Source organism: Terrapene carolina, unplaced genomic scaffold (assembly GCF_002925995.2).
Source record: "Terrapene carolina triunguis isolate 2854851 unplaced genomic scaffold, T_m_triunguis-2.0 Scaffold130, whole genome shotgun sequence".
NCBI lineage: Eukaryota > Metazoa > Chordata > Testudines > Emydidae > Terrapene > Terrapene triunguis.
The window spans coordinates 37,491,411-37,635,589 of NW_020664481.1; the positions used below are offsets into that span (position 1 = coordinate 37,491,411).

The window sequence follows — 144,179 nt, forward strand, 5'->3', positions numbered from 1 at the left end:
GTAGGGCCAGGATTTCACCCCATATTTTAATGTACAATTTCTACTTTAGTTTTCCTCTTCTGAAGAAGCACATAATTTTAAAAAATACTGTCAGCAATTTTTTTTAGAATGAAGAAAGTAAGTTAGTTGCCACTCCTTTATAGGGAAACAGGTGCAGGATGGTGTGTATCTCAGTACTCTGAGACCTGTCTACTACTGTAGGACAGCTTCCAGTTAGGAAGTGAATAGGAGCCTTAACTCCAGATTGTGCTGACAGAGTTATTAATTAATCTTCTATTAAAACTGCACAGTCCAAATAGTCTTTAACTCCTGCAGGTCACTTGAATGTGATGGGAGTTGAGCCTGTGCAGTGAAGGGTGAATTGACACCTGAGTGTCAAGATGTTTATCCTTTTAATGGGCTATATTCTGCCCTTGATCTGTGTACAGAACTCCCAGTGGGAGTCCCAGCCAAGAAATGAGGTCAGGGCTAGGCCCACTGTGCTTTGGTTGGCTTTGCCAAATCATAATGTGAAAGAACAGCAATGATGTGCTTTATTTTTCCTCTGACACAAATTACTTTGATAGTGTGTTTTCCAGAACCAGGAAGAAGCAGAAGATTCAAAATTGTAAAAAGGTTAGGAGTAGGCAAGGGTTTTGGTCCAAGTGCATTCCAGTAAAGAATCATAGTAACATGAAGTAAAAAATAAAAATACTGTTTGATCAGATATTTCCTTCCACATATTTCTGTGGTCAGAGGTCATTTAGCCAAACAAAAAAGTAGTTTTGAGAATATTTTACTTTCCTAGCATTTGTAAGCATTTTAGGTACATTCCACCCTTAAAAGGTCATGTACTGTAGTCATTAACCTGCCAGGGATGTTTGTGTCCAAGGCTACAGTTTTTAGTGTCTCTTTTTGTCTAAAAGTAATTTTAAGTACATAGAATTGTATTTATAAAATAGTAAACTTAGTTATAATTGGGAGAAAAGATTACATTTCAGGGGAAATACTGTACAAACAAAAAGAACCTTATAAATAAATGTATATTTAATTCTGTTACAGAAACATATTTCTTTCTATAATAAAATCATTTTGATCCTACTAAGCCTTAAATTATATTATCACTATTGTAATGTTCTTCTGACAATTTAAGTTGAAATATGTACTTCAGAACATAACAATCTTTTGGTACAGCAGTGCACAACTAGTAACGCCATCCTTTAGCTTAAAAAAGATGTAACTTCAAATAATTTCTTAGTATCGCTTTCAGACATATTTTGCGTACTGTTGAAGATGCATTTTGATAACTAAATGGTAATTTAAACAAATCAGTTTTTATTTCTTCCTTGTATATTTAAGCATCACAACTCGAAACTGAAAAATTGAAGCTGTAATGAAGTTTACAAATGCCATCATCCAGGAAATCTTCAGCTTCCTCTTTGTGGAAACGTATAGCCCTGCATAACTAAAATATAAAGCTTTTTGCTTTTTGAAAAGCACATAACTTTTTTGTAGTCTCAATAAACTGTGATTTTTGTTTTGTCTAGTATATTGCTTAAAGTGAAGAATCCCTAACTCTTGTTAAACATTTTGCAGGAGAAATCTGTTGTGTTCTGTAAGTACAAACGAGTTGTGCATTACAGTATCATGGACTGGAGAGACTTGATAGAAGATATGAGGTTTGCCTTACTATAGACCTAGTATTTTCCCAGCTTTTAAAGATTTATTTAATTATATTTAATTTTCCATGAAGAAACCTTTATTTTATTTGTTTTAATATAAATTGCATGTTCATAAAGGCTTAAAAAATAGTTGGAAAAACTGTAACTGAGACAAAAATGTAAAGGAAAAATGAATAATAACCTTTTCTTTGTTCCTTTTGAGATGAGGGAAAATATCATCATGCTTCAATGGCTACATAAGCCAATAACATTGTTCAAATTCTTATTTTTATGTTAATCTCATAGTGCATTTCTTGGGATCTTTGACGTTTTTGAATGAAAGGGGGAAATATTTTAACATTTTAAAAAAAATCATGTCTGATGTATTTAACTCTCTTTAACCACAGTTCTTTAGCAAGAATGGTGCAAGCATTAAAGAGAAAACTGAACTCCAAATGCTGTTCATCTCTCTTGTTGCTGTTAAAACAGTGAGAGTCAGTGTGTCTGAACTTTCTGACATCTGTCAGTTTGTACTACAGTCCTCTACATGTAATTTTGTTGTGTAACTACCTTCTTGGGTGATTTTTGTTGACACCTCAGCCTGCTGCAACATTTTGCTTATGTTTGTATTTATTCCATGAAACCTTCTAAAACTTTACCATACTTTATCATGCATATGCCTTAGTTTGAACATGTAGTGCCAAATTGTCAAAGGTACTTAAAAACGCACACCCACAATTCCATGTGCTACCCAACATTTGCAAATCAAATATGCTTACATTTGCAGTTACCTTCTTTGCTCATCTATATGCTTGTTTTAGTGTGAAAATACTACATGTATTTGCATGTGTGTACGTATGTAGAAGCCCTCAAAAAAAATTTATGTTCACTTCTTTAGAGGCATATCTGAAAATTTGTCCTTAATTCTTTACAGCAGTGGTATCAGTCACTCCTTTCAACTGGGTGAAAATGCATCGGTAGTACTGTGTACAAATGGTTTTAAAAGGCATATATTTACCAAAAATAACCAACATTAACTCTGGCATAACTTGTTCTAGGTCTTGTTCCATCTGAAAACAGCTTCTTTGGGTTCCTGGGTCTCCGAGCCTCTTCATTCTTCACAGCTACAGGGGATACTCATAATTGTTTTGGTGAAAGTTCCCTCTCTCCAGCCTTTGTTCAGTTTTTCATAGTGGAGTCCTTGGCTCTTCCCTGCCTGATTTTCAGTAGATAACAGTGGGACTCTCTTAAGCATTCTCGATGCTGGTAGGGACCAACTACCCAGATTCAAATGCTGTCACTGTTGTGAGGGGAATTGGATGAATTCTGTTGTCGTCAAGACTTTTCTACAGTCAAAAAGAGTGGGGTGAGCCGTGAGCATGACTTGTCCCCTAGTAAATCTTACGACTGTACAAATCGTTAAAGTACACGACTTGGTTTACGATAAGGTGCTGACACAGCTATAACTATAGTGGCACAGTCAGTGAGATTGTAACTCTAATACTGATGTGAGGCTGAAATTAATACAGCCCATACAATGGAAATGGAGTAATAAAAAACCCCTAAACACCACGTGCTCATAGCAAAACTCATTGACAGCCTCTGCAGCAGAATGGATGTGTGAAATGGCAAATTAAGGAACGATTGCTGATCCAAGAGTTTTGGTCTTCACATGAAATAGGATTTTAATCTCCCAAGCAGCAGTTGGTATTTTTAACCTGTGAAAATGGATAGATGCCTCAAATAAAATATTGACTTTGTCCTCATGACCTCAGTTCTGCAGGTAGCAAAAGTAATCATAATATTTGTTTTGTTAGTCTATTGTTAACCTACCAAGTTCTATTAAACTGTCCTTCTCCCTCTCCCAGTCCTGGCTTTGGTGTTCTTGGCTGCAAGGTTTAAATGGCCACAAAGAAATTTGCAGGATGACATGAGTGAGTGGGACAGGCATATTTTTAACTGCTATGTATTGTTATGCTTTTCATACCTTATTAGCCCTTCTCTAAGTTTCCTTTCCTATTAGAGCTGTTTCCTTTCTTATGAGATTAGAATAAATGGAACTGTGGTAATTTAGCCTTTATTCCCTGTTCCTTCCATTGGCCCTCAAAAGGAGACACCTTCACCTTCCCCTGTCCATGTCAGTGACCAAAGTGCAGAAGGAACAATCCATGAAGATTTGCTCTGTTCGCACCAGGAACCGGTGGAGCTGTGAGATTGTTCACTCTGCTGTAGTTGTTCCCTTCTGGTGAATGTTGGCCTTTTATAAACCATTCTGAAGAGTCGGGTGGGAGCTGCTCACGCTGTTGCTAGTGAGGAGTCAGCCAGAGCTGGTGGTTCATTGCTGCTCCAATTGGTGCCCGTGCGTGTACTGGGAGCATGGAGTGGAGGACTGATAGGCCTGCCCTTTCCTCTGCTCCATCTCTGCCTCCTTGGGTCACTGAGGCATGTGTTCCAGCCTTTGACTTCAATGGAAGCTATGCATGCACAGTGAAATACCCACATCTACTGCAGTAGCTGCAAAGTATTTGGAGGTTTGTCCTGTGTTATGTACACAACATATTGATAATTGTCATGGCAAGTGACACTATAGTGGAGACACTTCTATCAGGAATTTTTCCAGCAGCTGGATACAGGGTGGTATGTGGTATTATTAAAGAATGAGGAGAGAAGGCAAATAAGGGCAAACTTGGCCTAATTAGGCCACTGGTAATTATGAGTCCATCCGATCAGTATAATGTATATTTCTAGTATAGAAGCAGTTGGACATCTTTGAACACACCAGTCAAACCCCTAAATTTCTATAAAGGGACAAAGTCAAAACTGGCAAGCCCAAAATTTGACATGCTGGTTTCTTGTATATCTGTTGAGAAAAGATTACCTAAGTATTGTGTTTTTTCCTTTAAATACTTCAATATTTCATTTTTTTTTAAATCCTAACAGCTCAACAGTCACAAATAGCCCTACAATAACACACACGTATGTGTAGCTAGCGGATGGCACAAAGGAGCTGGAAAGCAAACACATTTCATTTTCAAGGTCACAAAGAGTTATAAACAACACTGAGTGAAAAAATATATGAAAAATACCTTGACTGCGTCCTCTGAAAAAATATTTGAATGCAGTCCTTGTTTTTGCTGAGGATAATTTATGGATCATGCTGCATTGTGAGTTTCAAGGAAGACTCAAAAGAAGCTCCCTCTCCCCCCCCCCCATCCAAAAAGGTTTGAGCGGATGGTAGTGCTGTGTAGCTGGTAAACTCACCCAACATTATCCTCCGGGCAATGGAAATTCTGCTTCCTTTTTAAAATGGAATTTTTTGGAAATACCAGAGTGGTAAATATTTATAAAGAAAATACCAGTTTCTGTGTTCAGCAACATCTAAGAGCTGACCCCTTTCCGGCAAGCTGGTAGCATCTTAGAGCGAGAAGTATTCTGGAGAGCAGCTGGATGGCTATAGAGTGTGAATCATTTGTGCTAAATAATTTTCTCTGGTTTGAACCTCTGCACAGAATGTACTATGGGCCAGTGTTGATCCTTAAGGGGCAAGTTGTGTTCCAGGACACAGCTTTTAAAAAGGGGTGGTAGTGCACCCCAGGGAATTAATTGTGTGGCTCAGGTAGTCTCAATTCTCTCCCTTCTTTCCCCCCATTCCCCTACTCCAGGGAAGTAGTAATTTTCTGCTGGCCTCTATTTAACCCCTTCCCCTCCCTTCCCCCCCGCCACACATACCTGCTCACAGTAGCTGGGTGGGGGAAGAGGGAGGCAAGGCTCAGTCTATTCATTGCCCATCCCCCCTACAGCCCATTTCCTGCCCATAACCTGGTAGAGGGGGGAGAAGCACACAGCACCCGCTAACACTGTGCAGCTGAACCCAAGGTCCACCTAGCCTGGGTAGTTGCATGGGGGGTGAGGGGGAGTCTCATTGCCCTTTAAGCTGCGTAGTCCTGAATCGATCCCTAAACTATTTGCCAGCTGAAATGTCTATCTGTCCTTGGTGTAGATGAGAATTTTTACTGGCACATCAGGTGTGAAAGAAAAACGCAGGGGAAAAGTGCTGGAGAGGCATAGCGTATGTGGCACACGTTGCCAAGTGATGCTTAGCAACCTAACATGGATAATAGCACTTTGCAATGCTGAGCATGCAGAGTGAATGACGTTTGCATGTATTACCAGAAAGAGATTAGATAACAAGACTAAAGAGCTGGAGAAACAGAAGGTAGTCCCAGAGCCAAATGCAGCCCTGAAGTCACTGGGCACAATTCCATTGCCTTCAACAGAGCTATGCTCACAACAGGGCTGGATTTGACCTTGAGTCTTAGCATTGTAAAATGTGTCAAATCTTCGGTGTGGAAGATGAAGTGGGGCACGTGAAGTTTGGTCACCCTCAGGATTGTGATCAGAAGTTGAGGTAACAGGCATGGTTTAGTGATATCACCAGACTTTGGGACCCTTTTTCTATTGGAAACAAATCAAAGCCACGTTTACAAAGTGTCCTCAACTGGGGTTGTAATTTTGTCAGATTTTTAGCTTCACAGCAAAATGAGGGCACAGGCACAATCCATTGCAAACAAAAATGCTAGAATGTATGTATCTGCCCTGGATGGATTTATGGGGGCAAATGCTGATTTTCACCTGCAAATTCCGCATTGCGATGTCTATTCAGGAGGCGAGATTGCAGCTTGCATAGGAACACCCAAACTAACTTTATTTGAACTAGCTCACTAAAAATACCAGTGTGGCTGCAGTGGCACAGGGCTAACCTGCCCAGGCCCTGGATATGTGCTGGGATGGCTACTCCAGTTGGGATCACACCTACTGGGTTGGAGCTGGGGTGGATACAAATGGATTTTAAAAAATATTTTTTTTTCAAAATTTAAATTGGATTCTTTTATTTAAATAAACCTACTTTAAAATTAAATTTTAAATTGATAATTATGTTGAGACCTAAATTTATTAAAATCTATAAAAATAATTCATACTAAATACAAAAAATAGTATTAAGCAGTACATGTTGGCTGCCAAATTTAAAAGAAAATCAGACCACTGCACTGGTGGAAGTTACTGGCTATACATCTGGAAAAAGCGTTTGCTGAAGTGCGAAACCAGCTTTTGATAGCAGTAGCCACTACTGCAGGTTCAGATACGATATTTTCTTTGTTTCAGTTTAGTAATCTAATTACTTTAGAAAGCAATTTGGAGCAAGAGAAAGCAGGAAAGTTTGCTTTCTTCTTCCAGGCTCTGAATAATAAAGATCAAGTATGACCGAATGAGATCTACTGGTTCTAAAATTTGGAAGAGTACGATGACTGGAAACAATCAATTCATTAACTACAGATAATTTCTTTGTTTAATAAATCAGTTTTAAATTTAAAACATATTTTGATACATGTTTTTTCTCATGCATTCAGCATTTTTAAGGTAGTTTTATTTAATGAAAATAAATGCTGTTTTTGTATATTTTAATTGAATTGGAATTTCCATCCCAATAGTGCTTGACACAAATCACAAATAAAAAAATCAATAAAACGTTTAAAAATTAAGGGTCTGGATAAATGTAAGTTAAACTATATAATTGCTTAAATATATGTGTATAGATATAGTGTATCCTTCTAGTGAGCAATAAGAAGTACCAAATTTAGCGTAAAGGCTATATATCTAATTACAAGCAACATGTTTGAAAGGTTACCAACTAATGAGAATCTACCTTCCCTCAGGAAAGTAACTAAAAAGTACAAATGCAAAACATGATTAAAATTAATTATTTAAATCTAGGTTTCCTGTGTGTTTTAAATCATGATTAAAATTGGTGATTTAAATTGCTTTGATTTAAATCAGTGCACGCTTGGGTGGTGCACTGACTTCCAGCCTTGACCTGTTTAGTGCAACTCGACCTGGTGTGGTTCAGTGGAGACTGTCTCTGGGTTTACCAGGTAAAACTGCTGTCTGGATACCACAAAGGTCTTGCTCTGAGTCTCAGTTTTAGTAAAATGCAGGATGTACACACGGCAAGCCCAATGCACCAGATGAGGGACCTACGAAGTGATGAATGTCTGCTTAGAGCCAGGCCACCAACTGAGAGACATAACTTCAAAGATTTTATAGATGGATCCTAAACCCAATACAAGAGAACAAATTAGAGGTATGTCTTCTTTGGTGTGCATTGACAGCAGTTCACAAACCTGCAGGATTTTGATTCATCAAAACTCATCAGCTCTGCTTAGCTTTAGTTTCTTGGTACAGGAAGTCAGATTTATTTTTATACCATGAAATCCACTTACAGCAAAGGAAATGGCAGTGAGTGAGGACTAATCCTTATTCTCTAGAATTTCCAAGTTCCAGAACCCAGTTGTCATTATGAAGGCTCCATAGTGTAAGGTTGTGTTGAGTTTTGCACTTACACGTACAATTTAGCTTTGTTGCTGAACTGTTGTTCATGTCCGTTTGATTAAGGTATTGTGTAAATCCTTGAAAGATCTCCAATGTGAATGGACTTGTAATTGCAGCTTTGCAGTAACTTCTTGATGCTTTTCTCAGCCTGTGAACAGAGTGGTGAAAACATAGTATCCTTCTGTGACTCTTCGCTTTACTCTGTTGAGGTAATCGAGGGTGCAAACTCTCTTAATTTGTGTTTTAATTAGAACAAAAAAGTAAATTCCTTTGTCATATCCATCTTTTCACTGGCTTCTAAGCTGCTGTAAAGCTAACTTCAAGGTTTCCCTTGAATATGGTTTATAAAATTTTAAATACTCTTGTAACTTTGTACTTAATTTCCCTCTCCTCCAGTTGGATTTTCTGGATGCTGGAAGTGCTAAATACAGTGACAGAGCATTTTTCAACAGTCATCATGGCCCTATAACTATCAGTATTAAAGCACAAGAGACTGTAAATCCATTTAAAAACTTAATTTGAAGCCCAATTCTTGACCCAACTTTTTCTACCAGTAATATGCTCAGTTGTATTTACTGGAGTTTAAGGCATCTGGGTTTTGTTTTGTATGCAGGTGACTGTAATACCACCTGGGCTTTTTTATTAAATAAATAGAAATGGGTCTATTTCTCAGCTCTAAACAACCCCATAACTTTGAGGTAGTTTATCCATCCCTAAAAAAATGTTGCTATTGAGGTATAAATGGTACATAATTCTCTCTGTGGTCATGGCATTTCTTTTTGAGAAGTGAAAAATTAATATCCAGCTTATATGGATTTATATGTCAAGTAAGGGGAAAATTAGCATATTGTCAATAAAGAGAATATTAATAATAATATGGTAGAGGAGGAGGAATCTAGCAATGTTTCAATTAGGATAGCAAATATCTTGGGATTGCAGTGGTCCTGAACACCACCGGTTTCATATTTCAATCTCTCTTTTGAACGTTATTCACTCTGTTCTATCAAATATCAAGAGATTCCTGACATGACTTTTTGTATCAAATTGGCTCCATTTCCCCACCTTTCCCCTTTTATTTAAAATACTATCGTGGTAAAAACTGGCTGACTAGGCTGATAGTTTGCTTTAAAATGATAACAAGAACGTTAAATTTGGACTAATAGGCCATTTTCTACCATCTTTAGGAATGCTAGGACAATGATGAACATTCTAAAAATACTGAAGACAGAAAGAGAGACAGAAGTCTGAGTAATAGAAGTTTTGATGTCATTTCCTTCACTTATTTAAAAAGATATGAAATCCATCTTAAATCATTAGATCTTTTTCTTTGGTGGAGCATGAAATTATCTTGCTGGTTGGGCACGTTGATTTTGACAGTCAGATATTTTATAAATTAGAAACTAACTTTAATGTAAAAAAATTTAAATATAATTTTGTTGAGATTGTAAATGAAGCTGTTTGTGATCACTAAATAGAACATGCTGAAACAGCTTTCAAATGAGGTGATTTATGGATTAAAGATGGGCCTAAACTAAAACCCTGAATCCAAAACATCTCTAAGTTCAGTCTCCTGATTTTAAGTCCAGAGGGTTCTTATTTTTAAAGTATGAAAATGTAGCGGAATCAGGAAAGATTTCAGCCAAAAACAATTAACAACTGTGAGGCAATTGGTCCTTTAATTCTGATTTTCATTTCCTTAAACAAACAAACAAACAATCTAAGTGAAACCATGACAGCAGTTGCAGTATATTATTATTATTTGTGCCTTTCTCATAACAGCACAGGCTTGTTGCTGAAGAGTTCTGCAAAGCCTAAACTCCAGCCAACTTTCATATCTTCATTGTTGGGGGAAATAAACTATTGTTGATGCTAAACTCTATATAATTTGCTATCTTGTGATATTGGAAGGGGAAGGAATCTCTTCTGAAACTGTCACTGAGCATGAATTTTAATCTAAAGAACATCAGAATCTTGGTCATGAAGGTCTTGACAGGCAAAGGTAAATCATGTATAAAGGTAAATCATGATAAACCAGTATAAATTTGTTTTCTTCAGCACAGTGATGGGTGACCATCCTCTGTCAAAAATGTGGCTTCATGTATGTAACTTTCATTTGCAAAGCTACATATTCAAAAGATTATTTAAATGTGGAGTCTCTCTAGCATTTATATATGTATATACACAACACACACTTTCTCTCTAACTACATATATAGTTTAATAATCTCTTGATTAACCGCTTCATACAAAGAGAGGAGGGTATATTGTGCTTCCTTTTAAAATATCTACTGTCTGAAAGATCTGGATATATACCATCTAGATGTATATATTTAAAATAAAAACACATTCTAAATGCTAAATTCTGTTGGAAGATGCTTTCCTTGAACTTGCCTCATAGTCTGAGTCTCAGGTTCAGTGTATTTGTAGAGAGTAGTCCTATAGTACTTGACAAACTAAGAGACCAATTGAATCCTTAATTGTTGTACCAAGGCCTTTAAAATACAGTAAATCATGATACTTGCAAATTAAAATTGATATGGCTATTTTAAAAGTAGTAAATATGATCATCTATATTTCTAAAAGTTACAACAAAGTAGTAGCTATTGGGATATTGCTTAGAGCTATTCTGTGATTTTGCGTTTTTCAAAAGATTCTTTGGTATGAAAATGGTCACATTTTTACATTTGCAACCACCATAAATTTACCAAATACGCCACTACTAGAACTCTAAACATATCAATTTGTTACAACTACAAACATACCAAGGCACCTTCTAATGAGCATCTGGTGGTAAAAAAATTAAGGACAGTTTTTTCATTGAACATGGGTGAAATGTGGAGTTTGTCTTCAAAGGCGAGGTGAATTTTTGTGTGAGCACTTTAGAAAAAATAGAAATATACCAGAATTTGTTCCTTTTTTCCCATTGCAATTATACTAGAAACACAGTAGAGTTCTTTTTCTTCCCATTTGACAGTAGAACTTTACTAAGTTTAGCATAAATATCTGGTTATTGTAATGTTGTTTGCCATGTTGGTCCCAGGATATTAGAGAGACAAGGTGGGTGAGGTAATATCTTTTATTGGACCAACTTCTGTTGGTGAAAGAGAGAAGCTTTTGAACTACACTGAACTCTTAACACCTTGAATAGTCTCTTAGATATGTGTGAACTACTTATGCTAAACACTCTGTTCCACCTTGTATTTAGTTGTGATATTCAGGCTATGTCTACACTGCACTTAAGTCGTTCAAATTTCTTTGGTTAGGGGGGTGAAAAAAAATCCCCCAGAACAACACAAGTTTTAATGATGAAAAGCGCCAGCGTGGACAAGGCTTTGTTGGCAGGAGATGCTTTCCCAGCGACGAAGCTACCGTCCCTCGTTGGGAGTGGTTTTATTTTTTTGTCTGGAGAGCTATCTCCTGGCGACAAAGAGGCACTACACTGCTTATCCTACAACAGTGCAGCTGCAGTGGCACATGCGCATCATTGTAAGATCCGAGTACCTTTTCCAATGCCTTTCTGTGCTGTCTATGCTTTTACTAAGGTCTTGCTTACATGAGAGTTTTACCAGTTATATCACTCTGAACTCCCCTGTGTGGCTACTATATGAGTGGCTTTGGTTTAGCTTAAATCCTTTCCCAAGAAACAAGCTAACCCCCCCCCCCCAGCTTTTAATACTAGAAGTGGGGCCCTACCAATTTCACTGGCCATGAAAACACATCATGGACTGTGAAATCTGGTCTTTTGTGTACTTTTACCCTATATAGATTTCATGGGGGAGGCCAGCGTTTCTCAAATTGAGGGTCCTGATCCAAAAGGGAGTTGCAGGGGGGGGGTCGCAAGGTTATTTTAGGGGGGTCAGGATATTGCCAGCCCTACTTCTGCGCTGCCTTCAGAGCTGGGTGGCTACAGACCGGCAGCTGTTGGCCAGGTGCCCAGCAGTGAAGGCAGCGTCTCGCCAGCAGCTGCACAGAAGTAAGATGGTAATACCATACCATGTCACCCTCACTTCTGTGCTGCTGCCTTCAGAGCTGGGTGGCCAGAGAGTGGTGGCTACTGACCAAGGGCTCAGCTTTGCAGGCAGCGGTGCAGAAGTAAGGGTGGCAATACTATACCATGCCATCCTTACTTCCGTGCTGCTGCTGGCTGCGGCTCTGCCTTCAGAGCTGGGCTCCCGGCCAGCAGCCGCTGCTCTCCAGCTGCCCAGCTCTGAAGGCAGCACCACCACCAGCAGCAGCGCAGAAGTAAGGGTAGCAATGCCCCCTCCAATAACCTTGCGAACCCCCCACAACTCCTTTTTGGGTCAGGACCCTTACAATTACAACACCATGAAATTTCAGATCTAAATAACTGAAATCATGAATTTAAGGTTTTTGAAATCATATGACTATGAAATTAACCAAAATGGACCATGAATTTGGTAGGGCCCTAACTATAAGTGTCCATAGGGTGGGGAGGAGGTCCTTGTATAACTATCACTTTTAAATTCACACCTTAGGTTATACTGAAACTTTCCCATGTAGAGGTGTCCTTAGATAGATAGCCTGTCCTAGAAGCACCAATGATTAGCCAATACTTGCTCTATTGGCATTTGTTTGTTAAAGTAGCACATCAAATGTATAGACGTAAAGATTGTGGTACTTGAGGCTGGTGTTTTTGTTTTACACAAATATTGCTTGCAATTCCTGTTTGAAGAAAAAGTATATGCTATAAGAAGTGACTAACCAAGTTTAAAATCAGTTTAAATACATTTTTTAAAATTTGAAAGCTTGTCTCTTTCACCAAAAGAAGTTGGTCAGATAAAAGATATTACCTCACCCACCTTTTTTTCTGGTTATTGTAATAACAGAGCTGTTCAGATTTCATACTACAAGCCCCAATTCCTTGTTTGCAAAACTGCTTGAAGACTGAAGTTACTTTAGATCATATCACAATTTCCATGGTTTCTTTACATAATTGAACGATGATAAAAATGATCAAATACAGTGTAGAAGTTACACATTCAGCTCTAATGTATTGTATATAAATACCCTGGATAAGCTCTTAGGGTATGTCTACACAGCAAAGAAAAACCTGCGGCTGGCCCATGCCAGCTGACTCAGTCCCGCAGGGCTCAGGCTGCGGTGTTGTTTCATTGTTGTGTAGATTTCTGGGCTTGGGCTGGAGCCTGAGCTTTGGGACCTTCCCACATGTATGGTGTCAGAGTCCAGGCTTCAGCCTGAGCCTGGAAGTCTACACAGCCAGGGCCGGCTCCAGGCACCAGGTTACCAAGCAGGTGCTTGGGGCGGCCACTCCGGAGAGGGGCGGCAGGTCCAGCTATTCGGCAGCAATTCGGCAGACGGTCCCTCACTCCCGCTTGGAGCGAAGGACCTCCCGCTGAATTGCCGCCGCAGATTGCGATCGCGGCTTTTTTTTTTTTGTGTGGCTGCTTGGGGCGGCCAAAACCGTGGAGCCGGCCCTGTACACAGCAATGAAACAGCCCCACAAGCCCGAGCCGAGCCCCACGAACCGCAGCAGTGGGTTTTTCTTTGATGTGTAGACATACCCTTACTGTTCACACTAACAACAGTCACAATTTTAATACCCAAACTTGCGAATACATAGGCTTACGTGTAACTTTGCTCTCGGGTAAAGTTATTCACGTGCAGAAGTGTTCGCACAATTGAGTTTTTTAGATTGTAATTTGAAAACTACATGGGTCATGTGGGGTCTGATCCTGTGCCAGTGAAATCAATTAGAGTTTTGTCACTGACTCCAGTGGGAGCATGAGTAGGACCATAAGCTTCCCCTATTCCATTAACTTTTCCCATTTTATTTTCACTATTGGAGGAGGCCCCAATCTTGAAATTTCCAGATTAATCCTTAAGGCTGCTGGAATCGGTGATGAAGAACTTAGCTTACTGTACCTGCACTAAACTTCCTTGCTGACTGAAATACACTGTCAGAAATAAATAACCAGCTCCTTATTTTATTTTTTTTAGGAAAAGCTAAGCACTAAGGCCTGTTGTAAAAGTGTAGCTCATTTCATGGGCTTCTGTATCCAATTTCTAAAAACATTTTTTTTTTTCAAGAAAAACTTTTTGCAAAAATCAACATGTAAACAAAAAACTACTTCTGTCTCATTATTGCTTCATTATTTCTTCAAGGACTTTTCACTGTTTCTTCAAGGACTTTTCACTTCCTGGTAGCTGAGAATGAGTGAAAGGCAGATCATCCTCTTCTGGAGCTCCCTCCTGAGGGTGGACGACGAAACACAACTTCTGTCCCCAGTATGTCATGGCTTCTATGAAAAACACAAACTCACTTTGTTAATGTGACGATTATTTGAGTCCTCTCAAGCAATCTCCTATGTGAGCACATATACATTCAAAGCTCTGCTGTTTATGCAAGTCCAAGTACGGTGAGGCTTACCCCATCATACCATATTATTGCTCTTTTCCAGTTAAAATGATGAATTGATTTTTTTCCTAAAGCATTGAGTCTTGAGAGTCAAAGGACCCTAAGGGAGTTAGGCACACACAATTCCCACTGACTTTCATAGGGTGGAAGGTTCCTAACCTTTCTACACTCCTTTGGACATCCTAGCCTTAAAGCAAATTTAAAAAAAAAACAAAACAAAAAACCTCAAAGACCTTGTTCTAGCTAAGATGTATGACTGGTGTGTAATTTATTTTCATGGGAGTGGTAGATCCTGACTTTCCCGTCTTATGCATGTGGGAATTCTGGACGTACATTGGATGTATATCAGTAATGTGCTGGGGGAATGAACACATTCAAAATTGGCACAAAAGTAGGGTGGGAGTGGGATAGAGCTAACGTCTGATTTGCCAAAGCACTTAAGTGTTGGTTTATTATTTATTTAGCACTTGAGCTCAATGAGACTTACTTGCAAGCTTAAAGGTACACTCCTGAATAAGTGCTTTGCTGAACAGGCCAAATAAGCAAGCTGGATGAATGGAGGAATGTGCAATGTCAAAGAGGGGCAGAAAACATGCAAAGGGAGAACTACAGTAACCTAAATGAACAAGTTGCAGCATCATAAAAATAAAATTTGACATTTCCTGCCTCTTCCCACAGCTGAATACTCATAATCCAGCTGAATGGAGTATGTCAGACTGACTCAGCTTACATCTCTGGGACCTGGCAGTAAACCCAGGCTATCCCTATCTGGATACCATTATGAAATAATCATTTCAATAAGGTTACTTTTTGAATATTTCCCCAATGTAAAAGCCACTGAAACCTTTGCTAAATTCTAGAAAGTGGTGTATTAATGAGAGCACTTTTGCACATGGGATGTCAGCTTCTTTGCAGAAAAGAACAGGTAAACTAGTAGTGCTCTTCTGTATTTTACTGACCATCACATGCTAGCTACACCTCTTCACCTCTCTCTCTCTCTCTCCTTTTTTTTTGCTCTCTCTAGTCTGTTGATTTTTATCTGTTTCTCTGTTTGCATTTCACAGCCTGACCTTAGCATCCTTATGTCTTATTCAAAAATTAAGCACTGAAATGTCTGTACTTTGAGAGAAACCTAGTTTCTTCTGTGTACAGGTTTAGAGTCTAAAAATTGGCAGGGGTATCTTTATCAATAGGCAGTTGTCCTATGCTCAGTTATAAATCTGATGATGTCTTGTGCCATATGCATCACGTTTTCCTGCTTCTAGCTTTATATTGTGTATTGGCATTAAGTTCTCTTTCATGTGGTCAAGAAGTAAATAATTGGGGTAAAATCTAAACACTTTGATCAGCAAAATCCTGTCCAAAGAGCTCTGCAGAGCTGCATAATTTAATGGTAGTTTTGGTGAATGCCACACAGTCACTGGGACCCTTTGTGGATTGGTAGAAATGTAGACCTGAGAGGTTGAAACAAATTCCTACATGTTCATGAACAAACAGTGAGGCTGAATTAATGAACTATAATGTGTTCTTACCAGCTAGCCTATTTACACACTTTGGTTTATTTCTCCAGTACACTCCGAGAAAAAACACGGGCACTCCAGTTAATATGATAATTAGTCCAATTCCACAGACAACTGGCTCAGAATAGAAACTGAAGATCAGTAGAAATGCCCAAAATAGCAGGTAAGTGACTGGAACAAGGAGATTCACCTAAGAGGGGAGGGAAGAGAAGAGAATTGTACAGAAATGTAACAGCATTCTGCAAGGTATACAGGGGAGAGGCAGTGAGGGCTAGTGGATCGAGCAATGGACTGGGAGTCACAAGACCTGGCTTCTACTTCTACCTCTGACAAAACGCAGCTGTGTGAGCTTAGCCTTCACTTAGCTGTGTCTCTATTTCCTCTCCCATCCTTTGTCTGCCTTGTCTCTTTAGACTATAACTACTACTTGGCAGAGACGTATCTCTTGCTATGTGTTTGTATAGTACCTCCCACCACAGGGCCTCTAGGCACTACCATAATAAACAACAGAAATAATAATAAACAGTACTTCAAGGTTTGATAAGGGATTTGAGGGATTTGCTGTGGTTGACACATTCTTTAGCTTGTTAATAGGAAGACCATAGGACTAAGAAATTTGACTTAAATATTTTTACCTTGATAGGTCTGAAGATTTTGGGTTTCTTCCAGCGCAACACAATCAGGCCTATGATTGTCACTCCATAGCAGAGGTAGTTAATAAACGATACGTAATTAATTAATGTGTACGTGTCTCCAACAAGCATGATGATAATAGTGGTCAAACACTAAACAAGAGAGAAGCACATTCTTATTTGAGTCATCACCAGAAAAGCTTGCTTAAAAACAACAACAAGCAATTAAGTTCCTTTTATTTACATCCCATGCTGGGTGTAGCTACTGCCTCCTATGAGTCTGTTTACTACATAAAAAGTGTGCCACAAAAACCCAGGATTGAATGGAGATTCTGGATTTATTTTATGTTGAAGTCAGGTTCCTATAGATCTAGTTATAAAAATGCATGGAGAATGTTCCCTGAAATGCTGCTGCTAATCGTGGTCATTCAATAACGCCTGTGCATACTTGCAGAGCTCTCCTCACTAATAACATGAATAGCTCTGACAAGTACTTGAAGCCCAATATTCAAAGGGGCCTCAAACCAGCCTTTGCATGTGCAGAACTGCGAGTGCCAATTAAGACGTTGTCTTTGAAAACGTTACTGTTCATATTGGCATTGGGTAAATTTGATGACCCAGGTCAAACAATGACTAGAGGACACACCAGATGTGGAAGGAAGTGGCCTGGATACCCAAAGAGGTAATGTGCGTGATAGCCAGGGTGTGTGTAATTCTCCCCATTTTTCCTACAAAATGACTATGCACATTTTTAAGGCCAAATGCCGGGCTTAACTCACCATCTCGGTGGCTGTGCAGCGTCCTGAATTGAAACGCTGGTGATGGTCTGCTGCATTGGGGGTGGGGGACATGGGGCAAGATGAGTCTGCAACCTGTGCACTGTGAACCTCATCCACGGGGCCTTCCGGACTAGCACGCAAGAAGTTTCAGGGTAGCGATACAGGGAGTGTAGCTCATCAACCATGATGGCACCTGTAGCATCCCTGGTGCTGCTATGTGGTTGAGGGGTTTTCCATTCCTTGTCCTCTCCTGATCACAGTGTTGGCTGAACTCCCAGCACAACCCAGATATTAAGGCTTTTCACAACAACCTTGGCTTAAGGCAGAATTTGTGATACTCTGTTCAGAAAGCAGTAGAACATCTGCAATGCGCCATAGCTGAAGAATGGTCAGCACCAATATTAACTATGTACTGTGTTAAAAATGAACACTCTTGAGAAAAGGCCTGATCACATGAACCCCCTCCCCCCCAATGCAGTCAGCATATTTCCAGTGTTTACGCTTCATAATGTATACGATCAGGTTGCACACAAGGGGAAGAGGGTGCTAATGAACAGTAAGACCAATGAAGCTGACTGATTTTGAACTGGAGAATGCTATAGGATCTAAACTGGTGTAAGCTTTATTCCCAGGCAGAAGCTTTCTGTAACTCAGTAACTTTAATCACCAACATTTCCCCCCTGAATTGCAGCTTGTTCTAGCTTCCTAATGAAATCAATGGAGTTTTTAATCATGGACGTCAGAGGGCAGAGGATTGATCCTAAGTGCTGCAGGTGTAACTACACTGGAGAACAGAGCACTTACTGTCCATGCTTTTAATGGCTTCACTCCACCAATTTCTGTTATGTGTGTTTTTAAAAGCTGCTAAACTCTATGACAGGACTTCTGGCAAAATTAAAGTTGTCTGTTATGGGAAAGGATGGATTTCTTGTAGACAAACATTCTGTGGCTAGTACATTACTTTGTTCTAAGTGACCTGTATATAGTATAAAGAATAAAAGCTTTAGCTTTTCTTTTTTCTCAGCCAGTGGGACACGCTGAAAATGACCTACTTCATTAATCTTTTTTGCATTACTACTGCTTAGAAACTGGCAGGTGGAAATTTCCATGCATCAGCTTGCTCATTTGAACTTGCTTTGTTTGTGAATAACACTATTAATGTTAATAGAGCTGGCTTACTGTTTATGGGCCTGATCCTGAGAGCAGGGCCGGCTCCAGGGTTTTGGCCGCCCCAAGCAGCCAAACAAAACAAAACAAAAAAAAAGAAGCCGCGCTTGCGATCTGCGGCGGCAATTCGGCGGGAGGTCCTTCGCTCCGAGCAGGAGTGAGGGACCGTCCGCCGAATTGCCGCCGAACAGCTGGACGTGCCGCCCCTCTCCGAAGTGACCGCCCCAAGCACCTGCTTGGTAAGCTGGTGTCTGGAGCCGGCCCTGCCTGAGAGGTCTTGAGTGCCTCACTTCCCACTGACATTAGCCAGGAGTTAAGGATGCTCAGAAGATTGCAGAATGGGACCCAACTTAGGTAATTATGCCTCACTAAACTTAGGTTTTTCAAACATCTTTTGATCACATAGCTGGTTTGTGGCAAAGCCCCTTAGACTGATGGGATCTCAGGTGTAGGTGACACTAAGGCAATCAGATCTTGTGTTCACTATATAGGGATTTGTCTCCAACATATTCCTGATCAAATGACCCTGTTGCCAAATTGGTTGGCCCCCATTTTCCCTTCAAATACTTTCTTGAGTTTTTTGAGTGGAGAGTGTTGCTTGCATGCCATACTGTTTCCTCTGATAACTATCCTGGTGGACAACAGTGCCATGCATAATGCTTGGGAAAAGTTTCAAAACATGTGACATAGGGTGACCGTACATCCTGTTTTGGCCGGGACAGTCCCTTTTTAAGCCCTGTCCCAGCCGTCCCGACTTTTTTGGCAAAAGTGGGCATTTTGTCCCATTTGCTCTTGCCAACTTGATCAGCTGGCAAGAGCAAACATGAACAGCAATGCCAACCCCACACAGCGGGGGAGGCAGGGCTTGAGCCAGCAGCGACGCCAGTCCCAGCCTCTGGGAAATATGGTCACCCTAACGTGATAGCATCCAGAATCATTGAACCATAGAAGTGACCGCAAGGGTCATCTAGTCTAATCCTCTGCCAAGGTGCAGGATTTGCTGTGTCTAAACCATCCAAGACAGATGGCTATCCAGCCTCCTTTTGAAAACCTCAGGTGAAGGAGCTTCCACGATCTGAATCTATTGAGCTGTGCACCCCAATAAAATACACTTTTAAATGGTTTGAACCCCATTCACTTTGCATTAATGGCCACCTTGTTTAAACACCTGATTTTGGAAAGGAACAGCAAAAACATGGTCATCTTCTGAGACCTTAACTAGGTCTACCTTAATGCACAGGCTGTGATTCATTTAAAAAATCCTGATGCATTAATTAGGTTTGCCTAAAGTCTGACATAATTTGCTATTGTAACTGTGTACAGTATATTATTTTTATTACTATTTATATAGAAATTAATATTTCAGAGCAACACTTGGTACATCCCGAGATGTAAAATAAACCCCTACCGCTGAATGATTCATTCATATGCAGTGTCGGTTCTGTAATTTGCACAGTAATTTAAAGGGAATGTTCTCTCCAAACTGGGTAGCTGGCATTTGTTTGATTTGCCAGTTCTGCTCTGCACAGGGAGCTTGCTTACGCTCTGGCTAGTTCACAGAGTGATAGTCACTGACACTCAGCACATTATTTGAGCTGATGTATTTTTATGGACAAAGGGACTTTGCTTCATATGCATCACCACAGCTCGGCTGCCCAATGGGAGTCCATACTGGAGCTGGATCTTGTTTTTTTTACACACCACACAGATTGTGTAGTGCAGCTCAACCAGAAAAGATTCCAGACATTGAGTTATGTGGGTGTGTATGGGCAGGAAAGATGCCAGGGCACTGCCACCTTTTGGCTAAATCATGATTTTATATAAACATAAACTATGCAGAACGGTTACTGAGAAAAATATAGTGCTGGGCGGTGATAGCACTATTGCTATAGCTAGCCACACACTGAGAATTACATCACCTATGGGTGCATATCCGAGCTGTGCTGAAGTCAGTTGACTACCACTGCAATGCAAAAGCCTCTCACTAACTGCAGTGGGGCCAAGATTTCAGCCAATGTGCCTGTGAGGGAATTTTCATGCTAACAGTTATTGAAGCATGAGGAATGTAAAATAAAATATAACAGCACATTTTAATCTTACTACAACCTTTTAGACCCCTGCTAAACTCTGGAAGGAAGTGGCCTTGATCCCCATGATGTGTCGTGGAGTAAAAGAGAGTTGGGGGTGTGTAATAATTCTCCCTCTTTTTCCTTCAAGATGATGAGGCACATTTTTAAGACCAAATGCTGGGCTCAACCCCACCATCTTGCTAACAACTCAATCTGAGTAACAACTTGTGGAACTCACTGCTATAAGATAAGTTTACATTGTGTAAAAAAACGAACCAAGAAACGAATCAAAATCCTTCCTGTCTACATTTTAAAGTGTGTAGCTTTTTAATGTAATTGTGTGTCCTCCTTATTTTACCCAATGTGTTCAGCTGGGATATTCTTCTTTTGGATCTGTTACGCTGATCTTCTCCACTCACTTTCTTTACAGGGCCAAAGTAAAGGGAAGACATCCTGATTCTCCAGAAGTTCAAGGTATCACTGCACAAAGCATCTAGTTTTACTGAACAACGAGTAGCATTTAGCCCTGTACCTTGGGCCCACTATGGCTATTAGCTTGGCAGCAAGCTCTAAACTAGCCCTGTGGAGTGGAATTAGCATTGACTGCGGGGAGATTGTCTCCACGTTTGCACTGAGCTAACAGAATCGGTAAAAGGGCTCACAATTTCTTAAACGAAGCATTTCAGTTTGCAAACAAAGATTTTTCTAAATTGCACTCCTGTTTAAGCAGATGAGACATTGTGACAGAAAAAGTAAAACTTACACACACTAGAAGGGCAGGGATTGGGGTGCAGTGTTTAACGTGAATCATAGCAAGCAAGCTGGGCAAGTGACCTTCACGAGCTCCAGAAAAACATAACCTGGGAAGCAGAATAGGAACATTCAGTATACAAGTTATTCCAACATTTAGCTGTATTGTTTCATCAGCCTTAATTGGCCTGATTCAAAGCCTATGGGAGTCTTGGAGTGGAAGGATGTTCTAGTGGTTAGGGTGCTAGTCTGATACTTTGGAGACGGGGTTCAATTTCCTGTTCTACCACACACTTCCTGTGCGCCTTGGGCAAATCACTTAGGCTCAGATCCTCAAAGGTATTTGGAAGTTTGGAAACTACGTACCTTTGAGGAGGATCTGGGCCTTAGTCTCAATTGGCTCAGTACTCCATCTGTAAGTATAGGGCTAATAGAACTGCCCTACCTCACAGGGATGTTTTGAGGATAAATACATTAAAAACCGTGGGCTCTCAGATTCTCCGGTGATGGGAGCCATATAAATATCTACAATAGAGCCTAAATCAACAGTCTTTCCAGTGACTAATGGGCTTTGGATCAGGCCCAGTATCTCTCAAGGTTTTATTTTTTTAAATACATAAATTGTTATGAATTGTTGTATGTTTTTAAATGTCCTCTGGTTTGTCAGGTCTCACCACATTTTGAGAGCACGAAGGTATGTGACTTGGCTAAAGCACTAAAGAGCTGTATTGTTATTGCTTTCCTGACAGATGTTTGTATTTTATTTTTTTTACAGAACTCATATTTCTATTAAATTAAAAAATGTAATAGACTATGGGCAAGATTCTGGTTCCAATTACACCAGTGTAAACTTCCCTTCAAATGAATGTTTACTTTGGATTTATGTCCATGTCGCTGAGAATGGAATTTGGCCCTATAACCCTCTTTTCTTCAATCTACGTTTTGAGCTAAGCATAGTTTAGCTTATAGCTACTGAAACTTTATTGTAAAATTACATTGTCTAAATATGTAGCCAATGTTTTATTCTTAGTACAAATCATTCCATCACACCTGCAGACATTCCAGTAGATCATAAGGGCTCTTTTGCAGGAGATCCTGCTATTCAGTATGATATCTGCTGACTGAAATGGAACAATTCATAATTTAATGCATCTAATGTGCCCAACACTGAGATCGTTCTGTAACACATAAAATGTCTAGCTAGCATTGTTGCAGCAAATTACATTAAAACATCCCCTCCCCAAATTAGACAATGTTCATAAAATTGCACTCCAGCTAACCTTGATGAGGTAAAAAGGTATCCATTTATTCCTCCAAATGTAGATAAGGCCACTGAGACTGGCATAACCCAGGAAAAATAGCCCAGTAACTTTTCACCAAATGTCTAAAGCAACAGAAGGCAGAGAAACTGAAATATACTGCACAGCACAGAACTGAAATTAAAGTATATTTTAGACATCCATGGAATGGTTTACTTACTACTGCCACAGCATTGGAGGACAAGAGCTCTTGAGGTGACATGGCAGTGAAATATGCAATATTGGTGAATGTATACACAAATGTCACCAATGGGATGGATATGAATATGGCACGAGGTAGGTTCCTAATTGAAGAATTAGGAGGTTTGATAAGAAATTACATTCACATATAACTGGACCATACCACCCCACCCCCTTGTCCCTCCCCCTCATGGGAGTTTATATCTAGTTTTGTGCTTTACTGCCCTATCGCTACATAGAACAAAACAAGAGAAACTCCACTCCTTCCTCCCCCCACCCCAAACTGTACTTCTCTCAGTAGCTTGACATATTGCAGTTCTGAGAATACTAAAACCATTACAGGGCTTCATGTATGTGTAGATTATAAATCCATATAACACAGGATATCGCCACAGAGCTGAAGACCATCAAACAGAATTTACAACATGGCTGAGATGGAGATACCAGAAAGCTTCTTCTTCATAAAGAATTCCTATAAGTTTTCTATGTTGTGTAAGCTATTACTGTGATAACTAACAGGACTAATAATGTTCCTCTAAGTTTAATTTAGTTTACACGAGGCTCTCTTTGATAAAAATGATGCCTTTTTCTCTCATTTATTCACTGAGGAACTTTGCCAAGTGACAGAAGCATGCTATAGACCCTGAGAGCTGTTTAGTGTGTACGCTCCACTCAGGCGAATGTGTTCACTATAGCTCTGATTTTTGGCTTTGTCAGATTAGCAAAAAAGATTAATAAATAGTTTTCACCAGTGTAGTTTTGCAAGGTTTTGGTATAGACATGAGGTTGGGTTTTATTTCTTTTCCCTAATGAAAATAGCTTTTTATTTTATATTTCTCCCTCAAAAACTGTAGAATTGATAAAATTCTGTTGCAAAACTTTCAGAGAGCTGGAATTGGCATCTCTAACACTCTATTGATAACCCATCAGGTTCAACTATGTGCCAAACTGTTTTTTTTCCCTGTAGCTAAAGATGCTACAAAACACAAACTGAATTATTTTTGTTCTTAAACTTGTGCATTTGATAGCAGTATCCAATTTCTGCTGGCAATCACTACATTAACTCTTTCCCCTGTTTCTTTTTTGCTCAGAAAATTCTGGATGTTTGTGAAAATGTTTACAGTTGCTTGAGAGAGCACCATACCTGCCTCCTTTCCCCCTGAAATTCTTTAAAGATTTATAAATATGCATAACTTTATGTACATGAACATCTCACTACTTACATAGGTAAAGTTAAAGTATGCAGATAAGTTTTTGCAGGATTGAGGCTGTAATTTGTTTCCATCCAGAATGTGTAATCCTGAAATTATACCTTGCTTAATTGGGGGTGAGGTATGTGTGCTGAACATCCAGAACCAATTGAAGACCCAAGAAGTGTCATGTGAATTCATCATTCCATTTTTTCATCTGAGAAATTCTGAAACCTTTGAGCTTTTGCTGCTTCTTGGTGGAAATCACTCTCCCCCTGGCTTTTCAAACATGATGGGGGATAACTCATTTCAAAGCCTGGACTATCAGCACCAAACCTGATGTCAATCACCCTGAGGGCACGTCTTCACTACCCGCCGGATTGGCGGGTAGCAATCGATCTATTGGGGATCGACTTATCGCGTCTAGTGAAGACGCGATAAAATCGATCCCCGGCAGCTCTGCCGTCGACTCCGGAAATCCACCACGGCAAGAGGCGGAAGCGGAGTTGACGGCGGCGCGGCAGCGGTCGACTCACCGCCGTCCTCACAGCCAGGTAAGTCGACCTAAAATACGCAACTTCAGCTACGCTATTCACGTAGCTGAAGTTGCGTATCTTAGGTCATCCCCCTCCCGTAGTGTAGACCTAGCCTTAGAGAACTTTATTCCTACAGCCAACAGCCAGCAACCACACTGCACATACCACAGAAGAAGGCAGGTTCAGAAGTGTTTCATAAATGGAGTGGGGTGAGGGGAGGGGGAAGGGAAAATTCTGCCTCTTCTGTAAAAAGACATTTTAATCTCTTCTTTATGTGTTCCCTTTGGGGGAAATGTTGTCTGAAGAACCAAGACCACAGACAATATGTTTTGGTATTATATAGATATAAAATACACACACACATAAAATATAATGTAATTTTGTGAGGCATCCCATCAATGGTATAGATTAATATATAAACAATAACTAGTTATGTTTAGTGCCATTAACATATAAGCAATAGGTAGCTATATTATGTTTAGTCCCGTTAATATAGATTAATATGTTAGCAATAGACAGTTCAATAGTGCCATAATGTCACCGTTACACCTATATGATATCTTCGTTTGGTGAGAGCTATGTCTAACTTGATGGGCCAAAGACATTCTTAATTTCAGCACCTTCATTTAACTTGCCCCATATGGGATCTAAAAAAGCAGGTGATAACCTTAATTACCTTTACTTTAGATACGTATAGACATTTAGTGATGTAGTCCTGCTGCAGAACAAGCTGTGCATGGTACCAACAGACTGACCCCACTTCTCTTTACCTCAAAAGTATCTGGGTCATATGGAAATAAATACTTGCCTGCGGGGATCAACTAATTCTTCTGTTACATAATTCAAGAAGTTCCACCCACTGAATGCAAATGACCCTTGAAGAAAAGCTAATGCTAACTGTCCCACAGATGGAGACATCCAAAAATTGAATGCATTGCTTGGTGTCAGTTCTTCATAGTTTCCTATAGACAGAACAAAAGCAAGAAGTTAAGTCAGAAGTATAAAATATTATGATGCTGATTGGTGGAAGTTGTAAACTTCCTAGAATTGTGCCCATTCCATTTTATATTATGTTTACTAATCTTAGACTGTGCTTCACTGGTTTGCACCCTGAGAACTGGGAAACATGAACATCAAACTACCAGTGCTTCCTTTAGATTCTCATACAAAACTGTCCCAGGGCACAGCCTTGATGGTGTAAATTGTCCCAGCTGTATTGATAATGGGATGGGTGCAATAGGCTTTCCAAAGAGAATTTAATTTCACCAATAGTACAGTACAGAGCTGCCACAAAACCTGTGTGATCCCCATTGACGTCAATGGAACTATGACAATTTATACCAGCTCAGCATTGGTATCTGATGCCCTAAACTCTCATCTCTTCTGAATGGAGTGAATGTCTCCTCTACAGGAACCCAGGGTTCTTCAATAACATTCACTCTACTCAGAAAAAAACCCTGCAGGGCAGGTGGAATTTTTCAAGCTGTAGGGCTTTTTTATTTTTAACCTGGAATGTGGTGCCCTCGCCTAATTATGCACAATTTTTTAACCTCTCTTCCTGGTTAGTTGTAAATATTGTATTTCTGTCCTCTCTACATGACCCATTTCACACATGCTGAAAACATCATCATCCCTTGGGTCCTGTACTTTTCATTATGGGGCTGAATCAGTAAGATACACAAGAACTTGTCTAATTTTAAGTACGTGAGTAGTCCCATTGCTTCCAGGGGAACTGGAACTACTCGTATACTTAAAGTTAGGCAACTGCTTACGTTGCTTGTTGATTTGGGGCCTTTATACAGAGTTCATCGAAAGCAATTTAAAATTTGAGGAACATGTCATTGAAAAAATTACACTATAAATCTACCCAGTGAGATATTTCTCAATATTTCAGTTTAGTGCTTTACTTTACTTTACTGAAAACAACAGTTTTCTTTGAGAGAGAAGGATGCTACATCTTATTTGTGTACTATGTTGCCTGTTTGATAATTACTTATCATGCTATGTTCTGAAGAATACTTCCTTTGTGATTGCACCCATACTTGGAAGGAATCCTGTAGCTTCAATTAACAGCAATTAACATTAATTATTTTCAGTTTAGTCACATATTTATGTCCATCTTACACAGTGGTGTCTTTGCTAGGCTTTGCTTGAAACTTGCCCTCCCACAGATCAAGTAACTTCACCAGCTACCTCCTTGTCCAGTTTCTTTCAAATCCAAATGCTTGCTAATTGTAGCAGAGAACTCTGTCAACAGGGGAAATGAAATAAGCCCTCAGAACTCTTCCCCGGCCTGCTAAGAACTAGAAAACAATGGGATGGGCGCAATAGGCTTTCCAAAGATAATTTAATTTCACCAATAGTACAGTACCGATGTTTAGGCTTTCTCAGTGAGTACCTTTAAAGATCTGTATGAAGCCCATAGTAATGATAAGGGCCAAGGCTAACAGTTTTCCTGCTGTAAATATATCCTGGATGCGAGTTGCCCATCGAACGCTGGAGCTGTTCACCCAAGTCAGGAGTACTAGAGAGCAGAAAACCGAATTCAGTGGAACAAAATTTTGTATATTTCAGAATATTCATTAACAAATGCTGAGAAACATAGACTGCTAGTTTCCTATCAGCAGACCAGATGGAAATCTAGCTTGGGTTTGGATGGGTCTGACGAGCAGGATTAACTCCACCCTAGAAAACTGCCTGTTTCAGAAGGAAGTTTGCCAGAGCTCTATCCTGGATGCCCCATCAATACTTAGGAAGTCCTAATTGTGGGGAGGGACTTATGTGAACTGAGGGCATGTCTACACTACAAAATTAAGTCAACCTAATTTATGTCGGCGTACAGTTGCCGCAGTAATTACATTACTTGTGTGTATCTACACTTTGCTCCTTGAGTTAGCAGTGTGCGTCCTCATCAGGATCACTGATTGAACTGTTAGTGTGGGCCATTGTGGGATGGCTTCTGAAAGCCAGCAACAATCGATGTTAGCAATGTAGTAGCTACACTGACACTGTGTTGACATAACTGCATTGACATTGACTCTATGCTTCCCGTGATGGTGGAGTTATTAAATCAGTGTAGTGGGCAAGTTATGACAGCAGGAGCGAAATGTTAGTGTAGACACTTATGTAGTTAGGTCGATGTAAGCTGCCTTGCATTGACCTAATGCTGTAATGTAGACCAGGACTGAGGGGAAGTGGTGAGTCTCTCCATCCCTTTTCATTCTGATTTGCTCCCCTCTGGGACCTTAGTAATTAATTAAGAATTGGTGGCATTTGGTTTTTTACACATACATATAAAGGACTTGCGAATTGCTAACCCATTTGTTGAGTTAGCAACAGTGGCTTAAATACAGTAAAAGCCGTGAGTCTCAAACTTTTGTACTGGTGACCCCTTTCACATAGAAAGCCTCTGAGTGCGACCCCCCTTATAAATTAAAAACACTTTTTTATATATTTAACACCATTATAAATGCTGGAGGCAAAGCGGGGTTTGGGATGGAGGCTGATAGCTCGCAACCCCCCATGTAATAACCTCACGACCCTCTGAAGGGGTCCCGACCCCCAGTTTGAGAACCCCTGAGTAAAAGGGTCTTAGTTACTCACACTGAGTCCCACCCCTTATTCATCTTTCAACCTGAACCTCAGACCTCAGTTTATACCTAATCCAGATGTGCACACCTCCTCTTTGGTCCATTGCTTTGTGGAATATATCACCCTATAGCACACAATGAAACTGAAACTAAGACTCAGCATGATATATAGCACCTCCCCTCCCCACATTCAGCCTCCGACCACCATAGTAGAACTGCCTTGGTTGCTGCAAAGGGGACTTCAGTGACCATTGGGGTGGGGTGGGGGATAGATTTGCCCCTAAGAGAATATTAAACCTCTTTGACGTAAACATGACCTAAACTTCATAGGAGCATAAAGAACATTAGGCAATACTCACATAAACACACCGTGGAGAGGACCCTGGAGGCATTATAAGGTGGGATGCAATTAGGGAACACCGGTTGTAGAACATAGTTTGAAAATGTCAGTGCGATAACAGCCAGGCTGGTAGGGTACATGATAAGCACTGCACTCCATAGCAGCAAAAAACTGTATTCACAAGAAAAACAATTGGTGCTGCTGTTACACCAGTAAGAATCATTTGACTATACAACAGTTTCATAATCTGATGACTATCTTTATAGGAGCCTCAGAATTAGGTAGCTATTTTTCTAAACCCCACCAAAACAATCACTTCTCTGGTTTCCCCCCAACCTTTCTTTACTCTTATTTTCCCAGATCAATCTGTTTTTTCATATAAATTGGATGCGATGTAGCACACAGTTTAAACATGCACACAACAAGGAGTAGAGACATTCTGTCAGCATATTGAGTTAGCTTTGCATGTCACATTGAGAGTATCACCAATGGATTAAATGGTGCCCCTGGAAAGGAAAAAGATGTGTTCTAGCATTATGTGTTACCACAACACACTCTTTGTTCTTTAATCTTTAAGTTGTCTTGAGCATTGTCTAATGGCTAGAGCAGAAGTTCTGAGCTATATTCCTAGCTGGGCCACGGACGCTGTCACTTGTGTCAAGTTTCTGCCTGCCCTTTACTTATAGGTGTTTCAGTTTTTGTTAGCCCAACCTGAGACACATAGGACCTGAATAAGAGCAACTGAGCACCCGCAACTTCTACTGACTTCAATGGTAGCTGAAATGGTTTGCCCAAAATGAGTGAATACTTTTGAAAATGTAGGCCTTTACATTCCTCAGTTGCTTACTCTGTGGAAGGGGATAAAATACCTGCCTCGGAAAGATGTAGGAAGGCCTAGTTGATGTTTATAAAATGAGATCACTGGCTGAAAGGGGTATATAAAGAAAAAGTATTATTTATGGGTTGCTTGTCTCTGACCAAGATGTTTTGATGTCCAGTGGGCTTACTTCTTGCAGGAACAGAACCTTCAGACCTCACTTCTGAACACTTCAGAGGCATCTCCTTTGGTCAGACTGAGCCCCACAAACTTTCCACATGTTCAGTGGTTTTTACTTTAAGAGGGAAGCATTCATCTTAACTTAAAATACATTTTTTTCTTATCAATTGGATGGGAACTATGAGGTAAGATATAATCAATGCAAGAAGATGAGATGCTACTGATTCTTTTATATATATAGAAAGGCATGCTGGGAAAGAAGAGCTTATAAGAGAACAACCCTGGACTAGGCAGCCTTAGTATGAACTAGAAAGTAGCCAAGAAAAGGTGCCTGGGAAACATATATAGTAGTGGAATGCACAACTCAGATGCAAGTGTTTCCCAGGCACCTTTTCTTGGCTACTTTCTAGTTCATACTAAGGCTAATTAGTCCAGGGTTGTTCTCTTATAAGCTCTTCTTTCCCAGCATGCCTTTCTGTAGCTGGCCCTTTAAATTTGGCAGAGCAAAGCAGCTCCAGCCCTAAAGGAGTCATTTTGCAACTCATTGTTCCTTGCTGCACCCTCCTTTCTTCTAGCTGGTAAGTGCTCTTCATTCCTGTTATGTTAGTTTTCCCCTTTTTATTCCAGAGGAGTATGGCATGTTCTCGCACTTTCTTTTTCTTATAAACCACTGTATCATTAACTTTGTAAATCAACTGGCACATGGAAATAATTGGTTACATTTCCAAATGACAATATAATTTAAAAACCCCACCGCATTCTCTCTCTTTACTTTTTTTGAGTGGCTCTTTCCCTCCATTTCCTACAGTTTCCATCTCTTTAAAGAAGCTAGTTCAGCCAAGTTCTTTCACACTGTTTATTATTATTATTTGTATTAACCAAGCGCCTAGGAGCGCCAGTCATGGACCAGGATACCATTGTGCTAGGCACTGTACAGACACTGAATTTTACATAATAATTGCTATCCTGTGGCTGTGTGAAAAAGCATAACATCAGGGGGTTATTGTGCTGTTGGTAGCTGTCTTTGGGATGTGAATTTTACTTAGTTATAACACATTTTAAAGTAGAAGTTCTTTTGGATTCTCTCAAAAGGAATTTATTTGGATTATAATGTTAGAGCCTGAGGGTTAAATAATCAAAGATTAATAAAACTTAAAGATTGAAATAATCAGTTGTTGACAATGCTGATCTCTGACAATGCTGACTCACCTGATTGCTTTTCTGGTGAAATGAAAGTGCCCCTTTCCCCTCAAACCAGCCTCTGCCTGTGTGTATGGAATTTTGATGGGTGTGGACTGGTGTGAGTGCAAGGACTGGAGTGTTTGTGGGTAAAACTCATGAGTTTTTCCCATGAATGTTCTAATAGCTTCATGTACAGTGGTGAATGCAGCAAAGTCTACATAGTGGTGTATACACGTTAAACTACATATGCCCATTGGAAGCAAGAATTTGAAAATCAGATCCTAAAAGCAATATCTCAGTCAACATCGGCAGTCACTTGTACATTGCAATATTAAACACATTAAAATTGGTATTTGGAACTATGAAATTTACTGGGAATGTGAATAATTCAGTAGAGAGAGATGATACTCAATTTGTTTCACATAGAATGAAATACATGCAGGTTTGATAAAACCAATTAAGTTAAATGCAGATTGTTGCCAGAGGATTATGAAGCCAAACTGTCAAACAGGGAGTTCAAAACAGAGATCAAATAATGATGAAAGGATGATACAATTAACATTTAGGCATATTTTAATCTTAATTTTGCTATTAGTCTCAGGTGTTTTAATTAAATCCTAGTCTTGAGTAAAAGATATTAACACTTGAGCCCAAACTGCTATTTGTTAAAAGGGGTTCAATTTGTTCCTATTAAGCTTGGGGGAATTAATGCACAGATGGTTATGCAACATGATGAGTCGCCACGGTAATGTTTGGCTCTAAACTACGACACAGGTGGGAGAATATGATTTGCAGAACAGAAAAAGAACTGTTTTGAGTAAACTAAGGCCTGGACTATATTTAAAAGTTAGGTCTACATAGCTACCATGCTCAGGGGCATGAAACATTCACCCTCCTGAATGTCTCCCCCCCCCCCTAGACGTGGCTAGATTGATGGAAAAATTCTTCTGTTGATTTAGCTACTACCGATTGAGGAGGTGGATCACCTACAGCAATGAAAAAACCCCTTCAGCCGCTGTAGGAAGCATTTGCGCAATGGCACTACAGTGGCATAGCTGCAGTGTTGTAGCTGTGCCACTGTAGCACCCATAGTGGAGACATGGCCTAAGGTTAACTTGGGTTGAAGTGAGACAGGGCTTTTTTGGACACAATTGTGTTTAAATGTCTGTATTGTCAGTGGAATACATAACTGCCAAACTAAACAGCAAGGCAAATGGTTAAAGCTGCAGTGTTTTATCTTATTAACAGTTCCAGTCACGAAGATAGCATACTAGGGGATTTTAACCCAAGTTGATAATACAAAAAGTTCAGTTTTGAAAAAAGAAAGGGCAGTTATGCCATGTACTCAGTTAACTGCCCCAGGTGTTTGAATGGAAAGTCATTCTCCTGAGACTTGATTTGTGTGTCTGAGAATGTCAGGAAAGCAGAAGCTGAAGCATTATCTGATAAACTTTTGGGATTGCTCTGTAATTCACTATGGTAGAATCTGAGATGTTAAAATCATTCTTGCCTTACCAAAGCTGAGAAGGAGTCAGACATTTTAGAAAAAGAGGTTTAGACAGTTTAAAATAAGAACTAGGGTCCATAGGCGCTGACTTTTGTTTTTCCCAGTGGATGCTCCACCCCAAGGCCCCACCCCAACTCCACCCCTTACCCCGAGGCCTTGCTCTCGCTCCACCTCTTCCTGCTCCCACTCTGCCCCCTCCCCAAGGCCCCCCCCACCCACTTGTCGCTCACTTCTCTCAGCCCCCTTCCGCAAAGCTCCCCGCCATCCCGCTGCTGCTCCTCTCCATCCTCCCCGAACCTCTCCCACCAGCTGCCTAACAGCTGATTGGCGGCCAGCCCCAAGGCCCCGCGGAACAGCTGATCAGCTGGCCAGCCCCAGGGCCCACCCAACAGCTGTGGATGGTGGGTGCTGAGCACCCCCTATTTTTTTTCCATGGGTGCTTGAACCCCGGAGCACCCACGGAGTCGGCATCTATGCTAGGGCCCAAATCCTCAAAGATATTTAGTTGCCTAACTCCCACTGAAATCAGTAGGTGTAATGTGCCTAAGTACCGTTGAGGATTTGGGCCTAGGGAAAATGTAACTGTTCTGCTCTAAATCACTGACAAGTGGTTCTCAAACTAGGGCCGCCGCTTGTTCAGGGTGGCCAACACGTCCCTCGGCCTGCGCGGCTTCCTGCAGCTCCCATTGGCCTGGAGCGGCGAACCACGGCCAGTGGGAGCCGCAATCAGCCGAATCTGCGGACACGGCAGGTAAACAAACAGGCCCGCCAGGGGCTTTCCCTGAACAAGCGGTGGTCCTAGTTTGAGAACCACTGATTTAGAGGGATCAGATTAAATGGAGCCATAGCCCTGTGACACACCTGCTTTTTGTTTACTGTGAGAAGATCTGAATGTAGGAACTTGCAGTTGGAAATGTCAATGGTGTGAGTGGCTAGCAGGAGTTGAGGTGCCCGACTAGCTCCTGCATGTTCTTAGGAGCAGCCTACTGTAAAAGTGCCAGTCAGAACACTTCCTTTATGTAGGCATCATGGCCTGGTGAACAGAGCATGGGTCTGGGTGTCAGCAATTCTCAAATCCTAATCCCATCTCTGTCCCTGAGTGTGAGGCCTAGAACAAATTGCAGCCTGGGTGAGCCTCATTTCCTTCATCTGTGGGATAATACAGGCCTCCTTGGGGTACTCTGTGAAACAACTTGTTACTGTTAGTGAAATGCTTTGAAAGTGGAAAGTGCTGAGTATTATATTTATTGCTCTTAATTCCTCAGCATCCATGATAGTTCTTGCTTGGTTACTCTCTAGAGAGTCCTGGAGGAGGGAGACAAAACAGCGGAGCAAGGTCTCATTTCCTCGTGGACTCTTCCTGCATGCAATGCCTCTCTTTCCTTGAGTGAGAGAACCATTCTAATTATTACTAGCATTGTATCAAATGCAGGCTGAATTTTTGCCTTCAGAAACTTGAGGCTTTGTAATAAATGAAAACATTTAATGTCTTAAGTTAATTTAAGATACGTTTTGTTTAAAGTTTGAGGTAACATTTATTAAAGCCTTGGGTTAGGTCTCTATGCTGGATGTAATATTTATTGATTTATATTAAGTACTTGATATGGTCAATCATGATCTGATAAAAAAATACAACTTACCTTTAGTTACATTGTTCTTACTGAGCATAGAGAAGAAAGATTATATTTATCAGAAATGCATAGGTAAGTTTTATGAACCTGAATTTGTTGGTAAAAATGCCACAGGCATACATATGAAGCCTATTATTTACTATTTTGGGTAATGTTCTTTTTATGACCTGTATACGCGTGAAAATCGATATGTATGCAAATGCACTGCACCCAGTTATACTGCTTTGGCAATACAGGATGTGACAAAAATACTGTAGTTAGTGTGATCATATTCAAATGCTATTTAAAAATTATATCATAAAAATAAAAGGAAAAAAAGGAAAAATTAGGCTCATTGGCATAAGATCCAAGCTAGTGCTATACCATCCAACTCTTTTTCTTTTTACCTAAACATTGAGAGAGAGAGAGAGAGTGAGAGTGACTCCTCCTTGGAAATGTTCATCATGCAAAAATATGACAAAGAGAAAAGCTAATCCAAACTGTATGTGCAAAGGGACACTGCTACACTGTGGGTTTTGTGTGATTACTAAGGAAAAGAACAGCAGAGTTATAGGCATGATTTTTAAAGGGATTTGGAAGCCCAGTTCTCATTAAAATTAATGGGAATTGAGTGCCCCACTCCCTTAGGACATAATTCCTATAAACATATTTGTAAAGTTCCCCGAAGTGCTGGATCTCAATCAGCTTGGCCTTAGAAATTCAACATTTTGGTTACTTTGTCCTTGATAATTTGCTGTAGCAAAGAATTACACCCTGGGCACACAGTCCTGCACTCCTTTCTCATCTTCCTACTGTGCTCCTGGGACATGCAGGCACAGGGTCATTCCTGCCGTAAAGAGTAGCACATAGGAGGCTGCTCTCATCTTCTTGTCTATATCCTTTCCTGCAGCTGCTTCTTCCCTCATCCCATGCAGATGCTCAGTCCCTTCACAAAGCCAATCTCTCTCCCTCTCTGCCCCCCCAGTATCACCCACCATATTCCCAGCACCATCCTACCACTGTTTCTCCATCCCTATCCACCTTCAATGCTGCTTACTCCTATTTGGCCCTTCCCATACCAGCTGCCTTCTGCTTGTCTAGTCCTCCCTGGCTTTTAAGTAGCTCCCACTGCCCTCCACCAGAAGGCCTGACTAGGATTCCCTGTTGGGACCCCACTTTTCTACTGACCAGGTTTCCCTCTCAGATTAACCACTATCCCAGTGAGCACTGAGGCCTAGTGATAACTGAGGCCTAGTGAGCCTAACAGTGGGAAAGTGGATACAAGTTTATAAAGTATTAAATAACTTATTACAATTAATGTTGATGGGAAAGATGTTAAAAGGGAGACAAAGACCAAATTAGTCTAAACAAAAAGGCCTAGTGAAATAACTCAACGATTGTTAAAATCATGCCTAGTAAAAGAAAGAAGAGTGGGACTACAAATCAATGGACTAAAATTAGTGTGTTGGAAATTAGGCCTAATTGGTGGACAAAATAATCAGGGGATGGACTATTCCTCCCACCACTCGCGTCTGGGTCCTCAAAAAGAGACTTTGGGAGAAATTAGCAACCAGAATGCTGGCTGCCTGAAAGATGGGAGACCACAATGGGCTTCACCATTATGGCTGCCACCCCGGCATCTCCTGGGATCCACAGTGACACTACTGGGCCTGCTCCTGAGAGATGTCCTGACCAGACTTGGCCAAAGAAAAGGACCCAAATGACATCATCACCTCCACTGGCTTCCACTAAATCCCAAACACCATCTGGGGTGTGAAATTTAGTTACTCCCCTTGTGTGTTCTTTTCCTTCCCCACTTCCCCAACTATCACTTAGCCAGAAAAGGTGCCTGAAGACTCCTCAGCTAAAACAACCCTGTGTCATACTCTTATGACATCCTTTGGTTCTCTCGGGAGCACAAATAAAGTCATTTTGGAGATAGAGAATTGGAGCATTATTTTTCATCAGGAGATAAGATTATACTTCTCTTGATATTGCCTGGCTAGTGCAGACCTAAAGAAGGAAGCTGCTGTCACTTTGATTAGGAACTAAATTAGGTTTTATTCTCCAATTTTTGATTAGGGTTTTTCTCTTACTCTCTTTTTTTCTCTTACTAAAATTAATGGATATTGTGAAATTGTGGTGGTGAATACTGACTTTCTGGGTTCCCTTATATGAAACATTCATATCATAGCAAGTGGCATTGTCTGTAGTGTCTTATGCTTTTCCCCTCATTTCAAGGAGCAGCCATGATTACAAAAACTGCTGGCAACATGTCCCTGGCAGCAACGTGTCCCTGGCAGCAACATTGCTATCCATGGGAAGCAGGTGGCAATGTGGAAGCAAGTGGCCCTTGTGTAGACATTGTGTTCCTGTAACCGAATCCCTGAGCTCAGCCGGGTTGGCTGTGTGTTCACTAGAAAAAAGATATGATAGTAACTTGAGTTGGCTAACTCAAGGTGAAATTCTAGTTGAAGACAAAACAGTTTGTAGTTTTCTTGAAAGTAAACCATAGTCTTTAAATTGCTTGACCTAGTATTTCATGTGAAAACTACAAACTGCTTTGTCTTCACTAGGATTTTGCCAAGAGTTAGCTAACTCGAGTGAAGAATACCTTTCCCGCCCCCCCCAGGGAAAAAAATGCCGCATACATGGAGCCATCTTACTTTCTATTCTCGAATGGAAGAATTCAAAGTAAACTCTGCTGGTTAAAATGTACGTTCTCCATTCCTTATTTTGAATTATTCCCACAAGGGCATAATGAGCCACTTAGTTCTTAAGAGATTAGGTAGCCTGGTTGTTTTAACATCTTCAGTCCTGAATTCTTTGGTGCTATATGCAAAGTGTGTCACATAAGTGGCTAATAGGTCATTGAGGGATTTTAATAAAATGATGGTTCATCTCAGGAACCTAGGTTCTCACAGAAATTTGTTTAGTGGCCTGAATCCTGTGGTCAGTATCTGAAAGTTACCTTGTAATTTTTTACATTTGCAGTAGCTGTCTGTACAGAGAAACAAACCGATGGACGTGTGGGAAAACAGGACTGTAATCTGACAAGCATGAGCAAAGCTATAGTCCACAGGGAATGTTTCACAGTGCCTGCTTGTATTATAGGCTTGGGCCTCACTGTCCTGAGCATGACAGTTCAATAAAATGAGAGAATATTTTTGTTTAATACTAAAAAAAGTCAATACCCACCCCCATTCATTTTGTCATTTAAGTTTGCACAGAGTGTGTTTACTCTTCATATATAAAACAGTAACACATAAAACACCTATTTTGATTATAAAATCGCCAAGGAATCCAGAAGGTGTAGAAGCATCTAAAATAGAGATGTGAATAGAGGCCAAGAACAGCTTTTTTTAAACTTATGTTTAATATGCAGTATAAACTTATAGTTTATAGGCAATATACATAGGCAATATAAGCTTAGTTTCTTACTCCTCCTCACTCCCTTTATCACTTTATTCCACTCACAGTTGTTCAGGGACATGTGGTGTGAAATGGCGTATCTTCCCTTCTACAAATTTTTCACAATATCATGGTGAAGTGATCTGTACACTTCCAAGATATGAACCACAGTGGTGCAAGCTAAGGACCAAAATCCTCAAGTGCTTCTCTAGAAAAATTTTAATTTGGCCTGTAAGTGATTTACCATATCCTGTTGTGGGAGGGTGAAATCACCGTGAAATCACATCACAGAAGTAGGAGTATGTTGTCTCTTACTCTGATAATTAGGGATGGGCTTGGACTATGAAGTCTAGCTCCAGTTCAAATTTCCCCATGTCTGAGGCTGCTCAGATTCAGGGTATTCATTCAGACTTATCTTCAGTGGTTATATCTATATGTATATCTATGAGAGAGAGAGAGAGTGAGTAAATACCAGATGGTATAGTTTGCAACACTGTACTTTCACATCATCAGTTTTATTCAGTTGGCTGAGATTAGCCAGAGAGTTTTTCACCAAGCTGAACTAAAATAACCAAAAGGTAGACATAGGTACAGGATAGTATTCTTTGAAAACAGTCAGAATCACTTAATAAAAGTTTCTTATAGACAAATAGACACTTTAATTGCAAGTTCAGCACAAGGGAAAATTGACTTTTTCCACTAAATATTTAATATAAAAATGTTTTCAAAGCACCTCATAAACATCATAAAAGATGAAGGATGAAATGGATGCAATACTTACCCAGCTAACCCACCAAAAATCTCCGTGACATAGGAATAATCCCCTCCTGATTTCGGGATAGCAACTCCTAGCTCAGCATAACATAAAGATCCAAGGACAGCAATTCCTCCTCCAAGCACCCAAACAACAAGAGCTAGTCCCACTGACCCAGAGTGTTCCAGAACTCCTTTTGGTGAAATAAAGATTCCAGAACCAATAATGTTACCTGGAATAAACAAAAGATTGGTGGGGTGTTAGGGGAAAAGATAGAGGTAAGTTCTCTCATTGCTCTTCTAAGGTTTGATTGCATTTATGTTTGCGTAAACCTTAAGGAAAATGTTGCAACTTAGCAAAAATCAAGTAAAATGGAGAGCATTAGGTCTGCTGAAGCAGTTTATGGGAAGCTGGTGAACATGTTTTTACTAAAGCACTGCAATTAGACACATTTAAACAGTTTGTAAAATTGTTCCCTCTCACCTGCACTGTCCCCAGCTATTATAATTAAAGGGTTCAGGAATTTATTCTCTCTTTCTAAGAGGAGTCTAAGTAATATAAAGTCCATTTACAATATAGATCAGAGTCTAAATCGGGGTGGGCAAACTACGGCCCGAGGGCCAGATCCTGCCTGCGAGCTGTTTTAAGTCAGCCTGCGAGCTCCCGCTGGGGAGTTGGGTTTGGCCCAACTCTGGCCGGGGCGCTGGGTTGGGGGGTGCACCATGTGGCTCCGCCCCGCTCCGGTGCTCCAGCTGGGGCGCTGGGTCAGGGGCCGAACCAGGGGCTCGGCCCCGCTCCGGCCTGGGTGCTGGGTCGGAGGCCAGACCACGCAGCTTGGCTCTGCTCTGGCACTCTGGCCGGGGCGCTGGGTCGGGAGCTAGACCACGCAGCTCAGCCCTGCTCCAGTGCTCCAGCCGGGGCGCTGGGTAAGGGGCCGCACCACATGGCTACTAGAAGCCAGGCATGGCCCCGCTCTGGCTCCTACGTGCTCCAATGGCCCCCTCCTGCGCTCCAATGGGAGCTGCAGGGGCAGTGCCTGCGGACAGGGCAGCGTGCAGAGCCGCCTGGAAACACCTCCGTGTAGGAGCCGAAGAAGGGTTATGCCACTGCTTCCGGGAGCTGCTTGAGGTAAGCGCTGCTCGCAGCCTGCACCCCTAAGCCTCTCCCCATGCCCCAACCCCCTGCCCCAGCCCTGATCTCCCTCCCGCTCTCTGAACCCCTCAGTCCCAGCCCAAAGCACCCTCCTACACCCCAAACTCCTCATCCCCAGCCCCACTCCAGAGCCCACACCCCCAACCAGAGCCATCACCCCAACCCCAATTTTGTGAGCATTCATAGTCCACCATACAATTTCTATTCCCCGATGTGGCCCTCGGGCCAAAAAGTTTGCCCACCCCGGTCTAAATAATACATGGTGTAGCTACAATGTGGTGACCAATCAGAGGCTGTCATTTGGGGCTCTGGCCAAAGGAACAAATGAATTTAAACCCATGTTATAGCTTGTACTTGAACAAAATCCTTTAAAAGGCTGACGTCCTTGAAGTCCATTAAAGTCTTGATATTTCTAACACGTGCTCAGTGTCCATGGATTCTTAAGGGATAAATAATATTGTGTGAACAATATATAGGACAACGTGAACTTTGTAGTACTAATGATTGATACATGAGCTGAAGTAACGCTACCATTACAAAATGAACACTCGATTGTTGCAGCATTTTTCTTTCATATGGAGCCTGTCTACTCTCACTGAACTCAATGGAAATTCTGCCATTGTCTTCCTCGAGTGCAGGAGCAAGCCCACAGAGATCAGTCTCAGGGGTTAGCCCTAACAGGAGAGACATCCCTGTGTGACAGACCCAGACCAGTGGGGTACAGGAGTCTGGTAGAGGGCAAATATACTGGTCACTGGATGAGTAGTTTTCTGTTCCCTGAGTGACCACAGCAGGGGCTGCACTAGAGTAATCAGGAACCTGCTAGAACCAGTTAAGGCAGGCAGGCTAATTAGGACACCTGGAGCCAATTAAGAAGAAGCTGCTAGAATCAATTAAGGCAGGCTAATCAGGTCACCTGGGTTTTAAAAAGGAGCTCACTTCAGTTTGTGGTGCGAGTGTGAGGAGCTGGGAGCAAGAGGCGCAAGGAGCTGAGAGTGTGTGCTGCTGGAGCATTGAGGAGCACAAGCGTTATCAGACACCAGGAGGAAGGTCCTGTGGTGAGAATAAGGAAGGTGTTTGAAGGAGGCCATGGGGAAGTAGCCCAGGGAGTTGTAGCTGTCATGCAGCTGTTACAGGAGGCACTATAGACAGCTGCAGTCCACAGGGCCCTGGGCTGGAACCCGGAGTAGAGGGCGGGCCTGGGTTCCCCCCAAACCTCCCAATTGACCTGGACTGTGGGTTCTCCCAGAGGGGAAGGCCTCTGGGCTGTTTCCCAACCCACATGGTGAATCTCTGAGGCAAGAAAATCCGCCAATAAGCGCAGGACCCACCAAGATAGAGGAGGAACTTTGTCACACCTGTTAGACTTGGGGTTTTCAGTGCAATATCCTTATCCTGGCAGGCTCAAGTGCACATTTTTTTCCAACATCAAAACTTCTATAAAGAGAATAGGGAAACTCCTGCAATAATATTCTATAAAGAGACTTTTCTCCTCTGTGTGCGCGCATACACACACAAAGTTGGCTAACTTTGAGCTACAGTTGTTGAAGTGCATTTCCTATCAATGCAATCACTAAAAATCCTGGATATCACCAGTTAATCAACATTGACATCTGGACCAACACACTTCATGTGCCTGTCCACCCACATGTCATCGCACCAGATTCACTCTCTCATCTTCTGCACAACAAACATCCTTTCACTTCTAACATATAACCACACCCGATGCACACTTCTCATTCTTCAAATCATGCTAGCATGCACAACCTTAACTCTTATCTCAATTCTCTTTAGGTAGAATTAACACCGACTTTCTTTGCATCGGTCTTCACTGCAGAGGACGTGGGGGAAGATATCCACGTCAGAGCTATGCTTTTTGGGTGACAAATTTGAAGTATTATCCTACACTGATGTGTCAATAGAAGAGGTTTTAGAACAAATTGCTTACATTAAACAGGAATAAGTCACCAGGACCAGAGGGCATTCAGCCAAGAGTTCTGAAGGAACTCAAATCTGAAATTGCAGCACTGCTAACTGTAGTATCAAGTATCAGAGGGGTAGCCATGTTAGTCTGAATCTGTAAAAAGCAACAGAGGGTCCTGTGGCACCTTTAAGACTAACAGAAGTATTGGGAGCATAAGCTTTCGTGGGTAAGAACCTCACTTCTTCAGATGCAAGTGTAACCTAACATAACTGTAGTATGTAACCTATCGCTGAAACAAGCCTCTGTACCAGATGACTGGAAAATAGCTAAAGCGATGCTGATTTTGAAAAATGGTTCCAGAGGTGATACTGGCAATTACAGGACGGTGAGCCGAACTTCAGTTCTGGGCAAATTGGTAGAAAGTGTAGTAAGGAACAGAATGATCAGACACATAGATACATATGCTCTGCTGGGTAAGAGTCAACATAACTTTTGTTAAGGGAAGTCATGCCTTACCAATCTATAGAATTCTTTGAGTGTGTCACTGTGGATAGTTTTCTGAAAACTTCAGGTCAATGCGCATCAGCAGTCAAAAAGGCTAAAAGAATGTTAGGCACTATTAGGAATGGGATACAAAGTAAAAGAGAAAATATCATAACACTGCTATATGAATCCATGGTGTGCCCATGCCTTGAATACTGTGTCTAGTTCTCAGCACCCCATTTCAAAAAGGATACAGTGGAATTGGACACGGTTCAGAGAAGGGCAACAAAGAAGATTAAGTGTATGGAAAGATGTCCACATGAGGAGAGACTACAAAACCGTTCAGCTTAGAAAAGAAACGACTAAGCAGGGATATAATAGAAGCCTACAAAATCATAAATGGCAAGGAAAAAGTGAAGAGAAAAGTGTTTTGCCCTTCCCCACAATATAAAAACCAGGGGTCACCCAATGAAATTAATAGACAGCAGGTTTAATACAAACAAGAGGAAATATTTTTTCATACAATGCACAATTAACCTGTGGAACTCATTGCCATGGGATGTTGTGATAATCAAAAGTATAACTGGATTCAAAAAAGAACTGTATAAGTTCATGGAGGATAGGTCCACCAATGGCTATTAGCCAAGATGGTCAGGGATACAACCCCATGCTAAGGGTGACCCTAGACCTCTGACTGCCAGAAGCCATGGGTGGATCACTCCAACTGCCCTGTTCTGAACACTCCCCCTGAAGCTCTGGTACTGGCAATTGTTAGAAACAGGATACTGGTCTCACCCAGTTTAGCAGTTCTTACGTTCTTATGCGTGGAAGGAAGCAGCTCTCTAATAGGAGGTATGAGAAGGCTGCAAGGTACAGAATGGTCCACTTGGGGGGGACGGGACTGATGACTAGCTTGGTATTTCACAAGACAAAGAGTCACTATTTCTCCACTGGATGGCCCTGGTGTTCAGATGTGTGGGGGCAGCACTCAGGGTCACATGTCCCCTCCGGAGGTGCTGCTTGGCTTGTATTGAGCATGCTCAGTAACATCTGCTGAAGCTGCTGCCCTCACTCTGCCCACCCCCTTATCGGCAGGTACAGGTCATCTCTGCTGGTATTTGTTGCTGGAGGGGTGTCCCACAGTTATGGACTATAACAGGTGTGCTGAAGCGGGACTTTCCTGTTGCAGAGTCTAGAAGGTTCCTAGCTCCTCACACATCCAGATGTCAGGCCACAGATAGATCTGCTAGCACACAGATTTGCTATAGTGCGTTGTCATGGTAAATCCGCGAAACAAAACAAAAAACAGTTCCACATCAACATAACAGACAACTCATCAAGATGCATCCTCAGAACAACATACTTTACATAAGGACAATGGAATGAAGGTGGTTTTTATAATTGTTTGGAGCTGGGTGGCTTGGGTATCATAACAATGAATTTAGAAAGTGGGAGTATTTTACACCAGCCCTGCTAACGTGTTCACTCATGTAGGACAGAGCTGCTGTATTGTTACTTAGTGTTTAAATAAGTAGAGCTTTTCCAAGCCTGCAGCTCAACCAAGTCAAAACGCTAAGCTTTAAAACTTTCATTTTGGTGTCACGGGGTTCAGCTGAGATGGCATTTTATATATGCCTGCAATTCACACTGGTGTGTAAAATGTGGGTTGATGTGATATGGACTTTATTATTAGCTGTGTGATACTGGATGGTGAAGGGTCTCTCTCTCTCTCACACACCCACACACAAATAAAATAAAAAATGGGCCAACTGGCAGTTCAGGGAAACAGTGCCTGGGGGTGAAAAGGTACAGCAGCTTAAAACTGTACTGCTGCCAACGCCAAATGTTCAAAAACCATGAGCCAGGCCCCCAAAATCATGAGACTGGTTTAAATATCATGGGATTTAAAAAAAGAACATAAAATCAATTTGAGTTCTTTTGATTTGCTTTCTGGTGTTTGAGCATTTAGTGCACACTTGGTTACATTTTCAAGCAACTTTCCACAACCAGGGGCAGAAACTTACTTTTTTCTTTAAAAGAAAGCTGAGATTCCCGAGTAATAACTTTGTCTCCAGGAACTGTGGCTTTTAGAAAAACACTAAACATCATGAGATTTTTGATAAAATCATGAGAGTTGGCAACCCTGTTAAAGTAGGGTTATTAAATCTGCTGTAGAACCAGAATCTCAAATAAAAAAGCAGATTTTGCTAGTGTATTGGTATAGGAACTCAGTGAATAACTTCTGCAGTTGGCTGTCTTCTATCTTGTAACAACACTGAATCTCTTCTTAAATATTTTCCCCCGGATGTCACCATTTTTTGTAGTAAAAACTACTAGGTTGCTTTACATTGGTGATTAATTGCACCTACACATAAGTGACACTATCCTCTGAGGATGCATTAGAGTGCTACAATATCAGGATGAGGTAATCTCATGGTATCACATCAAAAACTGGCAAAATCCAAGAAGAAGAGCAGACTCAGAATTTGATCCTATTTGTATTCAGAAAGGAACTGTGTGTGTGTGTGTATGTGTGCAAAGAAACAGATTAAAGATTGATTACAGAGTGCTGTTTAAGATTTCCCTTTGGATTTACAGCCTAGTACAAATTTCAATGGATTATAAAACTGAATTACATCTTTTAAAATCAAATGACGTCCTCCCCAAACAAACAAACAAACAAAGGGCTGCTGTATCTCAAAATGATTAGTTTAAACTGTTTATAGAGCTGAATAAATATTTATCACACAAGAATATAGAAATATGCAAAATAGAATTTTCATCACTGTTTTGAAATGACTAAGTGCTGGATAGAATCTCACACAAAAGGAATTCCTATTGGACATAGACTAGAATGATTGAAAAATATGGTAGAAATCTGGTTAATATTATGTTTGTGGCAGAGCAGACTTCTGGCTGACACTTGAGATCAGGACAGTGAAAATCTAATTAACATTCAAAATAACCTTCTCAAGGGAAGACAGTCACCCGGGGTGGAATGCTAAACTAGTCTGAGGGAACCTGATGAGTCAAACTGGAACAAGAACAGCTATTCAAATAAACTGCCTTCTAAACAAGTGATATGCTGACAGGTCCAGTGCATTCCTTTTGAGCGCTGCAGATTACATAAAAAAAAATTGGTACAATAAGACTGAATGCATAGAAATGGGTAATTTCAGGAAAATGCAAAAAATACAGTGGGTATTGTGCCAGAGAGAAGTGTATGACCAGGTGCAGAACTTGAGTAAACTCCATTATCCCTTGTTTTGATAGGGAAAAAAGGGTTGTGTGGCTGGTATGGCAAGGCAGGCTATTCACACTTATCTATCAAAGTAACTGAGAGTATAACAGACACAAAGAAAGGAGGGGAAGCTTCACTGACACAGAGGTAGGTGACTGAGGCCACATCTACACTACATACTTTGGTCGACACAAGTTATGTTGGCATAAAGCCGTCACAGTGAGTGTATTGCTTGTGCATGTGCATATTTGGCTCCTTGCGTCAGCATTGTGTGTGCTTACTGGGAGTGCTTGTGTCAATGCACGGTGTGGTGCACCATGGGTAGGTATCCCAGTGTACAACTTGCCACTGTTCAGTGCACTGTCTTTTGGGAAGTCTTGGCAATGTATCATTGGGCAGAAATGTGTTGTGCAGGGGTGACTGTGAGCAAGGGGTCAACTTCCAAGTGTGCAACTCTCTGCATTCCATAATGTCATCTATATCCCATAATATTTATACCTTTTTTCAAAATCCCACTAACCGGGGCGACCCTCCTTGCTGTCTGCCATTTCTGACCAGGGCCGCCCAGAGGATTCAGGGGGCCTGGGGCAAAGCAATATCGGGGACCCCTTCCATAAAAAAAAATTTGCAATACTATAGAATGCTATATTCTCGTGGGGGCCCCTGCGGGGCCCGGGGCAAATTGCCCCACTTCCCCCCCTCCCCCCGGGCGGCCCTGTTACTGACAGAAGCATGTAGCCTGCACGGCTCTGCTGTATCGCCATAAGCGTTGCATGCACAGGATGCATGATCCTCCAGTATTTGCAGAAGTGTAAGAAAAACCGAATCAGTGGGGAACATGACGATTTCTTGGAAGACAGATACCGTGTTTCCCCGAAAGTAAGACATCCCCCGAAAATAAGACCTACTTCCAGTTTTGCCTCTTGCTGTAATATAAGGCATCCCCCGAAAATAAGACCTCCCGGATAATAAGGCCACCCCGGAATATAAGGCCCCGAAGCTCCAGGAAAAATAAGACCTCCCCTGAAAATAAGACCTAGCGCATCTTTGGGAGCAAAAATTAATATAAGACACTGTCTTATTTTCGGGGAAACAGGGTAGCTGTGGGATATAATGAGAACCAATTCATGAAAGGATTTAAGCTTATGCTTAAGTGCTTTTCTTTATTTGGATGGGCTGACTGCAGAATCAGGGCTTCAAATGTAGTCATAGCCCCTTTCTGCAACCAGCTGCACAATGTAGTTCTAGAAGGAAGAGTCTGCAGAAGAGAGAAGGTGCTGGGCTTTTCCCCCCCCTACGTTATTAACAGCCCAAATATAAATGCACGTTATACTGCAAGTGCAGCATTAGAACTGATGTATTTCTCACTACCTTTGCAATGGTTGGAAGTTTCCACTTAAAAACTAGAGGCTATGTCTCAAATCAAAGTTGCTGTTTTTTCTAACTGACAACTCTGCAAATTTCACCTGAGATCTGAAAATCAATCTGTTTCTTCTGGCTTTTGCATCATCACTAGTAATAATGATGCTATCATTAAATCTTAGTTGACAATGTTGCTGCTCCATGAGACTGATTAGAATCCAGCTTGCTCTCATAGAGATGCATTGTCTCTGCATGGCTAACAGGATAAAACACTTATTTTTGTCAATAAAATTAGTATACGTAGCTGAAAGTCACACAAGGAGCAGATTTGTTGAGTAACTCTGATTTTTAGTCCTTTTTCTGACCATAACTTTATTTTAAGAGCAACTTCAGAATAATGGTAAAATTAATTATTATATATGGCCCTTCTTTAGCTGAAATAGCACAGGACATTTTAGTCTTTAATTCAGAATTAACTGGCTACAATTTCTACTGGATTAATAGGTCTTGATGTAAGTGATTCATACAAAACATCATTTATAGCGTTAATGGATTTGTTCTGGGTCTTCCTTACTGTGAAGCTACACAGTTGGAACAGGGAGAAAAATCTGTATAAAAGATGTATAAAGATCATGATGTATTGTTATACTTTGTACATACACGTCAACATTTCGTTTCTTTCTTTCTAGGATCATTTTGATTCTAGTTTATAACATCTTTTGCTCAAATGTTAAGGTGTGTTTTGGTTTAATTTGCCTATTCAGATTAGGATGATATTCTTGTTTGAGGCCCTTGTGTTCAAAAACTGTATGAATCATCCAAATACTACATAATATGTAAATGGGTCCCCTGACTCTAACAGTAGCCTCCCCTCTCTGCTCAGCACTCCCCTCATAGCTCAAGGTTGCTGCTATTTTCAGAAGCAGAAGGGATGGGCTAACATCCATCAGCTGACTTGTACTTATATTCATGCTACTCAGCAAACTGATTATATGAGCTTCCAGTCCCTAGCTAAGTCATCTTTTTATTGCACTAGTTAACTTGGAGATGATAAAATGCAAACCCTGCCTAGTGCAACAAAATTAAAGAGAGAAAAATGAGAGGAGAGAAATCGTAAAATCTTAAAGATTCTATGCAAAGGAAGGTGTGAAAGTTAGGGACACTTCTTTTGGAATCGTGAATTAATTCACTGTGTTTGTACTGAATTCAGATCCTTCTGATGAAAGGCCTGAGTTTGCTTTATCATTGTGGCTTTCATGTTGACTAGGGGAAATTAAGTGACAGTTAATTTACCACCCAGCTTTCCTTACTCACTAATCCAACATAACAGGCAGCCTGGCTGTGCGGCTGGAAGAAGTGGGAGATAAAAAAGAGGTGAGCATTACTATCAACAGTTTGGAAATAGTATGGTCAAACTATGATGTAGCACACTGAAGAAAAGGAAAGAGAGACAGATGGCAATGTGTTGTAAGGGTAGGGCCAAGGAGCTGGCCCCTTGGTACTATGGCAATGAGCACAGTATAAATGCCTGAAACCCAGCTAGTCAGGAGACCTGGTTTCTATTGCCATCTGACCTTGGACAAGATACTGAACCTCTGTGTACCTCAGTTTTCCATCTCTAAAACAGGGATAATACTAACATTAAATAAATACAAAGCATCAGTATTATTATTATTATTCTCCTTCCAAATTTGAAAGGTTGTGGGCAAGAGTAGTATATAACAGTATTTGCCTAATCCTTTCTATATGTTCAAAATCCTTTGTTACTGATGAGTCCCTCTTTTTATCTAGTAGTGTCCTGATTGCCAAAAAAGCTTTCTTTCACAATCAGGCTGCTGTTGTATTAATCAGAGATACTGTGGACCAAGTCAGTGAATTGTGTTTTATCCATTTCCATGGAAATAGTATAGTTTTCATGTCTTTATGAAAAAGTAATGCTTTCTGGGTCTAAATAACTGAGAAAGCAGGACAAGTGAATGAATGGGCAGTGTCCTGAAGGTTCTTTAAATACTGTAATTTGTAAACTTTCTCAGTTAAATTATCAGATTTACATCTATTAGAATCCTTGGTGTCCTTCATGTATGGAAATGTCTTGAGACAAAATTCTCCTTGGAGTCTCATGGTGGACCTCTCTGTTCTGCTCTTGCTACATGTGAGGCTCCAATATGAGTTCAGTGCATATCATAGAGAGCTGTCCTGAAGACCCGAGAAGATAATTTTGCCTTGCTGCACATGAAATATATTTAGCACCAGATATTCTGGATACATCAAATTTAGCCAAAGAAACATTAGAGCTCGTAAATCTTCTGGTGAGAGGTGGTGGAAGCTTTAGAACTTAAACTAGAAATAAAATGCCTCCTTGGCTAAGGAGATTGCAGTATTGCCAACTTCAAGAGATCAAAAATCCTGAGACAGACCCTCAAAAATAATGAGATAAAAAAATAAAATTGTGTTTTTTCGACTTTATGATTTGCTCTATTCCTCTGCCAATGTGCATGAGAATTTCAGTCTTTGAAAAGTCAACAGAAATGCATGCCTCTCCCTGGCTGCTCAGATGAAGATGTCACTTTACCCTCTCCTCATCCCTAAATAGGGGAATTCCCTCCATTTCCTATGACTGTCTTGACTCAGCAGCAAGACTTCTCTACCTCTCACTGCCCTGATGCTTCTCCTCTGACTGGGTCCCAACAGCATCATTTCTCTGGGTTCCCCCTTTCCTACTTCCTGCTGCTCCAGGACTGTCTCTCTGATATAGGGCCATACATGAAAGAGGGCAGGTCTAAGGCTCTTCCATGGAGCTTCACTCACATACTCAGCCATGAAAACTGTGGGATCGGTAGCGCTGCTCTCATCATGACAGCTCCTGCTGGCACCAAAATCACATGACTTGCAATTAATTTGTGTGAGTTTGGCAACACTGTCTTCCCCAGGTTGCTTGGAGGGGAATGCCCCTACCCCCCAGCTAGGGTGCTACCATCCAATCTCCTCCATCTCCCATCCCATCACTATCCTCTGCACCCCCCTTAGCCTCCTTCCTGCCCCGACATTCCCTGCAGCCCTGAAATCTGCCTCCTGCTCCCCCTCACTCTTCCCATTCACCTTTCATAGTGTCTCTGCACAGTCCCTGTGTCTGGTCTACCCCACTGAACCATAGGACAGCAGCCATTTTGTCTGGGGGCCTGGCTTCAATCTAATTGAAAACGGTGGGAGACAGCAGCTGACTTTATTAAGGGCAGCCTCACTTACCCATTCAGATAGACTAATGGCAGCCATCTTGCTGACTTTAGCCTCAGTGAAAGTAATAGCAGATGGTGGCCATTGTGAATAAAGGAGAATTCGTTAGTTGGTGACTTTCATCATGTTTTAATGAGACAGGTTAAAAAAACCACACAAATTGCTAGAGTCATGATACAGTCATGAGAGTTGATAATACTGAGATTTGGTAATTGGGCAGAGCCTTTATCTACACATCACTAGTTCCAGACCAGCCTTGGTCAGCAGGGAGTGTCAATAGCTTAAAATCTGCCTGTTCTGTGAACTTCTCTACAGATGTGGCCCTTCCATAGCAAGAGGTACATTGGCAGGGCAGTATGGGGAGATCTGTATTGCCATTCTCATTAATGTACCTATATTATGGATAATTTGCTTCAGTTCTACCAGCTCGTGTGCACTAAATTCACTTTTTGCTTTCATTTTCTCTACGGTATTCTCTCCTGTGAACACATGAGTTCCATCTTTCTTCTCGCAATGTCTTGCTGCAGATCGGAGGCTTGCTGAGAGAGCTTTCTGTTCTTTCATTGCCATGGCTGGAGTTCTGTTCTAAGGAGCTGCCACTCTGATCCTGGCAGAAGACATCACTTGACTCTGAAGTGTGTTGAGGCATTGATCATAGTTTGCAAAGAAACTGCAGAAGCAGGGATGAGGAATGATGTGTGGTACATACACATTTGCTTGAAAACCTTTTCATGACTATCCAGGCTCAATTTACTAGGAAAGATGGCGAGAATGGTTTTTGAGTAGGCTAATGAAGGAGGCTGTATGATCAATTCCAACAAATCAGTGATTGGTGGCCACAGAAAACCGGACCTGAAGTAAAAGGATGCAATCTTACACTTCCTATGCAGCCAAATTCCCATGGATGGAGCCCAGTAGGTAGCAATGTATTTCCACAAGATGGATATTTGAGCAGGATTGGTGTTACACATTTTCACTGTGATACTGTATATCCTACACAAACTTGTGATTTCAGATACTCAGTGAACACAATCATCCATCTGCAAAGAGCAGAGGATAGATAAAGGCCAATCTAAATTGTTCCAGTAGCAGGAATGGAAAAAACTAGGCAGGTGAAGGGTGTCAGGAGTGTGAACCAGTCAAATAAATTAGATTTAGTCTCCACCTACTGGCACAAGAGTGTAACCCAACAGTCCAGATTTAGTACAGAAGAATCTCAGAATCATGAGCTGACAGGTCAACCTAGGGTGATCAGATACCCCGATTTTATAGGGAAAATCCCGATATTTGGGGCTTTGTCTTATACAGAATCATAGAAGATTAGGGTTGGAGACCTCAGGAAGTAATCTAGTCCAACTCCCTGCTCAAAGCAGGACCAACCCCAACTAAATCATCCCAGCCAGGGCTTTGTCAAGCTGGGCCTTAAAAACCTCTAAGGATGGAGATTCCACCACCTCCCTAAGTAACCCATTCCAGTGCTTCGCCACCCTCCTTGTGAAATAGTTTTTCCTAATATCTAACCTAGACCTCCCCCACTGCAACTTAAGACCCATTGCTTTTTGTTCTGTCATCTGCCACCACCATTGAGTCCGACGATCTAGCCAGGTTTTTATACACCTTATAGTCCATTCATCCAATCCATACTTTAACTTGCTGGCAAGAATACCGTGGGAGACTGTATCAGAAGCTTTGATAAAGTCAAGGTATATCATGTCCACCGCTTTCCCTATATCCACAGAGCCAGTAATCTCATCATAGAAGGCAGCCAGGTTGGTCAGGCATGACTTGCCCTTAGTGAATCCATGTTGACTGTTCCTGATCACTTCCCTCTCCTCCAAGTGTTTCAAAATGGATTCCTTGAGGACCTGCTCCATGATTTTTCCAGGGACTGAGGTGAGGCTGACCGGTCTGTAGTTCCCCGGATTCTCCTTCTTCCCCTTTTTAAAGATGGCACTTGTGAGGTAAGGAAGTGCTATTATTCCCATCTTGCACATGTTAGGACCTTGTCTTCACTACAAAAAAGTGTACTCTTGAGTTACCTAACTTGAGTTAAGAACATACCTTTTTTGTAATGATGACTGACTTGCACAAAGTCACACATGATGTATGTGATGGAAGATGGAATTGAACCCAGGTCTCCTGAGTCCCTACTACCCTAACCACGAGAGTCCTTTTATCTTAGACAAAATATTTAGGACACAATTCTGCATCCCTTATACTTTCATTAGCTTCAATAAAAAGTCCTTCTGAGCCTCCTCCAAATGATTAAAGCCCTTCTGCATTACGTAAAGAGAGGGAAATATAGGTATTTGTTTCTAGAGGCTTCAGATCCTGCAGTTTGGCTCCCCACTGAAATCATAATCATCTCTTTGACATGATCAGCGTTTCAGCTGCAATCAATGATGACGTCAAAAACAGGATTATAACTTCAAGTGGGGAATAAGCAACAGGAGCAGATGGACTTTTAAAGAAAGAATGATGGTCTTTTTTTGCAACTAGTAAAAATATTATGGAAGAGAAACACGAAGTAAAATGTAGCAATTCTGCAAGTTAAATTTTATCAAAGTTTTCTACAAAACAAAAGTATCCCTTGAAAAACCACTTATGTGGCACACATGAGACTTGAAAAGGGATCCTGTAACAGTACAGATCTGTTTCTGGTCTACTCGGGAAATTAAGTTCAGAGCTGTCCAATGTCTCTTTTACAAAGTCTATACTTTAATTTTTCTTGTCTTATCCACAATAACTATATTCTTTGAAAGGGGGTGGGAGAAAGAAACCTAGTAGCCATACATGCTTGATGTTACTGAAAAGGCTTGTTGTCCTGAATAACTTAGAGACATTGACCCATAAATTGTTCAAGAGCAGTTCAGTCGTGCAAAAATATGACTCCTGTGGCACTGCCAAAGTCAGTGAGACCTTGGGTGATCTACTCAGAATTTCTAGTCACCCAAATTCATTCAACCTCTGGTGTCTTCTAGCTCCTGCACACAATGATTCCAAGATGTGTAACTGTACTGGAGAGGAGAAAACATGTCACTTTTTTTCTTAAGCTATTTCCTCCTTTTTTCACTATTCTTGGATATGGGAACCACTCCCTTTCATATTCATTACTGCTAACTTCAACCACTCAAAAATCATGAGTCAGCCCTCCCCCCCCACCATGAGATTTTTAAAATAATACATTTCAGGTTCTTTTTACTTGCCTTTTGGGCTTTGAGCCTTTAGGGTTCATATTTTCAAGATTTTCTCTGAAACCATGAAACATACTTTTCTTTTTTTAAATAAAAGCTGAGATTCTTATCTATAATATTGACTCCAGGAACAGAGACTTTAAGAAAAATATTATATTGCAAGACTCAAGATAAAATTGTGAGAGATGGCAGCATTGCTACTGTTGCCAGTGATTGACTGGTATGTGCATCAAATGATAAGGAAGAGAGAAAATAGCCCATAATGCAGGGAATTGTGTCAGATTTTATTCTTGTTTTTTAACAAATGCTTTATGAGCCAAATACAGACCAGGAGTAAATGGTGGAGCCTAAGTGAGATGACACTAGGGCTGTTATTATTTAAAATAGTCATTATGAAAATAGAGAGAGAGAATGGACAGAAAGCATTGAGAGGAACACAACACTTTAGGAACGGGTAGTACTTTGGAATACCTCTGCTATGAACATAGACACTCCAAATACATTAAGAAAACCATTTTAGGAATAATTGCTCAGAATGGGGAGGATCTACAGAAGTGTTCTGGAAGGAAAACACAGGAGGACAGCATGTAAGCTATTATTTATGTTGCAGAAGCCTCTACGATTGGGATCAGCACTGGTCCTGCCGCAAAGAGAACACAAAATGAAATCAGTTGGTACAGTATATAGGACAAAAGTAAGTTTGCTTTTTGCCTGCTGTTTTTCCTGGAGGCCAGGTTGAAGTCAATGGAGCTGTGATTCCTCACACCAGCGCTGAATTGGGACCAACATCCTGAAGGGTAGTGGATACAGCAATCTTTCCTTACTCTTAAAGAAACATTCTATGACTGATTTCCCCTTAAACTGCAAAGTATACACACAGATATGTAGCAAGACATAGAGCTGGACTAAGAATAGCTTCCATGATAGAATATGGACAGTACTGGTAAGAGGAGCTGTAATCAATGGTCAGAGAGTTTTCTATAGAGATCTGAGTTCAGACCTGTGTCATTAGTAAACCATATAAATAACTTTAAATGGACAGACCAACTGTAAACCAATTAAATTTGCTGATGACACAGAACTCTGAGTGGGTTGATGAAAACAAAGCAACTATTACATAAACTGCAGATCTGCCTTGCAACAGGCAGTGAACTGTGTGTTCCACAGTTCAGTGGTCGAGGGACTAATTGAGAAGGGACAATTACCTGTTCCTTACAAAAGATCAAATATAGTCTTGCTTGATGGATATCATTGATGGACCAAGTAGGGAATGCCCCAAAACTAAGGATAAATTGGTGTGTTCACATTTTGAATGTTCTACTTTAAGTTATGCAGTATTTGTCTAAATAGATGGAATTTGTTAATTTACACATTTGTTACTGGTTAGTTCATTTGTGGACTGTGAAACCTTATTTTTATTATTATTTATTTGTATTACAGTAGCATATAGCGGCCCCAACATGCTAGGCACACACCTGAAGCCCTAGCACTAGCCCTAGCACACACCTAGGTCTTCCCCTGAAGAGTTTGCCTACCTTTTCTATTAAGAATGTAACGTGGGAGGGGAAACATGAAAAGAGAGGTGGACTCACTTGCGCAAAGGCACACAGCAAGTTGGTGGCAGAGCCAGAAATAGAATGCAGATCTCCTGAATCCCAGTGAAGTGCCCAATCCACTGGACTACCCTGCTTCTCCAGTATGATCTTAGATTTCATTAGTAGAAGGAAAATTCTCTTCTTTAACTGCAGTTCTGTTACTACAGAACAAAATAGGGAATAACCTCAAGCAGCTGATCTAAACCATTTTGCCATCTGCTGTCTACTTTATATTTCAAATTATGTAAAATACGTTTTATTTTAAGTCAGTTGCCAAGCTGAGACGTTTCAGCCCAATTAAACTGTTTACAGACATGTTAAAAGAACAGGAGTACTTGTGGCACCTTAGAGACTAACAAATTTATTAGAGCATAAGCTTTCGTGGGCTACAGCCCACTTCTTCGGATGCTGTTCGGATTTCTATAAAAATAAAATAAAAAATGCCTAAGATGAAATAGACTGGGTCAGTGGCAGTATTGACACAACTCAACACAGATGTATGAAAGAAAAGGTCTGCTATGCTCAGCATCCCCCAGTTTGGTTAATGATGTCAGTTGCTTATTGGTCTTTGGGAGCCAAGAGCTCATAAGTGGGAAAATCTGTGACCATATTGCCATCATCTATTAGTAAATCCAAGACATGATGCACCCACAAAACCAGCCAAATAGCAACTAAGCATAGCTTATAATGTTGGTTCTATTCACAATTTCATCAGAGGATAGGATAGTTGAATATATTGGCAGCACCAAAACCTGTTGTCTTATTTAAACTTTTATGTGATTTAATCGGTGCTAAGCAGGAGTGCTGCCAGCTTTTCTGCTGCCCTACGTGGCGGAAGGTCCCGCCCCGAAATGCCGCCCCCCACAGAGGCGGCAGAAGGTCCCGCCGCCGAAATACTGCCGCGGTTGCTGCCCCCCAAATTGTAGTGCCCTAGGCGACCGCCTAGGTCACCTAATGGGTTGCGCCGGCCCTGTTGCTAAGTTTCAAATGTATTAAGATTGTCTCCATGCCTTCTTTTTGAAGAGAACACACAGATGCAGCATCAGAATGTATACTTCCAAATATATATGCACTTCACTCAGAGTGAGTGCTGAGCTGTGTTCATTTAAGAGCTGATCCTGTACTCAGTTCTGACAGAGTTTACTGGGAATTGAGGGTGCTCATAACCATGAAGACTTGCAGGTGAGGGGCTTTACTTGTTGGCTGGTTCATGTATGGGCCATGTCCTGGACTCAGTACTTCAAGAAGCTATAACATTGACTGACTGGTCTCTTCTTTAACTATGAACAGCAAACAGGGCCGGCTCTAGGCACCAGCTAAGGAAGCTGGTGCTTGGGGCGGCCAATTCCAGGGGGCGGCACTCTGTCCAGTATCAGGGCGGCACATCTGGGTCTTCGGTGGGAATTCGGCGGTGGGTCCCTCATTCTCTCTCTTCCTCTTTGGGCTGCCGCCGAAGTGCCGCTGAAGAGGAGGAGAGGGAGTGAAGGACCCGCCGCCGAATTGCCACCAAAGAAGCGGTGCGTTTGAGCTGCCGCCGAAGTGCTGCCGCTCGGCTTCCCCCCCCCACCCCCGCTTGGGGCGGCAGAAAAGCTGGAGCCGGCCCTGACAGCAAAGCTAAAGGGCCATGATTTAGCAAAAAAACTTAATGACAGGACTTAAGTTCTTCACTGAATAGGGATGGTCTTAGCAAACATTTAAAGATAAGGATGAGCTTGAGTGCTTTGTTGAGTGGGGGCCATATTGAACAATCCTAGATATCTCATGTAATAGTTTAGAACAGAGATATTCAGACTGAGAGTCGTGAGCTGCAAGTGGCTCTTTAATGTGTCTTCTGCTGCTCTTTGCAGCACACGGTATTAAAACAAGTGGAGAACCAGTTTGATCAGGGTGGACTGAATTGACTCTGTCAACACTGGTTCTCCACTTGTGAGGTAACTCCCTTCTCTTCACGTGTCAGTATATAATGCCTGCATCTGTAATTTTCACTCCATGCATCTGAAGAAGTGGGTTTTTTACCCACGAAAGCTGGGTAAAAGCCTAAATAAATCTGTTAGTCTTTAAGGTGCCACCAGATGCCTTGTTGTTTTTGTGGATACAGACTAACACGGCTACCCCCTGATACTTCAAATTTAAGTTCCTTTGCCTTCAAATAGGGTACCTAAAACACAGCATGAAGAATTGACTGACAGAAATAAATCTATACAAAATAAAGGTAGAAAAAATAATAATCAACCAGTTATTTTCATATGACTCAAAAGTATAAGTATTGCATGGGTGGAAAATGAAGTATGGCTCTCCTATTAATGAGATCATAAAAAAATTATGATACAAAATTATTTAAAAGTAATAGAATGATACTTTAATGTCTATTGAAGATTGGCATTTAAAGAATGAAATGATCTTAGAATCTGACTTCAGTTCAAATATTTATGTTAAACTTAGCAAGTAACAACATGACCAGTCATTATGAACTGTAATTCCAGCATTCCAACTGGATTTTACTAGGTTAAGCATTTATAATCTGATTAGGCTATGCCCAACTTTAAAGATTTTTAAAATTAGGCTACTTGAAATACTGACATGTTCATTCTTTAATGCTTTACAGGTTTATGAAGAAGATATTTGGTTTTGAACACAAATATAAAAATCAGTAGAGGATTTCAGAAACCTGTTTTTTTGCTAATGGTGGATGGTGATCAAAACAAATTAAATCAAAAGTTTGGAAAAGCAGATAAAGATTTCAGTCATACCTATAATAATATTGCATGATGCAGCAATACAAGACAATTTTAAATTACTTGTTTAGATATTTTAATCAGATTATTACCTTGTTTATGCCAAGTATTGTATTTTAGTTTTTAGAAATCTTTCATAATTGCAGACATTTGCAGAAGCTCAGAATTTATAGTAAGGTATTTATCCATTTCCTTCAACAATGTCCATATTCTTTCTAACATACTGGTAGGTCACGCCTGAAGACTGTTTCCTACGAAACATGTACATGTTAATTTAGAAAATAATAAATTTCAGAAACAGGAAAATGCCATCCAGGCCCACGTCCTTTCCTTTTGAAAGTATCTTAACATTTGGGAAGGTGGTATGAGATTATTTTTTGACCTACAACAATAAAAGGTGACAAAATAAGATTGGTGGGTGTTAAATATAAAACAATTTAATACAAACCTTGTGTACGAGCCAAATTATATCTGTCTTCACTTCAGTCCTAAAAACTAACACCAGATACTGCCGCTCTCCTCTCCCCACACCTACAACCTCCTCACCCACCACTTCCCGTCCCTCTGTGCTGTCTCCCGCCTACTCTAACCAGATGAAAACCTGGATGAGTCTGCAAAAATTACATTCCTCTTCCCAGCTTCTCTGCCTGGCCCCAGTGCCTCCACCTCTCCTATTCTCTGTCACTGTCTAGCTATGGGACAGTCATGCAGCATACTGCTGCCAGCACAGGTGGTAGGGGAGGAAGAAGCTCTCATCTGCAGGGGGAGCTATGAAGATGGGCCAAAGGTCTTGCTCTCGGCAGGGTCCCCTCATCCCCACCACACTGCAGCCACGCTGGGAGCAGGAGAAAGAGAGTGTGAGTGAAAAGGGGAATGAGGGGCAGAGTTATTGAGTGAAGGTGAAGGCCAGTGAGTGGAAAGGGGGAAAACGCAACAAGTGTGAAGGAAGGCAGGGCTGGGGGGCGGGGGGGAGAGGGGCAGGGAAAACAGTGACTGTGAGGGAAAGTGTGTCTGGGGAAATGCAGCTTACTTAGTGTGAAGGAAGATGGGGCCATGAAAATGCAGTGAGTGTGAGGGAAGTTGGGGCTGGGGGTGGATCTAAACTCTGGGACAGGTATTGTCTCTCTATTATGTGTTTGTAGGGTGCCTGGCACTATTGCAATATTACTTTTACATCTAATAGCCAATGAGTGTGAGACAAGGAGCAAGGGAACGAATAATGTGGTGGAGCCAGTCAGTGTGAGTTATGAAAAAATGTAGAGAGAGACAGGTTTTAGAGGGAAAATTAATGGAAAAATTTGCAACTAATTTGAAATTTATAGAGAATTTAATGTGAGGGAAAACATGGACAATAAAAAGGCTGAAGAACAGACACAGCAAACCTTGGGGGGCGGGGGGAAATGGAGGCTGGGAAGAGGAAAGGGAAAGAGGGAAGAAAACAGCATGGAGAGTTGGTAAAATATTAAGTTTACTTTCTATAAGGTCTGCTTCATTCTCCAGGATTTAATGTCTTACACTGTTTACAGTAAAACTGTTGTGGGCTGGGTAAACCTTATTGTTACTGGTCAAGCGTAACTACTGACTTACATTCAGGATAAATATAAAGAAGCCATTGAAACAAGTGGCTGAAATAGCAGTCGCTAGCACCCAAAACACAGATGTGAAAAATCTTGGTTTCTCTTCAGCTCATATAAATCTTTGAATAGAAGATGAACCATGTGACCTAAGGGGTTTCAAATACAGGGGAGCTGTATTTCCTTCAGTTTGGATTGGTGGAACTGTTTTTGTGTCTGAGGAACACAGCACAAGGAGAGAGAGTCAGAAGCACCCAGAAAGCCAAGCAGACAGTAACAAAAATGATGGTAATGTGGCCCTGAGAGAAAGCTGAGAGAGCTTTTTGGGCACAGAGTGTTGGCTGGAAAGGCAGCTGGGAACAGTGAGCAAAGGAATTGTCTTCTGATGTTTGATTCCTGTTGTGTTCAGGAAACAGGACTTCACTTATCTTTGTTAAAGAAACAAGACTGCATAAAAGAAATAGAGACTAACATCAGAAGGGACCATCATGATCATCTAGTCTGACATCCTACACATTACAGGCCAAAGAACCTCACCCACCCACTCCTGTAAAAGACCCCTAACCTCTAGCTGAGATACTGAAGTCCTCAAATCATTATTTAAAGACTTAAAGTTACAAAGAATCTGCCATTTACACTAGTTTAAGTCTAAATACCTGACTCTCATCAATTTCTCCTCCTAAGTGGAACAACCCACAATACCCCAAATTTTTATCTGGTAACTTGGGTCAAAAGGGGTAACACAAACAACGACCCTTGTTGAAATATAACTTTGGGTTATGCACTAGAAGGATTTGACCGTTCAGACCTGAAATGATCTACCACTCTCATTTTCATTCTGAAATGTTGACTGGTTTGGTGATCTGGCTAGTAGTTACAGGGTATAAAGGGGGACTACTCTCCCCTAACACCGTTAAGAGGTGCCTGCCACCCAAAGGGGGCAGGGAGAAGGCGGTGCAGACCTGGTTGGGCACAGAGAAAAGGGAATGTTCTGAAACACCCTCTGTGCACCTTAGAACACTGAGAGAGATTATCCAGTTCTGCACCATCCCCAGTGCAGGTTTGTAAGTATCAGGCATACTTGAGACCGCTAAATTTTTTTTCTTTGCTCCTGCAAATAATTGTCTACAAATCTTGTACAAAATCAGAAGTTGGATTGAAAACCTTTTGAAGACCCTTCAAGTCTTTTGAAATCCTCTTCTTGCTAAATGTCCCACAACCATCTCTATTGAAGTTAAATGAGAAGACTAACAATCTTCCATCACCCAGCACGTCATCTTTTCCTCATTCAAAGCTGCCCTCTTCAGCCTCTAGAATGAATAACCTTAACTTTTACACAAATGTATAGATGGGAATCTATTAAGTTAGTTACTTGGCAACAAATATAAGAAACTCTAAACTAATAACATTTTCACTTTTTTACAAATCTATTGAAACTACATTAAAATAATGTTAATTATGACACCAATAGACAGAAGTTGAGGCATTAAAAGTTAAGGCAACAGCCTACCTTAACGGGTCACAGAAGTGTGAGCAGAAGGTCAGCCTTAACTTTGCATTTTTATGGGTCTTATTCGGTTTCTGTCTGTTGTCAGATTTTTGTTTCTAATATTCTTAAGTGAGTTAAAAGTAACCTTTTATGGAAGATTCCTTTATGTATCCATTCCCTGAGACACTAGAAAACTTTCTGTTTCCTCTTTATTTTTATTTGATATTTTATGCATACAACAAAATGCAGTAAACAGATTAACTGTGAGGCAACAATTTGATAGAAATAATAACAAACTAATGTGTCTCACATGTGAAGACCCCTATTTATGGCAATTTTGGTATTGGTGTGTCTCAGACAATTGTCAGTTGATTAAACCCCTAGAATGGTGACCAACTGAAATTGTGAAAATTCATGGCCAGAATTTCTGGAACAGCTTGGTTCCTATTTAAGCAACAAAGAGGCCAACTGCAAAAGAATTCAGCACATTGGGTCCTGAGCTCCTTTGAAAATGTGGTCCTAAAGTGTTACAATTAAACTGCTGGGGGCTGAGCATGTCTGAAAGTCTGGCTCTTAATTTAGGTGCCTAAACGGGAGCTGAGCTCTTTGCCTAAATTTGACCCCAAATGTGGTTGCTGAGTGCTTGAGTATTTGACTCTGAGCTCTTTTGAAAATCTGTCTCTATGTTGTTGTTTAATATGACTGGGGCCATTTGAAAAACAGATGCTTGTTTAAATCTGAGTTCAGAAATGGATAATCGTCTGTTTAGACACAATTTCCTGGCTAAAGCTGTGTTTTGGTAGGTGTGTTTTCACATACTATGGGGTTCCTGTTTCTCGAATACAGAGTAGTAGTTTGGAATTATTTTCTACTAACAGTGGAAAAACGCTTCTTAAAGAAGTATGGCATCTGCAAACACTGAGGGCTACTCGTTGCCACTCTGCAAGCCCAAGCAGTGGCCAAATGCAGTCTGGCCCAAAATGCTCCTTCCCCTGCTAAAATGCTTGGTAACTTAATAACAAGAAATAATATGATTGGTTAAACTGTCCGGTCCTCCGAAAGTAGTTGTCCTATTGCCTTCCCTTTGACTAAGTAATTAGTGATAATTGCTAATAACTTTTCTTTTACAGAAGGAGGCTAGATTTAAGCTTTCCTGGTGATGTCTGTCTTATGTTGTTACTTGCAGATTTATTTCATGTGGATCATGCTACCATGGATCAGTTTGTATAATTATAGAAGGGAGGAGGATATACAGTGAAACCCCGCTATAACACGATGTTTGGGATCCAAAAAATTCCATAGTGATAAATGAGGGGTCGCGGTATAGCGGGGTTTCAAGCTGGTCAGTTTAAGTCAGTGGTCCCCAACGCGGTGCATTGATGAGCACCGCCTTGTGCCTAGTGCCCCTAGTGCCTAGTGCCCAGCAGGGGAGAGAGGCCGCGGCCCCGCGCCTGCCGGGGACAGAGAACTCCGAGGCTGCGGGCGTCAGTGCTCTCTGTCCCCGGGAGGTGCGGGGCCGCGGATCCTCTCCGGCTTCAAGAGGAGCCGCGGCCTCACGCCTGCCGGGGACAGAGAACTCCAGGGCTGCGGGCGCCGGTACTCTCTGTCCCCGGCAGGTGCGGGGCCGCGGCTTCTCTCTGGCTTCTCCGGGGCTGCAGGCACCGGTGCTCTCTGTCCCTGGCAGGCCGGAGAGAAGCCGCGGCCCCGCACCTGCCAGAGACAGAGAACTCCAAAATAAGTCTTGAAAAATTGTTGGCTCCCGCCACACTCTTCTCAAAACATGAATGTGCTACTGGCTGTATGGAGAGTGAAACTGAACTTGTTAAAGAAGCACAGAAGTCTAGCATCAACACTGTAACAACTCCATCTGCAAAGCTGAGACCTTTGAGTGTAATCAGTATAGTATTTGGAGCCAAATGCTAAAGGCCCTGTTTTTGAAAAACATAATTTAAAGTTGTTTCTAAGTACCTGCTTTGCACCTGCAAGTGTCATTTCAGGGTGCACCCATCTGAATATTTAGGTGGGCAAAACATGGATGTGAAAAATGAATGTACAAAAATGTGCATGTTCAACATTGCAGACACAATTCTAGAATCTGGAATCAGGCACTTTCAAGAATTTGTCCTTAACGAACTGGTGCACATCAGCACCCCTGTACATTGTCTGCACAGGAGAACAAACATTTAGATAACTAGTGTAGAGGACAGTCCTGCACTAGTGAGATGAATGGCTTGGATGACCCAGGAAGTCCTATCTGCTATGGTTCTGTGCAATAGTAAGGGAGAAGAGCACATTGCTAGGGCATAGTTCTATTCAGTTCAGTTTTATTAAGTTAATAGCACTACAAAGTGTTTGTTAAAGAAGCACAACTCATGGATAATATAGAGCTGTGCTCTGTGGTATCATCTCCTGCACTGCCACAGATGGAGGTTTTGGGGGCTCACTGGGTGGATCAGGGTCTCTGTGACTTCTCTGACTGTTCCCTCATGTACTTTGGAAGTATCGCACATAGAGGGGATACTGCAATATTGAAGCCAGGGTAGCTACCACAGTAGCTCTGTGGTTGAAGGGAAGGATTCCTTCCCTCTCCATGGAGAAGCTGAATGCCAAGCCCATCAGGCTTTGGATGGGGAACAAGAAGTTCCCTCTTGTGTTTATACACTATTTTAATTATATTGAGAAAATATATTATATCTTTTATCTGAGCTCCTCCATGCAAGCCAATCTCAGAGTGAAAATGTCATGTGCCCTCTTCTCCTGTATATAGTAGAGATTTGGAAATTCTCTTTATACAGGACACCTAGGCTGGCTGAATCTGAGAAGTCTAGGAGGAAAGCATGCCTGTGCCTGTGTGCTGCTTTGTGAGGTACTACAGTAAAATGGACTTAATCCTCTATTAACCCCAGCTCTCTGTCCTACATCAGCTTTCTAAATCACTCTGTACCTCAGTACCCTGATTTGAACTTTTCCCTGTGAATAGCATAATCACATTGTTTAAAATCAGTGGGAGATAAAAGTTTAGAATGCCAAAAGCTGTCAGTGGCAGAGGTGCTGCAGTTGGTTGGTGTCTTGTATAGAACATTGCTTCACTACTGATTAGGAAACATGTCTAAGAAAAGCAAATGAAAAGCAGAGATGTATCCCCTCAGGACAGGGCAGAAGCCAGCCCATACAGTAGATGTGGTCTTCCCCCTTAGCTGAGATAACACATAACAGTGATAGCTTTCCCTCCAAGGATGGCAATAGCAGAAAAACTCCCTGGTCCTCTGCCTGTTGGCCCATAGGAGACAAAACTCCTTCCTGATCCCCAAATGGGTGATCAGCTAGACTTGCAGCAAGTACCTTCAAGCCACAGTAGATTGCGTAGAAACGCTATTAGTACCTAAACAAGGTAGTTGGTTGAATTATTAATCTGTTGCAATTTGTGGACTGTTTCCAGTGAGGTTAAAAGGATAATGGTTCCCAGAGGTAAAAGACCTGGGATTTTGCTGAGGAGCCTTGGGCTCTTGAGATGGGTTGAGACCATGTGGCCTTCGTGGGCCAAGGCCAGACCCTGTGGCTGAGATCACCAGCCTTCTGGAGCCTCTCCCGAGTTAGGGGTTATATGGTAGGGGCCTTGTAACCCCCACACTGGAACCAGTTAAATGCCTGGAAGAGAAGAGTGGATGATGGGGGTAGTGCTCCTCCTTTGTATTCAAATTTAACAAAAGTTGCAGCCTGCTGTTTAAAATCCATCCATGAGTCTGCCCTCATTTTGCTGCTGGGTCCCCATCAGTGGCCTTGAGGAGCTACAAAGGGGACGTAAGTTCAGAGCTAAATGAGTTGTTGGGCTTGCAAGATCCACCACTTCTTGATATGAAACTATTAAGACCCTCAGTTTTACAATTTCATCCTGCTTTAGCGGCTAAGTGTAAATTTCTGTTAACAAACAGTGCTCCAGTTAACTATCTGTACCAGCATGTGTGCCACTATACCTTTAAGGGCACTGGCCCTGATTCAGCAAAGAATTTAAATATGCTTAAATTCCGTTGTCTTAAAGGAGCCTTAACCTGATTCTTAAAGTAAACTATGTGCTTAAGTGCTTTTGTAAATGAAATATGCTTTCAGGAATTAGGGTCTTGATCCTAACTTTGTGCCTGATTCAGCAAGTTACTTAAGTAACTTTAAGAGCGTGTTTTAGTAACTTGCTGAATTGGACTTTAAATGGGATTTGTGAGTGCTCATTACTTCACAGGATCAACCCCTTAAATGCCTTATTAGAACTGCGGTATTGCTACCCCCAAAGGTTCAAAAATTGAATCAGGCTTCCAAAAGTCATGCGATTGACTTAAAAAGTGCAAGACATTAACAATAAATAAATAGGGAGTTAATTTGCCTTTTTGTTTTTGAGCTATTAGGGTTCATATTTGTAAGTTTTTCTCAAAGTATGAGGACTAGAATTTTTTTTTTAAAGATGAGATTCTTATGTAATCACACGACTCAAGGAGTTGGGGCTTTGAGAAAAATTTCAAATATTGTAAGACTTGCTATAAAATCATGAGTTGGCTTTCTCTGGCCAACTACTAAATGTAAATAAACAACTATGTAATTTTTCATTGTGCCTGTCAGTTCTGTATTTTCAAACATTCTCTTAAAATCAGTGTTTGCAAACTTAGCACAGTATATACTGCTCACTGAGGTCCACTTGCTCAGCAGGTTTGCAGTTTCCCAGTTCAGCTTTTCTTAAGTAATTTTTTGCCACAAACTGGCAATGCTTGATTGAATTTATTTTACTCTCTACTAGTCCTCTGCTACAATAAAACTGTCACTTGAAAATGATTCTTCAGATGATTCTTTAAGGAACTTTTGCATTTTGGTTCAGGGGTTATTTTCCTTAGATGCTTTTGAGCAGTGAAATCTTTTAACAGTGAAGTGCTCTTTTTTTTTAAAATGAAAACTTGTTACAAGTACACTGACCCATGAAGAGAAACATACACATACTAATATAGCATGTCTTTGCAGAGACCTAGATCTCTCAAGGTGGTTACTCAAAGTTGGTGACTGTTTTTGAAAATGCTTGATTTTGCCCTTGTACTTCAATTTCCTCATCTATAAAATAGACAGAATTACCTTTATGGACCTTAAAAAAAAAAAGCTATGCAGATTAAATAGTTAATGCTTGCAAAATACCCTGAAAATGGAAGTGCTAGATCAAAGCTAAGTATTATTATGTTTGTTTAAATGTCCACATGTGACAAGAGGAGACTGGACCTCTATAACTGTTAATAACTAGAACAGATTGTATTTGTCCCTCCAGTTCTCAACTATACAGTGCAATCTAAATACAGTACAGCCTATTCACAAGCAACTTCAGTGAAATGTGATGGCTAAACTGATTTCAGTTATGTAGGTAATAAAGGATTAACTCTCTTCATACGCAGTTGTTTTAAATTAATTTAGGGCCTGATCCTGTGAAGCGCTGACAACCTCAATTCTCATTGACTTAAATGGGATTTGAGAGCTCAGCACCTTTTAAGACTGGGCCCCTAATCTTTTGTTGGGAACATAAGAACTATAGCAGGAGACATTCCATCTGTATGTTCTTACAGTATGTACAGGATTTTGATACCTTTGTATTATTCAGTTTAAATCTTAATGTGTTGCTAGGTAACTAGCCATGTCCACAATGAAAAAACATCTAGACATTTTGTCCTCCTGGTCTTTGGCAGAGTTGTACCTATCAGTAACAAATTGTTTTATTATAACAGCATTTGCCAGCACTTTTGTAATAAGAGATTGGTCAGCTTTTTCTCCACTATTTTAATTATAGCATCAAAATAAAAAATTCATTCCAAGCTGAAATCTTGGCATTTGAGGACAGCTCAGAACCAGATATTTCTTTAATCTATTTTCAAAAATATCAGTCTGGTTATTTTAATTTACTTTAATCCAAACAAAATATTTTTAAATTAAGCAAAGTTGACTGCTTTCTGCTCTTTTGTAGAGGATAACTTCTGTTTTAGAAAGATTTTGGGGGTAAATAATTAGTTTTCTTTATGAGCTAATTGATTTTTAATTTTCAAAAGAAATATTAAGGTGTCAGATTTTGAAGTTTAAAAACACTTACTAGAGTTCAGGTTCAGCAACTATGTTCTACAGGATCTTACTACACTCAATATTGTGGATCCATTATTGGTGGTGATAGTATTTTTTATTTTCATTCTTTCATTTTGCTGTTTACTGTTTATATCTAATAGGTATTTATGGCACTTAATACACGTGCATTGTCATGTCTCTCTCAAAGTTCATATCATGTCAAGGCAGCAGTTAAGAAGTAGACATTCTTTGCATTATTCTATATGTACTTTCAGAGCACAAATGCTGAAATGTGTTTGATTTCATTTTCATAGACATCTGGGATGCCTACACAATTTAAAAACAGCCGTAAAACAAGACTGGGCCCCAGATGCCCAGGAAATAAGCCACTCGGTCAAAACAAACAATATGGGCTGTAAAAACAAAACAGCTTGAGAGGAAGAGCTGCTGAATTGGGAGGAAAAACTAGTCCAAGATAAGATGGCCTATACTGAAAGGTTTTCCAACCAAGCTCTCAAGAGAGCTATAAAGGAATTCTAGGGTCATATTCAGAGAGGGAGTTCCACTCCCCCAATTTCATTCTTCCTGTTTCATTCCTTGCTTATCCCTAACAAAACCTGATTATTTGGGCTTTGTGTGGAAAGGGAAGAATTTTCACAGTATAAATGTATATAATTAAAAGCAGTAAAGCCTTAGTTCACTCTTTGCAATCTCTGCAGGATTTATCCAGACAAAAGATACTGTGGGTGAAATCCTGGCTCCATTTAAGTCAATGGTAAAAATCTCATTGATTTCAATAGGGCCAAGATTTCACCCATGATCTTTTGGGGCACACAAGCTCAACAGCTGTGGAACACAGGATGCCCACAGAGCCACTGCAGAGTAGCACCAACTAGACAGCTGTTAAATGCTTACAGTAGAAAGATGGGATACCTGTAAGATTTCAGATTAAAGGAAAAAGGATTGTTACACAGATCAGCGGTGATATCCTACTGAATCACACAGATACAGAAACCATTCCTTTTTGGACCTCACAGAGGAGCAAATTTACATAACCTTAGGACAAACAGACCAATACGGAACTTGATAATATATCACAGTTTTCAAAACCCACTGCACGCGGCAGATTACAAATAATTAGAAATAAAATAACTGTTTTTCTCAAAATTGTTGGACAAAATAAAAGCAAAAAGAGGTAAATCATTTTAGGAGCAGAAAAAGGCCCTTCAGCCCAGTGTAAAATAAATTGCCCTTTGTAAAACAAATTGCCTGTTGAGACAACAAAAGTTCTGCCCACGTATCCAAAGGAGAAAACTACATTTACAAAAATTCCTAACCTACAAACACAAGAAATTGAGTTTTCTGTCCTATCAGGTCAGTATGTCTAAATATTGATTGAAGATGTCTAGAAAAGAGGGCAAACTCTTTCTTGTCTTACTCACACAAGGATGAGTGGTATTGGGACAAGAGAAAATGTGGCATTATTAACATATCTTTGCTAGACTTAACTTTTTCAGTAACCTAGAACAATTAGTGGTCTCATTTAATGTGCATTATTACTGTTTTCATGATATTTTGTATTTCAACACCATGAACCAATGTGGTGCATTAAAGAGAGAGTTCCAGCCTTAACTCAGTTTCCTGGAATTTGTGCGTTTCAATAACATCCTTACATTATTTAAACGTAGTTTTTTGTAGTTTATTATATTAAGATGTTTGGCCTGATCTAGATTATGTGACTTCACATAAGTGGTGAAAGGGCCATTGTACTTTGCAGCAGAATGATTGTTACTCATCCAGATCGTTGACCTATTTCTTTGAATCATAAGTACACTTTCTGAAGTTCTATTGTCTTCAGTAATGCTTTACACTGCTGTGTTTTACACCACTATTTTGAAACAGCTTTGTTTGACATGTAATTTTTAAAAGATTATAAGGATTGATTGAAAAATACGTGAAAGTTTTTTAAAAAGTGACTATGAACTCAGTTTTCAGATGCCTAAGGGCTTCTTTTTCAGTAATACTTTCTTTAGGATTGTACACAAGCTTAAATTAATAAGGACTAATTCAGCCCTAGTATAACTCCATTCTGACACAAAACTAGGAGGGGATTGCCAACACTTTGGAGGATGGAGCTAAAATTCAAAGAGCTTGATAAATTGGAGAACTGGGCTACAGATGACAAAATGAAATTCAACAAAGGCAAACATAAGGTGCTGCACTTAGGAAAGAAAAACCAATTGCACAAATTCAGAATGGGGGATAACTGGCTTGGCAGCAGCACTGCTGAGAAGGATCTGGGAGTTGTAGTGGATCCCAACCTCAACATGAGTCAACAATTCAATGCTGTTGCCAAAAAAAAAAAAAAAAAAAGCAGCAGCAAATTCAATTTTGGGTTCCATTAACAGAGGTATAGCATGCAAGTCATAGGAGATGATAGTACCACTCTACTCTGGCCATAGCTGGAGTACTGTGTCCAATTTTGGTCACCGTTGTATAGAAAGGATGTAGAGAAACTGGAAAGGATCCAGAGGTGAGTAACAAAAATGATCAAAGGGCTGGAATGCAAGTCATATGAGCAAAGGCTGAAGGAACTGGGTGTGTTTAGTTTGGAAAAGAGGAGATTTTTGGGGCTATGTGCAAATCCTGCAACTCTCTGCTGCTAGGTTATACTTGCTGCAGAACTGCCTAGGCTGTGATGGCATTGATATCTATGATAGACTCATGGGGCTCCTTTGACATGGCTGTGTAGCATCTCAATGGATATTTTGGAGATTCTATTCTGCTGAAGAGGAAAATGTTTTTTGAAGGTCATCAGGAGCCCAATGAAACCATATGTGAATTTGTATGTCATTTGCAAGGCCAGGACTGTGAATTTGGGAATGTTATGATGATCATGCTCAGGGATATTATTGTGATTGGTATAGCCAATGACCACCTGGGTGAACAGTTATTGGATGAAGATGCTAGAACTCTTAACTTTTGATGCCATGGTTGGTAAGAGTGAGGCATTTGAGAGGGCTCAGGCTGGAAGCTGCTACTCATAGGTCTACATTTAAACTGTCAGCTGCTCCTCCTGCTTCCATCGCCCAGATTTCCTCTCCACAGCCTCGGCAGCAAAAGTTGCCAGCTCCTCACTGTTTCCGCTGTGGTGTACAGGTCACTTGGCCGATTTCCCTGCCTGGCTGGCTAGAACTGCTACGCGCTGGGCTTGCTGGAAGGAAGGACACTTTGTCAGTGTGCTGCTGTTTCACAGTGATGGGAGTCTTGAAGTGCACGCTGTAAGTGTGAAGATGCATGAGTCCACCTTTACCAGGGACACTGATGTTTCCTTTAGTAGGCATGTGGCAAGGCACTGGAGCTGGTATCCCATATCACAGAAATTAATGGTACACCACTGAAATGCATGATGGATATGGGTGCGGAAGTTAACATTCTCCCCTCTGGGTTAGTTCATAATCTGGACATTTGCCCAACTATAGCGGTTATAAAAACTTGGGATTTGTTTGCTTTGCAGACAGTGGGTGGAGCTGTAAGCTCTGCTCTACAAAGGCATAGCCTTGACTGCAAAGTTTTACATTAAGGGAACTGCTGCAAATGCTGTTCCATTATTGTCCTACGAGCTGTGCATACAGCTTGGTATTATGCATGAACTCACACAATACTCCTCAGGTGTAGTTATGCTGGCTACAATAGAAGGGGATACCCAACATGTTGTTTAGTGACACTGATTTATTTAACGGTGATGGTGTTCTGGCCACAGGATATATTTACTCTCTGCAGTTGGATTCAGACATCAAGCCTTTGCATCACTGCACGCTGTGTACGGCTCTTGTCCACAAGAGGTTTAGAACTGCATCATACGAAAGATAATGGTATCATTTGGGAGGTGGAAGGATCTATGGATTGGAGCTCACCCAGGATGACTGTAAAGAAGAAGAATGGTGGCATTCAACTGTACACAGATTTTAGGGCACTAAATGAATATGTGAAACATGAGCAGTTTCAATTCCCGACCTTCAAAGAAGTGACATGCTGGAGAAGTGGATCCTGGATTTTCTTTGTTGGCTTACTAATATGGTTATTAGAAAATACCAGTGGCTGAAAGATTGCAGTTGTTGTTGACTTTCAGCACACAATTTGGGAGGGACTGCTATCAATGACTCCCTCTTTGTTTAGTTTCGGCTCCTAAGGGATTTCAGAGAGTGGTCTCTCAGCTCCTTGATAATATCCAGGGTGCATGTTACCATTTGGATGACATTATCATCTTTGCTGAGACCCTTCCTGAGCGTAATGCTATTCTGGATCAGGTGCTAACCTGACTCTAACAAGCTGGCAAAAAGTACAGTTTAGCAAAAGATGCTGTAGAGTTTCTAGAGCATTTTGTCAGTCAATGGTATGAAACTGACACCTGAATGGCTACATGCTGTTCCTTTGCTACTATTACCCACTGATTGTAGCAGTTTGTTAATTCCTTGGCCTACCTCAATACATAGGTGGCTGTGCTCTGCCCCATTTTAGTACTCTTGTCAAAGCACTGTGGGATTTAACCCAGGGCCAGGGGCAGTTGGTTTGGACTAAAGTGGTGTTTTGTCAAGCCTCTGTCGGATCCATGCCCATGCTTATTTTGATCCAAGGAACCCTGTAGTGATTTAGGCTGATGAATGCAATTGGGGTCTAGGTGCAGTTCTGCTCCAGGACGGATGGGCTAGTTATATCTGTATCCCATACTCTCACCCCAACGGAAGGTAAGTATTCCCAGAGTGAGCTAGAATTTTTGCTATTGTACACTTCAAAGTCTATTTAGTGGGAAGATATTTTACATTAGAAACTAATCATTTGCCTATTTCTGGGCCTCTATGAGTGTGAGGCTGTAGCAGTGGGTTACTCAGTTACAGCAGTATAACTTTAATTTGGTACATATCAAAGGAAGACATAATTTACTTGCCGATGCTCTTTTGAGAAATTCTGCTGGGTTGGCACCCCTGTATGCAGAAATGGCAGAGTACTTTGTCTACATTCTACAAAATCCACGCCCTGCTCATGGTGAATGCATGTGCTATGTGACATTTCTTATGCATTGGAGCCCAGGTGGTCATCCCAGCAGTATTGCAACAGTCCTGGATGTGTCTCATGAAGGACATTTGGGAGTTAAGAAGATGAAGGAACTTCTGCATGGTTATGCTTGCAGGCCCAGGCTGAACTCAGACATTGAGCAGTGTATGAAGGCATGCTCAACCTGCACAATGCATACAATTACTGCTCCTCTGACCCCTTTGAAATTGGTAATCATAGACAGACCATGGCAGAGAATTGCAGTGGCTAGTACTGGCCCCTCAACTGCACTGCATGATGGCTACATGCTGTTTTTTGACTGTTGTAGACTATTACTGACGTTACCCATTTGCATTAATAATTTCACAAGGCACCTCAAACACTTTATTTCCAATGTTTGGGGCCTACCAGACAGCCTTGTTTCAGATGATGGGACACCTTTTGAATCAACAGTTTGAAGGCTTTCTGACGAGTATTATTATAGTACATTATAAATCTGCTGTGTACCATCTCTAAGGAAATGGGATAGTGGGGAGACTGCGTGGGACTCTGAAGAAGCATTTACTGGAGGAACATCGAGGTACACCCTTCCCTATTGCATTGAGTCATGGTTCACATGATATTCGGTGTACCACATGAAAGTACTGGAGAAACCCCTTTCTACTGGCTCTTCAGCCAACCTGTGAGGACTAAGTTGTCTATGCTGATGGAAAAAGGTTCATTCCACCCCTTCCCCTGCGAAAGTTGGATCTCCTACCTTAAAGGGTTAGAAATGCTGGTAACTTGATGTAAATAAGAAAACTGCTTAGGCAAAGCTTGTAGCTTGTTAAAATTAAACTTTAATCACTAGAAAGTGTTTGTTTTGTTTGTAACCATATCTGTCTCTTTTTCTCTTATTTAATATAACTTACATTTCTGTTCTTTATTAATAAACTTACTCTTGTTTTATTACAAAACCAACTCAGTGCTATGTATTAAAGTGAAGTGTGAGTTTTCTGCTAACTTAGGCTGGTGTGTACGCTCTCTCTTTTGAGGCAGCGAACTTAATAATTTCTGTGAGTGTCACAGTGACAGGCACTGGACACTATAGAGAGATGTCTCCAGGGGAACTTGGGAATTGGGTGTATGCTACCTGCAAGGCAAGGTTTAGCCTGGAGAGTCTTGAGGAGTTTGTTGGTGGAGCTGACACACAGTCTAATTGCCAGCAAAGCTCACTCTAGCTGAGGTAGTGAGGTAACACAGTGACTAACGGCTCTGGATGTCCTGAGCCAGAACATCACAATAACACACATAAGGGAACAATGGAGGGAGCTATTAATTGGGGATTACGGGAGAATGTTCCAACCAGGCTGGCAAGGTTTCTCTTCCCAGGGCTGCGATGCTAAGAGGATGCCAAAACCTTAAAGATGCTGACAGAGAAGACCGGGGGTTGCGTGGGTTGTCAGCAGCTGCCCGGGGGCAACCTCTGATAAAGAGAACCACAGAGTGCATGCTGCAGCAGGGCAATCTGCTTCTTTCAGCCCGAGGTTGAGGTAACTGGGCTGAATGGAACTTACCAAAGATTGCAATGAAAGGCAAAGTAGTATTGTTTTTACCCTTTGCTCTACATGCTATGTATCTTTGGGTGAATTAATAAAGCTTTGTTTTGAAGAAGCTGTTTTTTTAAGTCCCTTTAAGCAGCCACAGTCAGGCTCCTGGAGGAAAGGGCTTACAGGAGCCAAACAGAGTTGGGCCTGTCATATTTACAATTGGGAAATGAGGGCTACCACCCAGAGATCCATTTCTAGAGTTGTTGAATAAGAACATAAATAAAATGGGTCCACCCTTGAGAGAGGTGAAGGAAGCCAGGAATGTCATCTGAGAGGTGCACTTGAGATGAGCAAAATGGGGTCTAAGGTGAGTCTTGCCCTGTAATCACAACACCGTGAAACACCCATCTCCAGCAGCTGATGTTACACAAAACAGATATGAAAGATGAATGGATTTGTTTATTAAATTGAGTGATTAGCATGTGTATTCAATAATGGTGAATGACCTCTAGTGACAGAAAAGTTCCATAGTGAATGTAAGTTTCCAGATCTTCTTGGAATACGAAAGAGAGCTGATTACTTTGGTAGTCTAGATTTGTTTGGCTCCTGTCCCTTATTAGCAGGACTTTGCCCTCCCTAGCCTTGCACTGATATTCTGATGAACTATATGGTCAAATCAGTGTTGTTTATATAACTTTGGAGTATATTTGATTTTCTTCTTTTCATTTTCCTATTTCCTTCATATTGTGAATCTCAATATTTATTTTATTTAGGAACTTATTCATCTTTCTTTAACTCCTGCGATGATGATAATTTCATCAACTGAGTCTACTGCTTTATTATCGTATGTCCAAATTAATTTCAACTCAATTTTTGGTTTTGGGTCTCAATTTAGCAATTGTTTTGATTGTATCCTCCTATTAATGTTTACATCAACTTTGCCATTGCATGACTTTAACCACTACCTGTTAGCCTAAAACCAATCCAGAATAATAGGGAATAAAGGGTTGTACCATCTGATGGTTATTTTTGTCTGTACATTGTCTAGGCCCTTAATCACATGCTTAAATCTGTGCCTATTCAGGACAGCACTTAAGTATGTGCTTAAAGTTAAGTGTGTGTTTACATGCTTTCCTGAATCACAGCCGTACTGGACAGGTGACCAATCATAGTAGTTACCACAGTTGGTATTAAGTGGAAGTCTCAGCAGAGTGGGAGCAAGAACTGAATGAGTAGGAGCTTCTTACCCCTAGAATTATCTTCTTCAGTTTAGAGGTGAAGCATATGGGCTGGTCAGGGTTGGAAAGTTTTAATTGTTTTTGTCTTTACAGTACCTTTCTGTGGGTGGCCAAAGTCCATGAGTCTCCTGGACCTTTCATAAACACTAAATTCATTTTAAAAATGAACAAAGTCACTTCAAAACTAAAACAGAATTTTGCACAAATTCATCTGATCGCTGCTTTTTTAGAACTGTAAAAGATTCAGTCTGGTCACTGCAATCTCACCTCTCTTTGCCACTGCAAATAATTCTACTTCTTTTATTTTCACAGTGGTTTAAATAGTTGAGGTGTTTTGTCATATGGTTGATTAGTCCATATCCTCTCGCAATGCTCAAAAATGAAACTTTCCAAGGTACTCCTTGGAAACTTTACAAAGTACTCCTGATCAATGACCTATAGAGCACTGATGATGACCCCATGAATTTCTACATTCATCTAAATATAGAACTCTTGGTACACTTTTCTGCTCTTGTACTTTATTTTCAACCTTGTTCACCATCACATATCTGTAGCAATCTTGAATAACTTGCTTTTGATGTTCAGCAACAATAATAAAGGGGAAATTTTCAAAGCCAGAAAGGGCAGTAAGGTACCCAGTTGCCATTGAAAGTCAATGGGAATAGGGGGCTTTATTTCTATTTTGTCTTTGACAATCTCCCAAAAATGTTTTGCTCTGATCTTTGAAACGTGAGAATTTCTTACTGGTGGAATTTTTTTAAATGAATGAATCTAGGAATCAGAACACTGGATACTAGCCCTAAAGTGGAACTTTGTGACCTATAGATTTTTTTTTTTAAAGTGTGGGCCAAATTCAGGTCCCATTCACTGAGGCATAGACCTATTAATTCTAAGAGTTAATGTGGTCCCAAATTCTGACCTAAGTGCAGCCTCACTGGAGTGCACCATGCAAATTATTCTTTCCTTGTGTGCAGAAATAATCAACCGAAGATGTGAAATGACCAAGTCAGTGACCACATACAATAAAATGGGGTAGCCATGCCCTGTGCCCCACCAATGACCACTCCTTTGGTTTTGGAGAATCTAAACTGGAACACAACTTTATGCAGTGATACTGCTGACTATTTTTATGTATACAGAATTAATACTGTATACTATATCAAACCATGCAGGAAATCTGTGTTTGGGTGAAACTGGAGGCATTTTGACTTCTTGTCTAGTGGATGCTGAGTGAATATCATGCTGATGTGTTTGGCCTTTGATGGAAGGACGAGCGGGTGCTCACTCTGTGACTGTAAATGTCCTGCTAGCCAGATTAACAAGTTGCACCGGGAACAATTTTGTAGATAACCACTTGCCTAATTTAAGTACAAGGTTCAGTCCTGTAATACTTTCAGGCAAAACTCCAATGGAGGTCAATGCCTGGGGCACCTGTGGACTGAGTCAATAATGAATAAAGAGAGAGGCTGGTAAGCTAAAAAACACATTTACTAATTTCCTTCAGATTTGCAGGAGAGCAAGATTTGTGTATTTTCAATATTCTGCCATATACAATAATGGAAGCAGCAGGCAGGCATGGAAGAGGGATGTTGAGATGTGCACTTGACTTTGTGTTCTTGGTGGTGGGGAATGCAGTAGAAAAGCTGCAACTCTTTCTTTGGAGGACTGATGGAATTTTTTCGGGAACAGACAGAAAAATAATATTGTTAGGATAGGTTAAATTTTGGGCATTTCAGCTTTGACAAATACTCTGTAATTTTATGATGCCTGCCACCAGGGTAGGAAAGAAAGCATAGCAGCTAGGAGAAAAAAGCAAAACAAAACAAACAATGGAGGCTTCAAATGAAAAGTTTGGGGGGAAATTAAAATAAAAGGCTGCCTCTACCAAACCAGCTCTGCAGGTTGTGAGGCTGCCAAAGCAAAAGAAGTCAGACGTTCCTAACAGAAAAGGCTACATTATATTAGAAGGAAATGAAGCAAAAGGCAGAGGAAAAGGAGATTTATGGAATTGCTGAAAGCTGGCACTCTACTGCCAGACCAGTAGTAACACATTACCAAAGGATGCTACCTTTGTTTTCTTGTCTATCCATGAAGTGGTGAAAGCCACTGTTCTAAAGTATCCAAATTTCTGATAATCCATGCAAGACATCTTATGTATGGAAATTTCCAGTAGATTTTGGGACATCCACAATAGAAAACCCATCATTTTAGCTCTCTCATCCTAGTGGTTGCATTCTGCACAGCAAGAAGTTGTCACTTGTAGGGAAGGATAGAAAAAAAGTCATTCTGTACGTAACCTCTGCCAACTAATAAACTGGAAACAGAGTTGTAGTAGAAATGCTGAAGGCTTTCCCTTAAGCATCAAGAATAGTACAAACAACTCTTTGAATCTCTAAAAAGTTCATAATTAACATCGCAAAATTGAATTCCATTGTATCCTGTTCCTCTCCTTTCAAAAGCATATGAAAATGACCTGGTCATGTAACTTTTTTTATTGTTTTGGTTCTTGCTCTTTGTACAGTACAGGGGTCACTTTGCATGTCACATTCTCCTGAATGGAAATCAACTGTGGCAGGAAGGCAGAAGGAAAGACAAACAAAATTGTTTTTGTGTACTGCAAGACTCAATTAGGAAAATTGAATGTTAAATTGTTTTGTTTTTTCCCTTCTTGCTGCCAGGAATCTCTAATTAGAACTTTTTTTCATCCCCTCTCTCTCTCTCTCTCTCTCCTCTCTCCATGTAACCCACTTTAGATTGCAGAGGTGAGCTTTAAGCTCAGAGAACTTGCAGGATTTCCATGGCACATTATCACACTTACGTTGAACTGTGCTATGTTTTAACTTGCTGGTGGAGTTGAAACATATTTTCCACTCCCAGATATCTGCCTTCAATGATCCTAATAGATAACTACATGCTGGTATGGTCATAAATATCTCTATGGCAAGATTTCACCACCACAGTTTATTCAGCAGAGTGGTGGTACACAAATTCAAATCACTCAGAATCATTCCAAACTTTGGGTGGGTACCTCTAGGTTTCTTTTTCTCCCTCAGAGTAACCTCCAATTTTCCCCACTGACAACATCAAACGTCTTCCTTTTATTCTTGGTTTTAAGACAGAAACTCACCATGTTGGATATTATATAATTCCAAATCATGGCTGCTTCCCAGCTATTCTTTTAGTAAGTCTGGATAATTAGTGTTCAGTAATTATGAATCTGAGTCTGGGCTAGGACTCAGGATTTCACTGAAATAATTTTTTTGCAAAAACCTGATAAATCAGTAGCAGTCTGTGGCTATTTGCTAGCAAGAAAGAAGTATCATGAATCAGAAATCTCACTGCTACCCTTAAAAGTGATACTTCTGGGAGTGAAGTCACAGCATTCAGACAGTGGGTTGCCATTTGGGAGGGCAAAGTCAGGTAAACAAAATACTTATTTTATTAAAAAAATTTTTTAGATGAATGTACCTGTAGATTAATAGGTTCTTCTGAACATATCTGGAGGTACCCAATGTCTCTTGAACCAAGTAAATTGATAAATCGTGATCATCAGTAAAATAGGAAATATGTTGAGTTTTAGCTAGATATGACTTCATTGTCCAATTTCTTGTTTTTCTAAAGAGTGTAATATAAAGAGACTGATTTACAAAATTAGCTACATGCAACTGACCGTGTAAAAATGTGCATGCAGCTCTGTACCAAATTTGTTTGTGCAAGTAACACAATTAGGTTAACTACATGAGAGTACAGCACATTAGTTGTTTGCTACCTTTTGTACATAATTACCCAATTTACATCACAAAGGACATGTACATTTTGCAAATATAATGGATAATGGTGAATTTTAGGCTGAAAGGTTGTGTCTATGTTGCAATCACGAGATGTAATTATAATTTGTGTAGACATACTCGTTCTAATGTTCATCTAGCTAGCTCAGGTACCAGAACCACAGCAGTCTGGGCTTCGGCGTGAGCTAATCACCCAAGGAATTATCCAGGATTCCTGGCATGCTTGTACAGCCCATGCTGCTGTGGTGTGACTGCTCCCTTACCTGAGCTAGCTTTTTAAAGCTAGCTTAGGCATGTTTATGCAAGTAGAATCACACACTGAGATTCCTATGTAGACATATCCTGCATCACGTTAATTGTTGTAGTTTTTAATTGTTCTCAATTCCTGTGTCTTTCTAACAATGGCATATGGTAAAAATTACATAGGGTCAAGTTCTGAAGCTCCTTTGTTTGCTTTTACTCAATCTGTGCTCAGGCAAAAGTCCCATTGAAGTCAAATACGGGGAAACGTGGTCTAGATGAAATTACTATAAGGTGGGAGCACAACTGGTTGAAAAAAAACATGCTCAGAGTAGTTACCGATGGTTTGCTATCAAACTTGGAGGATATGTGTAGTGAGGTCCCACAGGGCTCTGTTCTGGTTCTGGTACTGTTTAGAATTTTTATTGATGATTTGGATGTTGAAGTGGAGAGTACACTTATCAAATTTGCAGATGACACTAAGCTGGGAGGGGTTGCAAGTACTTCGGAGGACAGGATTAGAATTCAAAAAGACCTTGATAAATTGGAGAATTGGTCTGAAATCAACAAGATGAAATTTAATAAAGATAAGTGCAAAGTATGACACTTAGGAGGGAAAATCAAACATAATTACAAAATGGGAAATAACTGGCTAGAGAGTAGAACTATAGAAAAGGATTATGGGGGTTATACCGGATCACAAATTAAATGTAAGGAAACAATGTGTTATGAAAAAGGCATATATGCTGGAGTGCGTTAACAGGAGTTTTGGGACATGAGAGGTAAGTCACAGAAGGTAATTGTTTCACTCTACTTGGCACTGATGGCACTGGCCTCAGCTGGAGTACTGTGTCCAGTTTTGGTCACCACACTTTAAGAAAGACGTGGAGAAGATGAGAGTGCAAAAAAAGAGAGAAAAAGAAAAAAGAAAAGATACGTTTAGAAAAACTATGAAGAAAGATTAAAAAACTAGGCATGTTTAGGCTTCAGAAGAGAAGACAAAGGGAGACCTGATAACATTTTTCAAATATTTTCAGGGCTGTTGTATATAAAGAGGATGGTGGATCAATTGCTCTCCATGTCCACTGAAAGTAGGATAAGTAATGGACTTAATCTGCAGAAAGGGATATTTAGGTTAGATATTAGGAAGAACTTTCTAATTATAAGGATAGTTAAGTACTGGAATAGGTTATTGAGGGAGGCTGTGGAATTCCCATCATTGGAGGTGTTTAAGAATAGGTTAGATAAACACCTGTCAGGGATAAGCTAGGTATACTTGGTTCTGTGAACGTGGAGGGATGACTTCTTGAGGTCCTTTCCAGCCTTACATTTCTATGATTGTATGTAAAGCATGCATAAAATATCAATGAATTAACACTTTGGGATTTAGATGTCTGTTTGCAAACTTGGTGTTTGAACAATTATGCAATAGTTGTAAAAAATATTTAATAAATGATAGAAGCTCATGAGTAATTACTTTTAAAACTGCATTAATTTAATCTAGGTGAGTATTGGTGAACCTTCATTTATAGTATTGCTGAATATGTTAACAGGCAATTAATAGCTGAAACCCAGAATAGGTCTTCTTTTCTTGTATGTGGCTGTCTTTAAAAGAGAGAGACCAGGTAGCGTGCTCCTACAGAAGCTCTCAGGCACATTACAAAATTCTGCAGTAGAGATGAATTGCCAGAGAGGTTTGTTACCACTACCAAACAGTGTCCAGCTCTGTAGACATTAAGAAATGGTCTCTTTTTGAATTGGAACAGAAGGTTTTTGTATTTAGTTTTGTATTTACAACAGGGTATCCCATAATTCTTTACCACAACCTAACTCAACCTTTTGGGCTGTCTTCTTCAAGTATTAGTTTGTCTGAATGCAAATGTTTTTAAAAAGTTACAAATGTTACAAAGGCTGTTCTTGCTTCACATCAGAAAGTTATGCCGATGAGGGAAGATAGAAGTCTGTCCACTGGGATGGAGCAGTGGGGGTGTAGGCCTTTATATTCTTGCCTGAACATTGTACATTATTATTCATATAAGCAACTATTTGTTGGGGTTTCTTCATATTTATTTATGCTACACTGAAATAGCATTTCTCGCCCCTCACCCCATCCTACTCCTTAGAACAGAGGTTCTCAACTGGGGGGGGTGGGCGTCCTTGGGGAGGCACTTGTCTTTCGACGGGGGATTCACTGAGCCTTCTGATGGCTCTGTGGTTATGGTAGAAATGTATGTGGGGCAAACGCTAGGTCGCATCGCCACTCAATCAGGTTTGGCCTAGCTGTCCCTCTGTCATGACAGAGGGCTGGCCATGCCAAATTTGAATGAGTGGTGTTGCGACCTGCCACACCAGATTGCAGTGCCACTCAGGTTTGGTCCTGCTGCCCTAGGCAGAATATGTTGCCCTAGGAAGCTGCCAAGTTTGCCTATAGCTAGAGTGGGCCCTGTGAAGAGGCAAAAACTTCTGACTAGAGTATATACTATCACTGCCTTCTATGGGATGGAATTGGAATTGATCAACTGTAGGGCATAGATCTTCTATTAATAATAGCAAATAGAGATTTTCCTTTAGCTCAAGTGGCAGAAACCTGTACTTTTGGAGCAGGAGGAAGTGAGTTCTCCCTCAGCTGCAGCTGTGAAGTTTCAAGTGGCCATGCTGTTACATAATGACAAATGCAAAATCTTGAGAGGCCATGGATTTGCTACAGTATCCTGCAGTACACCAAATAATGACACTTACAGACATGAAAGAAAGAACATCCAACAGGACAAAGTACTGTCACCAAATTAATTGGCACTCTACTATCAATTCACTGTGCTAAGGAACACTTGGAAAGCAAAAGGAAAACTAAGAAACTATTTTTATTTCCAATTACAAATATAGTAGTCATGCTTTATTTGAAACAAACAGAAGTAGTAACCGCAGAATTGTTCATCACATATGTATATTGTCTTGTTCATGATACTTTTCAAATAACACCCATTTATCTTCACCCCCTTATTGTAAGTTTTTGGTTTGAATTATTGGAAATACATGATCTTTTAGGGTAGTGATCTGTAATTAGGTGTTTGTAAGATTTCGCACTGAAAGCCTGACTTTACAAGGACTTCTAATTTATCAGTTTTAAATTTTATTGGCTTACATTTTGGTGTAATGTGTACAAGTTAACAGTATATAGTAAATTACTTTTACTTAATAAATTTAGGGCAAAATTGTTTTCTGATGCATTTTCTGAATCTAAAATGTACTTAGTTAAATATTGTATATTTACTATAATATGATATAGAGGCAACAACCAAGAATGTTGTATGCAAAATAAGGACTATACTTACTTACCCCTTGACTCAGATGCAGAATGAGTAGAGAGATGCTCCTGCTGTGAAATCCTGCCCTATTGAAATCAGTAAGATTTTGACTTCAAAGGGGGTGGGATTTCACTGCTGACATTTAAACACTTGAAAAATGTTAGACTCGCTTTTTCAGATGGTGCAAATCCAAGATAACGGCCAGAATGGGGTTTGCCATCACTTCAAAAGTTTGGCTATGGTTGCAGTTAGTTGTTCCCAGCATTCACTAATTTGGAAAAGGTTGAACCCATCATTAATGTGAGTTAGGTTCTGTTTCACAGCAAATGTGCAGGAGAGGTTGATAATGCCACTTCGGGGCTATGGACAAACTGGTTGTTCTGTTCAAAGAGTCTTAAAATAGATATTCTATTGAGATGCTTAGGTCACTTAATACCTTTGGAGATGACTTTGGGAAGTTTTAAGATTTCAAGTGCCATTAGACTGTGGAATTTAAAGGACTGATTGTAATGTTATATGCATAGGCATGCACTGCCACATACCATGTACAAAGCCACTACTGTTATTACTCATAGCTGTGCATTAGTAGATTTCAAGATATGTGGCAATGCTACCCATATGTGTGATATTCAAATCAAGTCTAGCACATGGGATTCTAGGATTTTCTGGGTGTTTTTACCAAAGCATGGAATAAAATTCAGCAGAATTCTCGGATCTTTCTGGTGGTAAAAGCCATCTAACCCAGGATGGATTAAAAATTGATTTAAAAAAAATTGTATTTATTTAAATACAGTTTTTTTAATTAAAACTTATTTAAAATTAAATTTGAAATTGATAACCTATGTTAAGGCCTAAACTTAGTCTAGTCAATTCAAATAATTTAAATTAATACAAAAGATAGTATTAAGCAGTACATGTTTACTGCCAAGTTTTAAAGAAAGTCAGATCACTGAACTGGTGAAAGTCACTGGCTAAGCACCTGGAACCAGAGTTTGTTAAAGTGCTTAAACCTGTTTTTGACAGCAGTAGCCAATTCTGCAGGTGCAGAGAGAATATTTTCTTCATTTCAATTAATGTAAAGCTGGATGGTTACCTGCCAAGATTTGTGGGAAGATGTCCCTTTTTTTCCATGTGGAAGTAGGGGTGTCATCTTCCTGGCTCTGTCTCCCCCATCATCCTACAACCCATCCCATAATCCTGAGATATCCTTGAGGTATCCAGAGGGAGACAGGAAGTAGAAGGAGACTGGTGGACTAAGACCATCTTGCCACACCATGGCAATCAGTAGGAAATCCACTGTAAAAACCAGGAAAGCGTTAGGCTGTGGAGCTGCCCAATGCGGTGGAAACCTCTTTAAGGGGGATGGGGGTGAGGGATGGTGGGGGAGGCAAGGCACAGGGGATCAGGAGAGACCACAGAGACTCTAGCAAATCTCTTGAAATCCAGGAAGATTTCAGGGATCTGTGGGTGTTGGGAGCTGTTCATTTCCCCTGCTCATTACTGTATTAAGTTACATCAATGTTATTCCTACTCTGCACCAGTGCAGTACATCAGCATTAGGAGTTGCACTGGTGTAATTACACTGATGTAGTGGTGTTAGTGCAATTTTTTAATGTAGAAAAGCCCATACTCTCCCCAGTAATCATGCCATTGAATGCAGAACTCTTTGCAACATGACAATTCCCCTTTGTCTTTTAAACAATTTTCTTAATTATATTGATAGCAGTTCCATCAATCAGTTACATAGCAGTTGTTATTTCAAGTGAATTAAACAAATTATAGGCCCTGTCTTGCCAAAGAGCAGAACCTGCCGGCGTTCTGTGACCCACCCAGGTTGTGCAGCCATGGTGACTACTTTGTATCCTCATGGGGGGACACCTTCTCCTCCCAGAGGCTGTGTTTGACTCTACTGAGTTCAACTGACAGTTGGGTGCTTGTGGATGAGGTCAGGGAAGGTACTGAGCATGTATAGCACCTCCATGGCCTCTTAGCATGGGGCAGATTTCTCCCCTGCTGCAGATGGGGTGGCACAGCCCAAAGACATCTCTGACAGCTCCGAAACACAAGTCAAACAAGGTGACATGAAGGGATTGGGAACCCATTAGAATCACCGTACCCCCATGGTAATTAACTGGGGAGAGGACATGAAGAGGGGGGAGCCAACACACCCAGTTACAGAATTGCTCAGTCTGTCAACCTTAGTGTGAGTTTCCCAGTATGTGGTAGTTTTCTTAAAGCCATAACTACCAGGTCCATGTGACTATTTGAGAATCCCAGCTTTCGGTTATAAAAGGAACGTTTCTAGCCCTCATGGCTTTCTGTCCCTGTGCAGCTCCACAGCTCACACTTGTGGCCTAGTTTATCTTCTCCCCACTTACACACCAGACCAATTGCTCCGAGCACAGTTTGAGCTGGGGAGCAGGTAATTCATGTCACTTTCAGGGAGCTACATTCCCTGTACAGCTGCCCCAACAATAACTTGCATGTATATGGGCATGGGGGAAGGGATAGCTCAGTGGTTTGAGCATTGGCCTGCTAAACCCAGGGTTGTGAGTTCAATCCTTGAGGGGGCCACTTGGGGATCTGGGGCAAAATCAGTACTTGGTCCTGCTAGTGAAGGCAGGGGGCTGGACTCGATGACCTTTCAAGGTCCCTTCCAGTTCTAGGAGATGGGATATCTCCATTAATTATATTATTATTATATTATATTATATATCACCTTTCATCTGAAAGGGCTCCCAAACACTTTACCAAGGTTAACAAAGGAATGTACAAAAGGACCAAATTGTAAACTTACAATCTGCCCTGACTAAGGATGGTGTGTAGCTGCATCACCCCAGGAGCAGACTGGAGAATGTGACTGTTACAATTCCTCCCATACTTCACCTGGGTTCTGGGAGGCATGTGTGTGAGTCTGTGCACCTGGATGTCTACACTCTTTGACAAATTGGGGATGGATCCAAGGCTCCTCTCACTTGCCTCTCCAGTCCCCTCCCATCCATTTGCTCCTAGTGAAAAATACTGGGTAAGTAGCCTGTGCACTGCCAAATGCCCCCCACCTCTCACACGGCCAAGTCAAAATCTGAGCAAGACCAAACAAGGGATCAAGGTTGAGGGTGGAGCTTTCGCCCATGTGGGTAATTAGACTAGGTAGTTACAGCCCTTAATGAGACTCCTTGTTGAGTATGGCCCATAGTGATCATGTCACTCACCGCTGACATACAACCACCTATGAGGTGAACGTAGCAGTGGTTTAACACTGCATAGAAACACTACACAACAGTTTGAGGTATGAAGTGAATAAGAATAGCATATCCAAATGAAAATGAATCAAGAATTTAACTAAGCAGATTATAATTACCCAAACTGGCATCTGGCCAGCACACCAGGTCAAATGGCCCAGCTCTTGCAAAAAGATCTCTTAAATACCCTTTAAGATCTTGCCACGAGGCCTTTAATGACTCTAGATGGTTAATACGTAAATTTTACATCTGATCCAATGTAACATTTGTTATAAATTCATTTCCATTTGTTGGCATTGGTACTTTGATGCTGCGTCTGAAGAGACTTTGAATCGGATTGTTAAGTTTGGGATACTTTGGGCACTATAGTTAAAACAGGTAAAATAACAGGTCTTAGTGTGTTCCTTAAGCCACTCCTGAGTGAAGATGGTTAGTTTAATGTAACACTGCACAGATTATGTTCAGAAAGGGCCAAATCTTAAAGCCATAACATAAGCAGTCTCAGTGACTTACTGATGTAAGTAAAAGTTTAGGACCAGGTGCTAGGATTCTATGGAATTTTGCATTGAAATGAGCATGCAATATCAATTGGGATTACACACACACAGAGAGGTGTAAGAATGGATGATTGAGTGTTTGCAGATACTCAAGAAATCAATATAGTCAGCTCAAATTTCTAAAATGTGTAATCAAAATAATATAAAATCCATATAACAATAATGAGCTACTGGAAAAGTAGCAGATGATATATTCTTAATCTTAGTACAACTACAATACTCATTGTGTTCAGCAAGATGATGAGATCACTAGGATACGAAAGGCAATGCAAATAGTTCAGGTTCAGACCAGATTGGTTTTGAGAGTTTATAATTCAAAAAGAAATGTTAATACAGTACTTATTTAACTTTTAGCTATGTTGTTAATAATTCTAATAGTTGGTTTTGCCTGTAGAAATAAAATGAATGGATTCCTTTTCAAGCATAGTCTTAGTCATCAAGAAAGATGAACTGGAATGGATTGTAGACTTTTGACATTTGGAGCAGGCTCACTGTCCTGTACTCTTGTGCATATTTTTACTCTCCTAATTGTAAAGTGAAAAATGCCAGAGCTCTGGAAACAGGTACCAGTTATCACTTTTCATAAATACATTGTAAGAAATCATCTCTGTAATGAAATAGAATGTTATTTCTTTGTGGACAGTTTATTGGTATTGGAAAAATCTGATTTCATCTCATCACTTAATATAGTTATATTAGTAGATGGAAGACGATTGTATTACAATAGATGACAGTTAATATGTTGAGGTTCTTATCTATTGACTTAGAGTCTTGTGAATGGAGTTTTATTTGTAAACCAATTATACTTTGGCATTTCAGATTTAGACAATGATTTGTAATAGGCTTTAAATCAAAAGTGGTTAAAATCTATTTTGGATTACAATGCTGGATGCTTTGGCTGACAACTTTAGGTCTTTATGTGGACTTCTACTGTTGCCTTTCTTTAAGATAACAGAGAACTTGGGTTTGGTACATACTGTAAAATGCAGTGTGGAAGGTTCTGAATCTCCTGTAGTTCAGCAACTTATATCTACAGCTCCCCTTGATTATGGTGACACTTTCCGTATACTGGCTTTTCAATCAGAATTTTCAGGAATTGTAGACTTTGGCATCAGTCTATGTGCTGGCATATTAATCAATGCTATAGTTTATTACACCACCCTCGAGAACACCTTTGTAAACGAAATGACCTAATTCTAGGAGTTTTATCTATTGGTTTGAAACACAGGCAGCACATAATAAAGTTATTGTACCTAGGAATTTTCATTGCATGGGAAGGAAAAGTGTTTCATATTAACAAATGAGTGCCTCTGAAATGCATTTTATTTGTTAATCTTTCTTCGGTCTATATATAATAAATACTGCTCCATAAATATTAATTCCCCGATCCACACATGCCCGAAGAGAGCTCAATTCATTAATCTGCCTCCCCAGGGTACAATGATGAAGAAATGAAATACAACCACGTCGTGGTTGTTGCATGCACGCTGCAGGGCGCTTAGCAAAGGCACTCGCAGCCCTGATCTCTGCTCGCCACCAGCCTGCGCGTTACCATTTACCCCCCCGCAGAATAATGCTTGCAGGCAGCAACGGGGACCGACCCCGTTTAATGATAAACCCTTCTCCCAACGCGCGCGCACTTACTTGGGGTCACCGCAGCCGGGGCCCGGCTCGGTGCCCGGCCGGGGCAGAGAGCTCTTACCTATGATGATGGCACAGGCGCTGACGAGCCCGATCTCCTTCTTCAGAGTCACTCGCTCGGAGCTGTTGCTCCTGGGCGGCCGGGGCGGCGCTGCGGGCGGCTGGGCGGCGATGCTCTTCCGGAGGGTCTGGTGCTGGTTCTCCCCAGCCATCTCTCCCCCGCTGCTGGAGCAGACCCCGGCGACTCCCTTCCCCTCTGCCCCGCTCAGCCGGAGAGCCGCTGGAGAGCGCTCCAATGGCAGGCGCATGCGCTGCTGCCCGAGCTGAACTAAGGAGGCGCTGGGCAGCGGCCGGGCGCGCTGCTCGGGCTCGCGGGGCCATTGGGGGGCTGCCCGGCCCCCCACGCGGCGCTGTCGGGGCAGCCTGAGGGGACACCCCGCCCTGCTTCAGAAGCTGCCCCTTTCGCTTCTGCCCATGCTCCACCCGCGAACCAGGGGCCCCCGGGGGGACGGCGTGAGGGGTGTGCACATGCCCCTTAGGAGAGCGAAGCTGCGGCCCCTACCCGCCCTTGGCTCGGAGCGTCAGTCTAGTTCTGCCTCGGAGTGGTCGGGGAGGGGAGTGGGGGAGACTGAGAAGCCGAGCAGGGGTGCAAGGTGTGCGGCAGCCAGTGGCAAGGGCTGTACAAACTACGAAATGGCTTTAAAATTCGGATCTGGATTTAAACGAGTGGAACAGAAAACATCCAGACTGTCAAAACCACCCCCAGCTGTCTGTGTGCGCTGGCAGAGCTTCCCCAGTATTGTGATTAGTTGTTATGTAGCTGGACAATCTAGGGGGTGCCGGATCTGCCAGGAACCTCCCTCTCTTTGGGATTTGTCATGTTCCTGATGCTGGTGATACCGTGGTGTATTCCCAGGAAGGTTTCATAGCGCAGGACCATTTTATTCTATCAACAAATTGCCCAAGACATGTAACAAGTCTCTCACTTCTGAGTGTCTTTCAAATCAGATTTTGATTCAAATTTTTCTTTAAGCCATTTTTGTTTGTTGGCTGGTTGTTTTAGGCTTATTTTTTTTCTCTAACAGAACTTACTAATGTCAACAATTTTCTTATTAATGTTAATAGCTATAGAAATGCTTTGCCAGTTCTTTCAAAGTTTTTGCAAAAACCAATAAACATAGTTTATTCTTCTAATGTGCAATATAATAACATGATTTTAGGTTTATTTCTGAATAATTGTCTTCGGCCACAATCTTACCTTAATAAATGATGTAAGTATAAATGAGTAGTCTGGTGATGGAGCAATTTTCCATCAGCATTCTCTGGGGCTGGCTTGAAAGGGAGGATTGGAGAAGTCTGTGCTTTTCTGTTAACTTCAGCTACTTGTTTGATGCAAGAGATTAGTAAACTATGGCAGATGATGCTAAATCCCAGAAGAGGTCTAGTAATATGATGATGGGTGACCGTCCTCTCCCATCCATGGCCAGGAGGAGGTTATCCATCACTGGGACCAATGCCATGTCCTCATATGAAGCCTGATTAGGAGGGCGTCTGGTACGTTAGCAGGGTATAGTTCGAAATGCTGCTTTCTTTGTGTTTACATTATCTTGTTTAAGAAACTGTGTTTGTAAAAATCTTAGTTATTATAATACACTAAGTTAGTTGTCAAGGCTCTTAGGGCTTGTTAGCCAGTGACAGTTAAGATTAGGTTTTAGCCCATCTTCTGTGAAGTATGTGCAGTATCCTACCTTCCTTCCACATCTATCAACGGTATTTTAGTGTAGTTAAGACACAGGCAGGTTAAGGTTGCAAACAACAAAATGGTGTTTATTGAGATACACAACAAACTAGGACTCCCTGCAACTAAGATAACACAAAGAATAACTGCTCAGTTGCTAACACAGATGATGGAAATGGGGATGAACTCCAGAGCCCAAACTCTTACACAGTGGGATTTTACAGGACGACTATACCATGTCTTGCAGACACTGGACAGGAGAACAGGAACACAGACAGGAACCAGGACCTCAGGGACATGTGTCAGGAATGGGAACACAACAGGAATTGGACCTTAGGATCTTTGGTGCCAGGTAAGTAGATCTTCAGTGTGGTGCCTTCTGTTCTTGATCTTGTAATCCTGCATGCTGAATGCAGACACTATCTCACGTGATGATGGAACAGGTGAGTGGAGGTAAGTCAAGGGAACCTTTGCTGGTAAGTGTTGCTGGTTCACCTCAAGTCCTATTCCCTCAGGGCTCTAGCTAATAGCAAGGCTGGTACTCTGTGGGAGGGCTTCTATGCCTCACTGGGATGATCTGCTTTCACAGCATCCGGAGACATAGAGCACCCCTCAGAGGGTGAACACTCCCTTATATGCGTTCTCTGTTGCTAGGCAGATTCTATTGCCACGAGACACCACCTTTCCTGCCTTTTCCTTGCTTTGGCGCCAGACTCGAAAAAAGCACCAAAAAGCTGAAGGAGAAGGGGTGCCATGATGGAGGACAGGTTGTCCTTTTACCAATCCAAAATGGCGACTATGTACACTTAATAAATTGAACCTTTCCTACCCAACAGGCCAAGAGATTGCTTCTTTACTATTGGTCGGACTATTGTGTGCTTTAAAGTGATTGGTAGATATCCTTCCTCAAATGTGGCATTGACAATCTCAGGCAATAAGAGCCCAAATTAATATTGAGCATCTTTCACTAACCAGAAAGAGTGACCCATGAAGAAGGATGGCTCTGACACAAGAGGCCTGGATTCAGTTTTTACTTCTGCCAGAGACTTCCGATGTGACCGTGGTCAAGTTACTTAGTTCTCTTTGCTCCAATTTCCCAACTGTAAAATGGTCATCATAGTATTTCCCTAGGTCCCAAAGGATGATAAATACATTAATGCTCAGTATTGGGATCTGGTGCTACCCAGATAGTTAGATATGGTGACTCAAATTTCCTGTAATATTTCAAGTATCTCTTGCTGTGTGAATGGACTGAATTCACTGAGCATTAGTGGACTCACTGGTGAGTGTGTATTACAGGTCTCCCTCTGTGCCTGATCCACAGAGGATATGAGTCTGTAACAGCCCAGCTATGGAATCTTGGCTCTTTATCTCAAGCTGGTTTTAGTTCTGAGGATCCCCAATTCAGTCCTAGGTTTGCTGGCCAAGATGGTGGCCATCACATTAACAGTTCTGAGCTTGGTGAATGGATGCTGTTGGCTTGAGATGAGTGATATGAGTGATCTACTCTGTGAAGTAGGTGGACAGTTCTTTACAATAAGCCATTCTGGCTTCTTAGATTTAGGTATGAAAGAGGACTTGGCATCAATCAAAATGGCATAGTCCAAAAATTCCAGGTGGGCATCAGTGGCAGAAGAAACAAAGATCTCAGACTGTAACAGCTGTGGAGTGTGATGGGAACTTTTTGTGTTCAACTCAATCTGATTTTTTCTTGAATTTTGCACTGTAAGGTTGGTCTGACAAATGAGAAATCATTTCAGGCAGTCAGTGGACTATTCCCACTGAAGGCAATAGAGTAATTGTAAATGATTTTACCTTTTTAAAGCAGTTTTATTCTGCTGCTATCATACATGGAAGACATCATATTGGTTTTCAAAGGTCATGTTTTATTCTCCGATTGATCTATAACTCTGTAGAGGAGTTGTTTCTGAATGAATTGCTACAGTAAAGACTGTTAAAATGTACCTTGAGTATCTCTGTTTACTGAATTATTAGGGTGTATTATAATAACTAAGATTTTTACAAACCCAATTTCCCAGTGAAGTATGTAGGTAAGTAGTACTATCCTTATTTTACAGATGGGAGAACCGAAGAGTAGCAATGAAGCTCTGAAATATTCAAAAGTAGCCTCTTACTTTGGTTGCCTAACCTATGTTATAGTATTCAGAGATGCTGAATACCTGCACCTCCCATTGATTGCAGTTGAAGAGGTGAGTGCTCAGCACTCTGAATATCAGGCCTAAAGTCTCTACTGTTGGGACCGACATTAGAGGGCACTTTTTGAATATTTTGGCTTAAGTGACTTGCTCAAGGCCCTAGGAAGTCAGTGGCCAAGGTGGAACTAGAATTAAGAAGTTCCTGGCTCCCAGTCCTATGCACAGATGACTAGACTAAGCCTTAGTGACAAATGTATCCTCTTCTCCACCACAGTCTATCCCTTCCCAAGTGAGGAGAGTGTTTAAAAAAGACTGAACTTCATACAGCTAAGAAGGAAAAAAAAATGTCTAAACTCACTGGAACCAAGTTGAACAGAGTAATTTAAAACAAACTGAGGGAGAAGGTTAAGGGATGGTACTGAGTTATGGAAGATATTTCACAGAACAGCAAGGACAAACAGTCCTCTGAAGTCGAGGCACACTCACTGTTTGAAGGGAATAAAAAACAAATTTAAGGCTAGTAAATTACTGAACCTTCTTGGTTTTAAAAGTATTTTAAAAATATAATTGTATTTTAAAACATATTTCAGTGCCTATTTCAAGTCAATCACATTAGACCAATATTGATTGTTAAATTGACCACTGTTACATGACTTTCAAAGGCACTTGGGCTCCTAACTCACTTTGTGTGTGTGCATTGCAAAAAAAAAAAAAGACCCCTGGGAGCAAGTCTCAGAGCCCGGGTCACCTGACTGGGCTCATGCTACAGGGCTAAAATTACTAGTGTAGACATTTGGGTTTGGATATAGCCTGGGCTCTGAGACCCATCTGTCTCACCGGCGTTCAGAGCCTGGGCTCCAGCCCGAGCCCAAATGTCTACACTGCTATTTTTAGCCCTTTAGCGTGAGCCCCACAAGCCCACGTCAGTTGACCAGGGCTCTGAGACTCACTGCCATGGGTCTTTTTCTGCAGTGTTGACATACCCTTAGGCTCTTTTGAAAAATGTACTCTTTACCTTAACATTTCCAGGGTATTTGGAATAGTTCATGTTACTTTGCATCACACAAAGCAATAAGGCATTTACATGATTTTGTGCCATCTGTATTTTGACTGAAATAAATGAAGCTGTCCTGGCACCATGGAAATTGATAGACATGACAGTTTGTTAATTACAAAACTAATTTCGAGTAATTGGATATATTGCCAGCAAAGAATAAAAATAATGTAGGGTGATATTTTCAAAAGTTTCTAAAAGACTTTTTGAAATTTTGCTCATAATTCTTTTTGTGTTCAATGGGTCTGCTCATCTGACCAATAGCTCTCTCTAATAAAACATTTTTCATGGCGTTAAGGTATTCCAAGAACTTAATGAAATGTAACATCAATTAACTTTGAAGAACAACCAAAAAGTTCATTAAATGCATAGTTGTTTAGAAAGATATGTTGCTCAGTCTATAGCATGATAAAAGAAAATTTCTTTAGGATACTGTTTGAATGGTACCTCACATCAGTCAGCTTGATAGACAGACAGATAGATAGATTGCTTGGGGATACATATTGGAGAAATTGTGGTGAAAGAGGAGATTTTATATATATGTGGTGGATATGTCCAGTCATTACAGAATATTGAGATGCAATTTGTAGCCAAATATAATAAATTGTTGGGTATTTATTATCAAATTATCCTTTGGTAATCCTTCTGGGGCTTTCCTTGTGGTCACACAAAAGGAAATTAAGAATTAATCTATCATCTGCTAGTAGCTGCTAGGCTACCGATAGCCTGTCACTGAAAAAGCAAAAATAGTCCAACTATGGGAGGGTGTTATTATGGAAAAATTTAACACACCCGTTGTGTAGCCAGCAAAAGAGGAGGACAAATAGATACTTAGATATGAGGTTCAGTATTTTATTCAATACTCAGACAAAGAGCATTCACCTGCAAACAAACAAACAAAACCAAAAACCCAAACCAGCACAACTGTCTGTTTTTTAAATATTAACATTTGATAGACATAATTGGTCTGTTAACTATGCGTAATCAGAGATTTCACTCAATTTAATAAAATCAATAGAAATGACGTCGCGAGATGTTGTAATGATGCTCACTCTGTAATATAACACCTTGTTAAATAGAGATCTAATGAGTATTTTATTGTATAATGTTTCCTTACATAAAAGTTCACTGTTGTAAAGATTATTGTTTTGTTTCTCATATTTACATGGTACGTATTTATAACCCTGTTCAAACTTCCTAAACAAACAAAGAAGCACGTGTGCGTGCGTGCGCGCGCACACACACACAAATAAATAAATAACAAAACAAGAAAAATACCTTACATTGAGCTTCTTCTTTTCCTGCAGTAGAATTTTGGGTTTACTTTGAGACATATTTATAATGTTCTTTGTGGTTTTGTGTAGTGGATAAAAATCTTGTTCAGCACTCTTGTGCTGATTACTGTGGAACACAGTGCACTGCCAGGTTAAAAAGTAAATATTTTAAACTCCATGGAATCAGCTAAACTTCTCCAGAGTTGGTTTGCGAAAGCAGCACGAATGTGTGTTCTATATTCTGGCCAGTTCAGGCCGATCTTTACCAGATGTATACTGATAAGTGTGTGAATCTCACTCTCTGATCTATAGGTCCTGCCCCAGAATCCCTCTTGATGGCTTTCATCATGCTGCATGGATTTTTTTATTTTTTTTTTGTGCTCAGGTATTTTATTAGTAATAAGAAACCAAAGTAACGAAAAAAACAGCACTGCCCCAGGAGGACTTGTTAGGTGATCAATAAGCAATTAACAACTGGAACAGGAGGAGGACCCCAACAGCAGTCTAAACTTCCTTACTAGCTCCCCTAGCAGTTCAGTATGTACCATAAGTGAAACCAGAAGGACGACAGAATGGAACCCTGCATGAGAGAGCCCTTAGGTCAGAGTATCTCTTGAAGCACTGGGAGGGGCCTGCCCATTACTAAAGGCTGCCACTGTGGTGGAATGTCCACCACACACAAGACTTGAAGGGGTTAAGGTGGCCAGGTGGGCCAATTAACTCCCCATTCTACACCTGGGGGAGGAATCAGGGAGCAGGGATTGATTAAATGAGACTCAGCTGGACAGGAACAGGAGGGGCCTATGTAAAGCCCAGGAGCTGAGAGCATCTGAGGGCTGCAGGGAAGTAGTCTGCAGTCACTCCCAGGGTGAAGGAAGGCATGTTTGGGCTTACAGTTACTCCCTGGGAGGAGGGCTGGCAAACCCAGAGAAGGAGGAGAGCTAGAAAGGTAGGAAAGGCTCAGGGGAAAGGTAGCAAGGGATGGGGTAAGACAGACCTGCTGATGAGAGGGCCCTGGAACTGGAAGTGGAGTAGAGGGCGAGCCTGGGTTCCCCTACCAGCTACTGGGGAAGTGGTGCAGACCACACAGAAGAGAGCAGACTGCCTGGGACAGTTGGCCTTGGCAGACTTTGATACCCTAGAAAGGGCAGACCATAGTGACCTGGCTGGAGGACTAAGCCATGAACAGAAAGCTGCAGCTCCTTGAGCAAGAGAGGCCACAGAATGAGAGAAGATGATGAATGGAGAGACCACCAGAGGAGGGCGCAACACCTGGAGGAAGCTAATCCCCAAAGCCACCAGGAGGAGGCACCCTAGCAGTGAGTGAACCCCATGACACCCTCCCTCAGTTTAAGGGGAGGAGCCAATTTGGGGGGACAACAAATGAAAAAAACAGGGATGGTAGTGAAGGTCACGTGGATAGAATCAGGGATCCACAGGGGGACACTGAGCAAAGAACCCCGGACAGCTCCCACTGCTCCTCGAAGGCATCCAGGGAGGCAGTTGTCACAGCCCAGAGGAACTCTGCCCAGAGATGTGATTTCAAGAGGGATCAGAAGTAGGCCCCACAGTCACAGAGAGTTCCCCCCGTACACCATCCAGCTTCCTCCTCCTGGTATGTGAATGCCCACTTTGGAGGAGGAGGTTGATGAGGAGGTTTCACAACTTTGCGGGGCCACAGAGGGGGTGTGTAGATCAGGAGGTGTGGGGAAAGGTACAGCCAGAACCTCAGGAGCAGGTTCTGGAGGAGCCAGAATAGGGGCTGCAATCTAGCATACCCAGAATATGCGCCATTGTCTCCGTCTTGCTGCAGAAAGGACAGGAGTCAGGGGAGTTTATGGACCACATCATGTGCATGCCTGTGCTCACAGCTCCATGAAGGAACCACCAACTCATATACCTGGTGGGCTGTGAGGCCCGAGTGGAATGCAGATTGGCCTATCTGGGTACTTTGCCCTCCTTGGATGGTAACACCATTTCTACACCACTACACCTCTACCCCGATATAACATGACCTGATATACCATGAATTCGGATATAATGCGGTAAAGCAGTGCTCCGGGGGGGCGGGGCTGCGCACTCCGGTGGATCAAAGCAAGTTCGATATAATGCGGTTTCACCTATAACGCTGTAAGATTTTTTGGCTCCCGAGGACAGCGTTATATCGAGGTAGAGGTGTACATGGTTTATACACCAGGTATATCAACAAAGCCTGATAATCAGTGGTATTAAAGGCGCTAAAATCTAAAAGAATCAGCATGGACACCTGGTCTCTCACCATCACCATGAGAAGATCTCATTCCAATGACACCTGCAGAGTTTCCATATCATACCCTATCTGAAAACCAGACTGATAGGGATCAGAGATCCCAGATGGACCTGTTTTGCTCAGGTCCCTTTTCCCTAAAAGGGAAAGCTAGATACGGGACAGTAATTGTGAAGACTAAGCACCGAGAGAGAGGTATTTGAGGAAGGGCCCAACAACTGCTCCTTTGAGAGAAGCTGACACCGTGCTTTGGGGAATCACAATAGGGATATTCTGCTCTCCTGCTGCTGCGCACAAAGCTTTCTGGTGGGCACTTATGTGCAGTACAGGACAGAACTTAGTCCATGATTGTAGGCAATAAACTTCTAAGTTTAGCTTAATTACTAAGGGCTGGTCTATACTTAGCCGCTAGTTCGGCGGCTGGAAATCGAACTTCCTGGTTCGATTTATCGCGTCTGGTCTGGACGCGATAAATCAAACCAGGAAGTGCTCGCCGTCGACTGTGGTACTCCAGCTCAACGAGAGGAGTACCGCGGAGTCGACGGGGGAGCCTGCCTGCCGCGTGTGGACCGCGTCTGAACCACGGTAAGTTCGAAGTAAGGTATGTCGACTTCAGCTACGTTATTCACGTAGCTGAAGTTGCGTACCTTACTTCGACTTGAGGGGTTAGTGTAGACCAGGCCTAAGTAGTGTCAGTATTATAATAGGGCAGGCAACTCTATCAGAGCTAAAGTGGAGTATCACACGCTTGTTTTAGAAGGCTGAGCTAAGAGTTACTATTACTTCTATGAAAAGGCTAGTCTTAGAACTTAAACTTGTATTTTGAACCTATTTTATTCTGCCAACTACAATAGGAAACAATCATGTTTTTAGTCTAACTCCATTTTAGAACATTCATTAAGTGTGTCTTTTGCCTGTGTGTTCATAAACAGTAATTTCCCTTTTTAAATTTTAGGAACATTTTCATCAGCTCTGAAGGAGCAGGCAGGTGGCAGATCATGACACGAGCTTTTGATATGTACAGATCCGTAGTGAAACATAAGAGTTGAAACAGTAGTGAGCCAGAAAACTGTTGTAAAAGGCAACAGTGACAAAGGATTACCCACGCTAGCTGCCAAAAAAATGTTCTTTTTTTTAGGCTGAGTGCCTGTCTGTTTCACTGCGTTTTCAGCATTAGGATGAAGTGCTTTTTGGTTGCTTTTTTATTTAGGTTGAACCTTATCTAGTGGTTAACATAATTATGAAAAATGTGTAATTCAAAGGCATGTATATTTCTAATTCATAGTTGTCTAAGACAATTCTCAGGAGTAAAGACTTCTTTTAGACTGCCTTGGTTCTGAACATACTGTATCTACTTGAATGACGAAACATTAGTAAGCAAAAAAGCCAAAGTTCTTTGTAGGAAGGCAATTGCTGCATAGCAACTGCACAGAGAGGATGCAATCAAGCTTGCATGTGTTCTCTTTTCTTGCTATTTTTGTCCTGATTTTATCAATGCTTTGATATGTACAGAAAATATTAAAGATGTTGGTAACAGTTATTTCATTATTTTATTCATTGGTACTTCTGATATTAAAAGCAAACAAATCAGTTTAATTATTGTACTTTAAGAAGAATATTTAGATTGAATTAAACTTGTCACAAGTGATGGAATTGTGCCATAAAGTTTTAACATAGATATGAACACAAAATGTAAAAAATATGTTTGAGATGTCTGCAAGGGCAGAGTTAAGATATATATAGAGAGGGAGAGGGAGAGGGAGGGAGAGAGGGGAAAAAAAAATTTGTCAAGGTCAGTAGGCCCCAAATTTAACCTGTTCCCCTCCCCCAGTATTTATTTGCAAACTCCCTATAGTTCTTTCTCTCTTTTTTCCTCTCAAAACAAATGCTTCACTGCTGTTTTCTTAATATTTTGTTTTGTATACAGTATACCGGTATCCATGAGCAATCCTACAAAAAACAGACTAGAATATGCCTGCTGGAGGAAAAAATATTTGATAAGGAAACATAATTCAGTTTCAAACTTCAAGGGACATTTTATACAAAAGTGAGGAAATAATTATTTTGGAATGATGAAAAATATCCTAGCAGTGTACTTTTAAGCAAAACAAGCAGGCATCTTGAGAGCCCGTGTGATTCATGTCATGAAGTCATTCTTAACTGATAATGTTTTATCTTGACTACTTGTTGAGAGTGAAATTTACCATGGTGAGGAAGATGTATGTAAGGATTGTCACACAGTTAAGCCACATGGACGGGCACGGCTACAATTGGCTGTGCAGGCATGCCCTCTGCAAACCCTGCACAACATGTAAGTTGGATTGGCTGGCACCAGAGCGCATGTCTACACTGCAATTAGACACCCTCGTCTGGCCGTGCCAGCAGGCTGGGGCTTGGGCTAAGGGGCTGTTTAATTGCTATGTGGACCGTTGGGCTCTGGCTGCAGCCTGAGCTCTGGGACCCTCCCATCTCGCAGGATCCTAGAGCCCATGCTCCAGCGCAAGCCTGAACATATACACTACAATTAAACAGCCCCATAGCCTGAGCCTGCATGCCTGAGTCAGCTCAGTCACAGGTGTCTAATTGCAGTATAGGCATACCCAGAGAGGCCAACACATAGAGGACGTTTAGAGGTGAGCCACAGGAGGGGCTGTGGGATTCCGTGACTGTACAAATCCCAATGGCCTTATCTTGTGTAATCAGTGCATAGGAGAAGCAGCTATGGCTGAGAAGGCTTGTCTAAAGCTCTTAGATTGAGAGGTGATTTTCAGCATCCAGGAGAGGGACAATATGAAGCCTTTTCCCTTAAAATAAAATTCAGGTAGACTTAGAGTAAATAGCATTGCCAACTTTCACAATGTACTTACAAGTATCACAACACTTTTGGTCTTTTCTGTCGATCCTCAGCTCCTGGAGTCATGTTTTTACATGAGAATCTCAGCAATCATTTAAAAAAAATGTAGCCTTTGTGGTGGCGGAGAAAAGCTTGAACACATGAACTCAACGGCTCAAAATAGCAGAAAGCAAATAAAAAGGACTCAAAAGTTTATTTTAAAATGGCATGATTTTTAAGCCAAACTCATTTTTGAATGCTTGATGTTGATAATACTGAGTAAAAGTAGATTGAACAAAATTGATTTGCAACCACAGCTTCCTTAGAGTAGATGAATCTCTTAATGTTTGGAAGAACAACATATTTACACAGGGATGCCACTAAAATGTCAGCATTTGCCAACAGTTATCACACATGGTATCGGAGCACACTCTAGCTTTCCTCTATGTTTAGGAAATAATTGTGTGGTGTCTGCTGGCAAATGCTCAGATGCTGATGTTCATAATTAACCCCCCTCCCCCATGGGGTAAAATCCTGCTCCCCCACTGGCCAGTCAGTTTAGTGAAATTGTGTGAAAAGTTGGTATGTCCCCTTAAAGATCTTCACAGCTTATGGCAGGCCACTGCAGTGTGCTGGTCACATACTATTTACAGTTAAATGGCTTGCCCTGGTTCATATGGGGTTAAATTCAATCCACCACAGAAGGCCAGCGCAGTGCCTAAAATTCAGGGCTTTTGTGGCTTGGATGGTATTTAATGCCCCATGGATAGTGCTCGGGATTCTTTTTATAATCTCAAGTTTAGTTCCTCAGTTATCAAATACTTGCTGTAAACATCCAATTTTTATCAAAATGCGCCAGGGAGTTTCAAATTACTAAACCATCTTTTCTCTCTGTCTTTAACCCTTTCCTTAAATGATGGAAATATTCCCTGGGTTTCAACAAAATACTTCCACACAAAACGGATAGTTTGTCCAGTCACTTTCCCCACCAAACACAGACAAAGCACCCCCAAAAAGGAAAAAGAATAGGTACTTCTATATTTCAGTCAAGTTTTGGTGAGTGCCGGTTGTTTTCAGCTTTAGGCTGAAACTATAGCTGTTTTGTTGGTCTGGCAGGGTCCCTGTCCATCTGAGGTCAGTTTGGAAGGATGGGTTGGAGGCAAAATGCAGTTATAGGATAATGTTTCTTTTTCCTTCCTGGTGGCAGCAACCAACGGAGACAGCATCAAATATACAAAGATCAAATTCAGGACCAGCTCAGGGGCATCATTAACCTCGGGAAACACATTAAAGATAGTGAGCAACATTTCTAAACAATAGATCTTAAAGAGGAAATGAAACGTTTACCATTTAAACTCTTAAACTGTTAACAGAAAATGCAAAAGCCTGTACTAATGCAGATACAGGCCACCAGCTGTCATTAAAGCACACATGAACATGTACACATGTCCTGCTTAAATGTGCAAATAGCTGAATACACATATGCAAATTGAGGTTTGCACATATAATTTCATGTATGATTCTCACCTATCTGCCCCTCTTCTCACTCCCCTTTTGTATTCCTAATGTGCCTATATTTATATATTGCAGTTATATGCACATGCAAACACCCACTTGTGTGAATCCTCTTGCAAACAACTTACACTAATGCATATGTGGATATGTTATTTGTACTGTATATGCAAGTTTAGAGACAGCTAAGGAAATTTGAATTTTGGATTTAAAAAAGTGGTAGCTCTGAAACACATACCAGATGACTCCAAGGACTAGATCCACACATTAAAATAGATTTTGGTACCCAGAAAGCTGATTTTAGAACTGAATGCACCTGAAAGATGTTTTGGAATAGAGTCTGGAAATGAACCTCTATCTCCTAGTACTAATCTTGATACTCAATATCAAACACTTCATAGCTCTTAATTAATAATCCAAAAAACTACATAAAATGGGAAATATTAAAACTAATGAATGCTGGAGGAGGAGGAGCTCTATAGCTGGCATTTTAAAAAATGTAGGGTGGAACTGTCTTGGGAGCTAGTAATGAAACTAACTAGGCTGAGTTTGGGTATCCCTGTATGAATTCATAGAACCATAGTATCATCGAAATGTAGGGCTTGAAGGGACTTTGGGAAGTCATGAAGTCCAGCCCCCTGTGCTGAGGCAGGACCAAGTGATGGGGATTCCACAACCTCCCTCGGTAACCTATTCCAGTATTTAACTATCCTTAAAATTAGAAAGTTTTTCCTAATATCTAACCTAAGTCTCCCTTGCAGCAGATTAAGCCCATTACTACTTGTCCTATCTTCAGTGGACATGGAAAAAAATTGATCACCGTCCTCTTTATAACAACCCTTAACATATTTGAAAACATGATTGAAAATTGTTGTCAGGTCCTTCTTCTTCTCTCAAGGCTAAACGTGCCCAGGTTTTTTAATCTTTCCTCATAAATTATGTTTTTTCCTTTTGTTTTTATTGCTGTCCTGTGGATTCTGTCCAATTTGTTCACATCTTTCCTAAAATGTGGTGCCCAGAATTGGACACAGTATTCCTGCTGAGGCCTCACCAGTGCTGAGTAGAGCGGGACAGTTACCTCCCTTATCTTACACACAACACTCCTGTTAATACACCCAGAATTATATTAGCCTTTTTTGCAACTGCATCAAATTGTTGACTCATTCAATTTGTGATCTGCTGTAACCCCCTAAGTGCGTGGTGTCATCTGCGAGTTTTATAAACATACTCTCTACTCTGTCATCCAGGTCATTAATGAAAATATTGACTAGATTAACATCTGTTGCTTTCATTGTGCTAGATAGCAAAATGAACTCTCTCTGGCATGTTTTAGGCCTGATTCTACAAGTTGCTGTAGGATTTGTGGTCTCTCAGAGTATTGCAGGAGCCACCAGCCCTTTGCAAGTTCAGAGCCAGGCCTCCTTAGTGATGGCTGTCAGACTCCTTATCAGAGACTAGTGGTGGAACTTCACTACTCATCATTTGAGTAACTGGTTTGGCAAAGTGTGGGATACTTTTGTTATGTAAAAACTGACTAATTTGAATCATAGAGACCTGTTCTGCTATTTGGCTCCCTTTTAAAAAATGTGCTATTTAAATATACAGCAGTTAAACTGCCATGTTTGTTTTTCTGTATAACACCGAGTAGCTTCAACCCTGTTTATTGTGTATTCTTGCTTTAGTCGTAATGAATGTTTTATTATAGGCCACTTATAACTGATGACTTTTGCATTCTTTGACTGGAATCGCATGGGGGGGTGTTGCAATTCTATGACTGCATAATGCGGACCAGAATTTAGGCAAAAACCTGTTTGGTAACACTGTAACAACAGCTTGGTACCTCAGTCTGCAAACTACAGAGTCAGGGAGCTAGAGAGTTTGTGTGTATATCTAGCAGCCTGAATCAAGAATCCCCTCTCTGTTTACCACACCCGAGTCCTGTTCTTCTAATTGAGAAGGTTCTGTGAGATTTACTCTATACCATCTTGTGCTTTGTTCTGTATCTTTATTGTGATTAAAAAAAATAAAAATTTATCTCTCCTCCCAGCTTTCCAAGCCCTCCCCCTACCTTCTTTCTTTATCATCGTGGACAACATCACAATCCCGCCTGTCATTCACACATGTCATCTGGGCATCATCTTCAACTTGGATCCCTTTTGGTCCTCACATCCAGGCTATGTGTAAATTTTGCAGATTGTCTCCTGTCCATCCACACAGCTAAAATTCTCATCCAGACTTTTATAATCTCCCATCTCAATTACTGCAACATCCTTTTCTCCGGCCTTGACAAATCTAATCTTGCCTCACTCATATCCATTTAGATTGCTGTTGGAAAGATCATTTTCCTAGCCTGTTGCTTTGACCATGTCACACCTCTCTTTACATCCCTCCACTGGCTCCTCCTTTATCGTGTCAAAGATAAGCTACTTATTTCCATTTTCAAGGCTCTTCATGATGCTGATTCCTGCCTCCATTTGAAAATTGTTAAATTTTCAAACAAGCCACCTTCATATTTTCTCCCATACTATCCCTCATGCTTGGGAGGAGTTTCCAGTAAATATCTGCCAAGCTACCTCATTATCCTCCTTCAAATTCCTCCTTAAAACTTTATTTTGCCGCAATGCCTACAGAAAACTTGATACTGGTTAGGCCTGTGATGTGCTAAGACCACAGCCTGCCACGCTGACCAATATTGTCTTTTTGTTTCCTTATTCTCCCCCCTCTGTCTGTCTGGGACCATCCTTTTGTTCTGTGTTTGTAGAGTGCCTAGTGCTATGCCTATGGGTCATAGTGACTATAGTAACACAAATATACAGAAAAGAGAGGTCAAATGTTTCTACAGGCTCTAAATAAGTTGTCAGGAACAATCTTCCATTAGCGTGGAGTTGGGCTAGATGACCTAATAGGAAACAGAGATGGAAAAAAGCTGTGATTTATATGAATATTAAAGTTGACAAACTAAAATGAAAAGTCAAGAAACATTAAAGTTCTCCATAGTAGCATAACTCACTGTTGTTTATCATTAATGTGATCTTAGTGTACTACAGAAATCTCATTTTTTCGGGATTCATATAGATAATGTGAAACTGAATAACTTTCATATTAATCTGTGTTAAAGTGCAGTTAGGTACATGGCAAGCCTTAATGCTTCACAAGGACTGTGATTCGTAGAAGCCTTATTGGCACTGGCACCGTATTTTGTGTTCTCATTTCACTGTAATTGCAATGGTTCTTTGTTTTTTCTTCCAAGAATACTAACGTTTAAGAAAGGTGATCAATTGTGTGTGTGAAATATCTAGTTTAAAAAAAAAAAATTAAGGCAAAAATGTTGCATGTCAAGTCGTATCTTAACATAGTCTATTTGCAGTTTAAACAGCATCATACAATTTTTCCTTCCCGTAATCCAGGCTAGCAATGGGCTTTGTAACCTTAAATAAAACTAATACTAGATTGCAGTCTAAATTTAATGGGGTATAATCCTACCCTCCTAATCAAGCAAGATTCCCATTGGCTCAAGAGGGAGTTTTACCTGAGTTGGATTGAGCCAATGATACAGATATAAACATTTTAATTTCATTAAATATAATCTTTGGGACCAAATTTAAACCTCAATCTCTGAAGAAAGAGGAGAGGGAAAACTCTGGATACGTGTCACCTCAGGACGGGATGTAGAGATAGTTTCTTGACACCTTAAATGACTGCTTCGTGGAGCGGCTAGTCCTGGAACCCACAAAAGGAGAGGCAATTCCTGATTTAGTCCTAAGTGGAGCACAGGATCTGGTCTAAGAGGTGAATATAGCTGGACCGCTTGGTGACAGCGACCATAATGTAATTAAATTTAACATTCCTGTGGCGGGGAAAACACTACAGCAGCCCAACACTGTAGCATTTAATTTCAGAAAGGGGGACTACACAAAATGAGGAAGTTAGTGAAACAGAAATTAAAAGGTAAAGTGCCAAAAGTGGAATCCCTGAATGGAATGGAAACTTTTTAAAGACATCACAATAAAGGCTCAACTTAAATGTATACCCCAAATTAAAAAACATAGTAAGAGAACAAAAAAAGTGTCCTCGTGGCTAAACAGCAAAGTAAAAGAAGCAGTGAGAGACAAAAAAGTATCCTTTAAAAAGTGGAAGTTAAATCCTAGTGAGGAAAATACTAAGGAACATAAACTCTGGCAAATGAAGTGTAAAAATATAATTAGGAAGACCAAAAAAGAATTTGATGAACAACTAGCCAAAGACTCAAAAAGTAATAGCAATTTTTTTAAGTACATCAGAAGCAGGAAGCCTGCTAAACAATCAGTGGTGTCACTGGATGATTGAGATGCTAAAGGAGTACTCAAGGATGATAAGGCCATTGTGGAGAAACTAAATTACCGTAATTCTTTGCATCGGTCTTCACAGCTGAGGATGTGAGGGAGATTCCCAAACCTGAGCCATTCTTTTTAGGTGACAAATCTGAGGAACTGTCCCAGATTGAGGTGTCATTAGAAGAGGAGGTTTTGGAACAAATTGATAAACTAAACAGTAATAAGTCTGTAGTTTGTAACCTATTATTTAAATCAGCTGCTGTACCAAATGACTAGAGGATAGCTAATGTGATGCCAATTTTTAAAAAGGGCTCCTGAGGTGAGCCCAGCAATTACAGGTCGGTAAGCCTGACTTCAGTACCAGGCAAACTGGTTGAAACTATAGTAAAGAACAAAATTGTCAGACACATAAATGAACATAATTTCTTGGGGAAAGTTAACTTGATTTTTGTAAAAGGAAACCATGACTTACTGATCTACTAGAATTCTTTGAATGGATCAATACGCATTTGGACAAGGGGGATCCAGTGGATATAGTGTACTTAGATTTTCAGAAAGCCTTTGACAAGGTCCCTCACCAAAGGCTCTTAAGCAAAGTAAGCTGTCATGGGATAAGAGGGAATGTCCTCTTATGGATTGGTAACTGCTTAAAAGATAGGAAACAAAGGGTAGGAATGAATGGCCAGAATGGAAAGAGGTAAATAGTGGTGTCCCCCAGGGATCTGTACTGGGACCAGTCCTATTCAACATATTCATAAATGATCTGGAAAAAGGGGTAAGCAGTGATGTGGCAAAACTTTCAGATGATATGGGAGGGGAAATCACTCATTTGTTCTCTTCTCATTTTAACTTTCATTTTCTACTATTCATTCTTCTTCATCTCCTCTTGGGCCCGATTATTTTCATTACGAGGATAGTGTGAAATAAGCATATAAATGTGAGAGAGTGTCACCAAATATCAGTAAGAAATATAGATCCCAAGATGTTCATGAGTCATAATAAGTGACTCGGGGCCGTGAGGCCCTACACTCAACCTGATAGAATTCCTCTGTTTGTAATGCAATAACTTTTGACCGCCACATCTGATCAATTCCAAAATTTCAGGGACTGTTGTAGGAGTCAAGGGGCACGCAGAATCCTACTAATTTTCATGAAAAATAGAAGAATGGATGAGGCAAATGAGGGACACACGTAGCTCCTTGCATCTGCTTAGCAGAGCCATCCACCTTTGCCATTGTCTATAGGTCAAAGAACCAGTTGATGGCAGCCATTCACACCTTCCAGCATAACAACACCCCATCTCAGCCCATCCTCCCAATGCAGTTTAAAATTGTGACACCCTGACTGACTTATCTCCCAGACAAAAGGAAGAGAAATCAGAATGGTGGGGGGTATGGGGACGCGTGCACACAGAGGCTCTGGCTATGTAGCAGCATGGAGGGTCCTAGTATGGAAGGAGGGTGGAATGAGGGGCACCCAGTGCCCCAAGCATAGGGGGAGAACGGGGATGGCAGGGAATGGTATGGGGTGTGTGTGTGTGTGTGAACAGTGAACCCCTTGTGGAGGTGGTGGGAAGAATGTGGCTTGAGGGAATGGGGGATATAAAGTGCTTCTGTCGTGGTGGCAATAGGGGACCCACTGAGGTGGGAGAATGGGGGACAATGATACTGGGGAGGGGGACATGGTTATAGTGAAGGGGGGAATGGGAGCCACACAAAGACCCTGTCATGGGGAAAACTGGGAAATAGAAGAACACACAGAGCCGCTTGCATGGGGTAAGAGGGATGCACAGAGCTTCTGACATGGAGGAGGTGCGGGGCTGCAGGGAGTTCTTGAAATAGAGCTGGCTGGGGAGGATGGCAAACAGGAGGTAAGGGGAATGGAGGCATGCAAGGAGCCACCGGTGTGTTCAATGAGCTTAGCCTACAGAAGCAACCCTCTAGTAGTAAGGAAAATCAAATTCTGTTTTCACTGTTAGAGAGAATGGAATGTGACTGAATCTATTTGCTAACCACCACTGGCACGACACCTGTGACCTAGCTAAGGAACCCTGGGAGGAACTTTTCCTCCCGCTACTGTCCCTGTATGCTGCTGTGGCAGAGTAAAGGGGCTAGAAAAGTCCCAAATCCAGTGGGGGAGAATTCCCTTGGTGCAAAAACTGAGTAATACAGCCACAGGATATCATGTGAGGCCCCCTCTAATGCCCCAGTGCAGGGCACGCAGGCTGGAAGGGACCTTCTGAGTCACTGAGCTCACTCCTCTGCTGTCACAGGCAATCCTGTCATATAATCCCATTCATACATTAATCAAGCTCTAGCTTAAAACTAGGATGACCAGGTGTCCCGATTTTATAGGGACAGTCCCGATTTTAGGGTCTTTTTCTTATATAGGCTCCTATTACCCGCCCACCCCCATCCTGATTTTTCACATTTGCTATCTGGTCACCCTACTTAAAACTAGCTAGGTTATTGGCCCCCAGTACTCCTACTGAAAGGCTGTTCCAGAACCTCGCTCCTCTGATAGTTAGAAACTTTCTAATTTCTAGCCCAAATGCATTTGTTACCAGTTTATACACATTTGTGCTTGTGCCAATGTTGTCCCTTATCTTAAATATCTCTTTTCCTTTTCTGGTGTTTACCCCTCCCCCCACCCAACCAAGTTTTTATAGCCAGCAACCATATTTCCTCTCAGCCTTTCTTTTGCTAGGCTAAATAAGCAAAGATCCTTTAGTTTTTCTTTAGTCAGACAGGCCCTCCTTTCCCATAATCATCCAAGTAGCCCTCTCTGTACCAGTATGAGATCATTTTTCTTGAGCATGGGTGACCAGAATTATACCCAGTATTCCAGATTAGGTCTTACCAGTGCCTTGTACAATGGCATTAATACTTCCCTATCTCTACTGGAAATACCTCGCCTGATACATGCTACGACCACATTTACCTTTTTCACAACAGCTTCACAATGGTGGCTCAGACATCCTATGATCAACTAATACACCAAGGGCTTTCTCTTCCTCTGTCATAGCCAACTGTTCAGTTCCCATATTATAGCAGAAATTCTTGTTATTAGTCCCTATGTGCATGACTTTGCACTGTGTACTATTAAATTTCATCCCATTTCTATTACTTCCATCTGCGACTCCATCCAAGGATATATGCTAGGGCAGGAAGGGGACAGGGCTGTAGTGAATAGCAATTCTGGGTGGAACTGGTGCCCACAGAGACAACTCATCTTGAGCAATCATAATTGTGGATCCCCAGGGCTGCCTAGATGAATTGGTGCTAGTTTTTGGAGCTTGCAGAAGCCCAGAACTGGGTGGGCACAAATGAGGGATAAACCCATGTTAACCATTATTTGACCCCCTGGCTGCATCTATAAAGAAGGCTTGTATGCACCAGGAAATTGACCAGAACGAACATTACTGAATGAGCTATTCTGCAGTAGTTATTCTATAATAGCTCCCTGTAGCTATTCCTGTGGATTCTATTTGGAATAAAAGTCACTTTATTCCAGAACAATTAGTGCACTATGTGAATTTTAAAATTTATTAACAGCGCTAATAAATTGTTACGGAAATATTTTTGCAGCACTAACTTTACAATTCTACCATGAATAGGTTTGGTGTATGTGCAAGTTTTGATATGAAGGCCGGTCATCCAGAATCTGCAAAACTAGGGTGGTGCCTGACTAGGAAGGTAGCAGTTTAACAACTTCTCTCTTCCTCGGTTTTCAAAAAAAAAAAAAAAAAAGTCCTCCATTTCTCAGGTTTTCTGTCCCAGTTAATTCCAGAAAATTCCATCAGCTTTTCCCCTTCAGAATTCTGACTCGATGGGACAGCTTTTCTAATTCTAGCATTTCCAAAAGTTTTGGGACTCAGTCAATTGATTTAGGATAGTGACATCACGTCCAACAACTTGTGATTGTGATTCTTGCTGCAGCTAACAACTGGATAATCAGTTCTTTTTAACCCTTCTACAGCATAGATTTTTGGGTAAAATTCAACAGAAACACTAACCCAGGAACACTAGTTTATCTGACAACTGGCAACCCGCCATCTCCTTAATAGAGTCCCCAACATCTTTCCAAAATGTCTTAGTTTTTATATGAGTCCGGCTTATGTGAAGACATCCATCCATTTCATTATACTCTCTCCAGCATTTCCCTGTCCCTGCACCATAGATACATTTAACTAAAATTTGCATTTAATTAAAATGACATCAAAAGATTTTTTTCAAATTAGGTGCTCACTCTAGATCATAAAATAAATATGATTTATTTGTTTATTAGATTCCAAACAAATGTTGACCATTGAAACCTATATCTGTATTTATGTATAGATGGTATAGCTCTGTTTAAAAATAAAAAAATGTGAAAACCAAATCAATGTGAACCAAAGCACCATCTCTCTAGGTACACTTGTCATTCTTTGGGAACACCAGTAGATGGCGCTCTCATTCTATAACTGAGCTGCACTGTTTAGTTGAAATGGTCACAGTTGTACTCCGATCATTTTAAATAATAATTTCTTGGAGTTCAGCTTCTTAGATGGAAACAAAATTTATTATAGCAGTAAAAGTTTTCATTGTGAAGACAGTGGAGCCTTTTTTGAATTCAATGCAACGTTTAGGGAAAGAAAATTGAATTACAGGGCTTATATTCTTCTTATGGATTTTAAAAAATCTAAAAATCCTTCTATGTGTTTCTGTGAAGGCTGTATTCATGTACTATGTGATGAGAAAGAGGATCTTATTTTGTGATAATGACTGGAATCAGTGCTACAGATATGGCTATATAATGTTGGTTATGCTATATCTCTGCTTTACAATACTTGAAGAAACAAGTTGAGAATAAGCAGGATGACACTGTCACTATTTGGTTGAAATATATTTTATATTGTAGGTTGTTCTCAGATCTTGTGTGACAGTATCAGGTTCATGTGTAAAAATTCTTTAGGTTGTTTACAAAGCATTCTCATTTATTAATCTACCTAATTATATTAGCTGTGGAATGCTGTTTTTAGCACTGTTTCCATTTGTGGTTAGGCTGCTGATGGTACGAAGTACATATGATTTCATTTTGATGGTGCAAAATCCTTTGGATCATAGCTGCACTTAAAATCTGATGGCAGTGCTCTCAATGACTGCTCCGGGGGATACACTTCAGCGACCGGTGGTAGGAGGCTCACCTTTCTGGAAACTGATTTTTCCATTAGAGCCTGCATTGGGTTCAAACATCAGGGCATAATGAAACAAATTTTTGTGGCCAGCTTCTTGAATAACCTTTGCAATACAAAAGACTTTTTTTTTCTTACTAAGAAGTCAGGGTTTCTGTTATATTTTGGATCTGTAATTAATTAGTGCTTACATCAGCTTTTTCCTTTATAGCTTTTTAAAGTGCATTAAAAAGGTGGGATATACATTATTATCCCACATTTCAGGTGGGCAAACTGAGGCATGCAGTGGTTAAATGACTAGTCATACGTGTCACAGAGTTTCAGTGGCAGAGTCAGAAATAAAACTTAGATCACCTGACTCCCAGTCTGGTAACATATCTGTGTGTGAGATGTATAGATAGCCCCAAATATAATTTTCTAAATAAATAAACATGATCTTCTTTTGTACATCATTCACAGATTTCACTTACAGCTCTTTATGATGCATGCCTATTAAAAGAATCCTATCAAGTTTGACAAAAACTAAACTGAAAAGCCCATTAAAATGGTTTTTGTAAACAACATACTCCTGATAAACAGGAAAACTCTCAGACTTCTACAGTGAGAGCTGAAAGATGACTAAAATTCCGGTGTGGCATCCCATCAATGACAATTCCAGGGCACGGAGTTTGTTGGAATTGCAAGCTCCTGCAAGCACCTCAGGTCATTCCTCCACTTCCTCTCTCTCACTGCTCCAGGGTACAGGAGTCCTGATCCCTGGAACACTCAGCAGCATTTTGTTACTTTCAGAACTCAGCCTACTCACAAGACAGAGAGAGATGGAGTATAGTAATACATGCACACTCACACATGTGTGTATACGCCTAGCTTCACAGAACACTTCCTCATCCTCAGCTGGCTAAGGACCTGGTCACCTGGAATTTTAAAAGTCTTGAAGCCCCTTTATAGAGCTTCTAGTTTTCTTTCAGAATCAGATGGACATTTAAAATGTGCTAACCTTGATTGATCCTTTAACAATCCAGTTTTTGTTTAGGAAAAAGTTGCATGGGAGCACGGTCATTACAGAGGGGCAACGTGGTCCAGTGGATAGTGCACTGGCCTGGGACTCAGTGGCAGATGCTCGCCCTTTGACCTTTGTGACCTCAGGCAACACACATTACCTCTTTGTACCTCAAGATAATGATACTTGCTTTCCTTTGTAAAGTGCCTTGAGATCTGTGAGTGAAAATCTCTACCTGCCTACGTAGTCACCTACTTACAGACAACAGACACCTTGGCAGGGAGTTTGTTTGCCGCATCATCCCAAGTTTCTACTTGCATATTGCCTTTTTGGTAGAAAGGGTTGGGTTCTTGAGGAGTTTTCTGACTACATTCAGGATGTAGGTGGGCATGGTTAGGTTTTCTGGGTGCATCTATCTATGGGGTTAACAAGAGTGCAAGAGCGTAGAAGCAAATGCAGCAAGAGAGCAACTTACACAAATACGAGTGCAAGGAGGAGATGCTGTAAACCAGCTTGACTCCTGTGGAGTTTTTGGAATAACTTACAAATATAGAACGCGAATGTGTTGGAAACTATAAACAGAGCAAGGCGAATGGGCTCCCCTCCATGTGGGCTAATCTTCTTCATCTGTTTGGAAGCATCATTCAAAAAGTCTCAAAAAGATGCAGTTGGAAGCCAGGTACTAGCATTCGTTTGCGATCTGTGCTTCGTGATTAAGGAAATGCAAAGAGCATTTGTAAGCTAAATGAATCTCCACTGCTATAACAGTGACACAAGGACTATTTTTAGAGCTAACCCTCAATAAACTTCACTGACATCCTCAGCCTCTTCTCTCTCTCTATCTCACTGGCCTTCCTGTAGTTCTCTGGGATCCTCCCATGTTGCAGGGTTCTAGTGCCTGGGTTCCAGCCCAAGCCCGAACATCTCCATCACAATTAAACCAGCCCCTGAGCCCAAGCCCCCTGAGCCCAATCCAGCAGGCACAGGCCAGTTGCGGGTTTTTAATTGCCATGTAGATATATCCCAAGTCTCCACACAAGACACATCCTGCTTCAAGATGTTTTAGCCTCCTACATGTCCCTGAAAACGGCTCTCCCTGGATACCCTCTCCCTAGTGCTTGTTTCTGATTTCTGCCTCTGATGTGAGCAGTGTCTGCTGCCACTCCACTGTAGATGAATTGTCTTCCTTGACTGTCTTTGTACATATGCTTAAACCCAACCCAACTTGTGTTTGCTGGCTCCTGATCTGACACTCAAGTTGGAAGGTGGGTCATTGAGGAAAGAAACTCATATTTAGGGGATCAGGGTGCATTTCCAGCAGGACAGGAGAGTGGCTGGAAGAGGAGCAGACTGACTTTCATTCCAGACAAGAGCCTCAGCCTGTCATTTTGCCCCAACTGCCGGAAATCCTTCCTTACCCTGGGTTAATGTGCCCCCGTGTTGCATACTTGCCAGACAGCAGGTCTGTCAGACCTGCCAGTGTTATACAGCCAGTTGCACAATGTTCTAAGGGGTAAACTGCCATAAATGTCAGAACTAATGCAATATTTGACAAGGAAGAATACATGTTGGGGAAACAAGCTCATGGTAAGAACTGCAGTTTCATTTAACCCTATGCAAATAAGATGATTGGAAAGGGTGTTTTCCTAAACAAAGCAAGTGCTGCAGGTCATGTAGTGCTTCCTCCTCTCCTGTCCTGCACTCCGAAAGAGTTTCATCTTGGACTCGGAGTGCAAAAGAGAAGAACAAAATGAGCCATGACACCTACTCTAGTAGCAGTAACAGCTCTGGGAGCAAGGCAGGCCAGCACAGTGTGTATGTGGAGTCGAACATAGTGACAACTTGGGGCTTGCATCATCTCCATACTCTGGAGCAGCCTTATCCTCACTACTCATGTGCCTTAAGTTAAGCATGTTCTTTAGAGCTTTGCTGGCTTGGGGCCACAGTCAGTCTTTTTTCTTGTAAGAACGTTTTCATGTTGAAAAATCTCTAAGTACCGAATAAGATCCTGTATTGACTCAGGAACAGCAAAGTGTTGGCAGCTCAGACAAACTTATTTTTTCTACCTGAGTTGTGGACCATTCCAACCAGACGTAAAGTAAATCTTCTGGGCTAATCAAAGAACCCTGGTTAGTTTGGCCACTGATGAGGGCCTCACTTCCCTGGGAGAATCAGAATGACGCCACTGATTTACAGACAGCATCTGCTCCTCTAACCTATATGTTGACGGATGAGTCTGAACAGGAAAGGTAGCAAAGATAATTGAGTTAAAAATTGGGTACTCTCTCAGTAGAACAACTGTGTGTGTGTATGCACAGGGAAAGAGGGATTTAAAAAAAGTGTTGTGGCCAAACACAGAATGAAACAGTTGAATGCTGGATAAGTATCTTTGCCACTGCTAAATCTACCTTCAATACCTGCCTATCCCACTTAGATCCTATAACTCGTTGCTGATAGGACCCTATGATACATGAACCAATCACAGCCTATCCTCTTCAGAAAATCCAGCCTCCTAGCACCCAAACCCCACTCTGTGGGCTGAGAAATATTTATTGTGGCTGCTTACAGCTACTAAGTAGTAGGCATTTCTCTCCAGCTTCCCTGTAGTTACAGTACTTTGTTTCCTTCTACATATAAATGTGCATTGCCTATTCCTTGCCAGTGGACCAAATCCTGAAGTCCTTACTCACTTTCTGATTTGCCCTTCCTTGGACAAAATTTTCATTGATATCAATGGCAGTTTTGCTTGATTAAGGGGTTAGTAAAATCTGAGAAAAGACGTTAGGATCTGGCCCATTCCAGTGACTCAAACTTATTTACTGTAAAAGTCTCATTATTCTTATGACTCAGACCTTTGAATCCACACCCTGAGTCACATTGAAATGAAACTGTGGGATATAATAAAACTCAATTATATGGATGTGGTATTTTATTAGGAGAGTTTTTAAAGACTTGATTTATTACAGCTTGCGGACTAAGTCATCAGCACTTGTTCGTTAATTAAAAAAAAACTTTTGTTTTGTTTTGTCCCAACCACATTTATGTAAAGTAAAAGGAATCCTCTCCAGTTAGCTCACATTACACATCTTCATGGAGGCTAGACAGCGCTATCTATGGAACTTATATCGCTCCCATTAATGTAGTACCAGAGTGCATCACACTCTTTAATGTATTTGTCCTTGCAACAGCCCTGTGAGATAGGGCAGTATCATTATCCCCATTTTACAGATGGGGAACTGAGGCACGGATCCTCAAAAGTATTTAGGCACCTAAATACCTGAGGTTCTGGGCCAGAGAGGCTAAGCAGCTCCCCAAGTTCATATCGGAAGCTTGGCAGAGTAGGGAATTGAACCAGTGTCCTAAGATACTGCCCTAATCACTGGGCTACCTTCCTCTCCAGTAATCCAGGAGTGAGAGAACACCAGAGTTTCTTTATACAAACTTGTAAATAATGTTCATACTGTATATCTTCCGTATATATACCTCCTCTCAAGGAAGAATAATCATGTAACTCTGAGTTACTACAGAGATTTCTTTCCCAAGTGTCTGGCTGATGGGTCTTGCCTACATGCTCAGGGTCTAACCGATCGCCATATTTGGGGCCAGGAAGGAATTTCCACCAGACAGATTGGCAGAGACCCTGGGGTTTTTTTTGCCTTCCTCTGCAGCTGGGGAGTCACTTGCAGGTTTAAACTGGTGTAAATGGTGGATTCTCTGTAACTTGAAGTCTTTAAACTATGATTTTGAGGACTTCAATAACTCAGCCAGAGGTTGGGGGTCTATTAAGGAGTGGGTGGGTGGGGATCTGTGGCCTGCAATGTGCAGGAGGTCAGACTACATGATCAGGATGGCCCTTCTGGCCTTAAAATCTATGAGTCTATGTTAAAAGTAAAAGGTGTGTGAAAATGAGAGAGAGGTGGAAAACAAGAGCTTATTTTTTAAAGACACAGATTGCTGCACTCTAAAAGATGAATTTGCCTATAGGCCAGGATGACAAAATAATCTGCAAGCCCATAGGCTAACAATGTGGAGGTACATTGGTTTTCACTGGAAGTCCGTGAAGTAAAGGTCTTGCATGTAGGCTCATGTTTGATTAATGCCCTTTTTTCTTTAACGTGCTTGTGAAAAGTGAAAAGGCAGCTCCAGTGCCTGAACTTGTCTAGTGAACAAGTGAGCAGCGGTGCAAACTTCACCGTGCAGCTCCACCATACACCACAAACCTCAACTGGAGGTGTCAATTTGCTGGCCAGCTCACCACCAAGGAAGGACTGATGCCATAGCAGAGTTTGTTTCAGACCCTGGACTCAGATCTACTCTCTCTGTCCAGCTCACACTGAACTTGTGCTGGCCCTTATAAGGACCAGCTGCTCGTCAGGCTGTCACCTGATCCCTAGCCCCACAGTCTCAGCTGGGAGGAAGTTGTGATGACAGAGGAGTCTGCACTTGGCTGCCTGTGCTGCTTTGGTTGCACCTCCTGCTCTTCAGGTAAGGGCTGTGCATTGGCATGGCCCAGATGCTTCCCATAGAGAGCTGAGAAAATCCAGTGAGAGCTGGGGCTGGAGGAAGCCCAAGAGAATTGGAGGAGGAGGATGGAGTGGCTTGCTGCTTTTGGGGCCATACTGTGGTTTGGAACAGGAGGGCACAGTTGGGGCCCTGGAGTGTCTGGTGGTTTGGGGGGACCCCTGAACCCCTACAGGGGATGCAGCTGTGGTGGAATGGTCTGGCGAGTGGAAAAGAGGAGGCTGCTAGAGTGGGGGTGGCTGGAGTTGAGCATGGCAGGGGGTTTAGAATGCCCCCAGGGCAGAACTAGTGGAGGGTGCTGAACAGCCAAAGGGAGCTCCAGTAGTGACTGCGAGTGGGAGAGAAAAGGGAGCAGCTGGGTCAAGCGGGTCAGCGGCAGCCACAGGGGCTGCAGCTCTGCAGGCAACCATGTAGGACCGGTGACTGCAAGTAATCCAGACATTAGATTGCCAAGCGGAAGACAAGTGAGGAACTAGCGGGCAAGGCTGGAGTGTGCACAGTGGGCCGTGGCATGTGCAGCTGGGAAGGCGATTCTCCTCCTGGTGCTGGTTGTGGCAGCGGGGTGGGAGATGGGCAGCTATATCTACCAGTTGGACATATCCCAGGAGGAGGAGAGATGAGTCCCACAACCGGTCCAGCAGACACACTAGTAGTATGTACTGCTGGCAGCAACAGAGAGACAGGTCAACAGAGAGAGGTGATACAGCATCCGCCACTTGGAGTAGCAGAGCCCCTGTCCCAAGCACAAGGTGGGGAGGCATTAATAAGGGGAGGACACCTCTGCTTCTGGCATGGGCCAGGCAAAACAAGCTCTCTTGTAGGGGAATAGTAGGGGAGTCTCTCCTTTGGGACTCCCATTTCATGTTCCTGAAGCTAGAGGGGTGTGTGGCAGTGCAGCAATAAGAAGGGAGATGCTGGTGCGGTCTCACCCCGGTACTTTGGTGGGCCAAAGGAGCAAGGGAGGGCTCTAGCGGTCTCTCCTTTACAAGCTCTGGCACTGGAGAGACCAAAAGAGAGATTGGTGTGCGTGAGTGAGGGCGTCTATGGGTTGAGGGTGGGAGAGTGGGTGGGAACTGTGCCTCAGGGTGGTATTGCTTTGTCCTCTTTCTCTCTCTTTTTTGCCCCTAGGGGAGATAGTTATGGTAGAGAGTGCGGCAGGTGACTTGGGAGGCCCACGGGGAGAGTCAGATGAGGAAGGACAGGTAAGAGGACTTTGAGGGAGTGGGGATCACAGTCTCCATTCCATGCCAGTCCTTGGTCTCCCTGCTGAAACTGCAAGTAAAGGTGCCAATTCTAATGATGTTTGCGACAAGGACTTCCTTCTAGAACTCTGCAACCACCACATTCATTTTGCTTACACCATCCATAAACATTTTGATGATAATGACTTCCAGTCATTAGGAACCCGGGGTAGATTTGAAGTGGTGACCTAGAGATGACAGGCTCCATCTTAGGCCATTGCCAACCTCCAGAGACACCATCCTTTTTGCCATAAATCCTTTTGATAAGGAAGAGATACCTGTATCTGTTTCTGCAGCATGTGTTCAATAATTCTTCTGCAGCAGAAATAGGCTAAATGTTCCCTGCCTGTTCCTTCACAAATCATTTAAATTGCATTCCTATGGTTTATGGAATGTCCTATATGACATGTATTATTCTCTGTGTAATAAAGCATATAGGCTCAAAAATATGGCCAGTCCATTTGATCTCTGAGGATGGCTCATATTTTTAAATGATTTTTACCTGTAGAGTCATTAAATCATCATCCATTTTCTGCATCACTGCTAGGAAATAAATAGGAGCTCCTGTCAGTGTAATGAAAAGACCAACAGACCAAAAAAACTGGCTCCTGAAAGATACAATAGATCAACAGGATAGCCCCATGCGGAGCAAATGAATGGAAATTCAAGACTTTTCTGAAAAACAATATATGCAATGGTGGATACCTCTGAGACCAGCTGTGCAGTTCCTGCAGGCATTTTACTCACTATTTCCTGGAATGCACACTACCTTCCAAGCCTAATGCCCACAGAATTCCCATGGAAATGAAAAGCAGTGGTAGGTGCAGATGTGGAGGAGGTGGGAGGAAGAACATGCCTGTACATGTTATAAAGCTTTAAAAAGGTTCCCACTCCTCCATATTTAGCATATGTTCTGAGGGTTCTTGAACAATGGATTTGCAATGTACCGGCACAAAGTTATTTAGTTGCAGGTACACTTAACTAACTGTGAGGCACTGAAAGAAATGGACCTCTTTCAGTAGCCCATTATTCTCACTTTGACCTTCCCGGTAATAAAGTATTATTGTACTGAGATGTGATATTAAGACCCAGATGCAGCCTTCAAGCTTGAGACAGGCTCTTATGCTCTTTGTTTCTGTGGTTTGCCTGCTTCTGCATTTCTGAAAAGAAGCATCTTTTGAAGGGAACTTTGAATCATTGTTTGCCCACAGTGTGGTTGCCCCATGGTTCTTGGTTTTGCAGGTACTTAGTCTGATCCTGAGCACCCAGCTGCTAACATTTTGCATGCGCTGGGTGAGTGAATTACTTGTGGAGGGTTCGGTAGAACAAGTAGGAATTTCTATTTCTTTAAATCTATAAAAATAGCTGAGAGGTGTAATGCACAATAAAGCTGCCACATTAACACGCACTGTGCTGTCTTCTCATTGTTTTGATATGCAGCAGTGGTTTTATGGCTGTCTCCGAAGGTGTTATGAGCTTTGTTTCAACAGGGTAATAGTCCAAATCCAAATTTTGCTTCATTTTTATATGGTTTCAGAAAACTAAAATTAAGACTAGTAGCATTTGCATTTACCCTACTCTTCACAATTACAAGGAAGGTGCGGGAATAATGAGAGTTGGTTCCATTTAAAATGAAAGATTCAGAAATGCTTATCCTCTATTTTTCCCTCTGTGAGTGAACTGAGAACCAGAGCTCAAGTTTAAGGTGAATGAGCACAGACTCCTTCCCTCCTATTCTTTTCCCCTCTTAATCTATTCCCTCCTCCTTCAGTCCACCTTGTCTTTCTTTCCTCTCTATTGACCAACTCTCCTCATTCATTCCGCACCCTACTTGCATTATGATCTCCTCTTTCCACTCACCTTCTCTTCTCTCTTTCCTACTCCATCCCACATTCCCTTTCCCTGGCTGTTGCTGTGTCTGCACAAAAGTGGGAGGGGGACAGGAGGAAGGGTGAGTCTTGGAGTCCCTGCCCCACCCCTGTCCTGTGGACCAGAAGCACCATCCCCTGGCCAGACTGATAACACTGGAAGTGGCCAAAAGAAGGGGAGCCCTGGCTGCCTTTCTTTCCTTCCTCCCCTTTGAAACGGGTGGCGGCAGCAGCAATGACTGGGGGAAAGGGGAGCATCAGAGCCCAGTAGAGGAAAGCCCTCCTGTGCAGAAGGCTCTGATCGGGGCATGATGCCTGTCTGCAGGGTGAATGGCCTAGAGGAAGCAGCAGCTCAACCTGCCTTGGGAACTAGAAAAAATATTGTTGAGCATTGCTAGGAAGAGACTGCAAATTGAATGGCAGCTAGAAATTTAGTGGCCTTATACTTTTACAGTGTTTGCAGTCTGAACGGCGAACACTTTTGTACAGATTCTTTGGGTAAATGTTGGGGCCACTTTTTAGAGAGAGTTTCATGGCTGGCACTTCAAAGGAACCTCAGTTCCTCCTGTGCATTCATTAATGGCTTATACAATGTTGTATTCCAAGACGTGTTACTCTGTTCTGCTAAACAGTAACGGTGGAGTTGCATAGTATTCACCACTGCTTGGGAGCTCTGCACTAGGTCCAAGTGAGACTGCTCAGCCTGGATTTGCTACTTGCAAACCTATTCAGCTGGCTCATGGCAGCTTGTGGTATCTTTACTGTGGGATCTCCAGAAATCCTCTGCTAGGTGATGGAGTCTGTATGATAAGGCCTCAGTCTTTGGCGTCCCAGTGGAGACAGTTTTAGAATGGGGTCTCCATGATGGTGCCTCTCTCCTCCCCTGCACATTAATTTGCTCAGTTCAAAATGGCAAAGAAGCTTTTCTTTTTAAAGTTTCTCTAGCGGAGCGTGGTGGATCCCTTTTTTAATAGGTGTAGAGGAGGACAGTTATTGGGATGTTCCTATTAACAACAGAATTCCTACTAATGACTCCCACGTTACTTGTTGCACATGCACCTTCCTTTGCCAGTCTGGACTCTCATGTTGGTCATTGTAAGACTCTTATTGTAGGGCTCAATCTGATCAACCTCTTGCAGAATCGAGTGCCTATAACATAGAGGTGAAGCAAACATAAGTTCCAACATGCAGTCGCGTAACACTGTAAGTATGTAAACTCTAGTTTCCTTGGGAGAAGGATTGTATCTTCCTCTGTTTTGTATATGTTATATATCACCAAACACACTGCTGGCACTTCACAAATAAGAAATAATACTAAGTTCTGTCCGTTAGGCAGTAAGTCTCTTCTGATATATGCATTTTGTATGATTGACCTGACTGTTTGAAGGAGAGCCACGTAAATGCAATGACAACAGCAAAGTCATTCTTCAGTGTCTTATTTCCATATATGGAAAATGTGTGTGTACATACAAGGAGAGAATTTTGCCCTATGTAGGTAAAGTAAGATGGAAAAGGTTTAGATTTGCTTGTATACACTGCTAAGGAGAATTTGGTTAGTTTAACAGTGGCTCAACCAATTGCTATGTCTTTAATATGTTGGTAGGTTAAATTATAGTACTCTAGTATTACAAGAATTTTTAACTTGCTGATTTCCACTACTTTCAAACATTCTACCAATGAAAGGAATGGCTGCCCCATTGCTTGGGACAGTTCAGGCTACTGTCAACAAAATCCCAGCAAACATACTATAGGAGCCTGACAGAGAGTAGACAAAATGACCTAAAGTGTTTTAACTATCTCTAATTCATATGATTTTATACATGAGCTGTTACTTCTGATCTTATTCTGCACCGTCAGACTGCAACTCTGGCTGAGATGTGTCACTAAAACTGCAGCCCACCTAAGAGAGAAACTAGCCATGCATGGAGATATTTAAATAGTGAGATAGATCTAAAATCTGGTTTGAAAATTCTTTTGTAATATATTCTTATTTAGTAAATACTTTCCAGTTTTTTAATGATATAATAAATATAAAGTGGACTTGATACTGCACTGTTGGGAGTTTTACCAGGAACTCTGTTACTACGATGATGGGCTGAATGGATAGATTGATTGGGCTAAGAGAGCCAGATTACGACCCTGGCTATGCTCCTGGGCAGAGGAATAAGGGTATATGAGGGTGCACCCTTCCTTCCCTGTTCTGGCTACCTATGTCATGAGCAGCAGCGGGGGGAGAACAGATGTCTGGTGCAGGTAAGGGGACATCTCATTCTCCCTTATTACACTGCATAGGAGTGTAGCCAGGGTCACAATCTGGCCCTGTGAGTTCAATTGCTCAATCTGTCTAGGTCTCGTTAAAGGATTCTTTAAAACAAACCAACAAAAAAATCCTACCTCAGAAAACAGGGCCCATTCCAATATTCCTTGCTCATTGACTTCAATGGGGTATTAGGTATGTAAAATTGGGCCCAAAATGTTTATTTTTTTCCTTCAAACTTCCTGTCTCAAACCTGTAATTTGACCCTTTCTGGTTTAGACCATAATTCTGCAAATGTGTTTTAAAAAGTAATTTCCATTTGTTTACTTCTGCCAACATGACATCATTTGGCGAGTGTTAGCACACATTAGCACACTGTAGTGGGAAAGCCCGTCTTTTATATACACCCAGTTGCCTCACATAAGCAGATAAAAGCTTATAGGAAAGCTATTTTTGCACGTTTAGTGCTGCCGTGACCTGAGGGTTTCTGAAGAAATGTAACACTGCGGAGTTTCCACAACCTATGCTCAAAAATATTTCAAAGTTGTTCATGCTGTAAAATGTTCTAAAGATTTTAAACTCATCATGTTTGTTTGAATTCAATATTTTAATGTCTGGGCTGTCTCGCCCCTTGTGGACCACACCTATTGATAATAGGGAATGATTCCTTTTTGCATGACAGCAACACTTCAAATGGAATATTATGTATATAAACAGTTTTTAAATGCTCAGAACCATTCCATTAAAGAACAATAATTGTCTGGGATTTTAGAAGTTGATTTGGCTAAAAGTATTTTGAATTTTTTTAACTTTAGACAATGATTAACTTGAAACGGCTTGAAGAGCAATAAATGCCGATTAAGAGGCTGGTTCTGCAAACATAGTGCTTACTGCCATGGAAAGTCAGAGGGATGAAGCACTAGCCTTGGTAGTAAGCATTTGCAGAATCAGGCCCCAATTAACATTCTTTGGTTTCAGGGTGAGCTTTGTGTGAATAGGTGTATGCTGTGTGACAGCAAGGTGGCTGTAGTAATTATTCATTAGTTTTAAATAATAGGATAATTATGAAGGTAAAATTACACATACCCCTATACACCCTCTTTTTGTTAGCTTTTCCATTTTTAAGACTGTCTAGAGCACCCAGTTGTAAAACAGTGCACTCCCCCGGTTTGTGCTCAGTTGTGTCGTTGCTGCTTGCCCGCTCCTTGCAAGAGCGACTGTGTAGACAGAAGTGAAAAGGTTACATAAATCTTGGATACATGCACTTACAAAACATGCAAACTCCAATTTCTTTCAGCTGCTGGGATAATGAAAGTAACCGTGGTTCTTTCAAACGTATGCATGGTAGAATTGTGATTGTGCTTTCCTTGAATGTTCTTGAATTCTCTTATGCTAAAATCCTACCTGTGGTGCTCCTGGTATAGAAGGCACCCAACACAGCAGAACTGAATTGGATTGGGGGCATGCTTCAGGTAGCCAGAAGCTCAGTCAAGTGATCCATTCCCCCTAGATATTCTATTTAGTGAGGTATCTTGGCTCAGCTGCACACAGTAGCTTTTTTGGGAACAAGACCTGCCTGGACACTAGTCTTGCTTTACTGATTAGGTAAAGAGTATTTCTGGCAAATTACTGAAGGTGCATTAAGGCCCAGTTTGTGCAGTCAAACTCCCATGGGCAGATTGGGATTAAATATTGAAATGTTATTGGCAACCACTGCATAAGACTTAATTCCTACACCTCTCCAGCTCTATAGGTGTTGGAAGAGTTTGCAAGGATGCAAGTGCAGAATTAGGTCTAAAAATACTTGTGTAGTCAAGTCATGCTTCTAGGGCCGACTTCTGTTGAAAGCACAAAATCTTTTGGGAGTTGCAAGACAGAGCAATTTTCACCATCAGGTAAAATGAAGTGGTTAGTAAAATTGAGGGAGATGGGGAGGGGACTGATGAGATTGTGTGAAAGGCAGAACTGAGAAATTAATAGGAAGGTTGAGATAACTTGGAGTGTTCAAAAGAAAGGTCTAAGTGGTTTGGGGAGAGTGTGGGCAAAAGTCTACCAGCCAAAGAGCCTGCAGTGATTTGAAAGCTATAAACTGGTTGGAAAGCTAATGCTTGGTGGAAAGCTAATGCTTCCTGACCTTGTTGGTGGGATTTATTATTATTATTTATTAATATGACCATAATGCCTAAGAGCTGTAGTCATGGACCAGGACCCCGCTGTGCTAGGTGCTGTACAAACAACAGAGTGGGTTTTGGTGATGCAGTATTAACAATTTCACTGATCACTATAATCTGTTATGCCGTAAAACTTGTTGATATGTGTTTATAGGCAAAGTTCAAAATTTTTCTGTATATGCTATAATCTTCAAAATAAACAGTGGATAACTGTATGGGTGACAGTGTAGTCTTATAAATAAGGCATACTACATTTATTGCAAAAAAGAGTCTTCCGCATACTCACTGGATCTTTTAAAAAGATATAATAATAACTGTATAAAGGAAAAGAAGTGCTACACTGCAAGTGTCCAAGCAGTTTGGACTGTGAGGCTCTTCACTTCCAAAGCACTCTTCAAGTATGCTGCTGCTTACAACTTCGCCCTCATCTCCTCCTACACACCCTCATGTTCCTTGTCCTCCATCCAAGCCTTTCTCCTGGCTGCTCCCTTTGTCTCTTTTGCCCACGCCTTATGCCTTTTTTCACACTACCCCCCTAAGAAGGGCCGGCTCCAGCTTTTTTGCTGCCCCAAGCGGAGAAGAAAAAAAAAAAAGAAAAATCCGAATGAAGGATCCACCGCCGAAGTGCCGCCAAAGACAGAAGGAAAAATCCGAATGAAGGATCCACCGCCGAAGTGCCGCCAAAGACAGAAGAGGAGCGATTGAGCTGCCGCCGAATTGCCGCCGCAGACCTGGACGTGCCGCCCCAACAACGGACAGACTGCCGCCCCTTTCTATTGGCCGCCCCAGGCACCTGCTTCCTTCGCTGGTGCCTGGAGCCGGCCCTGCCCCTAAGCTTGGAACAACTTCCCTATTAATGTTTGCCAGACACCCTTCCATCCTCCCTCTTCTCCTTCAGAAAAATCCTAAGGTCCAACTATTCCATGAAATATGTCATGCTATATTTCTTCTGTATGGGATTAGACTGTATTGTACCCATTCGCACATTTAGATTGTAAATGCTGCGGAGCAGAGACTTGTTGCTTGACACAGCTTGCCTTTTGTACAATGCCAAATGGAACTGCAGCACTTTGGCCCCGATTCAGCGATTTACATAAGCATCTAGGTAAATTTGAAGTCAAAGGGACTACTTTGAGTTCAAAGTTATGAACGTACTTGAGTACCTTGTTGAAACAGGTAGGAATCTGGAATCTATACAAGTAAGAAATAACCATAGAAATGTTCCATTATGCTCCAGCAAAATGAAAAACTGTTATGGAAATAATACACAATAGACAATGTTACGTGGTATAATCATTTGCAGATCAAGTATGGATGTTCCGCTGTGCAAAAAAGTTAGAACACTAACAGCGAAAGAAAAAATACACACTTCTTTACTGTGTGTGTTCTGCAGAATACAATAAGCTCCATTAATGTTTAGTATGTTTGTAGTAAATACATTAATACCCATTAAAATAAATATCCCTATGTCTGTGCTGTTGTATCCTTTCATAACTAGAGTCCACAAGGTTACTGTCGGAAGCCTTTGACAAATTTGATTTGATAAAACTGTTTGCTTTTTAATAGGACAATTCGTCTGAGGATTTTCTCGGGTTTTAAGCATTTTCTGGCAGAGGCTGTGCCTACTTCTGTTTACACAGTATCTAGCACAGTGAGGCCCCAGTCCTGATCAGAACCTATGGCTGCTACCACAATACAATATTAAATAATTTAAAATGAATTAGGCCCCACAACAGCCCTGTGAGCTATGTAACAGCGTTTACCCCTGATTTACAGGTGGAACAACTGAATCACAGAGATTGAGGCCTATGTTTCCAGAAGTATCCACCAAGTTTGGGTGCCCAGCTTTAGATACCTAGGTCTGATTTTCATAAGTGTTGGGCACCCACAACTCCAGTTGGAGTTGTTGGCAGCTGTTGGTGCTTAGTGCCTCTGAAAATCAGACGCTAGGTGTCTCAAACTGGATACTCAAAACTAGCAAATACTTGAAAATGGAGGCCCATGTCACACTGGTCAAAAGTTTGAACCATTTCTTACAGGACATCAACATGAGAGCCAGGAATACAATCAAAGTATTTTGACTCTCAGTTCTGTGTCTTAACCACAAGGCCATGCTTCCCTCATGTCACTTGATTGAAAGGGTGAAATGTCATGCCATTACTTCAAAGGCGAATAGCTATATTGAAAGCAATACCATGGGGCGAAGCAGCAAGTCTATAACAGTAGTTCTCAACCAGGGGTACGCATATCCCTGAGAGTACACAAAGGTCTTCCAGTGGGTACATCAACTCATCTAGATATTTGCCTAGTTTTATAGCAGGATACATAAAAAGCACTAGTGAAGTCAGTACAAACTACAATTTCATCCAGACAGTGACTTGTTTATACTGCTCTGAATACTATACACTGAAATGTAAGTACAGTATTTATATTCCAATTTATTTATTTTATAATTATATGGTAAAAACGAGAAAGTAAGCATTTTTTCAGTAACAGTGTGCTGTGATACTCTTGTATTTTATGTTTGATTTTGTAAGCAAGTTAAAATTGGGGTACGCAAGACAAATCAGACTCCTGAAAGGGGTACAGTAGTCTGGAAAGGTTGAGAGCCACTCCTCTATAACTCTTCACCTATTTCATGTCCATTCCCTTCAGTTTTGAAAACTGTTGTGCATAAAGAAAACACTCTATAGTCTTTGATTTCACTGAGCTGCATTTGTCAGAGAAACTCAGATTGTCTAAATGAAGTGAAAAGGAAGATTTTCTATTTACAGAAGGGAGCTTGAAAGTTAATGTTTCCTGTGATGTTAATGTGGGTGATTAAGAAGACTGTTCTCTTCTTTTCTTTTTGTGGCATCAGTGCACAGAAATTGAAGTTATTTTGTCAGTTTTTAGAAAGAAGTGAATAAAACCTAAAATTAGAGACTCTTTGAGAACTCAAAGATTATAAAAGCAGGACTCTAATAAAATGTGTCTGCTTATTATGCAGGATTATCTCTGTCATACAATTGTTCACGTGTTACAAGCTCAGACAGAAAGCAAGTATTCTTTCTCATCTTTAGAGAATGGTATCTCATCCTTTTCACTTTGGTTTTCTATAGTAGCATAATATTATATTTTCAGATAAAGCTATTCATTTTCAATAGTATCCCTGTATGGAGACTGGACAAAATTGCAAAACATTTTGAACAGGAAAACTGGTGCTAGAATAAAAAAGGAGGAAGGTTTTATTGCTAAATTAGGAACTGGGAGGTCATATGAAAGACAGTTTTCCTCAGGAAGAAGACTGGTAAATATGAAGCAAGAAGTTTTGCTAGAAATGCTATTGCAATATATCAGTATACAGTACATGTTATGTAAAATGCAACATTATTTCAGCTATCACCTTTATCTATATATGGAATGTACTCTATAACCAAATGATAAATGCATAGTGTTGAGATTATGGACTCTAGTCTGGGCATTGTGTGGGTGTTCCACACCAGTAGTGTATTTGGTATAGTTGCTTTCAAAGCCTACCAGCTATATTAGGTCTGTTTGTTCTCTAGGGCACGGACAGGAATATACAGGATTCTGAATCAAATTTTGTGCCTATGTTGTGTTCAGTGTAGATAATAATGATTCATTTTTAACTATATGAGATGAATGAAGCAAGGGTTATTATAAATGCCTTAATGTTTATTCATAAAGCATTTAGGGGAGGTTCCTGAGGTATGAAAGGCACTTTTATCAATTCAGATTCTATGCTGCTCTAATTTTTCAACATTTCCCAAAATATAGTAGACTTAAAAACACGGTGAAAACCAACACTTGTACATTTAGCCCAAATCTAACAGCCTAATGTCCTGTTAATTTTTATTCTACTTTTTGGACATTTTGAACTGTTATCGTGTCTGTTCTGAGATATATGTTTAGACTCTTTTCTGAATCATTCAAATTACCTACTTTTAAAAGTCCATAAACCCATATTGAATAGCTGATATCCAATCCCAAAGAGTTTCTTCTTTAAAACAACAAAACAAACCTTCTATTGCTTGTGTAGTGTATTTGAGAGATGCATCAATTCAGATAGTGACATTCAAAATGAAAGTTACTCAATGGAAAAGGGAAGTCAACATGGATTCCAATACCTTTGCATACTTTGAAATATGGTCCTTAGTCCAATGCCTGACTTACTGTGAGGCAGTTTTGCTCATTAGAACAACATGAAAATTAGAGATGCATTATTCTACTTACTAAGTCATCTTCCCAGTCAAAAATGGGTATGTTCAGTATACATAAATTATCATAGAAATGTATGAATTCTACTAAGGACTCAATCCTGCACTTTTTACATGTTGCAATTCCCTTCTTTAAGCACTATTAGTTATCATGTGTGGGGACCATTGATTGATCTTGCCTGTGTATGGATAATCACATTTTTATTCTGGTTACATCATGGTTTAATTCCCTCCATATAGGCAGGTCCAAACTGTATTAAGCAACTGAGTTTAAACACTGTAAGTTTCATAGTGTCAGCCGGCTCAACGTGAATTTTGTATACAAAGGACTGCAGAAATTTGACTTTTCTTTGTAATTAGTAATATTCTAGCAAATATACAACCGTCCCACCCAGGGGTGAAAGTAACTTACGGGACTTACCGGTACACAGGGCAGCCGGGGTCCTGAGCAAGGTGTGTGTGTGTGTGTGCGGGGGGTGGGGGGGCGGCTCAACGGGGGCCTCGGGTGGAAGGGGCGGGGCTGGGGCCAGATTCCCCCAACCAGCCCTTCAGTGTTGCCCGGCAGCGATTTAAAGGGCCAGTGGCTCCCAGACACCACCGCCAGCGCTACCCCAGGGCTCCGGCAGTGATTTAAAGGGCCAGGGCTGTGGTAGTGGCGGCTGGGAGCCCTGGGCTCTTTAAATCACTGCTGGAGCCCCATGGGGGCAGCAGTGGCCGAGAGCCCTGGGGCTCTGGTGGTTATTTAAAGGGCCAGGGGCTCCAGCTGCTGCCGGGAGCCCCGGGCCCTTTTAAATTGCTGGGCCCCGGGGAAGCTGCCCCCTTTAGCCCCACTCATCAGCAGCCCTGCCGGTACGATCGGCTGTGCACCGGCTCTTACCAGTATGCCGTACCATACCTAGGGTGACCAGATGTCCTGATTTTATAGGGACAGTCCCAATATTTGAGGCTTTTTCTTATATAGAAGCCTATTACCCCCCACCCCCTGTCCCGATTTTTCACACTTGCTGTCTGGTCACCCTAACCGTACCGTTCCGGCTTACTTTCACCTCTGGTCCCACCCCAAAACATATACTTGCCTCTACATTGCCTATATGTACATGAGACTGAGTTCACAGATCAAATCCAGTACCTAATGCAAATTTTGAAAAATGAACATTTTGAATAATCTTTATCATAAATTTGAAGAGGAGCCGAAATCTGGCTTTTCTTACATTTAGTATGCCCAGTTTATTTACACAATGCATTAGTCTTCATGTATAACAAATCATTACAGTAAAATTATTTTTCTTAATTATTTTAGAATACATAGATGTGAGTAGGTGTCACGAGCTGGGGAAAAAAAGACTTTTAGATGTAAGAATGCTTTAACAAACTAAAAAGAAGAAGAGGAGTTTTTTCTTTCTTGCAATTTTTTTAAAGAAAGCTTGTCTTCAGCCTCTGCAGTTACCTGATCTGTACCTTCCCTCTTTTCCACCCTCCTCTAGTAGCCCTCTTTCTTCTCTGGTTCTTCTTTCAGCCTCTAGTGCTAAGTTTTAAAAACTAAACAATTGACCTTATTCATATTAAAATCCAGTTATTTAAAATGTACATAAATTAAAAATTAATTATTTCTGTTGGAAAAAAGTCTATTTTTTTGCTGTGACAGATATCTTTGAGGGTAAGCTCAGTGGTTTGAGCATTGGCCTGCTAAACCCAGGGTTGTGAGCTCAATCCTTGAGGGGGCCATTATAGGGATCTGGGGCAAAAATCTGTCTGGGGATTGGTCCTGCTTTGAGCAGGGGGTTGGACTAGATACCTCCTGAGGTCCCTTCCAACCCTGATATTCTATGATTACTGGTTTAAGAATCATGTGGGGATGGGTTTGGCTTTGGTTTCCGTTGTTGATTCCTGTCCTCACAGTGCAGGTTTATATGTGCTCATACTGTATGTGTTTGAGTGTGAGATGAGGAGCTGGGGTATGAGAGAAATAGCCTCTGTGAACCTAACAGAATAGTCAATAAGTCCAACAGTTCTGTTTGCTATTCTATTTCAGAATACATTCATCTTCCTTTTGTCTCCTCTCTTAGTTTTCCACTATAGTCAAACAAGTCCTGAACTAGGTAGGCAGTGTCGTTTTAATGCTTAGAGTAGAGAACTGGAAGCCAACAATCTTGGTTTCTGTACCTGACTCCAACAAAACACAATATGACCTTGGACAATCACATAACCTCTCTGTGCCTCAGTTTACTCCTTTGTAAAATGATATAACAACACAGGTTGTTGTGAGGTTAAATTAATTTAAGTCTTTAAAGCACTCTGAGATTCTCAGATGAAAGCTGCTATACAAGTGCAAAGTATAATTAGTATACTTGATCTGTATTCTTTTGATGCATTCTTCTTTTACTAACATGCTTTTAAAAACAAATATTTATTGGTTTTGAATTGTTTGCATGGAATAAAGTCAATCCTCTGCGAGTATAGTAGGTAATTACACTAATATGGGCATTGACGTGTCATTTCATTTGAGAATGTTAATTTATTTAAATATTCTTGCTGATAGTTACTAGATTATTTCCAATGTCTGGTTATTTTTCTATTTTATATAGTACATCTGGAATCATCCTCTTAATGATGGGATGAATTAGATGTATGTGTGGGTGGGGTGGGGTGAAGGGGGTGGGGGATGGATTCTCATTGCTTCCCTTTAGCTTTAGAAAAGCTACCAACCAATAATAGGCTGCAATGCCATTGTTGGTAGCTCCTAATTAGCTAGACAGAAATGACCCAGATAACGTTACAAAGCAATTATTTCAACAAATTGCCCTTGGAATCAATGCTTTATGCATTCTTAGAATGTTGCATTGTTCACTGTTTGCCAGTCAGGAGGTATTTATACCTAGTACTTTGGTCAGTAGGCCACAGTCAATGTCTCCATCTCTGTCTGAAATCTTACAGTCCTGGTGAGATGTCAGTAGATAACACATAGTGCTTTGAAACATATCATTTCATTGGATCAAAAATTGTGTTGCTTCCAGATGGAATAACCATCTGGAAGGAAATAAAAATAGGTGATTGTAGCAGGAAACTCTGTGTTGCAAGGACATAATCATTCAGAAAATGTTGAGTTATAAACTGTGCTTGTACTTTAACATGGATTTTAGCATGTGATTGGGCTTTTCCTGTAGCTGAACATTCATAAGCCTTAAATAGAAAGGCACAAGATCGGCTCACTCTAGGATAATGAACTTCTTTCAATAAGTTTACTGTTTTATACGCCGGTGGGGGACAGTCCTTATGCTTGTCCTCACTTGGCATATACTATAAAGTGTGTCCATGCAAATATTTTAAGATACAAGCCTGTTGTGTTAATTTTGATGGACTAAGTAGGCCCACAGATTTGTCTTTCTGGCTAACATTTTCTTTGGAAACTTGCCTGAATAGGTATCTTCCTATTCTGAGGCAGCCTAACCAGACTATGCGGCTGGTGGGTGGCGCTTGGGGGGGTGGAGAGGAGTGAGTGGTGGGCACATGGTGGCGCCTTGGGGAGGGGATAGACAGGGGGCAGGAAGAGACGGAGTGAGGGTGAGCCCTTGGGGAGGGGGTGGAGCAAGGGCAGGGCCTCGGGGGAAGAGGCGGAGCAGAAGTGGGGTCTTGGGGTGGAGTGGGGGTGGAGCAGCCACTTGTGGGGGGAGAGGAAGTGCTTGTGAGCCTACCACATAGAAACAAAATAGAGAGTGTGTGTGAGTAATTTTAGTAAGCTTTTCCACCTTCATGCTGTAGTTGTCTTGACTAGGATAGGCCAAATATTAACCCCACACAGCTATAAAAAAGCATGTATTTGTTAAAAGTTAATCCAGCTCTGATTTAGATTAATTAATAGCATGGAAACTCAGGGTGAATAGCCAAATGAAAACTTCTAGCTGGATGTTACCTAGCATGTATCTTGTCTCTGGCTTATCCAGAAGTCTATGAACTTGTAGGATAAGATGCCCAGGGAGAAGTACATGGATGTCTATAAGGCTCATTGGCTCAAGGAATATTGTCAGACAGACCTGAGAGGTCACCGAAAAGGTTGACATCTATAGTGTTCTGCCAGAAGAGAAAGGGCAGGAATACATTGTGATGCATGCCACAGTTCTTTATGAAGGCATTTCTTCCTACCTGCCTAGCCTCCAGACTGCCTAATACAGTCTGTGGTGCCTAGCATTACTGCATGGGGACTCAGTCTAAAATAAACAGTCATAGAATGGACTGATGACTAAATGGACAAAGTCTAAATAAAGACAACTGGAGTCTAAATAACGATTCTGCCAGTACACTGACCAGACAGAAATCTTCTGTCCTGTACTTCTCTTCTGCCTGGTAAGAAATCAGAAATCATTGATATGAATCTAGCTGAGCCCATGACAAACAGAATTCCAGGTCCATGAAGAGACTGATAACTACAAGAGTCTATAGGTATTAGATATTTACAAATGTTTATGATTTAAAGTCAGTGGGAGATGTATGAAATGAAAAGGTCAGAGACAGACAGTATCCTTTGCTGGCTTTGCCTTTCAGACTTTAGGATCAAAAGGGGAAAAGGAGGAATATGTCACTTTACAGGTAATTAAGGTATGATCAGAAAGTAAGGACCAGTTGGTCACTCTAATGGCTTTGAAGATGATAGGTTAAGTGCATCTGATATAATTCTGGATAACCTTCCATATGCGGCATGGGAGAGACTTGCCTTGATGCTAGTTAGAGTGATAGGGAAGAGGTGCAGCTGTACTGCTGCGGTGTTGGAAGTGTAGACAAGACCTCAGTGTAAGCTCGAAAGCTTCTCTCTCTCACCAACAGAGGTTGGGCCAATAAAAGATATCACCTCATCCACTTTGTCTCTCTAATGGACCAACATGGCTGCAGCAACACTGCATACAAGTATTTTTGCTAGTGATGTATTTGTAGAGTAAGGCTAGAAAAATTCCTTCTCTAAACTACCTGTTACTTTGCTCTAAAAGTTCAGAAACTTCTGTATGAAGAAATATATTTTCCCTTCCTCACGTGTGAGATTTGTATTATCATTTGAATGTATTAAACAGTGCTATTGACTTCAGACCAAGTCTTTCAAGTCTTTGCGCACACACGCAAAACTGCATAAATGAATCAAAGGTGAATCCTGGGCTTACTGCAATCAGGTGAAGCATTGAGTTTGTGGAGAAAAAAATCTCCACCCTTATAATTTTGGGGCAAGACCTGTGGAACTGGCCAAAACAAGTTACTGCTGCCCAGATAATTTGCTGAGTGGGTGAAACTATCTCCCACTAATATATAAGTATGTCAGAGAGAGAGAGAGTCGGAGTGTACATTTTTATCTGTTAAGAGCAATAAAGTAGCAGAGAACTCAAGTAAGGAACTTACTGATTATTACCACTAGATGGCAATTAAAACACATCCGATAAAGCTAGTTGGTAAAACAGCCCAAACCTCTTTTAAATCATGCAGTTTTCTTCAAAGAGCTTAAAAACTGGCCTTTTTGAGTGCAGCTTTGGCTTATCTATGTTTTCCTTAGAGCAAAACACACAATGATTTCCTATGACAGGAAAAAATATTGTTACAACTAAGCTGAATTGTGGACTGCACACTTGGATTCAGGCATGTCGTGGTAATTTTGGATTTGGAAAGGGCTGCATTTGCTTTCTTGCAGAGTTGCCTCTGTGGAAGCCTCCCCCTTCCTTGGGCAGGAGGAGTAATAGGGTCAGCAGCAAGTAGGAGAGTTCTTGGCAGGGTGGCATATTGGAGTTTGCTGCCAGGAAGTCAGAAGGGGCCCCAAGCATGCAGGCATGTAGGGTCTGATCCAAAGCCCATTCGCATTGATGGGAGTGTGTATGTTTTGTGCATTTTTCTTGCTTCCAGGTAAATCTACCAGAATCGATTGTCCTTTTAGGTACATTACTTTACATATCTTACACTATCTATTGCAATCAGTAGTATTCTATGTTTGTGTATGTATGTATGTGTGTTTATATTACTCACAGTGAAGATCTGCTCTAGATTATACATAGTGCATAGTGAAATACAGAAAGGCTGAGTGATGCAATTGAACTGAAATTTTCCCACTTTGTTTTTTTAAACAATGTATTCTTCATGCGTATGCTATGGAGTGTACTTACTTTTGAATAGAGTAAAAGGGGGGGGCATATTTTGTGCTGATTTATACCCCATGCAGTTCCAATAGAGTCCTAATTAAGTGCAGAATATCATTCATTGTGCTCTCCTAATGCATACACAGGTCCCTTAACCACAGCAAATTTTGGACTTGTGAGATTTACAGCTAGCAAAATTCAGGGAACAACTAAAACGGAATTAATTCTTTTTCTTTTCTTAAAATTGCTGTAGTATAAGCCACCATCTTTTCAGAGATTGACTAGTATAGAACACAGACCAGTCAAATACAGGATCACTCCACTCAGGCAGAAATTCCTTATAGTTTCAAAAAGAATTTTGCCTTTGTGAGGACCATTGCGTTGAAATCATTGGGAGTGTGCATGTAAGGAAAACACTAGTCCCTATAAAGTCTCTATAAATGTTTAGCCTGATTTAAGAATAAATGAAATAAATAAATAAAGGAAAGATGACTGGAAACAGCTTCTCTGATCACACCATTACTTTATGCTTATTTGAGCAGCTTTAAAAAGATAAGGAAGTACGAGTTTCAGTCTGTGCCTGGTGCCACTGACAAATTGAAACTCCCTTTTGTTACAGAGGTACCTGCTAGAACCACTAGCAGTTAGCATTAAAGAGCTTTTTTTAAAACAGCTCTGATACTTTTGTTTTAAATAACCTTTTTTTTTAAATTGCAAAATGGCCAGGTAAAATTAGTGAACAGGTAATTTAATGCTGTAAAGCGACCATTACATATTACATACAGACTAGCTTTTTCATAATGTTTTTCAGTTTGAGCATCTGAACTAACATCCTATCTTATCCTATCCTATCCCTAAAAGGCTTGATTTACATTTGCAGGACAGTCAGCTGCAGCTCTGAAGGAGCAATTAAATTCCTTTTAGGATTGGGTAGCATAACTGTCAGGGTCTGGTTTCTTTTTTAATTTGCCTAGCCACACCTCCTTCTAGCCAATGTCTTAATATGTTCCAGAGATAGGCACTTTCATTCTAGGATTGGGGTTCTCCCCATTTCACTTTTCAGTTCTCTCATCCCAATATTGAAACTCCTGCTGTGCCATCTTTTTTTCAATTTACTGGGCAGTAGGAAAGATTTGATTTGTCAACGTATTTGATTTGATTAGTTTGTAATGGGTATGTAAGACCCCTGTTGATGAGTTAAGGAAGAGCTGTGGGCTTGTGTCCTCAGACCAGTTTTCAGGCTGGGGTATCTAAAGTTAGGCAATTAAATCCATATGGATGCACTTATATATACATTGTTTGATTTTTGGAGGTGTGAGCACCCACTGACTTCAGTAGTAGTTATGGTTGTTCACCACACTTTTATTCAGATGCAGAAATACAGATTTCAGGTATCTAACTTAAGGCACCCAAGTTTGAAAAGTTTGGCCAAAGGAGACTGTTAATGGGGGCAAAATGATAGCAAAGAAAACATGCCTAACTCTAAAATGGTTTTACATTGTAGGTAAAAGGCAGGGAAATCTTTGTTTCCAGAAGATTTTCAGGTTGTTCCTTATGTACATAGGCTACACTATTAAATTGCTTCAAATGTAGTAGAATGTGCACTAGGCTCAGAATAGCCTGCAATTAGCTTGTTTGTGAGAGTGGTGATTTTTGCTAGGCCTTGGGTAGCCTGGTAAGACAATGGTATATCCCAGAATAGAGCTGCAGGGTTGTCCAATTTATCCAAGATGTCATATGAAAATATACATATATATGACTGCCAGTACTTCTAAAGAAGCATATGTTTGATGTTGCTCCAGCAGCGGTTAAGAATAAATCATAAAGAATTTCTGGGAGAGTATGACCTGATTAAAATGCTGGGATACAGAAATGAAGTGTGCAAATAACTTAGTACATGTTTTCTTTAACCTGAATGAGGTGCTACAAATAAAATGGGAAAGATTTCATTTTGCTGGCAAAGGGAGACGTGACTAAAGTGAAGGCCTTGCAGAACGGCAGGAGAAAAGCTAGAGGACGCTTGGTCAGTGATAGACAGTATGCTGACTCAGGCTCTGGCTCTCTGGGTGATTTTCCTGCATTTGTTGGGAATCACTTCATTGCTATCAGTGGAACTGAGGTGGAAAAATTTAGGACAGCATTCTGGCTCTTCACTAGACTTTGAGTTCTGGCTCTATTCTGCATTAGAGTGTCCCCTCTCACAAGTGATCATGATGCCAGATTGCTGGTGAACGCCTACCCTATCTCCTCACATAGACAACCCACAGTTCCCCCTTCTTCAGCAATTCCAGTTTAATGACTGATGGTAGGAACGTGGTCCAGCGAATGAGTTATGGAAATGGGAGTATGAAAAGATTTGAGCTTGACTGCCAGCTCTGCCACTGATTTGCTGTGTATCTGTTTCCTCATCTGTAAAATAAAGCTGATTATTCTTTATCACTTCTTTGAAGCCCTTTGAGATCTACGGCTAAAAAGATCCTATATAATTGTTCGACAGTTCTTCAGAATTCAGGACACCCAGACTGTCCAATGGATCTGAAGCTCACTTGGGGTGAGAAATAGGGTTTTTGAAGAAGCAATGTCATAACAGTATAGCAGAGCTATAACATTTCAGTGCTGAAATGATAGTGTGAGAAGTTGGCTTAATTGTGAGAATTGCCATAGGTTATCAGACATCCGAAACAAATGAAATTACCATTAAAGTTAATGAACACTGGATACAGTTTGTTGTGCAGCTGATACTTACTTACTTACTTAACTTGAATGTGTTTTTGCTCAGCGGTAGTAAGGGACAGTATCCTCAGCCAGGAGTTGGTCAGAAAATTTCCTCTCTGATCACTTTGTATTGTACTGGAAGCTGAATCTACTTATAGAGCATTCTTTATGTAAAGTGCAGGAGAATGGAAGTGGCAGCCTGATTCAGTGCATTGCAATGTTCATTTTGCAATACGGGTTTTAATAAACGTCTGCTTCTAGTGAAGTTATTCTGTTTAAAAAACAACAACCCTCAAACAATCATTTTACTGTAAATGGCTTCCACTTTAATTTAAAATAGAATAGCATGAAGATGTGAACAACTAACCTCATCTTCTGCTTATTTAACCACAAATATATGAGTTGTTTTTGTTGACTGTCAGCTGTTTGTTGCGCTTGCTGACATGGGCTATCCCAAATGTCCACACGTTCTAGACATGTTTTTAGTGTTTGGTTAGTTTAACTTTAAATCATTTATGTTTAAGGAAAGCCACAAGGCAGCCAGTAAATAAACACAAGCAGTTGTATATAAATGATATATTTATCATTATATAAATCTTTAAAACCCAGACAAGAATGTGTCAAAACTAAGGGCTCATTCATGAGTGTTTGGAGATGAACATTTTTAAAAAATGTAGCGTAAGCACCTCTCCCATTCAGCCTTGTTGTGCTACATATACTCCTTTTTTGTTGTCCTCCTTCCATAAGGATGGTCTATTTAATGAGAAAAAGAAAAAAAAAGGCATTTATCTTTACTTGGAAGCAAAAGAAGATGGTAATTTCCATTTACTATGAACAGCTGAAAGAAACTAGACCCTGTTTAGTATCTTGAGACTGTGTATTTAATGGCTACTCTAGCAATTTTCAAAAAATCTTCCACTAGGTTATTACCATTAGTTTTCCTGCACCGGTGATAGCAACAGTGGGAGAGCTAGAGGAGACACAAAACCACCTGAACCCTTGATGATGAGAAGCTGATGCCTGAGCCCAGTCTACACTAACACTATCAGTGGTGGAGCTGAACTGCTGGTAGTGAAACTGTAGATTTCCTGATAATTGCTAACGTAGACACAGCCCATTGTGCTCTTTGACAGCCTCTGTACCTTTGAAGGATCATGTCAGATCAGTCTTATAAGTCCTGATATTAGTGAATTAGCTCTTGAAAAACACTATAATATTAGCACTCTTCACTATCTCCTGATTAGTACTCCCTTCCCCTTCCCATGAAGCATCTCTGTCACATCTGGCATGGCACAAGCCTCTAGGCATGAAGGACCAAGTGGTAACATTGGATAGCATTCCCCTTCCAAACCAGACTAATGAATCCCAGCTGATCTCACTTACAATTATAGCTGTTCCTCTTTTGCCCACAGTATGGTATAAAGGAGAATCTACACATTCAGCCAGGCTGTATTTCTTGAAGAGTCCCTCAGTTCTCTACTTGACACTTATTTTGGATCCTATTTGCCGCAAATTTAGCAAACCCCTTATCCCTACCAGCTGTGACACTGACAATGGAAGCATCAAGCTCCTTTTAACTTATTCACCAGTGGCAATGCCACTGAATACATTGTGATAGCCTCTTCATTCATTTTACTGACTTCTTAGTCCTTTAACGTAGTTCAGTCTTTTCCACTAAGTTCACAAACTACTGGCAGCAACCAGAATCTTTATCATAACTGGGTCTCCATAATGTAGCTGGAATTCAGTGTTATTTCTTCTTGGCATCCAGCAGTAGTAACTTGAGAAAAGGAAGTGTGTCAGCAAATTGTTTTTTACCTTTGGAGAATTGGCTAGGTTTAAAGGTGATACTACCTGAGTGTTATTAAGGCATTTTTCATATTTTTAAAATACCCATGTTCCCCTTTCATGATAAATTCTGGGAAGTTTGATTGGATTTTCCAGTGAGGAAACACATTTTTAAAAAGTAGTCGATAATGAGTACATGAAAAAAAATGAATGTTTCTGCATCTGGATTACTTATGCGAATCTGGTACTACCATAGCAAATCAGGTAACTGTACATACCAGGGAGTACTTGTCATGCAAATAGCCCTTTGCTTTTGCAAATATCCTATTTTGCCTAGCTCAGTGCATTTTTTGCATGCACAAGACAGTCTCCATTGTTTGAAAGTTTTCCCCAAAGTTTTGTACTGTAAGTTTTAAAAGCTTTTTTTTTTGTTGGGGGGGGGGGGAGATGGTAGAAGAATGAAAAGAACCCTGTCAGATGCACAATCTGCCTGTGCCCATAGTGTACAGACCTGACGGGAGACCCTCAGCTGGTGTAAATTGTCATAGCTCCATTGACTTCACTGTCTCCCAGAAGCTCAGCTCGTCTATCTCTCCTTCCTCCTAGCCCCCGACTCCTTTCTTACCTGTACTATCTCCTGCAGACCCTTCCCCACTAGATATACAACCTGACTGGACTGTCCCATCAGCTGCATCACTCATTTGCAAAGTGATATCTGATTTTGAAAAGGAGAAAGTCATGGCAAACTTACAATTGCAGTGTTAAGGAAAAAGGGGGAACAAATCTGGCTTTCCATGACTTCTGTGACAATGTGACTCATGTAAGGTCTTATTTACAAATTGCTAGTGATGAAATCACAACGAGAAGGATCGTAAGAGGTCAAATGACTGATATTTTTAGAAACATTAATTAGTGAGTATCTGATCTGGCAAATTCTTACTCATATATGATCAATCCTCACTCATGCCAGTAGTTCATTGATTTCAATGGTACGTCTTATGTGAGTAGGCATTAAGGAAGAAATTCATTCCAGTGCAGAGGAGTGGCACTTAAGTCTGATGTAAGTCCTGTTTGGAGAGCTGAAATGGGACTTCAGTAGTGCATAGGAATTGTCTGTACAGGAGGAGTAAGGGTTGGAGGAACTGGGCCCAACATGTTAAGTGCTATTTATTATATTATTATTGCTTTGTGAATTTCCAGCAGAGAGAGACTGGCGCTGCGAAGTTCACATCCAAACTTCCTTTAAGTTATAGGATGTCAAATCCAGGGTTTTGATTTGGGTCTGTTTCAAATGTCCAATTATTGACAGCCATACTCAGTATTCTGTTTGCAGGCTACACTGCAAGCTGTCAAAAGAATTTGCATTATGGTCCTTTCATGAACAGTCTAAAGAAATGTAGTTTTCAATACTAAAAAGAACAGAATCACTCTTTATAGGTAAGATATGTTATTTACACTATGGGGATTCATGTCAGTACATTTTAAAGGAGGTTGTTTGGCTGAACTTATTATTTAACCGCCAAGAACGGAAGTGAGAGAGAAGAGCCGGTGAGAATTATTGGCCTCTGTGCTTCAAACTTACATCATATAAACATTTATAACATGACTTTTATTTTCAGTTGACCACTTAGGCAGTGTTTTCTTTGCTGCTTTTTAGCTGGCAGATGCTGTTTGGGGCCACTTCTTGGCCTCCCTGTGAGGCCAAGAGACCCGAGAATACAACTCTTAACTGCATCATATCTGGAACACATGCACAAAGAGTGCTCACTGTAGCCTTGTCCCAATAACAGCCAGCTACACGATTTTAAAGACATCCTTCTGTCCCTACTATCATTGCTTACTCGCACTGACCAATGGTCCCACCCTGCTTTCTCAGCATGTAATGATGAAACAATAATCATGCACAAGAGAGCTAGACATAGGCTGATCTTTCCACTTCTACTGTCAGTCTCACAGGAAAAATGAGGCCTAGTGGCAGAAAGATGTACTTTAAAATTTTGTCTTCATTTATCAAAAAGGATCTCAGTTCTAAGTATAAAAACTTCCACTGAAGAATGATCATGCATATTTTCTTAGCCACAGTCCCATCTGTTAACTTGGGATGGGAAGCAAAGTCTCTGTGCAAAAACCCAGCTTCCGGGCTGGCATAGGGTCATACAAATTGCTTTGCTTCCACAGTATGAGAGAGCATTGGAAAAAGTCTTTTAAACTGAAGAATCAAACTCTTCCTAAATCAGACAGATTATTTATTGGTTTTTACTGCATATTTTAACAAGAAAAGCAACTTGAACTGGGGAGGAGGAGAAGAATGTGAGGTCTTTGTACTGTTTGCAGATTGCTGATAATGCTAGTTATCTGACCTACCACACTGAGTGAGTTCCATGTGCTTTTCTCAACATATTCTGTGGTTCATAGGTATGCAACTTTTTAGGCTGTAGTCATAGCTTACAATATATGTTTTTTCCCCAGAAACCTCTAGTTAATGCTCCTCACTGACCCTTTTATAATCTATAGTTTTTGCTCACACCCCATAAGTAAGGGAGTCTTCACTGAAAGTACCTATCAAAAAAAGAAATCTGGGAGAATTTCCAAGATAAGGCATGCATAGCAGAGAATTCTGGCAGTTTTTCATCTGGCACAAATTTTTTATATCAAGTTGGCTTGATCTTTGGACTATAATAAACAGTGATTTGCATCTAACAAATCACTTTTAATACCTTTGACCCTGACAATGTGCATCTACTTTGGCTTTATAGAAAAATCCCTAACTGAAAAGACAGTGGGTCACACACTGATGTAATACTGTCTGACTATGCTTCTCTGTTTAGTATTTCTATTGAAACATGAAAGATGAGGCCTATGTTTAAAACAAACATCTAGCAACTTCAATTGCTCCATATATTTTAAATTTTGTATAGGACAGTCTTTACATTCAGATCCACACTATTTAATTTATGTGGGCAGAAAGGCCTCTGTTTCTCTGAACCTTTAAGAGGTTGTAGGCCACTCTCAAGGACTCATTTTAATTATAAAGAAAAAGGTGTGTGTGTGTGTGTGTGTGTGTGTGTGTGTGTGTGTGTGTGTAATAAATAAATAATAAAATCTCCTATTCTTACCTGCTGGCTTTCTCTTTAGGAGAAAGGTGGTAGGTTGGGGAGGTGATGACAGTGATCAGGGCCTTGTAAAGTAACAATGAAACTCTGAGGCCTGCATAGAGCTTGATTAAAAAGCTCTAGAAGGTTACCTGCTTCACAAGCCAAAATAATAGTGTTTGTTTCTCTCACTTCCAAAGGTTTGCACAAAGAACATTTCAGAATAATTAGGCTGTGATGTTGGTTTTGGTTTTTAATCTTGTTCTAGCTGCAGTAAGATCACCTCATTTATATTTTAAGTACAAAGCCAGTTCAGTTAAGCATGTGAATTCACCTGAGATCATTTAAATTCCTTTTCACAATTTAAAACTAGTCTCTTGTGGGGTTTTAAGGTTTTTTTATTATATTCAGGGCCGGCTCCAGGGTTTTTGACGCCCCAAGCAGCGCAGAAAAAAAAAAGGCCGCGATCGCGATCTGCGGCGGCAATTTGGCGGGAGGTCCTTCGCTCCGAGCGGGAGTGAGGGACTGTCTGCCGAATAGCTGGACGTGCCGCCCCCCTCCTCCAGAGTGGCCGCCCCAAGCACCTGCTTGGCAAGCTGGTGCCTGAAGCCGGCCCTGCATATGTTTGTTTCCCTTTATACTTGCCAGTAAATCAACTTATTCCAGGATTTGAGTTACCTAATCAATATTGGGCAGACACAGCTTTAAGCTCTAGTTTATTATAATCACTGGGTTTGTAAAGAAATCTAGCTATTGCTGTGATTATTTGTATTACAAAAAGAACTAGATTAATCTATTTAAAAAAGAAATGGATTCTGGTTTGTGAAATGTTTTCTTTAGCAGACTTGCACTTTCACTTAAATTAAACCCACAGTTTCTCCTAATACACAGTACTTGTACTGACTTTCAGCACTCAATGACATTAAGCTTCTTAGCTTCTATTGTTGTTGTCACCATGCAGAACATCTGTTGCTTAGTGACAATTCTTTGAGTCTAATATTTTTGGCTTCTCCAGCTTTTTTAAAATGAGACATTGATCCCACTGAGGATTTTGCTTTTTCATTTCAGAAGTTTGGGAGACTTAGCACCATTTCTGTCTGAAGTTTAAAGTACACTATGCTATTAGTTTATACGTGGGATATGGGCTAAGTCCTGCTTCCATTACTCATACAAGCACTCCTATTGAAACTAAAAACACTGCTCATGTCAATAAGGTGAGCAGGATTTGGCCCAAAGTTTATAACTTTTATGTGAATTGACAGTGATATATATATAATATAATATATATATAATATATATATATATATATTAGGATTATTAAAAACCATCATATTAAAAATACACAGGCATCCGGTCATTTTGGATACTTTCAGGTTAATCATACACAGAAAATAAATTAGATTTATGTTTCAGCTGTTGAGGTGAAGTCAGTGAAACATTTTGCTATGCAAAAATTAGCTTCTTTTGAACACTTAGCAAAAAATGTGCCAGATGTTCAGACTAAAATACCAGTTATCCAATTTTCTTGTGTAAAGTTAATCTCTTCTTAAATTTCAACCATGCTGTGTTATGTGAGGTTACGGCGGGAGTGCAACATGAAGGGATGTGGTAAGCCATATTGTCAGCAATGCAATGGAATGGTTTATATTTGAATGCAGAAATGCATTTTCAGTTCTGTTGCCAGGACAATATATACATTTTATGTTCAATGGTAAAATCCACCAGATTTCACAAGCAGTGATGTTCAAGAACAAATTAACTCTGGCTGGGGCCAATGCCATGTCTTTCCTAAAAATACTGCCTAGGTATTAATTCATATTTGGTGAAGTGCTCTGAGGTCCTGCAGTGAAAGGCAGCAGAGTACAAAGTTGTTATGATGAATTAGTTACTGCTTGTGCAGCACTTTGAACATGTAAAGTGCTCTAGAAGAGTGATGCCGAATATTATTTATTATTTGCTGCTTTTGCCCCTGGCTTTCCTTACTTGATCCCCTCCCAATTATTTGCTGCCCTTACTAGTCACAGAAATTCAGAGATTTTTAAGGCCAGAAAGGCCCAATGTGCTCATCTGATTTGGTCTGCATGGCTAAGGCCATCGCCTCACACCAAATGATCCCTGCATAACTTTTAGATTAGCTGGATCATATCTTTAAAAAAAAGACATCCAATCTTGATTTAAAGACTTCAAGTGACAGCAAGTCTACCACATCCCTAGGTAATTTGTTCCAGTAGCTAATCACTGGTCTACAATTTTTGAGAAGTCGTCTGCTTCAGAGATAAAATGTGCTATTTATTATGTATTTTGATGTGCTGAATTCAAATATGACAATTAAAACAACTGATTGGCTACTGTTTCTAAGATATTTAAGTTTTTACATTTTATGTCTATGTATGTCATGTAGATAGTAGAGTTTTAATCATAAATTGTAAACCAAGGTCTTTTCATGTGTTTATGGTTGCTTTACATGATAATATTTCACCTGTCCTGTTTATGTAACACTTTAAAAATCAGCAAAAGGATTCTATAAATAAAATTTATTATGAAACAAAAGGCAAAAAACTATTATGTACATAGTTTAGTCCTATTCAGTGTCTACTCGATGCTTCTTGGCTTGTCTCTTGTATTCATTAAATGGAGCATCTCTTGTCACTGTCCAGCAATAGTCTGCAAGCATTGATGGGTTCCATTTGCCCTGATAGCGTTTCTCCATTGTTGCAATGTCCTGGTGAAATCGCTCGCCGTGCTCGTCGCTCACTGCTCCGCAGTTCGGTGGAAAAAAATCTAGATGAGAGTGCAAAAAATGTATCTTTAGTGACATGTTGCAACCAAGGCTTTTGTATGCCTTGAGGAGGTTTTCCACCAACAACCTGTAGTTGTCTGCCTTGTTGTTTCCGAGAAAATTTATTGCCACTAACTGGAAGGCTTTCCATGCCGTCTTTTCCTTGCCACGCAGTGCATGGTCAAATGCATCATCTCGAAGAAGTTCACGAATCTGAGGACCAACAAAGACACCTTCCTTTATCTTAGCTTCACTTAACCTTGGAAATTTTCCACGGAGGTACTTGAAAGCTGCTTGTGTTTTGTCAATGGCCTTGACAAAGTTCTTCATCAGACCCAGCTTGATGTGTAAGGGTGGTAACAAAATCTTCCTTGATTCAACAAGTGGTGGATGCTGAACACTTTTCCTCCCAGGCTCCAATGACTGTCGGAGTGGCCAATCTTTCTTGATGTAGTGGGAATCTCTTGCACGACTATCCCATTCGCAGAGAAAACAGCAGTACTTTGTGTATCCAGTCTGCAGACCAAGCAAGAGAGCAACAGCCTTCAAATCGCCACAAAGCTGCCACTGATGTTGGTCATAGTTTATGCACCTCAAAAGTTGTTTCATGTTGTCATAGGTTTCCTTCATATGGACTGCATGACCAACTGGAATTGATGGCAAAACATTCCCATTATGCAGTAAAACAGCTTTAAGACTCATCTTCGATGAATCAATGAACAGTCTCCACTCATCTGGATCGTGAACGATGTTGAGGGCTGCTATCACACCATGGATGTTGTTGCAGGCTACAAGATCACCTTCCATGAAGAAGAATGGGACAAGATCCTTTTGACGGTCACGGAACATGGAAACCCTAACATCACCTGCCAGGAGATTCCACTGCTGTAGTCTGGAGCCCAACAGCTCTGCCTTACTCTTGGGTAGTTCCAAATCCCTGACAAGGTCATTCAGTTCACCTTGTGTTATGAGGTGTGGTTCAGAGGAGGAGGATGGGAGAAAATGTGGGTCCTGTGACATTGATGGTTCAGGACCAGAAGTTTCATCCTCTTCCTCATCTGACTGAAGTGAGAATGATTCTGGTGCATCAGGAACCGGCAGTCCTTCTCCGTGGGATACTGGGTGTATAGCTGATGGAATGTTTGGATAATGCCCAGTCCGCTTTTTCTTCTTTGACACACCTTTCCCAACTGGAGGCACCATGCAGAAGTAACAATTGCTGGTATGATCGGTTGGCTCTCTCCAAATCATTGGCACTGCAAAAGGCATAGATTTCCTTTTCCTGTTCAACCACTGGCGAAGATTTGTTGCACAAGTGTTGCAGCATATGTGTGGGGCCCACCTCTTGTCCTGATCTTCAATTTTGCAGCCAAAATAAAGGTGATAGGCTTTCTTAACCATAGTGGTTATACTGCACTTTTGGGATGCAAAAGTCACTTCACCACAAACATAGCAGAAGTTATCTGCACTGTTCACACAAGTACGAGGCATCTCT

The 144,179-nt window shown here is 41.0% G+C and overlaps 1 protein-coding gene across 1 annotated transcript; it reads right to left on the reverse strand.

Moving 5' to 3' along the window:
• Positions 1-13,463: 13,463 nt before the first annotated feature.
• On the reverse strand, positions 13,464-86,917 carry SLC7A10 (solute carrier family 7 member 10). The gene is made up of 11 exons (XM_024219388.3): positions 86,671-86,917; positions 37,984-38,188; positions 28,515-28,666; positions 26,964-27,089; positions 25,374-25,527; positions 22,820-22,943; positions 22,621-22,724; positions 21,354-21,450; positions 16,579-16,728; positions 15,956-16,133; positions 13,464-14,307 (listed from the first exon to the last, which is right to left on the reverse strand). Exons 1-11 carry the CDS (start codon positions 86,915-86,917, stop codon positions 14,177-14,179), a joined length of 1,668 nt encoding a protein of 555 aa, XP_024075156.1. The 3' UTR covers positions 13,464-14,176.
• Between the last annotated feature and the right edge of the window lie 57,262 nt (positions 86,918-144,179).

Bases quoted from the DNA above. Each gene is read 5' to 3' on its own strand.
- SLC7A10 (XM_024219388.3), bottom strand. From the start codon at position 86,917: ATGCGCCTGCCATTGGAGCGCTCTCCAGCGGCTCTCCGGCTGAGCGGG. The intron at 27,090-28,514 runs GTGAGTATTGCC...TCTGCTCTCTAG, and splicing joins CCTCTCCACGGTGTGTTTAT to TACTCCTGACTTGGGTGAAC. The intron at 25,528-26,963 runs GTACTCACTGAG...TTCTGTCTATAG, and splicing joins CTTCATACAGATCTTTAAAG to GAAACTATGAAGAACTGACA.